The sequence below is a fragment of the Pan paniscus genome, chromosome 18 (genome assembly GCF_029289425.2).
Source record: "Pan paniscus chromosome 18, NHGRI_mPanPan1-v2.0_pri, whole genome shotgun sequence".
Classification (NCBI taxonomy): domain Eukaryota; kingdom Metazoa; phylum Chordata; class Mammalia; order Primates; family Hominidae; genus Pan; species Pan paniscus.
Genome location: NC_073267.2, coordinates 37,528,508 through 37,660,080, shown reverse-complemented (window position 1 = coordinate 37,660,080; position 131,573 = coordinate 37,528,508). Strand labels below are relative to the sequence as shown.

Below are 131,573 nucleotides of genomic sequence, written 5' to 3'. Positions count from 1 at the left end.
TAGTAGCTGGAACTTCAGGCTACACTATGCCCAGCTGGTATTTATTTATTTATTTATTTATTTATTTATTTAGATTGGATCTCACCATGTTGCCCAGGCTGGCTACTTAAAAAAAATTTTTTTTTCAAGACAGGGTCTCACTCTGCCACCCAGGCTGGAGTACAGTGACACAGTCTCAGCTCACTGCAACCTCTGCCTCCCAGGCTCAAGTGATCTTCCCACCTCAGCCTCCCAAGGAGCTGGGATTACAGGTACCCACCACCACACATGGCTAACTTTTTATTTTTTGTAGAGACAGGGTCTTGCTATGTTGCCCAGGCTGGTCTCAAACTCCTGAGCTCAAGCAATCCTCCTGCTTTGGCCTCCCAAAGTGCTAGGATTACAGGTGTGAGCCACCATGCCTGGCCTTGGCCACTTTAGTTTTGCTTTTTTTTTTTTTTTTTTTTGAGTTGGAGTCTTGCTCTGTCATCCAGGCTCCCAGGCTGGAGTGCAGTGACACAATCTCAGCTCACTGCAACCTCTGCCTCCTGGGTTCAAGCAATTATCCTGCCTCAGCCTCCCAAGTAGCTGGGACCACAGGTGTGCACCACCATGCCCAGCTAATTTTTATATTTTTAGTAGAAATGGGGGTTTCACCATGTTGGCTAGGCTGGTCTTGAACTTCTGACTTCAAGTGATCCACCTACTTTGGCCTCCCAAAGTGCTGGGATTACGGGCAAGAGCCACCGTGCCCGGCTGCCTACTTTAATTTTTAATAAAGGGTTGTTATATAAGGGGTAGGTGAGAGAATGAAGTAAAATTGAGTGTTACAGTCTCCAGTTGTTAATCACATTATAATTATTCTCTTTTAAAAGTTACCAACAAGTTATTTAAAGAATCGAATGGAACCCTTTGGAAATACAGTGTTCATGCCTCTAGTATTAATGCCAGTTTTTCCTTCGAGGCCAGCAAGCTAGATTCCGATGGCCTTCCCTTTCCAGGATGGGAAGGGGATGATTGACTTCAATTTTCCCCCTTCCGTTACTTCTCTGCTCCACATCATTTCTGTGCTAATGCAGGGACGATTTCCACTCCTTTTACAGCATAGATGTTAAAAGCTGCGGAGCAGCTCATTCATCATTTTCCGCAGAGCTTTACCCCTCACTTCCCCAGCCAGCTAAATGCAGGCTGTTCTTGACTCTCTGACCTAGGCCCATTGCAGGGCGAGGGCCAGGCTCAGGAGTTTCCAGGGTGAAAACCAGGTAAGCTTGATGTTGGAAGGATGAAAAAGGACCCAAGAGGGTCTGAGATGCAGAGCTCTCCAGAGGGGCCTGGGAGCCTGCAGGGAAAGAGGACTCTCTTTATATCCTGGAGGCCTGGTGCAACTCTAGTTGGTTTCATGTTTGTTGCCAGTAACAGCAGCTCACATGAAGCGGTGCACCATGTTCATTTTACATGGATCATCTCAAGGACTGCTTACAAAAAGGCGAGGAAGTAGCTGATGTTCTTCCCATCTTACAGGTAGGGAAATTGAGGCATGGAGAGGCAAAGTTACTTGCCCATGGTCAAACAGGTAGAAAGCAGCACTGGCAGATTCAAAGCCAGACATCTACTCTCAGATACACGCCCTGGGCCTCAAGGCCAGTTTGCCTGGGCATTTCCCTTTAATGTCTCCTCTCTGGAAGCGAATGGTGTCATCAGAAAGGTTCCAGTGCCAGCACCAATCAATGACTGTCCCAGTGAGAGCTTGGGCAAATCCCTTTACCCCTGCAGGGACTCAATTTTCTCACCTGCAACATGGGGGTATTAATAAAGCCACCCCCCGCACCCCTGGCCCCCAGCCCCTCCACCTGGTTGCAAGAGGAGTGGTTGTAGACTAAGGGCCTGCGTCAAGTACAGAACCCAGGAGGGGTCTGCCCAACTTTAACCCTCTCTCCAAATCCTCTGGCCTGAAGCAGCAGAAACCCACGTGGGACTGGGGGCTGCCCCCTTCCGGGCCTGCCCCAAGCAGAGGGGTCCCCGTCTAGCCCAGCGGGGCGACGGCGGCCGGTGGCTGCGTGAAGGGCCCCCTCCCCCGACGCCAGGGAGCAGGAAGGCCACTGGGCACCATATTTAGTCAGGGGGAGCCGGCAGCCCAGAGCTGGTATGCGGCGCTGGGAATTCCTGCAGGAAGGAGTCCGCGCCTGCCCTTTTTGGGTTGTCTCCCGCCCGCCGCTCCCGCCGCGCCCAGGGAGGGGGACCGGCCCGGCCCGGGAACCTCGGAGGAGCTGGTGCCGCGCGGGGAGCGGAGAGCCCGGGCTGCCCGCGGGTCCCCGGCCTGGCGCGGGGCCAGCCCACCGCCTCGACTTCCTTTTATGGCCTGTGTGTGCGTGCGTGGACAGGAGCGGGGAGGGAGGAACGGGGAGAAGACGGAGAGCCTGGGGAAAAGAGAGAGAGAAAGCGCAGAGATAGGAGTGAGACATGCGGGAGAGATGGAGAGCAAGAGACGTAGAGACCAGAGACAAAGTGAGACACGAGGGAGAGACAGATACATCGACAGATCTAGAGAAGCGAGAGGGACAGAGACAAAAGATGGAGCGAGAGACAGCAATGATCAGAGTGACAGACATGCAGAGACAGTGGCAGAGACAGAGCGAGAGAGCCTGTGATGGAGAGAGACAGGGAATGCAATTTTAGGCGAGGAATCCTTGGGGAAGGGAAGTTGTTGAAGGGAACTCGCAGACTCTGGGGGCACACCCACTTTCTCCTTGGATCTTGACACTTGCATCTTGTAAATTACGTAATTATCACCGCCACCGCCTTCCCCCATTTTGCAGCTGTGGACACCAAAGCTCAGAGAAGTGAAGTGACTTGCCCAAGGTCACGCAGCTGGCGAGTGGCGCACAGGGGAGGGGGACAGCTGAAATAATCACAATGGGCTTATTTTTAATTTTTATTTGTATTTTGGTCGTGGTGATGTGGGTGGAGGTGGAGATGGCAAGTTGGGAAAAGTAAAAACTTCCCCTTCCTGCACGGTTCCCAGCAAGGGTGGGGGCCTCCTGTCTTGCACTTTGCAAAGTTCAAGAAATCCCCTTTCCCTACCCTTCACGCTGCACAGCCGGCCCTCTTTCCAGACAGTGCGATGCCAATAAAATGGGAAGTGGGGTGGGAGATGTCAAGTCAGATCCACCACAGCCCCAACACGGGGAGGAAGAGGTTAAAGCCTGTGCGGCTGGAACCGACTCAGGGAAGACGTTCTCAAGCATCCCGCACAGACACTGCCTGCTCGACCCCCTTTCTCTAGGGATCCGGAGCGTCTGCGACCGCCTCTGGCCGGGGGTGAGACTCCGGTCCCTGTGCGCACCTGTTCCGTGCGCCCTTGTGCGATGCGCACCTGTTCGGTGCGCCCTTGTCCCGGGTGCCCCAGCTCCTTGCGCTCCCGCCGGGGGTGCGCCCTGCAGGGGGCGCGGCGAGGGGGCCGCGAGGGACCCTCCCCAACTCCACCCCTTCGGCCTCCTCCCCTTTCCCAGCCGCGGGCAGCTCCGGGTCTATAAAGAGAGGCGTCCGAGACGCGCAGGGAGATTTGGACGCTCCGGCCTGGGAGGTGTGTCAGATCCGAGCTCGCCATCCAGTTTCCTCTCCACTAGTCCCCCCAGTTGGAGATCTGTAAGTAGTAGTTGTCCTTCTGGGGGCAGATTGCAGGGGAGGGGGGTGTTAAAAGTCCTATAGGGTATTCTATAGGGGCTGGGGTGCACTTAGGGGTCCCTGTTGTCAACCTCGTAAGGGCCATGGTGGGGGCAGAGTTGTGATTTGGATTTCTCTCTGCCCTATCGTCTTAGATTATCCTAGACTTTCCCCAAACAGCATTTCTCAAGATTGCCAGTGAGAAGTACCATTTTGGGGGTGCTTATTAACGATATCAATGCCTGGACCCAACTCCATTTCCCAACTCTAGAATCCCCAGAAAAACTGCCTTAAAAAAAAAATTAGTCCCGAGTGATTCTTGTTAAGAGGCTAATCCAGGAGATATGCTCCCTTGGAAATCTCAGAGGTCCGGTGCAGACAATCAGGCATCTCACTTTTATTCTAGGCACCAAAAAATGTACAGCTGAACTTCACTGAAAAGTCACTTGCTATCACACAGACAGGCAAAGTGAGGCTCCTTGTGGATTTGACCGTATTGCACGGTTGTGTTGATAATGCATTAAATCAGTTAAAAACACATGGGCATAGGCTTAGCAGAAAGGAGAGTGTTTTTTTTTTTTTTTAAATCAGTTTAGGGGAGGTTCTTCTATGTTGAGAACCCCTGGGAGATAAGGCTGGTTGTGATCTAGTTTGTTACAGCCCACTTTTTCCTCTTCTCCAAATTAAAAAAAAAAAAAAACCTCACCCAGGTTGACCCCAAAGGGCCCCCAGATACCCAGGTGGGCTCCAAAGTCTCCATTTGCTTCCACAATCTGCAGGTGCATTAGGTAACATTACACTAGAATTTCCCGCAGAGCCACCTGTGTCAATGCCACTCTCGTGCCCAACCAAATGGGTTAAACGAGAGAAAGTGTGGCTACTGCCTGTTGTAAGTTTTCTTCCAGCACAGGGTCTGGTAGAGATTTTGCCACTTGAGAAAAGGTACCATCCAAAGCCATGCTTGTCAAGAAGTAAAAGAAAATATTTCGAAACCCAAGGCGGGAGTGTTTAGTTGCAGTATGAAGAACTGAGAGATTAAATGGTGAACTGTCCGGGGTTTGGCAAAAAGAAGGCAGGCTATTAATAAACTGCTTTGCATAGTTTTTTGTTTCTTTGATTAACGATACTATTTTAGAATTGTTCAGAGAGGGAACTTGACGCTGAACTGAAAGTCATTAGGTGGCAGGGTGTGAAATAAGATAGGGAATTTTGTTTGAAGGAAATTGATGTTTTCCCTTTGAGATAGCTACCTTTGGTGGAACACTTCAGTGCCACATGCTGTTGCAACATTTAACTTAATTTATCTCATTTAATCTTTGCAACAACTTCATAAGAAAGGCGTTATGATGCCTGTTTAGTATACAAGGCAGCTGAGGCTCAGAGAGGTAAAGTGTCACACAGCCAGCAAGTGGTAGAACCCATTCCCGGGTCAGTTTGAGTCCAAGTTCATACCCTTGACCCCACTATCTTTCTTCTTTACCGTGGACACAAACTTGCTGGGGTCAGGTTTCTGGTGGGACTAAATGCTTCCAACAAAGTAAATGTTTATCACCGTGTCCTTTGAAGAAAACATAAACTGACTTTTTGCACATTTAAAATAAAAGGCACTGTTTGTCCCCTGATTGAGGGGGTGACCTAGCTGAAACCAGTGACCCTAGGTGGGCTGCCATGCCGAGAGTCCAGAACGTGAACTAGCTGGGTCTTTTCCGAGAAGCCGCCAGGCTTGCCTTGTAAACACCATGTTTTTTAATGATCATGTCCGAAATAGATGTGTTATTCCATACAAGGTATCTGTTATGGATTTGTTATCATTACTTTTCCGTGGGAGGGCAGAGATTGAGGCAAACATGCCCATTTATGGAAGCATTTTCCATGAGGCCATCCCCGGCCCCCTCGTCAGTTACCCAGCCTTGCACTGCAGCCCGGTTGGTCCTGGCCCTGGGGATTTGTCTACCATGTCCCTCACCCATTGAAGAACTAGTGGAGAAACCCTAAGGAGAAGAGATTTGGGAGGAAAGTGGGATTCTTTTTTCCTACCCCCTCTTACTCAGAGGTTTGATTTTTTTGGGTAGGGGGTGGGAGGGAATTGTCTCCTTTCCACAGGGCTTGAATCCAAACAGGTGGGTCTTCCACGTTAGGCACAAGCGTGTAATTCCAAGAGCAGATATATAGTAGATTTTTCTTGAAAACCAAGTTCAATTTTCAATCCAGTAGAATCATAGAAGGTCATAAGCAAATTTAAAAATCATCTCCAGCACCTCCCCAAACCTCACTTTCTCATCCGGGAAATGGGGCTAATGAGAATAACTCATGTTTTTTGGGCACTTTTGCCTGGCGAGATGCTAAACCCTTTGTGGACATTATCTTAAGTCTTCATAACAACCCTTTAGAGTAGATACTGTTATTATAACTGGCTTTATTTTACACATATGGAGTCTGAATAACTTGCTTAAGATAGCTCAGCTAACCAGTAAGGAAAACAAGATTCTACAAATCTAGGTCTTTCTAACTCCAGAGTTTCACAGATTACCCTCATGGGAGGATTTGATGAGCTAATGTGTATGAAGGGTTTCGCACAGTGCCTGGCCCCTGGTAAGCTTTAGTGATGGTTATTTATAGCAAACACAACCAGAGAGTTCAAGATGTTTGCTCAGTATGGCATGGCTCATCTTTGGCAGAACCGGGAAGCCTAAACTATGTGGCCGTTAAAGGAGAAGCTTCTCTTAATTTTCTTCCCTTTGATCTCATAAACCTCGTTTCTATTTGGGCTGAAAGTGGTGATTAGAATCTTTAATATATGAAGCTACCATTCCTTACCTGGATTGGGAATGTTACAAATTCCAATTGCATTTGTTTAGGGTTTTGTTTGTTTGTTTTTGAGACAGAGTCTTGCTCTGTCGCCCAGGCTGGAGTGCAGTGGTGCGATCTTGGCTCACTGCAACTTCCGCCTCCTAGGTTCAAGCACTTCTCCAGCCTCAGCCTCCTGAGTAGAGAGTAGCTGGGTTTATAGGCGCCCACCACCATGCCTGGCTAATTTTTTGTATTTTTAGTAGAGATGGGGTTTCACCATATTGGCCAGGCTGGTCTCGAACTGCTGACCTCAAGTGATTCGCCTGGCTTGGTCTCCCAAAGTGCTCAGATTACAGGCGTGAGCCACCGCGCCTGGCTTATTTAGGGTCTTGATGGCATACTTTAAGGGATGGTCTTTTTGCTCTCTAGGTCTTCTCCTTCCACCCCTGACCTTTCAACTTTTAACCCTGGCCACACAATGGAGGAAAGACTGAGTTTAGAGAAAGGCAGGCAAGAATTTGAAAGAAACCTTGTATGTGATCCAAGGACAGAGGAAGAAGCTGCTCACAGTGTCACAGTGGCTGAAAGGGGAGGTCGGACATCTGTGACTTGTATCAGGGTTTCAGGGGCTAAGGAGGAACAACCTCATCAAAGTTGCTAGGAAAGGGCCATAGAGGCCAGGTATGGCAGGTCATACCTGTAATCCCAGCAATTTGGGAGGCTGAGGTTGGGGGATGGCTTGAAGTCAGGAGTTGGAGACCAGAGTGGGCAACATAGCGAGGCACCATCTCTACAAAAAAATTTTTAAAATGAGCTGGGCATGGTGGCATGCATCTGTAGTCCTAGTTATTCAGGAGGCTGAGTGAGGCAGGAGGATTGCTTGAGCCCAGGAGTTCAAGGCTGCCGTGGGCCCTGATTGCATCACTGTTCTCTAGCCTGGGCAACAGAGTGAGACTCTGTCTCAAAAAAAAGGTGAGGGGCATAGAACTTTATTGTACCAGGCTGAAAAATACAAGGCCCAGAGAGGGCAAGTGACTTGCCTAGCATCACCCAGGGAGTTTTGGGCAGAGCTGAGACTTGTAACTCGAAGACCTAAGGATCTTCCACAGGCTAATGAATAGCTTGTTTGTGCTCAAGGGGTGAAGCAGTGAGTTGTTAGGACAGGACTGTGAATAGGGCTGACATATTCAGATGTGTCAAACATCGCTAATGCCATCTCTGAGTAAATTAGGCTTCAAACAGATAGGGATTCTAATCCTGGCTCCCCAACTTTTGCAAGGGAGGGCCTTGCATTTACCTGTCAAGACCCCAATAGGCTTAGCAGGAAAATGGGAATAATAGATAATGCCACTCTTTCATCCTTGGACTTTTTGTCTAATTATATGAATTTATCTGTAGGATAAATTCCCAGAAATGCGCTTGCTGAGTTAAAGGGCATGCGTGTCTAAAATTAATAGATATTGCAAATGACCGGCTAAAGACATTGCAGACCAGGCGCAGTGGCTCACGCCTGTAATCCCAGCACTTTGGGAGGCCGCAGCAGGTGGGTCACCTGAGGTCAGGAGTTCAGGACCAGCCTGGCCAACATGGTCTCTGCTAAACCCTATCTCTACTAAAAACACAAAAATTATCTGGGCATGGTGGTGGGCACCTGTAATCCCAGCTACTCGGGAGGCTGAGGCACGAGAATCGCTTGAGCCTCAGAGGCAGAGGTTGCAGTGAGCCGAGATCACACCACTGCACTCCAGCCTGGGCAACAGAGTGAGACTCGGTCTCAAAAAAAAAAAAAAAAAAAAGGCATTGCAAATTGCAACTTGTTGCAGTCACATATGACAGCAGTCCCCATCCTCTTGGCACCAGAGACTGGTTTCGTGGAAGACAATTTTTTCCAGGGTGGAGTGGGGAGGATGGTTTTGGGATGAAACTGTCCCACCTCAGATCATCAGGCATTGGTTAGATTCTCATAAGGAACGTACAACCTAGATCCCTTGCAGGTGGAGTTGACAATAGGGTTTGTGCTTCTGTGAAAATCTAATGCTGCTTATCTGACAGGAGGCGGAGCTTAGGCAGTGATGGTCACTCACCCACCGTCCCCTCCTGCTATGTGGCCTGGTTCCTAACAGGCCATTGACTGATACTGCAGCACAAGGGTTGGGGACCCCTGACATAGGAGACTATACATGTATTTTAAGCTGTGGTATGCCAGAATTGTAAAATATAAAACACAGTGGGGCTTTTAGGGCCAGAAATAATCAGTTCTTGCTCGCTTCCAGAAGCATCCTTCACAGGGGCTACCGTAACTCTTACCAACCAAGTTCTCTTGGTTGGGAGGAAAAAATAGTGTTATGCATTCAGAGAACTTCTTTCTGGAGTTACTTGAAACCACTGGTATTCAGATGATTAGGCAGATGTCACAAGGCAATAAGAATGTGACAGGTTCACCATTCACTTTTTTTCCTGTGAAAGTGAAGTAGGGCTTTCTTGGGAACAAGCCCTTGGGAACAAGCCCTTGGGAGGTGGGGGGATGTGAATGGTGAGGGGAGGGTAGAAGTGGTGGAGTAGGGTCAGGGGCAAGAAAGGGACTTTCTGCTAAGGATTAATCGGGTGTCCATTTACTCTTAGCAGAAAACTAGGATTAGATTCTGGATTGTACTCCTGACTCCAAATTTTACAAGTGGGAGTCTTGCATTTACCTTCCAGGACCTCGGTCATCTTAGCAGGAAAATAGCAATAGCAGGTGATGCCACCTTACAGAGCGCTTAGGAGACAGTGAGATGGTCTATATAGGAAGCTGTCTGGCCTGATACCTGATGAATACAAGGGGCCCAATAAATACAGTGGCTGTTATGAATAATAGATCTAAACTGCCTTTTTGGTACTACTGGGGACCTGCCAAGCAGGTGCATTTAGAGTACACAGTCCCTCTCCCTGCGACACATTTGATGCCTCCCTACACCTGGACCAGGCCTTGAGCGAGGATTTCCACCGCAGAGGTCCTTCCAGCTGGCGAATTGTGTTGCAGATCAGGTTCAGAGAACTTCTGTTTTGCCTGTGTGACATTCATTCATTCGTTTATTTGAAATAGAGATGGGATCTCACTGTGTTGCCCAGGCTAGTCTAGAGCTCCTAATTCAAGCAATCCTCTTGGCTTGGCCTCCCATAGTGCTTGGATTACAGGTGTGAACCACTGTATCCAGCCCTTTAAGACATTTAGAATATGAGCAATTTTTCTTTTTTCTTTTTTTTCTTTTTGAGATGGAGTCTCACTCTGTCACCCAGGCTAGAGTGCAGTGGCATGATCTTGGCTCACTGCAACCTCTACCTCCCAGGCTCAAGCGATCTTCCCACCTCAGCCTCCCGAGTAGCTGGGACTACCGGCATGTGCTGCCATGCCTGGCTAATTTTTGTATTTTCTGTAGAGATGGGGTTTCACCATGTTGCGCAGGCTGGTCTCAAACTCCTAAGCTCAAGCGAACTGCCTGCCTTGGCCTCCCAGTGTTGGAATTACAGACATGAGCCACAGTGCTGAACCCTGCATGGTATTTAGAATATAAGCAATACTCTAACATCTGGTCTGGGTCACTCTGTATTACTTACCTGATCTCCAAAAACATTTGGGTTTGTGTCTCTGGTCCAAAATCTTTAGCCAATGGCTTGGCAGTAAAATCCTGAGGGAAGCTGTTGACCAGGTGAGGTGATGTGCAAATCCTATACTCTATGGGCTCTGGGATATTTAATTTACTATGTATTTATTTATTTTCAAGACAGAGTTTTGCTCTTGTCGCCCAGGCTGGAGTGCAGTGATGGGATCTCAGCTCATTGCACCCTCCACCTCCTGGGTTCAAGCGATTCTCCTTCCTCAGCCTCCTGAGTAGCTGGTATTACAGGCGCCCACCACCACACCTGGCTAATTTTTGTATTTTTAGTAGAGACGGGGTTTCACCATGTTGGCCAGGCTGGTCTTGAACTACTGACCTCAGGTTATCCGCCTGCCTCGGCCTCCCGAAGTACTGGGATTACAGGCATCAGCCACCATGCCCGGCCTAATTTACTTTTTATTAATGCTGAAGCAGAGAGGGCAAGATCTTTTGCCCCTGAGTTCTTCTGGGAAAAATGAAACTGATAGCAAAACAAACTAAAGCAACCTGACATTCTCAGTTGGTCCAGTTTCAGCCCTTTGACCGGGAGTCACAGACGGGTCCCATAAAATGGTAGAGCTGGGCCAGCCTACCATTGATTTATTTTCCCTAAATGAAAAATACAAGGCCCAGAGAGGGCAAGTGACTTGTCCAGAGTCACCCAGCGGGTTTGGGGCAAAGCTGAGACTTGTTACTTGACATCCTAAGGTCTTGCAGAGGCTAATGATTAGCTTGTTTGTGCTCAAAAAATGAAGCAGCCTGGGCGTGGTGGCTCATGCTTGTAATCCTAGCACTTTGGGAGGCTGAGGCAGGCAGATCGCTTGAGCTCAGGAGTTCGAGACCAGCCTGGGCCACAAAGTGAGACCCCTGTCTCTACAAAAAAATGCAAGAATTAAAAAATTAGCTGGGTGTTCTGGTGCGTGCCTGTGATCCCAGCTACTTGGGAGGCTGAGGTGGGAGAATGGCTTGAGCCTGGGAGGCAGAGTTTGCAGAAAGCAGAGATCGCGCCACTTCACTCTAGCCTGGGCAACAGAGCCAGTCCCTGTCTCAAAAAAAAAAAAAAAAAAAGAATGAAGCAGTTGTTGGTCAGGACAGGACTGTAAACAGGGCTGACACACTCAGATGTGTCAAACATCGCTAATGCCAAAGGTGACAGAGTCATTTGTTTTCATCCAAACATTTGAGAAAGTTGGACGAGGTGACTCACGCCTGTCATCCTAGAGCTTTGGGAAGCCAAGGCAGGAGGATCATTTGTGATCAGGAGTTTGAAACCAGCCTAGGCAAAATAGCAAGACCCCCATCTCTACAAAAAATAAGCCGGGCATAGTGGCCCACACCTGAGGTGGGAGGATCCCTTGAGCCCATGAGTTTGAGCCTGCAGTAAGCTATGATTGCACCACTGCACTCCACCCTGGGCATACAGTGAGACCCTTCCCCCAACCAAAAACATTGAGAGCAGCTCTTGATGAGTGAACTGTACTTCGTGGTCAGCAGTTCTGGGTAGTAATTTCAGAGCTGTCCTTTCAGCCCTTGGAGCTGATGCAGGACCTTAAACATGAGCGCTGGTGGAGGAGGGAGGGTTGGGAAGGTGCATCAAGGTAGATGAAGAGTGTCCCTGGGGTTGGGCCAACTGGCGGTCCGTCTCTGGTCCAGTGTGTTCACCTTGCCCCCGTCTGACCTTCTGCAGTTGGTATTCCGAGTTGAGTTTGACTACGTGAGAGCTGCTCTCAGCTTTAACTGCCTTTCCCAAGACAGCCCTTGTTTTTATTCTAAAGCTGTGGTTCTCAACTGGAAGCAGTTTTGCCACCCCAGGGGACATCTAGCAGTGTCTGGAGACATTTTTGATTGTCATGAGTGGAGGAAGGGGTGCTACTGGCATCAGGTGGGCAGAGACCAGGGATGCTGCGGAACATCCCACGATACACAGAAGAGCTCCCCTCACGACACAGAATGACGCAGCCCAAGAGTCACAGTGCAGAGTTTGTGGCCAGCTGCGGTGGCTCACGCCTGTAATCCCAGCACTTTGGGAGGCCAAGGTGGGAGGATCGCTTGAGGCCTGGAGTTCAAGACCAGCCTGGCCAATATGGTGAAACCTCATCTCTACTAAAAATACAAAAATTAGCCAGGCATGGTAGCGCATGCCTGTAGTCCCAGCTACTTGGGAGGCTGAGGCACGAGAATCACTTGAACCCAGAAGGTGGAGGTTGCAGTGAGCTGAGATTGCGTCACTGCACTCCAGCCTGGGTAACAGAGCGAGACTGTGTCAAAAAAAAAAAAAAAAAAAAAAAGACTTAGCAACTATTATTACTAGTATTAGTATTATTAATTTGTCAGGCTCACTGAATTTTCTCAAAAATTTGGCAAATTTTTGAGAAAACATTCTCAAAACATTTGGCAAATCTGTGGCCAAATGTTGTTTTGGGGACCCAAGGCTCATAGGAGCAAAACAGCTTTCAGGTTTCTGGATCTGCCAGAGACTCAAGTGTCCTGTTGTGTGTTTTGTGTCTCAGTGAGGGAAAGGGAATATGTAGCACCTTCCAAATGGATTTGACCTTGACTGCCCCACTGTTTGAAGAGCTTCTCAACCTCCGCAGCTCCACCCCAGCCCAGATATTTCAGGGAATTAGGGTTCCAAGGGGCATGCTATGGAAAACACCATTCTAGCATGAGTCAAAGCTTCTCATCCCCCATCTTGCTGTCTTTTGACCAAAGCAGATTTTGCACGTCGTAACTGTCAGAGACATCAAAGCCAGAGGGAATCCAGCCTGCTCCAAGCTCTCCTTTTTTGGACAGAGACTGAATCTTTGCACTTGATCTTGTTTGTGTTTTTAAGTCTGAGGTTAGACAGGGTTCCAGGCAATGGAGGCGTGCGTGTCCTTTTATTTTTCTGTTGTAGCTTTTGCTATTTTTTCTGACTTTTAAGGCAACTCATCCACATGGCAATTAGAAAGAGCCCACTTAGGTCTGGGCGCAGCGGCTCATGCCTGTAATCCCAGCACTTTGGGAGACCGAGGCAGGCAGATCACTTGAGGTCAGGAGTTCAAGACCTCAGCCTGGGCAACATGGTGAAACCCCGTCTCTACAAAGAATACAGGAAAATAGCTGGGCATGGTGGCAGGTGCCTGTGGTCCCAACTATTTGGGAGGCTGGGGTGGGAGGATCACTTGAGCCTGGGAGGTGGAGGTTGCCGTGAGCTGAGGTCATGCCACTGCACTCCAGCCTGGGCGACAGAGCAAGACCCTGTCTCAGAAAAAAAAAAAAAGAAAAAAAAAGAAGTCCACTTTACTTGTCATAGTGCTTAGAACAAATGAAACACTCTCCTAGTCCTCTTGGGATGTAATTGGCTACCATCTGCACAAACTCTTCATTATTGCACAATAATATCAATATACTTAATGCTACTGAACTGTGTTTAAGTGGCCGAGGTGGTGAATGTTAGCTGTATTTTACCACAGTGAAAGATAAGAGGGAAGGAAAATGAAGTGTACTTTACAACCAAAAAAGTATGCACACCATGAGTGTGCAGCTTGATGAATTTTCGAGAGGATATATTTTTTATAGATGGGGGTCTCACTCTGTCACCCAGGCTGCAGTGCAGTGGCATGATCACGGCTCACTGCATCCCTGACCTCCTGAGCTTAAGTGATCCTCCCACCTCAGCCTCCTGAGTAGCTGGGACTGCAGGTGCACACTATCACAACCGGTTAATTTTTGTATTTTTGCTAGAGACAAGGTTTCACCATGTTGACCAGGCCGGTCTCAGCCTCCTGGGCTCAGGTTATCCTCCTACCTCAGTCTTCCACACAGGTAATTAAAAAAATTTTTTCTTAGAGATGGGTCTTGCTGTGTTGGCCAGGCTGGTCTCAAACTCCTGGGCTCAAGTGGTCCTCCCATCTTGGCTTCTCAAAGTGCTGGGATTACAGGCATGAGCCATGTCACCCGGCCCAACAGTTTGATGAATTTTCAGAAAGTGAACACTCAGAGGGCTGGCATTCAGATGAAGATCTAGAGGTCAACCCTCACAAGCCCCCCTCACGTTCTGTCCTTGCAATCATTGCACACCCGAGGCTCATTCATTCCTTATCTGAGTTCTATCACCGTAGATTAATTCTGCCTGGTTTTGGACCTCAGTTCAATAGTCACAGAACCTGTGCCTTTTGTGACCACCTTCTTTTGCTCAAGGATGTGTTGTGAGATGTCCTTTTTTGTGGTGTGGAGCTGTAGTTTACTTCACCTGATTCGAGTCCTATTTTGGGTGTTCGTAATGCGTCAGGTACTGTGCCAGGTGCCTTACAGGATTGATTCCTTTATGGGCATCTGACAAGCCCACCCACCTTATGTGAAAGGCAGAACCAAATAGACTCCAGAATGAGACCCAGGTTTGGGTCCCGGCTCTGACACTTCTTTTTTTTTGAGATGGAGTCTGACTCTGTCACCGAGGCTGGAGTGCAGTGGTATGATCTCAGCTCACTGCAACCTCCACCTCCCGAGTTCAAGTGATTCTCCTGACTCAGCATCCCAAGTAGCTGGGGCTACAGGCACATACCACCAATCCTGGCTAATTTTTAATTTTTGTATTTTTAGTAGAGACAGGGTTTCACAATGTTGGCCAAGCTGGTCTCAAACTCCTAACCTCAAGTTATCCCCCCACCTCAGCCTCCCAAAGTTCTGGGATTATAGGCATGAGCCATCACACTCGGCCTACTTGTGATCAATCTTACTTCATCTTCACACCCTCCCATTTCTCTTACGCATCCTCCAGTTTCTCTCTCTCTCTCTCTCTCTCTCTCTCACACACACACACGATCTGCTGCGACACCTTAAGAAACAAGAGATTATCAAGGAATGATTGAATATTTTGCCGCATTTCCTATTTTGCTGCCTGTTTAAACTAACCTCAGTTATACTATTAAAAGAAGACGCATCGTATCAAGCCACTTCTGTGACTATGGCTGTCCAGAAATAAACGTAATTAAAACAACCAACAGTAGTAAATGCTATTGGTTAGGAATGAGCGAAATGGCTTAGAGTCACCGGAAGTGAGAAAGGGTATAGAAACAGAAGGTACTTGGTGTAGACCAGGGGTGTCCTATCTTTTGGCTTCCCTGGTCCACCCCAGAAAAAGAAGAATTGTCTTGGGCCACACGTAAAATACACTAGCACTAATGATAGCTGATGAGCTAAAAAAAAAAAAAATCGTGAAAAAATATCATACTGTTTTAAGAAAGTTTATGAATTTGTATCGGGCCACATTCAAAGCCGTCCTGGGCCCCATGCAGCCTGTGGGCTGCAGGTTAGACAAGCTTGGTGTAGAGAGTTTCATCTAAACCTCATGGCAGCTCTGTAGGGCACCCATTAGGTCCCCAGTATTAATATACAGTAAATCTGAGTCTCAGAGATCTACGTAAGTCACCCAGAAGCACGCATTCTGCAGTGGCAGAGTCACGTTTGAATTAGCATCTGATTGCAAAGTCTGGGTGTCTTTTCATGACTGCAGGTTATCTTACCTCTCAAGAGGAGGCAACCAATCAAATGTTGCCAGCACCAATGAACTTGTACTTTCTTTAGGCTCAGAAAGATCTTTTAGGCTAATGAAAATGCCCTCTGTTTATGAAATGTTCTTGTTCTCTGTGGCTTTCTCTTTTTTGAGACAGGGTCTCACCCTGACACCCAGGCTGGAGTGCAGTGATGTAATCATAGCTCACTGCAGCCTCAAACTCCTGGGCTCAAGCAACCCTCCTGCCTCAGCCTCCTAGTAGCTGGGACTACAAGCACGCATCATCATGCCTGGCTGATTTTTTTTTAAGGGATGGGGTCTTGCTATAGTGCCCAGTCTGGTCTCGAACTCCTGGGCTCAAGCAATCCTCCTGCCTTGGCCTCCCAAAATATGGGATTATACATGTGGGCTACTGCCAGCCTCTTTTCTTTCAATTATTTTTTAATCTATAGGTTCCCCTCCTTTTTGTTTGTATTTTATTTGTTAAAGAAAGAGAGTCCTGGCCGAGCGTGGTGGCTCACACCTGTAATCTCAGCACTTTGAGAGGCCAAGGCGGGTAGATCACCTGAGGTCAGGAGTTTGAGACCAGCCTGGACAATATGGTGAAAGCCCGTCTCTACTAAAAATACAAAATTAGCCACGCATGGTGGCATGCACCTGTAATCCAACTCCTCGGGAGGCTGAGGCAGGAGAATCACTTGAACCTAGGAGGTGGAGGTTGCAGTGAGCCAAGATCCCGCCGTTGCACTCTAGCTGGGCGACAGAGCATAGTCTCTCACCTTTGGGATTTTAATGCATTGGTTAGCATGCTCTCCTGTGCCTTGCATTTTCCACAGACAGGCGTCAGATCTGGAGGCTTCATCACTTTCATCCCCCATCTCCATCCCCTTTTCTTTTTAGCAAGAATATGTCATTAGTGGTAACGGCACTTCCTGTAGTGGCCCATCTGCAGGCATGTAATGTTTATAATGTCTAGTCAGCTCTCTCTTTTTGTGATGTTAGGGTTAATTAGTGGATTTAGGTGATGGCAGGCGGACCCATCCCTTAAAAATTCCACAAGAGCTCTTCATCTGATATAGTCAGTCTTGTGGTGGGGACCCTAGACCAGCATCATCATCATCACCACCCGGAAGCTGGTTAGGAATGCATATTCTTGGGCCCCATCCCAGTCCTACTGACTCAGAAGCTAATGCACCAGGAAATGTGAGCCCTATTGGCCTAATGGTTTTAGCAATTACTGGTAGAACTTGCCAACTTGCCAAGACCCTTTCTTTCTTCCTTTCTTTTTTTTTTTTTTTTTTTTTTTTTTTTGAGACGGAGTCTCACTCTGTCGCCCAGGCTGGAGTGCAGTGGCGCATCTCCACTCACCCACTCACTGCAAGCTCCGCCTCCCAGGTTCACACCACTCTCCTGCCTCAGCCTCCCGAGTAGCTGGGACTACACACGCCCGCCACCACGCCAGGCTAATTTTTTTTTCTTTTCTTTTTTTTTTTTTTTAAGTAGAGACAGGGTTTTGCCGTGTTAGCCAGGATGGTCTCGATCTCTTGACCTCGTGATCTGCCCGCCTCAGCCTCCCAAAGTGCTGGGATTACAGGCGTGAGCCACCGTGCCCGGCCTCTTCCTTCCTTTCTTTCTTCTTTCTTTCCTTCCTTCCTTCCTTGGCAAAGTCTTGCTCTGTTGTCCAGGCTGGAGTACAGTGGCATGATCTTGGCTCATTGCAACCTCCACCTTTGGAGTTCAAGTAATTCTCCTGCCTCAGCCTCCTGAGTAGCTGGAATTACAGGCACATGCCACTATGCCCAGCTAATTTTTGTATTTTTTAGTAGAGACAGGGTTTTCCCATGTTGACCAGGCTGGCCTCAAACTCGACCTCAGGTGGTCTGCCCGCCTGGGCTTCTCAAAGTGCTGGGATTACAGGTGTGAACCACCGTGCCCAGCTTGAGACCCACTATTTTATTAGCTTTATAAACAGTTACATCCTAGTTTTATTGTTCTGCATGTATTCGCTGGAATTCTTCCATGTAGAAGGGAGTCTTTTTTAAGATAGGGTAACTGGAGTCAGGGGCAGGACACTGTTGGTCTTACTATGAGCTAAGCCAAATTCAATAACAATTTTAAAATGCAGAAAGGAGGATTGTTAAACTTAGGACAATACATGTTGTCTACCAGATCTTTATTTCTCTTTCTGGATATCTGAAGTGATTATTCAGATTTAGATGGGATTTCCTCATTTCTCTGCCTTTTTTTTTTTTTTTTTTGCATGAAGTCTTGCTCTGTTGCCTGGGCCGGAGTGCAGTGGCACCATCTCAGCTCACTGCAACCTCTGCTTCCTGGGTTCAAGCGATTCTCGTGCCTCAGCCTCCCGAGTAGCTAGGATTACAGGTGCCTGCCACCAAGCCCAGCTAATATTTTTGTGTTTTTAGTAGAGATCAGGTTTCGCCATGTTGGCCAGCTGGTCTTGAACTCTGGACCTCAAGCAATCCTCCTACCTCAGCCCCAACAAAGTGCTAGGATTACAGGTGTGAGCCACTGCACCTAGCCGCCACTTCTTTTTCATCAGCTACGCTATCAGGTCTCCCAGCAGAAAATCTCTGAGCAAATCAACTTCCAGGTTTGTTTTTTGTTTTTTTGAGACCGAGTTTCGCTCTTACTGCCCAGGCTGGAGTTCGGTGAGAGGCACAATCTTGGCTCACTGCAACCTCCACCTCCCGGGTTCAAGTGATTCTCCTGCCTCAGCCTCCCGAGTAGCTGGGATTATAGGCGCATGCTACCACGCCCAGCAACTTTTTGTATTTTTAGTAGAGATAGGGTTTCACATGTTGGCCAGGCTGGTCTCGAACTCCTGACCTCAGGTGTTCCATTGGCCTTGGCCTCCCAAAGTGCTGGGATTATAGGCATGAACCACTGCAACCAGCAGCAGGTTCTTAAAATTCGTTTTTAAATTATTATTTTCAGCCCTGAAAGGAAAAAAATAGGTATTGGAATATCTGCCACTCCCATTCTGTCTTGCAAAATCTGCATCACCCAAAAGGTTGGGTTTCAGGAGTTGGCTGCTCAGCTCTAGGGATCCAGGAGTGGGACATGGGTCTTTATTCTGTCGCTGTGGGATCTGGGGCCCAAGCGTGGGGATTATCAGTGAATTCAAAGGAGTTGTGAATTCCCTGCTGAAGGAGGGATGTCAACCACGCATAGATCCTGGTGGCCATATGTCGTCACTTAGCCAGCAACTCAGTTCTTTGGAGCCCAGCAGCAAGAGGTAGAAGGGGCTGTAAGCCAGTGTTTCCAGGACAGCCCCTGCAGCTATGGTCAGAGAGTCAGGAACAGGGGGCCGGACAGGCCTATAGAGTGTGTTGTCTCTGTCCCTCTCCTCATAAACACATCGGATAACAGGACAGATAACGTGAATCTACCATCCATGGGCTTCCCATGTAGACAGGACATTTAATGACCTAATCTTCCATCAAGAGAGACTTCCCCTTCTTAATTTAGTTACCCTAAGGAACAATTTGTATAGAAAAGGCAGAATCAAGATTTTCACATTTCCACCCCACTTTCTGTACCCATTTAAAAAATAATGCATTTGGGGCTGGGCACAGTGGCTCACCCCTGTAATCCCATCACTTTGAGAGCCCGAGGCTGGTGGATCACTTGAGGTCAGGAGTTTGAGACCAGCCTGGCCAACTTGGCGAAGCCCCGTCTCTACTAAAAATACAAAAATTAGCTGGATGTGATGGTGCACGCCTGTAACCCTGGTTACTCAGGAAGCTAAGGCAGGAGAATCGCTTGAACCCAGAGTGCAGTGAGCCAAGATTGCACCACTGCACTCCAGCGTAGACAACAGAGCAAGACTCCATCTCAAACAACAACAACAAAAATCATTTTGAACAAATGCATTTAAATATATTTGTCTTTCAACACTTTTTGGGGTGTTAGGGTGATGGACATATAATTATTTTTCTTATTGATATTCACACTGTCTCGTATTTGACCAGATAGAACCCTAGTATAATATTTTGGTATGCAGTTTTCTAGACTTTTAGAAATGTACACACAAACATATAAAATGAAGACAAATACTTTATGACAAATATTTTAATCAGCTTTATTGAGGTATAATCTATATAAAGTAAAACTCACCGATTTAAAACAAATTCAAGTTTTTTTAAGTGTACAGCTTGAGTGAGTTTTTTCAACTTAAAAAATTTATTTCTTAATTGACAAATAATCATACATGTTCATGGAGTCCATAATGATTTTTTTAGTTGTTTGGTTGGTTGGTTTTGAGACAGGGTCTCGCTCTGTGGCCCAGGCTGGAGTGCAGTGGCATGACTACAACTCACTGCAGCCTTGACCTCCTGGGCTCTAGCTGTCTTCCCGTCTTAGCCTCCTGAGTAGCTGGAACCATAGGCATGCACCACCGTGCCAGGCTAATTTTTAATTTTTTTACAGAGACAGGGGCTTCTTATGTTGCCCAGGTTGGTCTTGAACTCCTGGCCTCAAGGGATCCTCCTGTCTCAGCTTCCCACAGTGCTGGGATTACAGGTGTGAGCCACTGAGTCCAGCTCTTAGTAATGTTTTGACATTAATACATATAATGTGTGGGGAGATAAGATCAGGATAATTAGCATATCCATCATCTCAAGCATTTACCTTTACTTTTATTTTGCTACTTCCTATATAATGACATTTATCATCTCTTTGTGTTGGGAACATTCAATGTCCTTCTTCTAGCTCTTGGAAACGATGTAATATTTTATTGTTCACTTTACTCATCCTATAGTGGATAGAACATTCTTAATGAGTTTTGACAAATGTATACAGTCTTGTAAGCACCACCATGACCACAGGGAATACTTTTATCACCCCGAAAGGTGGTGCCTCTTACCTCTTATGTACCTCTTCTGTGCCTCTTACTAATCCATTCCTTTCCTTGCCACTGGCAACTCTTTTTTTTAATTTTTTTGAGACAGCGTCTCACTCTGTCACTCAGGCTGGAGTGCAATCGTGCAGTCTCGGGCCCACGGCACGCAGGTAGGCCAGGTGCACTGTGGCCTTCACCTGTAGCACACATGAGGGAGAGGGAGGCAGAGAGAGCCCCCAGCGGGAGGGGTGAGTTGAGGCAAGGCCAGGCGAGGCTCCCAGAAAACATGCCCATGGCAGATGGAACCACCACGCAGACCTCACCGGTTCTCCCGCCGTGCCTCCCACCAGGAGCACCATTTCCCTGACAGGCCCCAGCCAGCCTTAGAACCCCCATCTCCTATACAATCCCCAGGGAGCTAGTATTAATATTTTTTCTTTTCTTTTTTTTTTTTTTTTGAGGACAGGGTCTTGCTTTGTCGCCCATGTCACCCAGGCTGGAGTACACTGGCATGATCATGGCTCACTGCAGCCTTGAACTCCTAGGCTCAAGTAATCCCCCCGCCTCAGCCTCCCGAGTAGTCAGGACTATAGGTTTGTACCACCATGTTTTGTTAATTTTCATAGTTTTAAAGAGATGGAGTCTCGCTATGTTGTCCAGGCTAGTCTCAGACTCCTGGCCTCAAGCGATCCTCCCTCCTCGGCCTTCCAAAGTGCTTGGATTACAGGTGTGAGCCACCACACCCAGCTAGAAGGGTTTTCTTGAACACCCACCATAGGTCAGGCATGTGTCTCTCCTTATAACAACCTCCATTTCACAGATAAGGAAACTGAGGCACAGAGAGGTTCAGCCACTGGCTTAAGGTCCTGCTCCTACAAATCTGAAGTTCTCTGCACAGCTGCAGCCAGACGGGACTGTTGAAAACATTAATCTAATTATATCTTGTCGTTGGCCTGTCCATGGCTATCTCTTGCTCTTAGAAGAAATCCCAGCCAGGAGAGGTGGCTCATACCTGTAAGCACTTTGGGAAGCCAAGGCGGGTGTGTCACCTGAGCTCAGGAGTTTGAGACCAGCCTGGACCAACGTAGTGAAACCCCATCTCTACTAAAAATACAAAAATTAGCCAGGTGTGGTGGCAGGCACCTGTAGTCCCAGCTACTCGAGAGGCTAAGGCAAGAGAATCGTTTGAAGCCAGGAGGTGGAGGTTGCAGTGAGCTGAGATTGCGCCATTACACTCTTCTCTGGGCGACAAGAGCGAAACTCTGTCTCAAAAAAAAAAAAAAAAAAGAAAGAAAGAACGAAAGAAAGAAATTCCAAGCTTTTTATCTCACCCCCACTCACTGCCTGCCAGCCTCATGGGACCCCTTTCTCTGGCACCCTAAGCTACTTCCCACCTCGGAGCCATTGCACCTGCTGCTCTCTCTGCCTGGAGCGCTCTTTCTCCTGCCCTTTGTATGATTGGTTCCTTCACACATTCTTTGGGGAAGCTCAAATGTCACTTCTCAGAGCATCCTGTCCATACCAACCATGGTATGGTTTCTCAGTGGTCTCTATTTCATCATTATTTCTTTTAAGAGGCAGGGTCTCACTCTGTCACCCAGGCTGGATTGCAGTGATGTGATCATAGCTCACTGCAGCCTCGAACTCCTGGCCTCAAGCAATCCTCCTGCCTCAGCCTCTGAAAGTGTTGGGATTACAGGCATGAGCCACTGCGCCTGATCATTCTTATTTTCTTTATAGCACTTATTGTTATTGGACATAGCTTACTTATTAGCATAATTATTTACTCTCTGTCTATCCTCACTAGTGTCTAATCTCTACCAGACTTAGCCTGGCACATAGTGGGTATCGTGTACATGTTTGCTGGATGGTCGAGAGGGTAGGTGGGTGAATAATTGAGCGGGTGGGTAGGTAGGTAGGTGTGTGAATGACTGGATGAATGGATGGAAAGATCAATGAATGGATGAACAGCTGAACAGACAGATGTATAGGTGAGGGAATGGTTGGATGTATTGTTAGGTGGGATAGATGGATGGATAAGTGAATGGGATGGATAAATGAGTAGGTGGGTGAGTGGACAGGTTGGACAGATAAATGTGTGGGTGGGATGGATAGATAAATGAGTGGATGGGATGGACAGATAAATGAGTTGGTGGGATGGATGGATAAATGAGTGGGTGGGATGGATAAATGAGTTGGTGGGAGGGATGGATAAATGAGTAGGTGGGATGGATGGATAAATGAATGGGTGGGTGGGTGGGATGGATAAATGGGTGGGTGGGACGGATAAATGAGTGGTTGGGATGGATAAATGAGTGGTTGGGTGGGTGAGATGGATAAATGAGTGGGTGGGATGGATAAATGAGTGGGTGGGTGGGTGGGATGGATGAGTGGATAGGATGGATAAATGAGTGGATGGGATGGATAAATGAGTGGGTGGGATGGATAAATGAGTGGGTGGGATGGATAAATGAGTGAGTGGGATGGATAAATGAGTGGGTGGGATGCATAAATGAGTGGGATGGACAAATGAGTGGGTGGGATGGATAAATGAGTGGGTGGGATGGATAAATGAGTGGGTGGGATGCATAAATGAGTGGGTGAGATGGATAAATGAGGGGGTGGGATGGATAAATGAGTGGGTGGGATGCATAAATGAGTGGGATGGAGGGATAAATGAGTGGGTGGGATGGATAAATGAGTGGGTGGGATGGCTAAATGAGTGGATGGGATGACTAAATGAGGGGGTGGGATGGATGGATAAATGAGTGGGTGGGATGGATAAATGAGTGGGTGGGATGCATAAATGAGTGGGTGGGATGGATAAATGAGTGGGTGGGATGGATAAATGAGTGGGTGGGATGGATAAATGAGGGGGTGGGATGGATAAATGAGTGGGTGGGATGGATAAATGAGGGGGTGGGATGGTGGATAAATGAGTGGGTGGGATGGATAAATAAGGGGGTGGGATGGATAAATGAGTGGGTGGGATGGATAAATGAGGGGGTGGGATGGATGGATAAATGAGTGGGTGGGATGGATAAATGAGGGGGTGGGATGGATGGATAAATGAGTGGGTGGGATGGATAAATGAGGGGGTGGGATGGATGGATAAATGAGTGGGTGGGATGGATAAATGAGGGGGTGGGATGGATGGATAAATGAGTGGGTGGGATGGATAAATGAGGGGGTGGGATGGATGGATAAATGAGTGGGTGGGATGGATAAATGAGTGGGTGGGATGGATAAATGAGTGAGTGGGATGGATAAATGAGTGGGTGGGATGCATAAATGAGTGGGATGGATAAATGAGTGGGTGGGATGGATAAATGAGTGGGTGGGATGGATAAATGAGTGGGTGGGATGCATAAATGAGTGGGATGGACAAATGAGTGGGTGGGATGGATAAATGAGTGGGTGGGATGGATAAATGAGTGGGTGGGATGCATAAATGAGTGGGTGAGATGGATAAATGAGGGGGTGGGATGGATAAATGAGGGGGTGGGATGGATAAATGAGTGGGTGGGATGCATAAATGAGTGGGTGGGATGGATAAATGAGTGGGTGGGATGGATAAATGAGTGGGTGGGATGGATAAATGAGGGGGTGGGATGGATAAATCAGTGGGTGGGATGGATAAATGAGGGGGTGGGATGGGTGGATAAATGAGTGGGTGGGATGGATAAATAAGGGGGTGGGATGGATAAATGAGTGGGTGGGATGGATAAATGAGGGGGTGGGATGGATGGATAAATGAGTGGGTGGGATGGATAAATGAGGGGGTGGGATGGATGGATAAATGAGTGGGTGGGATGGATAAATGAGGAGGTGGGATGGATGGATAAATGAGTGGGTGGGATGGATAAATGAGGGGGTGGGATGGATGGATAAATGAGTGGGTGGGGTGGATAAATGAGGGGGTGGGATGGATGGATAAATGAGTGGGTGGGGTGGATAAATGAGGGGGTGGGATGGATAAATGAGTGGGTAGGATGGATAAATGGGTGGGTGGGATGGATGGATAAATGGGTGGATGGGATGGATAAATCAGTGGGTAGGTGAATGGATGGGATGGATAAAAGAGTGGGTGGGATGGATAGGTGGGTGGGTGGATGAGCATCTAGGTGGATGATGGAATGGGTAAGTAGGTAGGTGGAGATACATAGCAGTATAGAAGATGAGAAACAGTGTAAGCTTCAGACTCAGACTGGCCTAGATTTGAGTCCCAGATTTGAGTCCCAGGTTGTGTCCCAGGCTAGCTATGAAAACGCAAACAAGTCTCTTAACTCTTTAAGACTTCGGTTTCTTGGCTGGGCACAGTGGCTCACACCTGTAACCCCTGCACTTTGGGAGGCAGAGGCCAGAGGATCACTTGAGCCCAGGAGTTCCAGACCAACCTGGGCAACATGGCAAAACCCATCTCTACTGAAAATACAAACATTAGCTGGGCATGGTGGCACACGCCTGTAGTCCCAGCTACTTGAGAGACTGAGGTAGGAGGATTGCTTGAGCCCAGGAGGTCGAGGCTGCAGTGAGCTATGATTACATCACTGTGGTCCAGCCTGGGTGAGTGAGCGAGCCACTTTCTCAAAATCAAAATAAAATAAATTTTAAAAGAATTCAGTTTCTTTATGTCTGAAATAGAGCTATCATATCTATTTTTTAGGGTGGTTGTGAGGATTAAGAAAATGAACATCTAGAATGCTACTGGCACATAGTAGGTGCTCAAGAAAGGTGAGTATCACTGCCAAGTGCTACATTTGGTGGGAGGACTTGGGCCCCTGGAGGTGGCAGCGGTGGGTGGGGAGGGGTGGGTGAAGCTGGTGGTTACCCTGCCGTATTGGATGCTGTCCTTTCCTGCTGGCCATCCTGCCCTGTCAGGGTCATCCAGAGGAACCTCTGTCTGGGCTTCTGAAGTGGTACGGTCCTTCTCAGGGACTGACTTGATGGACCTGTCATTTAGAGGAAATGAAGACAGAGTCAGCATCTCTCCCAATGGTGGGGTGTATGTGCCTAACCCTCAGGCCCACTGACAGCCACTGAGCTCTGGGTACACTCTGTACTCTTTCATTCATTCATTTATCTAACAGAATACTGACCAGATATCACACTTCCCTTCTTCCCATATGGTACCCAGCTAAATGCCATCTATTACCCCAGGGTCAAGCAAGCCCATTCTTCTGATGCCAATTCACAGGATGAACTTAACTTGCCCACCATTGGAACTCTGTTCTCAGAATTTTCTTTTTTTTTTTTTGAGATGGGGTCTTGCTACATTGCCCAGGTTGGTCTCAAACTCCTGAGCTCAAGCAATCCACCTGCCTCAGCCTCCCAAAGTGCTGGGATTACAGGCATGAGCCACCACGCCCAGCCTGTTCTCAGAATTTTTATTTTGGCTTAAGCTTTCGTGCAGTTGTTTTGTTCCTACTGTATACCATCAGATTTGTCAGTCCAACTGGCAGAATATAAATTATGCACAATTCAGATGCTAAAGACTCTTTGAATGTTTTATCTGTGGATGAGTGGGCTGACTTAACCTCTGTGCCTCAGTTTCCTCAGCTGTAAAAATAGGAATATTATCTATCTATCCATCCATCCATTTATCCATTCATCTACATACCTGTATATCTACATATACATGTCTACCTACCTCCTATTAAATTAAGGTTAGCCCAAAGCTGCCTCCTTACATATTTTAAGTTTGGCCTAAAGGTTTTCCCCGTACATAGTGAACTGTAACCTAATTGGACTCAAACAGACTGCAACCTACTCCTGTGTCAATCAGTGAGTTTCAGCCAATCAAAGGCAACCAACCGTTCAAACCATGTTCCAATAAAGCAAAGCTGAGCTGTAACCAATCCGGCTGTTTCTGTACCTCACTTCTGTTTTCTGTCCTTCACCTTCCTTTTTCTGTCTATTAATCTTTGACCCCATGGCTGTACCAGAGCCTCTCTGGACGTATTCTGGTTCAGGGACTGCCCGATGTGCGGATCATTCTTTGCTTAGTTAACCTCTGTTAGCCAGGTGCAGTGGCTCACGCGTGTAATCCCAGCACTTTGGGAGGCTGAGGCAGGTGGAACACCTGAGGTCAGGAGTTTGAGACCATCCTGGACAACATGGCAAAACCCTGTCTCTACTAAAAATACAAAAATTAGCCGGGCCTGGTCACATGTGCCTGTAGTCCCAGCTACTCAAGAGACTGAGGCATGAGAATCGCTTGAACCTGGGAGACAGGGATTGCAGTGAGCCGAGATTGTGCCATTGCACTCCAGCCTGGGTGACAGAGCAAGATTCTGTCTCAAAAAACCCCCCCCAAAAAACAAAAAACCTCAGACACATTAAATTTGCTAGAGGTTAATTTGGCACAATCTCGGCTCACTGCAACCTCCGCCTCCGAGGTTCAAGCGATTCTCGTGCCTCAGCCTCCCGAGTAGCTGGGACTACAGGCACATGCCACCACGCCGGCTTTTTAAAAAAAATTTGCTTATTTTTTATTTTTAGTAGAGACGTGTTCACCATGTAGGCCAGGCTGGTCTCGAACTCCTGACCTCTAGCTAGTGATCCACCCGCTTCAGTTTCCCAAAGTGCTGGGATTACAGGTGTGAGCCACCGTGCCCAGCCTTAATGTGTCTACTGGTTTTCTTTTAACATGACTACCTATCCATCTGATCTTACTTCAGATTCTTGTGCGCTGTGAAGGTGGTGGGATTTCTCAGTGTGTGTGTGATTGAGAAGTGTCCTCAGGTTGGCTAGCTGGGATGGGGGTCAGCCCCAATGGTCCCCGGGGACTGAGGCCCCTCAAGATCGCTGCCGCCCACCACCCCTGTATAGCAGGCACTTAAGCTCAGGCCATCTGGTATCAGTGGCCTGTTGTTCTGCTTCCCAAGACCCCTCTCATTAAGAGGGGAGAGTATCAGGCAGCAGGTCCTTGTGCTGCAGACAGCTCCACAGTGAGCCCAGCTGTGTCCTGGCTGGAGGGAGCTGAGAAAAGAGGGGACCGGAGGCCTCCTCCTGGCCCCTTGCCCACGTGTTCTGGCCAGCGTCAAGTGATGCTGTGCATACAGACCCAAGCCCTGTGCATAGCCAGCCTGTCAAAGCATAAGTGGCCGGGCCTGGCATGGTGGTTTACAGCTATGGGGAGGAACCAGTCCTGCCCTACTGCAGCATTCAGACAACTCCAGCAAGCTGGCCTCGGCCCACTTGAAGACATCCATCAATTGGAAGGCATATTGTTCATTCCATGAACTGACCTTATGGGGGCCTAATCATCTTGGCTAACTGGACCAATTTTGGTAAATTATCCCTCAGCAGGGCACCATGGGGGGACTTCAGCAGGTTCTCTATCCATAATGGTTTTGGTTGCCCGCCTAACTGCCCGAGATGCGGGTGGTCCCTTCAGCCACTTCAGCTTGAGCCTGTGCCCTTCTGAGTGTGGCGCCACGGTGGACTCACCTCTGGTGTCTAAGCTCGGGCCTCCTGCCTGCAGAGGTGCCTCTGGGGTCCTTGGTGCTGGTCGCAGGTTCTGTTTCTGCAAGGTCAAGAGAGTCCTGTCACACAACATGGCCCAGATACCCACTTTGACACCCACTGACTATGTGGCCTTAACCGCTCTGACCATCCATTTCCCCTGATCTGGCTCCTGCCACGTCTCCAGCAACCTCTCTCAACACCCCACTCTGAGTTCTTCCAGGAACATCCTTCAGGCATTCACTCACTCATTCATTTCTTCAATCAGTGATAACTGAGCACCTACTATGAACTTGAGGTTGGAAAAACAGCATTTAACACTGTACAAAGTCAAGTTACCTCTGTTTCCCCCAACAGCCTTGCTCAAGCAGTTCCTTGTGTCTGGAATGCTCTTTTCTGGCTAACTCTCACCTACCCTCAGGTACCATCTCCCCTAGGAAGGACACCTCCCCACCACTATCCCCCAGGTGTGGCCAGTAACTGAAAGCAGATCTGTAGTAGTTTAACCACAGACCTGTAAGCAACAAATAACTGCTACTGTAAGCTGCTAAGATTTGGGGGCTATTTTGTTACACAGCATCATCACAGCAAAAGCTGACCAATACAAACAGGCAAGTTCTATCTTCAAGCTTCAGGACTGTGACATTGTAAATCAACACTTAAGGTTTTAACCAGGGTGGGCCAGTGCTAAGCAGATGTTCTCAAAAGAAGCAAAGCCTGAGATTGAGAGAGACCTGGATGTGAATCCTTGCTTTGTCATGAAGGGATAGTATAGAGGGTAGCGATTAAAAAACACATTCTCTGGAATCAAGTTGCTTGGGTTCAAATCTCAGTGCTGCCACTTACAAGCCATGTAACCTGGGACTAGTTCCTTAACTTCTGGGCCTCAGTTTCCTCATCTGTGAAATGGAAATGATTCTAGTACCAGCCTCACAGGGGCATTATGTTGATTAAATGAGCTAACCTCTGTGATGTGCTGTTAGTTGCTACTTTTCAGTCATTGTGGGTGAGCTTGGCTTGGCAACTTTACTTCCAGAACCTTGCCATGTATCCAGCACACTGTTTTTTTGGATTATTAGAAACCCTAGCTAGCATGGTGTAGCTTTCTAGGCATCAAAGTCCTTCTTGGGCTGTCTCCATAGCAACTCCAAGCATAGACTCTGGAGCTGGACATACTCAAGTTCTAATCTTGTGACCTTGGGCAAGTGATTTAACTCTCTTTGCCTCAGTTTGCTCTTCTGTAAAATGACAGCAATAACTTCACATGCCGCTGGGGGTACTGTGAGAATCAAATGAAATAGTGTATTTTTTACAGAAGCACTTAGCACAGCCCCTGGCTCATAGATGGTGTTACTGGCTATTCTTGGAGAAAGGTGACCTATTAAGAGAGCTGTCTGCTTCCAGGCCTAGGCCTGCAGACAGGGTGTGACCAGAGCACTCCATTCATGCCAGTAGGACCCTTTGAGCCTTTTCCCCCAAGGGTGGCAGGAGCCAGGCATGGAGAATCAGCAAAGCCCACCTAGTACCTCCTTCTCCTGTATCTCCTGGCTGTCTGGCTTGATCCAGAAGACACATGAGGGCCCCCTTCCTCTGCAGAAGCTCCTGGTAGGAACCCATCTCTGCGATGGCCCCATTTGCCAGCACTATGATCCAATCAGCCTGGGGCAGGATGTGGAGTGCGTGCGTCACGAGAATCCGTGTCTGGGCAGGGAAGGGGTAGAAGTTACACACATGTGGCCGGGTGCAGTGGCTCATGCCTGTAATCCCAACACTTTGGGAAGCCAAAGCATGTGGATCACTTGAGGCCAGAAGTTCGAGACCAGCCTGGCTGACACGGCTAAGCCCTGTCTCTACTAAAAATACAAAAATTAGCTAGGTAAGGTGGTGCACACCTGTAGTCTCAGCTACTTTGGAGGCTAAGGCAAGAGAATCACTTGAACCTGGGAGGTGGAGCTTGCAGTGAGGCGAGATTGGACCACAGCACTCCATCCTGGGTGACAGAGCAAGACTCTGTCAAGAAAGGAAAGAAAGAAAAGAAAAGAAAGAAGAAAAGAAAAGAAACAAAGGAAGGAAGGAAAGAGAGAGAGAGAGAAAGAAAGAAAAAAAAATGTACGGCCGGGCGCAGTGGCTCATGCCTATAATCCCAGCACTTTGGGAGGCCGAGGCGGGTGGATCACCTGAGGTCAGGAGTTCGAGACCAGCCTGGCCAACAGGGTGAAACCCTGTCTCTACTAAAAATACAAAAAATTAGCCGGGCGTGGTGGCGGGCACCTGTAGTCCCAGCTACTTGGGAGGCTGAGGCAGGAGAATGGCGTGAACCCAGGAGCCGGAGCTTCCAGTGAGCGGAGATCGCACCACTGCCCTCCAGACTGAAAGACAGAGCGAGACTCCATCTCAAAAAAAAAAAAAAAAGAAAAAAGTTACACATATGTGCTTGGCCAGCCTCCTGAGCTGGGGGTTGGGGTGGCGGTATTGTCCCTGGACTCAGAGTGGGGACAGCTCCCCTTCTTGTGCTCCTGCCACCTTTCTTGTAAACAGCATATCCAAATAGAGAAACAGAGGGGACTCCCCTAGCCTGTGTCTCAAAACAAGAAGACAAGGAGTACATCTGACCCTGGCCAATCATCCACGGCAAAGCTGTAGTAGTTAAATCACAGATCCATAAGGAAGAAACACCTGCTGTTGTAAGCTGCTGGGATCTGGGGGTTGTTTGTTACATAGCATTGTCACAGCAAAAGCTGACCAATACAAAGAGGAAATTGGACTCAAGTGGAAGGGGGAGGTGAGATAAACTTGGGTTAGGACTGGATGCTAAGTGCTTCCTCTGCCTTTGCCCTGTACTGTCTGACACATGTTCCCAAACTTACTGTTCCCTGGAGTAGCCCACCAGGCCCAATGACCTGGTTGAAGACATGCTGGCCAACGTGGGCATCCAGGGCCGCCAGGGGGTCATCCAGCAGGTACACAGCTGCCTTTCTGTATACAGCCCGGGCCAGGCTCAGCCGCTGCTTCTGGCCTCCGGAGAGATTCATGCCCTGTGGCCACAAAAGGAACAGTGGCCTGAGTCAGCATCTACAGGGTGAAACTGGGGTGCCCAGGCTGCGGCAGGTCAGGGCACACCTGCCCATCAGGGTGAGGTACAGCTCAACATGCCTATTCCCTGGAGACAGGCCCAGCTTCCAAGGCACTCGCTCTCGAGCCAACAATGCCTCCATCCTTACCCGACCTCACTTCTCCACTCCCCAAGCACGCTTCCTGGAGGAGTTACCCACACTTCCCAATCCACTCTGTCTCCTCCTGCTCACTCTCTGTATCTCTTTGAGTCCAACTCCTGTTTCCCTTTCTCCACTGAGACCACCATCCATTTCCCTATTCCCTCATCCAGTGGCAGCTTTTCAGTCCTACTTTTTTATTTTAATTTTAATTTTTTTCTTTTAGTTTTTATTGATATGTAATAGTTGTAACTATTTGAGGGGCACAAGTGGTATTTGGATACCTGTAGGGCAGTGGTCCCCAGCCTTTTTGGCACCAGGGACCAGTTTTGTAGAAGACGATTTTTCCATGGACCTGGGGGCAGGGGGATGGTCCGGGGGATGGTTTCAGGATGATTCAAGCACATTACGTTTATTGTGCACTTCTAGTATTATTATTACTGTTGTTGTCATTGTTATTATTGAGATGGAGTTTTGCTCTTGTCACCCAGGCTGGAGTGCAATGGCATGATCTTGACTCACTGCAACCTCTGCCTCCTGGGTCCAAGCAATTCTCCTGCCTCAGCCTCCTGAGTAGCTGGAATTACAGGCACCCACTACCACGCCTGGCTAGTTTCTGTATTTTTAGTAGAGATGGGGTTTCACCATGTTGGCCAGGCTGGTCTTGAACTCCTGCCCTCAGGTGATCCACCCACCTTGGCCTCCCAAAGTGCTGGGATTACAGGCGTGAGCCACTGTGCCCGGCCTACTTGTATTATTATTACATTGTAATATATAATGACTCACCATCATGCAGTATCAGTGGGAGCCCTGAGCTTGTTTTCCTGAAACTAGATAGTCCCTTCTGGGGATGATGGGAGGCAGTGACAGATCATCAGGCATTAGATTCTCATAAGATCCCTCACATGTGCAGTTTACAGTAGGGTTTGTGCTCCTATGAGAATCTAATGCTGCCACTGATCTGACGGGAGGTGGAGCTCAGGCGATGATGGGAACAATAAGGAATGGCTGTAAATACAGATGAAACCTCACTCGCCTGCCCTCTGCCCACCTCCTGCTGTGCTGCCTGCCCAGTTCCTAACAGGCCACAGACTGGTGCTGATCCATGGCCCGGGGGTTGGGGACCCCTGCTGTAGACAATATGTAATGATCAAATCAGGGTAACTGAAATAGTCATCACCTCAAATATTTATCTTTTGTATTGGGAACACAACAATCCTTCTCTTCTAGCTATCTTGAAATATACAAGTAAATGATCATTAACTATAATTTCCCTTGTGCACTATTGATTACTTTAACTTATTCCTTCTATCTAGGCCTTCTTGTCTTTCATTCATTCTTTTAAAACTTATTTTTATTTATTTTTGAGATGGAGTTCCACTCTGTCACCCAGGCTGGAGTGCAATGGCTTGATCTCGGCTCACTGCAACCTCTGCCTACTGGGTTCAAGCGATTCTCCTGCCTCAGCCTCCCAAGTAGCTGGGATTACAGGAACGCCACCATGCCTGGCTAATTTTTGTATTTTTAGTAGAGATGGGGCTTCACCATGTTGGCCAGGCTGGTCTCAAACTCCTGACCTCAAGCAACCCTCCCGCCTTGGCTTCCCAAAGTGCTGGGATTACAGGCATGAGCCACCGTACCCAGCCATTCATTCATTCTTACATTCAGTCATTCCACTAATAACTACTGCCTCGTTATCATAAACCAGGCATGGTTCTAGGTAGGCTCTGGGGAAACAGCAATAAGCAAAACAAAGTTGCTGCTCTCTTAATGGATCCATCATTCTCATGAAGGGGACAGAGACAGGCAATCCATAAACAAGTAACGCAGACAGCACACCAGGTGGAAAGTGCTATGAAGAATAAACAGTAAAGCAGGGGGAGCCAGGTGCAGGGGCTCACGCCTGTAATCCCAGCACTTTGGGAGGCGGAGCTGGGTGGATCACTTGAGGTTAGCAGTTTGAGACCAGCCTGGCCAACATGGTGAAACCCCATCTCTACTAAAAGTACAAAAAGAAATTATCCAGTTGTGGTGGCACATGGCTGTAATTCTAGCTACTCATGAGGCTGAGGTGGGAGGAATGCTTGAACTCAGGAGGTGGAGGTTACAGTGAGCCAAGATTGTGCCACTGCACTCCAGCCTGGGCAACAGAGCGAGACTCCGTCTCAGAAAAAGAAAAAAAAAAAAAAGAGAAAAAGCAGGTGCAGGTGTAGGGTGCACTAACATTAGCAGGGTGGCTGTGGTGGTAGATAAGGTGGTCAGGAAAGGCCTCTCTGTGAAGGTGATAGAAGTGAGGGATGAGCCCTGGGGACTCCTGGGGAGAGCTTTCCAGCAGAGGGAACAGCAGTGCAAAGGCCCTGGGGCCAGAGTGTGCTGTGGGGGATCAGGGAATATCACAGAGACTAAGGTGGCTGCAGTAAAGCTGAGAGATGATGATGGGAGATGGGGCTAATGGATACCAGAGCCAGGTCACAGGGACCTTGCCAGGGATTGTCATGACTTGGGCTTTGTCTCTGAGGTAAATGGGGAGATCACCTGAGGTCCGGAGTTTGAGACCAGCCTGGCCAACATGGTGAAACCCTGTCTCTACTAAAAATATAAAAATTAGCCAGGTGTGGTGGTATGTGCCTGTAATTCCAGCTACTCAGGAGGCTGAGGTATGAGAATTGCTTGAACGTGGGAGGCGGAGGTTGCAGTGAGCCGAGATTGCATCACTGCATGCCAGCCTGTGCAACAGAGCAAGACTCTGTCTCCAAAACAAAACAAAAAACAAAACCACAAGTGGTGGGCTGGATTTGGCTTGGGGTCACAGTTTGCCAACCCCTGCCCAATCCATAGCTCCAGATGCATATATCCTGTTTCTTGGACATCTCTGTCCAGACCCCTTGGTGAGGCCCAGAGAGGGGAAGCAATTACACCAACATTACTCAGCAAGGCAGGGCAGAGTAAGACAGGAGTCTAGGTCTTCTCACTCTCAGTTGTCAGAGAGCTCCTCACTGCCAATCCCTGCCACAACTCCCTGCCTCTCTCTTTGTGTCTATTTCTGCTTATCAATTAGTGATTACGTATTGAGCACCTAGCATGTGCTTGACGCTGAGCTGAGCCCTTTTTCTCCGCTACTTCCCTAACCATTCCTCTCATTTCTCCATCATACTGCCCATGATGAGTCGGGGACCCAAATGACTCCCAACTGCAATGTCTCCCTGTCCCAAAAAGACCCCCAAACTCTCACCTGCTCCCCAGCTGAAGTGTGGACTCCCTCAGGGAAGCTGTCCACATCTGGCTGCAGGGCACAGGCTTCTAGAACTCTCTCCAGCCAGGGTGGGTCCAGCTCCTGCCCGAAGCACACATTCTCTACCACAGAGGTGTTCTGCACCCAGGCCTCCTGGGGCATGTAGGCCACAGCACCCTAAAACACAACTTACTTTGGTCACAGGAGGATGATAGGGACAGAGGTGGGATAGGTTTTGAGGAGCAGTGGGAGCTGGGCTCTCAGTGGTGGGTGAGAGGTGGAGAGAATGAGTGAAAGTGAACTTGGCTGGGATGGGGAGGGTGGGAAGGCAGCGAGGAAGTGGGGCTTTCAGGATGGGGACATCCTAGCAGACAGGCTGGGGGTGGCCTCACCTCGATGCTCACGAACCCCTCCACCTTTGACAGCTCCCCAAGGAGGGCGGACAGCAGGGAGGACTTCCCTGCCCCCACTGGACCGACAACAGCCAGCAGACAGCCCTGGGGCACCGTGAGGTTTATTCTGGACACGCAAGAGGGGAGACTTGACCTTGGTTAGGGTTCAGCCCGCCTCTGTGAGGAAGGATGAGCCCCAGACGGAGCTGAGCTTTCCTGCTCTGGGAGTCTCCAAGAGGACCTGTGGGGCTGTTCTTTTTCCCAGTCCTTGTCTAGCTATTTGAGGAACTATCCTGTGCACATCTGTGCATGTACACATGCACACAAAGCGTGCACACATGCATGCACATTTGCACACTCATACAAGCATGCTAGCATGCACAGCAACACAATGTGGGCACGCATCCACACACACACAAGTGCATGCACATATCCAATCCATGCTCACACGCATACATGTGTGCACACATGCACACCACGCACACACACACACAGAGTTGACTATAGCCTGAGGGTTTCACCAGCCTGGCCTCCTGCCTTGGCTCTTGCGATAAATAGGCTCTTTCCTCCCTCCCTCCCCCTACTCTTGGTCCCGCCCCACTCCTGTCCGCGTCCCACAGCCCATCCTCCACCCAGTGACCAGAGGGATCTGTTAAAACCCAAGTCAGATCATGACACTTCCCAGCTAAACCCGCCAGCACTCCCATTTCACTCAGGGTCAGAGCTAAAGTCCTGACCATCAGGAATGACATCTCCCGCCTCCTTCCGCTCTGTGCCTCAGCTGCTCGGCCCTGGCCTTGCTGACCTCCTTGCTGTTTCTTGAACACAAAAGGCCAGTGATTCTCACCTGGGGGTGACTGCATCCCCCAGGAGTCATTTGGCAAGACCTAGAGATATTTTTGGATGTCACAACCAGTAGGGGGTGCTGCTGGCATCTAGTGGGTAGAGATTGGGTCTGCTAAACATCCCACAATGCACACGACAGCCCCCAACAAAGAAGTTTCAGCCCAAAATATCAACCGTGCTGAGGTTGAGAAACCCAGGTCCAGGCACTCTCCTGCCCCAGGACCTTTGCTGATGCCATTCCCACCGCCTAGAAGGTTCTTCTCCCAGGCCGGGCACGGTGGCTCATGCCTGTAATCCTAGTCCTTTGGGAACTGAGGCAGGTGGATCTCTTGAGGTCAAGAGTTGGAGACCAGCCTGACGAACATGGTAAAACCCATCTCTACTAAAAATACAAAAATTAGCTGGGTGTGGTAGCATGCGCCTGTAATCCCAGCTACTCGGGAGGCTGAGGCAGGAGAATTGCTTGAATCCGGAAGGTGGAGGTTGCAGTGAGCCAAGATCATGCCATTGCACTCCAGCCTGCGTGACAGAGCAAGACTCCGTTTCAAAAAAAAAAAAAAAAAAAAAAGACAGCTCTTCTCCCAGACACTCCTTCCTTATGATCTCGGCTTGAATGCAAAGCCTTCCCTCGCTAGACATGCCATCGTACTCTGTTCCCTTGCTTTGGTTTTCTGTTTGGGCCTCACCTCTATCAGCATGTCACCCCAAGAGAGCAGGGCCCTTGTCTGTTTCCTTCGCCCTATCCCCAATACCTAGAACAGAGCGTGGCCCACACCTAGTGCTCTATCGATGAAGTGAGTGAATGACAACCAATACAAATACTACCTGGGGCATATTCCTTCTCTTCTTAGGGAGTTTCAGGGCTGTCTGAGATTTTTGGCCACAAAGATCAAGCGATAGAGTTGGAGACTATAGATGATCATGACCTCGGACTGATACAGGAGGCACAGAAGTGAGTACAGCTGATAGGGCTGAACCTTGGGGCTCCTCTCAGCCAGCCCTCCCTTGGCATCGTCTTGGCCAGCCTGGGAGCACAGGGGTGTCTCCCCCTAATGGGGGAGGCTCAGATGCCCTGGTCCCCATCTGCAGGAGATACTGGTCTATGCTGTGCAGGTCCCCACCTTCAGGAGGTAGAGATGTATCCTGAGAACCTCCCCGGCAGAGCCCCAGCCCAGCCTAACCCACCCTCCAGTCCCAGGCTGGAAACCTACACCACCTCTCAGGTGGGAGGCAGCAGGAGCCCCACGCATCTTCTCCCTAAAAACATGAGGCTGGTTACTACGGGTGTCGTTCTGTACCTGTGGAGGCAGGGAGGGCTTTCCTGGGACCAGGCGAAGGTGGCACTGTGTATGGTGATGCAATCCTTCCCGGCAGCTGCAGGGCACAAGAGGCCATTTACAGGAGACCCCTGACCTGGCCGGCCTCTGCATCGGAGAGGCCCCCAGGCACCATCCGCTGCCCCCCCAGGGGCAGAGGCTGCAGGAAGAAATCTCTCCCACTGAACAAATTGCCCTGCTACTCACTGGCTTGTGGGTGACCCCGCAGGGTTCTTGTTCTGTCCGTGTCCCATGGCTACATAATCCAGGGGGAGGCAAACTGTGGCCCAGAGACCAAATCCTGCCTGCTGCCTTTTCTTATAAATAAAGTTTTATTGGAACACGGCCACATCCATTCATTTCTATATGTCATGCTTTGAGCAGTTGTGACAGAGACTGTGTGGCCCACAGGCCTAAAATATGCACAATCTGGTCATTTATGGAAAAAGTTAGTGAATTTCTGAAATAAATTATCATCAAATCCCAGCCTTCCCAGAGTTAAGGGGGTGTTATTAATTTCACTGTGGCCGGCACAGTGTCTCATGCCTGTAATCCCAGCACTTTAGGAAGCAGAGGTGGTAGGATCACTTGAGGTCAGGAGTTTGAGACCAGCCTGGCCAACATGGCAAAACCCTGCCTCTACCAAAAAATACAAAAATTAGCCAGGCGTGGTGGTGGGCGCCTGTAATCACAGCTACTCGAGAGGCTAAGGCAGGAGAATTGCTTGAACCCAGGAGGCGGAGGTTGCAGTGAACCAAGATTGCACCACTGCACTCCAGCCTGGATGACGGAGTAAGACTGTGTCTCAAAAATAATACTAATTATTACTATTATTATTTCACTGTGATAACAAGTATAATTAGATTAGTGGTTCTTGATCCTTAAGACGTAGTTAGAATCGCCTGAAAGATTTTCTAAAAATCAAAGCTCTCATGGCTTAGCCCAGATCAACTAAATTCATCCTCACAATTAGCTGCTATAATGATTAACATGCCCATTTTGGAGATGGGAACACGGAGGCTCAGAGAGATGATCTACTTGTCAGGATCACCCAGCTAGTCAGTGCTGGGGCTGGGATTTGGACCTGGGCAGTTGAATGCCACAGGCTCGGCTTACCACTATGTGGGTGTTTTCCAGGTACACAGATTGCCCAGATTCTTCATTGCAACAAGGGAGAGGGTGTCTTGGCCCGTGGCGTAAAAGAAGGATGGGGTGGAGGGGGAAGCCCAGGTAACTTGAGCTTGGTAAGTCTCATCGTGCAATGGTGCTTGAAATGTTGCTATTTTCCAGCTTGATCAAAATGCTGTCATGCTTATTACCTGGGACTTTCTGCATGAGGACAAGGACCTGGTCTGTTAGAGCAGGAGTCCTCAACCCCCAGGCCACAGACTGGTACCAGTCTGCAGCCTCTTAGGAACTGGGCCATACAGCAGGAGGTGAGCGCAGGGCAGGTGAGCAGAGTGTCATCTGTGTTTACAGCCATTCCCCATCACTCCCATCACCGCCTGAGCTCCACCTCCTGCCAAATCAGCAGCAGCAATAGATTCTCATAGGAGCATGAACACTTGTGAACTGTGCATGTGAGGAATCTGGGTTGCATGTTCCTTTTAAGAATCTAATGCCTGATGATCTCTGTCTCCCATCACCCGCTTTGGGGCCATCTAGTTGACGGAAAGCAAGCTCAGGGCTCCCACTGGTTCTACGTTATGGTGAGTTGTATAATTATTTCATTATATAGTACAATGTAATAATAATAAAGGGCACAATAAATGGAATGTGTTTGAATCATCCCAAAACCACGCGCCTCGCCCCGGTCCGTGGGAAAACTGTCTTCCACAAAACCAGTCCCTGGTGCCAAAAAGCTTGGGGACCACTGTGTTAGAGTGTTCCCTGTTGTACACCCAGGATGGTACAAAGTGGGCACTCAGTGAGTGGTCGCTGAATGGCTAGCAGAAAGAAGAGCAGCACAGTGCCAGTTTCCAAGTGACACGCAGATGGCGTGATCTGCACGTGTCATCCATTGCCCGCAGCCCCCATCTCCCCCCAGTGCTGATGCTGGCTTGCCATTATGGGCCGGGGTGGCCCCCACATCCCCCATCCCCCATCCCTCCCACACCCCTCCTGCCAGACTCAGCACTCACCGCTTCCAGAGGAACTTGAGTCTACGGCACCAGGGTCAACTTCTTCCAGGCAGAGGAAGGTGACCAGACGGTCAAAGGACACCCGGGCCTAGGAAAACCGAAGCCGCAGGTCACCCAGCAAGAAGAGCAAAGAACTCGGGTTTTGGGTGTCGGTGTCTCAAGATGTGTGGCAACAGCTTCCTGTCTACCAAGCTCTGTGCATAGGAGGCGTGAGGACAAAGCTTTCTAGTTCATGGGAAACGATGCAACCCAAGTGGTGACCTTGATGGTGGTGATCTCCCACCTCTGCGATCCTACAAATCAGTGACACCGAAGCAAGCCAGCTGCCATTCTGCAGACAAGATCTGGGAAGAGGTGGTGGCTTTTCCAATAAGGTTATCAAGCCATTATGTGGAACAATTTCAAATGTTGTCCACCTGGGGGCGCTCTCTCCCAGTCACAAACCCATCTTTGGGGAAGAAAGAGACCAGTCGTTAAAATAGAGATTAGGCCAGGTGCAGCGGCTCATGCCGGTAATCCCAGCACTTTGGGAAGCCAAGTGCAGGAGGATCACTTGAGGCCAGGAGTTGGAGACCTGGGGAACATAGCAAGACTCTTTGTTTCTACAAAAAATTTAAAAAATTAGCCGGATGTGGTGGCCCATGCCTGTAGTCCCAGCTACTCAGGAGGCTGGGAGGTAGAAGCATCACTTGAGTCCAGGAGTTTGAGCATGCAGTGAGCTGAGATCGTGCCACTGCACTCCAGCCTGGGTGACAGAGTGAGACACTGTCTCGATAAATAAATAAAATAAATAAATAAATAAATAAGGCGGCCAGGCGCGGTGGCTCATGCCTGTAATCCTAGCACTTTGGGAGGCTGAGGCGGGCTTATTACATGAGGTCGGGAGTTCAAGACCAGCCTGGCCTGGCCAACATGGTGAAACCCTGTCTCTACTAAAAACACAATAAATAAATAAATAAGACTGGGTGCAGTGGCTCATGTCTGTAATCAGCACTTTGGGAGGCCAAGGTGGGCAGATCACCTGAGGTCAGTGGTTCAAGACCTGCCTGGCCAACATGGTGAAATCTCATCTCTGCTAAAAATACAAAAAAAAAAAAAAAAAAATTAGCTGGGCATGGTTGTGCATGCCTGTGGTCCCAGCTACTTGGCAGGCTGGGGCAGGAGAATCACTTGAATCTGCAAGGTAGATCTTGCAGTGAGCCGAGATTGCACCACTGCACTCCAGCCTGGGTGACAGAGTGAGACTCCATCTCAAATAAATAAATAAATAAAAATAAAAAATAAAAAACATGGAGATGGCTCAGGTATGCCGCCGTTTCTTGTTTTCATCATGCTGAAAGGACTAGAGATAGCAAAGGAAGAGAAACAAAATCGCTTTGTATAAAAAAGGGAACTGACATGATTGCTTGTATGTGGAATTGCTGGGCAGATGGACAAGTATGCATGTCCTGAGGGTGTGTGTGGAAAGGTCTGCACATTGCCCTCCAAAGGCTGACCCCTTCCAGATGTATTTGCTGTACTCTCTGCCCGCCTCTGTTCTTGCCCCTACCTGCCTCTTTTCCAGCTCCACACCATCCCTCTCCCTCCCACTCTGTCTTCCCTCTCCTCTGCAAATGGCAGGGGTAGGGAAGCTGGAGCCAGGTGTAGCCCACACACTCTCCCAGGATGGCTCCAGCCCTTGCACCCACCTCACCTGGACTAGGGAGTGGATGGAGAAGGGCAGGAAAGCCTGGGCCTTGTTGAGGATGTTGAGAACTGTGAGAGTCACAAAGGCTTTCTCTGCATCCATAGCATTCTCGGCCACCAGAGTGTGGACAGCAAACACCACCAGTGCGACCTGGGGGGACACGTGGGGCAACAGTGAGACACGCAAGCATGGATAGGGCAGCCTGGGCAAGCTGTGGTGACTGCACGGTCCATGTGGCCCACCCGCCATGTCCGCATGTGCTTCCCTCTGTAGATCCCACTCCCAGTCCTGCTAACACATGTCCTCTCCGCAGTCATAAGCTACATAAGGCTCTCTCTAAAGACACAGCGCATTGCTAATGGTGATGAGTGTGCAGCCCCACGGCTCTAGGCGTCACTAGAACCTAGGGGAGAACCTAATGCCTCTAGGTTCCAGGCATCGGGGGACAGCAGAGTTTTTGATCTTGGTAGCCCTGTTGTTCTAGACGTGGTGGAACTTGTGATTCTAGAGTCCCTTGGAAGATGACTCTAAAGTTGCAGGCAGGAGCAGCACTTGAGGGCTCTAGGTGTTGGTGCCATTTGTGGTGCTTTTTTTTTTTTTTTTTGAGATGAAGTCTTGCTCTGTCGCCCAGGCTGGAGTACAGTGGCATGATCTCGGCTCACTGCAACCTCTGCCTCCTGGGTTCAAGTGATTCTCCTGCCTCAGACTCCCAAGTAGCTGGGATTACAGGCGCCCGCCACTGCAACCAGCTAATTTTTATATTTTTAGTAGAGACAGGGTTTCGCCATGTTGGCCAGGCTGGTCTTGAACTCCTGACCTCAGGTGATCCACCCATCTCGGCCTCCCAAAGTATTGGGACGACAGGCATGAGCCACCACACCCAGCCTATGTATCCAATTTTTTAAAACTGTGGTTTAGGAAGGTTGTTCTGACAGCAATATGAAATAAATTACAGAATGGCAGGACAAGGATCACGTCCAGTGACAGGGTGGCTATGGACATCTGCTGGCCAGGATCAGGGAAGTCACTCTGACCCAGGATTCTACCTCTGCCACCCCCCTGCATCTGTACCCTCCTCCCCACATTGGTAGAAGCCTGGAACTCTCTCTGAGAGTTCAGCAGACTTTATCAGCCACTGCCACCTTTGCTAGAATAATATGATTAATTAGTTCTTGTAGAAGACAGCAGGGACCCAGAGAGAACAGGATCCAGAATGAGTGGGTTTTGATGGACAGGGTGGTAGGATCTGGGGGGCTCCACCTACCTCACCCTGCCCCCACCCACCTCACCCTGCCCCCACCCCTGCACTCCTTCCCCAATGCTGCTCAGCATAGAGACTAGAGTGACGTCACCAGAAATGTAGACACTTGGAAGGACACCAGCAACACAGAGAAGAGGAGGCCGGAGGTCCGCAAGGCGCCCAGCTCCTGGCCTCGGATGCCCAGGACTCTGTCGAGAAAGGCTCCCTCCCAGCCATGGAACTTGATGGTCTTCGAGTTCCTGAGGATAGAGCTGGTGAGCCGTGCCCGTGAGTCCTTCTGCCTCATTTGCTCCTCCTGGGATCGGAGGGGAGAAGAGAGATGAAGACAGGGACAGTTGAGAATTCTTCCCTGCACCCTGACAGCCACCCTTCAGCAAATCCCATTCATCTCACCAAACTGCGTCCCAAACCTGTCTGCCTCTCAGCATCTCTGACCCTCACTCCTGGTCCAACCACCATCATCCTGTACCTGGACTTCTGCAGGAGTGCCCCTGGGACAGTGTGCCCCACGGAGGAAGCCTCTGATGCCTGGAGAACAGAGGCAGCCTGAGCCCACCTGGGTATGGCACCATCAGGAAGGCTACCTGGAGGTGGTTGATGCCTGAGCTATGTCTTTTTTTTTTTTTTTTACCTTTTACATTTTTTGTGGAGTTGGGGTCTCGCTATGTCGCCCAGGTTGGCCTCGAGCTCCTGGGCTCAAGTGATCCTCTGCCCTCAGCCTCCTAAAATGCTGGGATTACAGCCTGAGCTAAATCTTAAATGACCAGGAAGTGGGTGCTGAGCAGGCAGAGGATGGGGGGATGGAGCTGGAGAAGAGGGAGGGGAGGGGCTTGAGATGGGGGTGGGGGGTGGGGGCTGGGGGGTAGGGGGGTGGCGGGGGCAGCTAAAACCCAGGCACAGGGAATAGCATGACTCAGAGGACACTCGGTGTGACCAGAGGAGCATGTGGGCAGGGTCACTTGGCACTTTAAAGTCAGGCAGAGGAATTCAGGGTCTCCTGTGCTTCACCATGGGGCGGGGGGCATCATCAGAGGGGCAGCTGCCTGGAGAAGGTTTTACTTTTTGAGACCGAGTCTTGCTCTGTCGCCCAGGCTGGAGTGCAGTGGTGCGGTCTCGGCTCACTATAACCTCCGCCTCCTGGGTTCAAGCGATTCTCCTGCCTGAGCCTCCCGAGTAGCTGGGATTGTAGGCGCCCGCCACCATGCCTGGCTAAATTTTGTATTTTTTGTGGAGGCAGGGTTATGCCATGTTGGCCAGGCTGGTTTTGAACTCCTGACCTCAGGTGATCTGCCCGCCTCGGCCTCCCAAAGTGCTGGGATTACAGGTGTCAGCCACTGTGGCCGGCCTAGAATGTTTTAGAGGAGGCCACACAGGAGGCTGGAGAAACAGCCCAGGTGACAGACGGACACTGGGACAGCTGGGCCAAGAGAGGAAATAAGCTCCTTCCTTCCATCCCCCATCCCTCCCTCTCTCTTTCCCGCCTTTTCTTTCCTTCCTTCCCTATCTCCTTTCTTCCTCTTTCCTTCGCTTTCTTCCTTCCCTCTTTCCTTTTCTTTCCTTCCCTCCCTCCCCGCTTTCTTTCTTCTCTCCCTCATTCCTTCTCTTCCTCCCTCAATTCTTTCCTTCCCTCCTTCCCTCTGTCCTTCTTCCCTTTTCTTGTCTTTCCTTCCCTCCCTCCTTTTCTCTCCTTCCCCTCCCTCCTTCCTCTCCTCCTTTCCTTCTTCCCTTCCTCTCTCCTTCCCTTCTTCCCTCCCTCCTTCTTCCATAGTTCACAAACACTTACTGAGAACCTTCTGCCTGCCAAGCACTAACTAGATGCCGAGTTGGCCACAGTCAGTGGCCTGTGCTGTTGCAAACTTCCAGTTAAGGAGAACAAGGCAATCAACCCCTGTCGGGTGCTTCCTGCAGGGCCCTGTAGGATGTGGGAAGTGCTGTGGGGGGAAAAAAGCAAAAACAAACCCAGGGCAGGCAAAGGAGAGGCTGCTGCTGGGAGGAGAGGGATGGACGTGCTGTTTCCTTGCTGGAGGGTGATGAGGGAAGCCGCCCTGACTACAGGGAGGTGACGGAGGGTCTTCGGGAGTGAGGGTGATCCAGGCGGAGGGAACAGCTAAAGTGAAGGCCTGCAGGGATGTGTGAGATCTGGCAGGTTTGAGGATGGGAGATGTGCGGGGAAAGGCAGGGAAGGAGGGGAGACGGGTAGAAGGTGAGGTTGGAAGCAATGAGGCCAGCTCAGGGCGGGCCTGGTGGGCCACTGTGGGGTCTTTGGCTCAGTCTGAGGAAAATGGGGCCGCTGTGGGTCTGAGTAGAGGAGGGGTACAACGTATTTGGTTTGCATAGGTCTCCTCTGGCTGGGAGTGGAGAGAGGCTGAGGGCAGAAGCGGGGAGTGAGCCAGGGGCTTGCTGCTGTGACCTGGGTTACAGATCATGGGGTTTGGAGAGCCTATGCTGGGAAGGGTGACATTTTGGATGCATTTTGAAGGTGATGCCAAGCAAATCTGCTGACAGATGGGATGTGAGAGAAAAAGGCATTCAACTGACCCAGGGCCTGTGGCCTGAACACTGGAGGGACGGAGCCACTGTCCATTGAGACGGTAGTGGGAGGGGGTGCAGGTCTGAGTGATGGGCAGCTCACAGACGACAAGAACAAAGCCAGACCCGTGGGCTCGCACTCAGCTCTCCCCTCCCCATCTCCCACACCAGGACCTGTGGCTTCCTCCCTACTTCCTGCCTGGTCCGTCCCTTTCCCAAAAGCCAGACCTGATGGTGGTTCCTTTTCTTGGTGATGAAGAAATTCAGAGGGAGGAGGCTCAGGAAGACAGCGATGGCAGTGAGGGCGGAGGGCCCCAGGAGCTGGGGACAGAAGGGGCAGGATGTCAGGAGATCCCGAGGAGCCCAGCTCTCAGAGGCACGTGAACCAGAGCAACTCCATCTTGAATAGGGGCTGGGTAAAATGAGGCTGAGACCTACTGGGCTGCATTCCCAGACGGTTAAGGTATTGTAAGTCACAGGATGAGATAGGAGGTCGGCACAAGATACAGGTCACAAAGACCTTCCTGATAAAACAGGTTGCAGTAAAGAAGGCGGCCAAATCCCACCAAAACCAAGATGGCTACGAGAGTGACCTCCCGTCATCCTCACTGCTACACTCCACCAGCACCATGACAGTTTACAAATGCCATGGCAACATCAGGAAGTTACCCTATATGGTCTAAGAAGGAAAGGCATGAATAATCCACCACTTGTTTAGCACATCATCAAGAAATAACCATAAAAATGGGCAACCAGCAGCCCTCTGGGTTGCTCTCTCTATGGAGTAGCCATTCTTTTAGATCTTTACTTTACTAAAAAACTTGCTTTTGGCCGGGCACGGTGGATCATGCCTGTAATCCCAGCACTTTGGGAGGCCGGAGGCGGGCGGATCACCTGAGGTCAGGAGTTCGAGACCAGCCTGGCCAACATAGTGAAACACAGTCTCTACTAAAAATATAAAAACTAGCCAGGTGTGGTGGTGGGCACCTGTGATCTCAGCTACTCGAGAGGCTGAGGCAGGAGAATAGCTTGAACCCGGGAGGCGGAGCTTACAGTGAGCCACACTCGCACCACTGCACTCCAGCCTGGGCGGCAGAGTGAGACTCCATCTCAAAAAACAAACAAACAAACACTTGCTTTCACTTTATGGACTCGCCCTGAATTCTTTCTTGCATGAGATCCAAGAACCCTCTCTTGGGATCTGGATCAGGACCCCTTTTCTGTAACATAGCTGCAGATCCTGAAGGTGGTCAGACTTGGGTCCTAAAATGGGGATGTCAGGGAATCTGATAAGGGCAGCCACCAGGTCCCAGGGATCTGTGCTCATGGGGTCTGCTGTGTCAGGAGATGCCTGCTGAAGGTGGGGTCCTTCAATGTCAGGGAGGGAAACAGCCCTCTTACACAATAGGGAGAGAGTTATATTCAAGACAGATTGTGCACACACACGAGTGGGACTGGGGGGTGTTCCCAGCCACAACAGTAAAGTTGAGACCTATGGAATCAGGACCTGGTTCAAATCCTGACCCTGAGAGTTTTGAGTGTGGCCTTGGGGCAAGTCACCTCCCTCAGGTGCAATTCTCTTGTCTGCAAAATGGGAATAGAGTTGTTCTCATTGGGCATTTTCTCTTATTGCGTTTAATTATTTTCCTAATCTTCATTTCATCCCTCGCAAGGGTTGTCAGATTTAGTAAATCATCATACAGAATGCCCAGTTACATTTGAAGATAAAGAGTGAATAAGGTTTTAGTCTAAGTCTCGTGAAATATTTGGGACATACACTGAGAAATTCTTCCGTTTGTCTGAAACTCACACTTCATTGAATGTCCTGTGTTTCTCTGGCAACCCTGCTCCCCCACCAACGTGGTGATTTTGGGATAGTTATCTTCCCCCTCTCAGCTTTGGTTTCTAGATCTGGAAAATGTGGAAGTCGGGGGTAGAATAAATGATTTTTAAGTTGCTGTGACTTTCTGAGATTTCTGCACAGGTTATTTGGATCCATTCTCTTGACAAGCCCCACCCCAACTCCAGTCTGTGTGCCTCAGTTTCCCGTCTCAGTCCTTAGGAACACTATGTTTATTTATTTATTTATTTATTTAGAGATGGATTCCTGTTCTGTGACCCAGGCTGGAGTGGAGTCTCATGATCTTGGCTCACTGCAACCTCTGCTTCCCAAGCGATTCTCCTGTCTCAGCCTCCTGAGTAGCTGGGATTACAGGCGTGTGTCACTCGGCTAATTTTTGTATTTTTAGTAGAGATGGGGTTTCACCACGTTGCCCAGGCTGGTCGCGAACTCCTGGCCTCAAGTGATCCACCCACCTCAGCCTCCCAAAGTGCTGATATTACAGGTTTGAGCCACCCCACCTGGCCTGGGAACACTATTTTCTAACCTTGGGCCAGTTTGTTTCATTTATGCGGCAATGGCGCTACCTACTGGCTCAATGGAGAAGTGCGCAGAGGGTAAACACCAGCCCACAACAGGGCTTAGAAAAACACTCAAGGAATGTGAGCAGAAGATGAACATCTCTGTCTGGGGGGAAAATGGTATCATTAAACTGTAGCAACCTCAGTGTCCACTCCTCCTTCACCAAGACCTCACGGTGATGTTAGGAACTGTCTACCAAGAGGCAGGAAAAGTACACAAGCGAAGTAACATGGTGCATTATCTATGGATATCTTGTTGGTCTCATCTAATTTTTTTTTTTTTTTTTTTTTTTTTTTTTAGAAGGAGTCTCACTCTGTCGTCCAGGCTGCGGTGCAGTGATGTGATCTCAGCTCACTGCAACCTCCACCTCCCGGGTTCAAGTGATTCTCCTGCCTCAGCCTCCCTAGTAGCTGGGATTACAGGCACATGCCACCATGCCCAGCTAATTTTTATATTTTCAGTAGAGACGGGGTTTTGCCATGTTGGCCAGGCTGGTCTTGAACTCCTGACCTCAAGTGTTCTGCCGGCCTTGACCTCCCAAAGTGCTGGGATTACAGGCGTGAGCCACTGTGCCCCGCCTGGTCTCATCTGATTTTTAGCAACGGTGGGGTCAACCTGATTAATTGCCCTGAATTTTCCCGTGTTCTTCCTCTCTCCCTCTCTTTCTTCCTAATGATGACATTTATGTACTGCACATGAAGCCCTGTCTGAGTGCCTTATGTTGTAATTGCTAAGCACCTGCCTATTGTTTGCAAGGCCCTGGAATACAAGGTGAAGACACTGGAAAAAGTCCTGGCCCCTAGCCCTAGCAAAAACAATCATATGCATGAGCATTCGAGTTTTTTTTGGAATATTCAGCAATTACAATCAAAATGCCATTAACAGTTTTTACAAGGCCAGGCACAGTGGCTCATGCCCGTAATCCCAGCACTTTGGGAGGCTGAGGTGGGCAGATCACCTGAGGTCAGGAGTTCAGGACCAGCCCAGCCAACATGGTGAAACCCAGTTTCTACTAAAAATACAAAAATTAGCCAGATGTCTTGGTGCACGCCTGTAATCCCAGCTACTCAGGAGGCTGAGGCTGGATAATTGCTTGAACCTGGGAGGTGGAGGTTGCAGTGAGCCGAAGTTGTGCCATTGCACCAAAGCCTGGGCAACACAGTGAGACTCTGTCTCAAAAAAAAAAAAATCAAAAGGATACTATTTCATGACATATGAAAATGATATGCACTTCAAATGTCAGCATCCATAAATAGAGTTTTATTGGAGGAATACCATGCCTGTTTGCTTAGTAAGGTCTACAGCCACTTCTGCACTCCAAGGGCAGAGATGAATATTTGCAGAAGAGATGGTGTGGCCTCCAGTGTAAAAAGCATCTACTGTCTTATCCTTTATGGAAAAGTAACTAATGATAATATTACAAATACCTACAGGGTGCAGTTGTGTGCCCGGCACCCTTTTAAGTGCTTTCTACATATGGGCTGGTTTTATGCCTCAGCCCCTCTGGGGCAGGAGTGCTACTGTTAATTATGATCCTCACGTTGGAGACAAGAACAGGAGGCACAGAGAGAGTAGGTTCCTTGCACACGGATTCACAACTGGTAAGTGGTCAGAAGCAGGATTTGAGCCTAGGCAGTTCCCGATACAGAGTCTAATTTTATTTTTATTTTTATTTATTTGTTGGAGACAGAGTCTCACTCTGTCACCCAGGCTGGAGTGCAGTGGCATTATCTCAGCTCACTGCAACTTCCACCTCCAAGGCTCAAGCGATTCTCCTGCCTCAGCCTCCTGAGTGGATGGGGTTATAGGCACCCACCACTATGCCCGGCTAATTTTTGTATCTTTCAGCAGAGACGGGGTTGGCCAGGCTGGTCTGGAACTCCTGGCCTCAAGTGATCCACCCATCTCAGCCCCCCAATTGCTGAGATTATAGGCATGAGCCACTGTGCCTGGCCCAGAGTCTGATTTTAATTTAAAAAAAGAAAATCCTATACCACAACGTTAAAGGAATGAAGTTGGAAAGTAAATGTTTTGTTTGTTTTGTTTGGTTGTTTCCTGATGGCTACTTTGTGTTTTTTGAACACTAAGTAGCAATTTTTCCCCCTAAAATGTTCTCCTCTTGTGTTTTGTGGACAGTGGCTATGGTGGTGCCCCAGGGTTACTGGTAACTTCAAAACATGGTTAACTTGCCTACTGGGTACCCTAATAGCACATGGGGAAGTATCAACGTCATCGTCATCATCATCATCATCTTTCTACAGAGGAAACTGAGGCCCAGAGACGGTGAACTTCCTGCCCAAGGTCAAGTGAAGGTCATCCTTATTGAGGGCTTTTCCCATCATATCAGACAATAGTAGGCAAATTGAGACAGGATTGGAGGAGGAGGAGAAGGAGGAGATGGGGGTGGAAGGGGAGGAGAAAAAGGAGGAGAGGAAGAAGAAAGGGAAGAGAAGGAGAGGGAAGAGGAGAGGGAAGAGGAGAGGGAAGAGGAGAGGGAAGAGGAGAGGGAAGAGGAGAGGGAAGAGGAGAGGGAAGAGGAGAGGGAAGAGGAGAGGGAAGAGGAGAGGGAAGAGGAGAGGGAAGAGGAGAGGGAAGAGGAGAGGGAAGAGAGGGAGGATGGTAGAGGAGAAGAGGGGAGAAGGGAAGAAGTGGGAGGGAAGATGACAGGGAGCAGAAAGGAAGAAGAAGGTGGAACAGGAGAGAGGAAGAGGAGGAGGAGGGGGAAGGAGGAAAAGGAAGGGGTGCAGGAAGAGGAGGGGGTGCGTGGGCAGAAGGTGGGAGAGATGCAGGAGGAGGGAGGGTGCAGGGAGGGGTGCAAGAGGAGGGGGGCAGGAGGAGGAGGCTGGGGCAGGGGGAGAGGGGAGGAAGCCTTATAAGCTTCTACACCAGGAATGGAATCCAGGGTGATGAGGGCAGAACAAGGGTAAAACCTTTCATGTGCCTCTCTGACACCAACCTGGTTCTCCCACAGCCTCAGACTTGCCCTAACCCTGGGGTCACAGTGGACCTCTTCCAGCCTCTTGAATGCTAAGTCAGGAGGGGGAAGGGTGGGAGAGGGGAGGAGGAGGGGGAGAAGGAGGGGTGGGGGACTCCATTCAAATCCCGTCTTCCTCCTCTCGCATACCTGCCAGAGATAGACGAAGCAGACCACGATCCAGACGAGAGGCAGCCACAGCCCGTTGAGGTAGAGGATGCTCTCGGTCAGCCGCTGCACGTCCACGGACACCAGGTTGACCACATCACCCACCGCACTGGCCTTTCTGGAGCCACTGGACAGAGCCAGGACTTGGCGGGTGGGCAGAAGAAGAGAAGTAAAGTGGGGAGGCCGGGGCAGAGGGATGCCCCAGGTGGCTTCTCCACCCACTGAGCCCCACTTCACGCGTCTGCGAGGTGGGTGAGTAAAGTCTCTTAGGCCAACCTCTCAGGGCTCTTTGAGGATCCACAGAGATGACAAAAATGAAAATCCCCCAAGATCCCTAAAGCACGGGAGGCATAATAATGAATAACATGCACGAAAACACCAGATTAACACAGATAACGGTGGTCATCTGCCCAGTGCTCACCATGTCGCAGGCACTGTGCTAAATGAACAGCCTTATCCTTCCCCGGGGTGCTCACAGCCATGAATGGTACCAAGCAGGCACTACCATATTCATTCCCTCTAATGCCAGGCCAGGTGCAGTGGCCTCTGCCTGTAATCCCACCACTCTGGGAGGCTGAGGTGGGAGGATTGCTTGATCCCAGGAGTTCGAAACCGGCCCGGGCAACATAGTAAGACCCAAGCTCTACAAAATACTTTAAAAAATTAGCCAGGGGGCCGGGTGCGGTGCCTCACGCCTGTAATCCCAGCACTCTGGGAGGCCGAGGTGGACAGATCACCTGAGGTCAGGAGGTGGAGACCAGCCTGGCCAACATGGTGAAACCCTGTCTCTACCAAAAATACAAAAATTAGCCAGGCATGGTGGCAGGCACCTGTAATCCCAGCTACTTGGGAGGCTGAGGCAAGAGAATCGCTTAAACCCAGGAGGCAGAGGTTGCAGTGAGCCCAGATCAAGCCATTGCATTCCAGTCTGGGCAACAAGAGCAAAATCCATTTCAGGGGGGGAAAAAAAGAAAAAATTAGCCAGGCATGGTTGTGGTGTGCCTGTGGTCCCAGCTAGCTACTGGGGAGGCTGAGGTGGGAGGATTAATTGAGTACAGGAGGTTGAGGCTGCAGTGAGCCATGTTGGTGCCACTGCACTCTAGCCTGGGCAACAGAGCAAGACCCTGTCTTTAAAAAAAATTCTATGGATAAATTGCTCTCTATTATTCTCTCACCAAGGAAAATACCACTTCCAGTTAAATTAAGACATGTAAGAGACATCTCGATTTTGGAAGTATTAGAGTGAAAAAAAAATGTGAGACTAGAATCAATGAAATGAACATTTACTAACCCCATTCTATGGCTAAAGAAACCGAGGCAGAGAGAAGTTGAGCAACTTGCCCAAAGTCACAGCCCTTGTAAGCGCCTACACAAGGAATGGAATTCAGGGTGACGAAGGCATGACAAGGGTGAGACCTTTCACATGCTTCTGTGACACCAACCTGGTTCTCTGGCAGCCTCACATCTGCCTTAACCCTGGGGTCACAGTGGACCTCTTCCAGCCTGTTGAATGCTAAATTCCACATGCAGCCCTCCCTTTGTGACTGCGTGAGGGAGTGAAGAAGTGATCCAGGAATGACTGGACATAGAAATTCTCCACTTAGCAAGTCTTTGAAGAGTGCCCACTGTGTGACTCACACTGAGCTGGGAACTGAAAATACAGCTGTGAACAACAGAGATGAGGCTTGCTCTCCCGGGACTGGAGTTTGAGGTGGGGAACAAGGCTCTATAATAAAGATTTATATAACTGGCCGGGCACAGTGGCTCACACCTGTAATCCCAGCACTTTGGGAGGCTGAGGCGGGTGGATTGCTTGAGGCCGGGAGTTCGAGATCAGCCTGGCCAATATGGCAAAACCCCATCTCTAGTAAAAATACAAAAATTAACTGGGCATGCTGGTGGGCGCCTGTAATCCCAGCTACTTGGGAGGGTGAGGCAGGACAATTGCTGGAACCCAGGAGGCAGAGGTTGCAGTGAGCCAAGATTGCACCACTGCACTACAGCCTGGGTGACAGAGTGAGACTCTGTCTCAAAAAAAATAAGACAAAACAAAAACATTTCTATAACTCATGCTTTAATGGCAGTTATGATGAGTAACATAAAAAAGTAGCCCAGGCTGAGCGCGTTGGCTCATGTCTGTAATCCCAGCACTTTGGGAGGCTGAGGTGGGTGGATCACCTGAGGTCAGGAGTTCGATACCAGCTTGGCCAACATGGTGAAACCCTGTCTACTAAAAATACAAAATTAGCCGGGCATGGTGGCGCACACCTGTAATCCCAGCTACTCAGGAAGCTGAGACAGGAGAATCACTTGAACCCAGGGGGCGGAGGTTGTAGTGAGCCGAGACTGTGCCACTGCACTCCAGCCTGGGCAACAAGAGGGAAACTCTGTCAGAAAAAAAAAAAAAAGCCCAGAGGTTAGAGAGGAGGGATCTGATCTCATCAGGAGATCAAAGAAGGCCTCCTGGCGGGTGGGTGGGGAATAGGAAGATCAATGCCTGCTCACCAGGCGGCCTTCCTCTTAGGCTCAAGGAAATGTGGACTCTCAAGACAGGATAGGGCACACCCAGCTCTGGCATGCTCAGGGGAACAGGAGCCTGGGACGCAGCACTCTGGCAGGACAGCATCAAGAGCTGCCTTCTCGGCCACCTAGGAGCTGTCCCCTCTGTCCCCTCCTCCCCTAGGTGACAGCTCAGGTGTCAGGGAATGACACTTACATGGGACGGGACCTGCCCTGGCTCAGATGCTCCATACCCCACAGGAGCCAATAGCTCTTGGGGCAGCAGTCCAGGGACTTAGCTCCCAGAGTCCCGGGAAGGGACAAGAGCCACTGCACAGAGAGAAGTCTAAAGCTATGGCCTCCAACCAGGTATTCACAGTCAATGGACAGAACTTCCAGCCCAGATGCAATTTGGGTTTTTTTGTTTTGTTTTGTTTTTCTTCTGAGACGAGGTCTCGCTCTCTTACCCAGGCTGCGCTGTAGTGGCATGATCTCAGTTCACTGCAACCTCCACCTCCCGGGTTCAAGCGATTCTCCTGTGTCAGCTTCCCGAGTAGCTGGAATTACAGGCACACGCCACCATGCCTGGCTAATTTTTGTATTTTTAGTAGAGATGGGGTTTCGCCATGTTGGCCAGGCTGGTCTTGAACTCCTGACCTCAAGTGATCCGCCTGTCTCAGCCTCCCAAATTGCTGGAATTACAGGCGTGCACCACTGTGCCCAGCCTAGGGGTCATTTTTACCTCAAGCAGTATTGTCTGGGAACACAGCTGACAGGCCACCTTATCAGAAGGTTAATCCTTTATCCTCAAGGGGGAATGAGTGGAAGTTAAAATCAGGCTCAAAAATTAAAATTAGATTAGGGGGAGTAGAAGTGGTGCCTAGGCAGTGAGAACAGCTGCAAAGGCCCCAGGGTGGGTGGGGGCCTGGAGTGTTTGAGGAACTGAAAGGAGACCTGTGTGGCTGGAGGAGAGTGAGCATGGGAGGAGGTGACGGGATGAGGTCAGAGACACCCTAGGGACAGATCACACAAGACCTTACAGGAATAACTAAGGAGCTGAGACAGATCACTTGAGGCTAGGAGTTCGAGACCAGCCTGACCAACATGGCAAAACCTTGTCTCTACCAAAAATATAAAAATTAGCTGGGCGTGGTGACACGTGTCTATAGTCCCAGTTACTCAGGAGGCTGAGGCAGGAGAATCACTTGAACCCGGGAGGCGGAGGTTGCAGTGAGCCGAGATCGCACCACTGCACTCCAGCCTGGGTGACAGAGCAAGACTCCGTCTCAAAAAAATAAATACATATAATACAGAGAAATAACTAAGGAAGTGAGAATGTATGGTGAGTGACTCTAATAAGCAAGGACTGAATGCGTTCTCAGCTGCTGATAACATTACTGCCTGCTCAGTGATACTGCTTTTCCTGGCTGGGAAGACCTGCCCTTGTCCCCCAGGGCTCACCTTTCTGTACACCAGGCCAGTGATGGCCGACCGCAGCCTCATCTGCAGCACCTTGAGCCTGTACATGTTCTGCTGCTCAAACAGCGTTTGCAGGCAGGCCGAGAGGAACATCAGCACGGCGAGGAGGTAGCCCTTCCAGGCTGGAGGCTTGGGATCACCAATAAACTCCAGGAAAAGGCTTGCAGGGGAAGGAGGGAGAAGGTACAGCTGGTGAGAGGAGGTGCCTAAGGGTGTTGCCTTTGCCCAAACCAGTCCAGATGTGGAGGATCAGTCGGCCCAAACTAGTCCAGGTGTGGAGGATCAGTCAGGTTTTTTTTGCAATAATGGTCTCCGTTATTTCCCCCACTGTCCATACTCCTTTTCAATCTGACTGCAGCTCCTCAAGATCAAGAGGTGGAGTTTTTGTTCCCACTTGTTATAGGCTAAATTGTGTCCTCACAAACTTTATATGTTGAAGCCCCGACCCCCAGTACCTCTGAATGTGACTGTATTTGGAAATAGGGCCTTTAAAGAGGCAATGAAGTTAAAATGAGGTCATTAGGCTGGGCCCTAATCCAATCTGACTGGGGTCCTTTTAAGAAGAGGAAATGTAGACACACAAGGAGACACCAGGGGGCGCAAACAGAGGAAAGACCATATGGGGACACAGGGAGGAGGTGGCCAACTGCAAGCCAAGGACAGAGGCCTCAGATGGAACCACCTTGCAGATACTAATCTCGAACTTCCAGCTTCGAGAATCATGATAAAATACATTTCTGTTGTTCAAGCCACTCAGTCTCAGTCTGTGATGCTTTGTTATGTCAGCTGAGCAGACACCACCTGAATCTGGGCTGGCTACAAAACCAGCTTTGGCCAACAGAGTACAGTGGAGGTAAAGCCATGCTGGCTCTGAGCCTAGGCCTCAAGAGAAAATGTGGTTTTTGGTCTATTTCTTAGAACCCTCCCAAGCAGCCACATGAACAAGTCTGAGCTAGCCTTTTGGAGGATGGGGACCCACATGGAGCAGAGACAGCCATCCCAGTCTCAGATACACAACTGCAGGCACATGAGAAAACCCAGCCAAGAAAAGAAGAACCACCCAGCTGAGCCCAGCCCACATTACTGACCCACATTACCATGAACTAAATAAAAGAATGTTTGTCATTTTAAGCCACTCACTTTTGGGGCATTTTACAGCAAAAACTAATTGATGCAGTCAGGTAAGAGCTTGCTTATTTGCCCTTCTGGGGGTCAGTCACTTTCTCACTAATCCATTTCCCTTCCTCAGTATCCTTCTCACCCACCATCCAGTGTCCCGGGCACCAGATGTATAGGCAAAGGTGGGAGAGCTGAAGCCCCCTGGCCCTGGAAGGATGCCACTAAGAGACCACCCACCTTAGCAGGGCACTTGAGGTCTGGGACTCACCTGAGCAGCTTGGGGACAGTGAACCTGAAGACATCACTGATGACGAGGCTGAGGGTCTCCAGGAGGAAGGTAGAATGGAACACCTGCCAGATGGCCTTCAGCAGTGGGCCCCACTGGCTCCCTTCTTGCCGTAGGAAGGGCTCGGTCTCTGGAGCCTCCATGCCACTGCCGCCTTTCCTTTTAAATGCTATTGCCTTGTTGTGCCTGAGGGGAAGGGAGAGATTAGCTCTGGGTCCCATTTTATACTCTCAGCCGCCAGCGGCAGGGCCAGGCATTAAAGGGTTGTTTTCCCAACAGTGGAGATGGGTGGGTGTGGATCTAGCCTGGCTCCCTCACCTGTTCCTCCTTATCACCCTGAGTACCCACTTAAGAGACAATCATGGGAGTTGGGGGGCAGGGCAGGAGGGCACTCTGAGGCCTCTTAGATGGCCATGGGAAAGCACACCTGTTGAGCACCTACTATGTGCCAGGCACTCCCCAGTCATCCTAAGACCGCCTGAGAAGCCAGGTGTTGTTCCCATTTCACAGATGAGAAAACTGGGGCTCAGAGAAGCGAACTTGCCCAAGGGCACACAGCTGAGAAGTAAAAGAACTGGAATTTGATTCCAGCTCTCTGCCTCCAGAGCCCATGCACTTTTCTTTTTTCTTTTTCTTTTTCTTTTTTTTTTTTGAGACAAAGTCTTGCTCTGTCGCCCAGGCTGGAGTGCAGTGGTGTGATCTCAGCTCACTGCAACCTCCACCTCCCAGTTCAAGTGATTCTCCCACCTCAGCCTCTCGAGTAGCTGGGATTACAGGCAAGTGCCACCATACCCAGCTAATTTTTGTATTTTCAGTAGAGAAGGGGTTATGCCATGTTGGCCAGGTTGGTTTTGAACTCCTGACCTGAGGTGATCTGCTCACCTCGGCCTCCCAAAGTGCTGGGATTACAGATGTGAGCCACCACACCTGGCCTCTCATGTACTTTTCAACCTATCATGTTGTCAACCTGGAGGAAGAACAGCACCCCGTCCCCAACACACACAATCAGCCAGCCCTTAGGTGGTTTTGAACTGGTGGAGAATCACGGCTGATGGGCATGGGGCATGGGGCATGGGGCCTGGTGCTCTAGCTCTGGGTGAAAGTGCAGACAGAAGCTCAGGCTGCCTCAAACTAATAAGATCCCCAGCCTTTGGCTATAACCGGGGGCCACAGAGAAGAGCTAAGGTGAGGGAGGGAGAGGAGGAGATGGGGGAGGCCCGAGGGCCCCTGTGAGGCAGGTCAGAAGCCCTGGGCCAGAAAGGAGAGGCTGGGGCGATGCAGCTGCTGACAGTCCGGTTGCTGTGTGGTCCTGGGCGGGGACACTGCTCCTCTCTCTGTGTGTGAGAGGATGGGTGTGGTCCCCCGCTGAGTCCCCTGTGGCTCTGACAACCTATAAGGTTATCAGTAATTTCTTTTTCTTTTTTTTCTTTTTTTTTGAGACGGAGTTTCGCTCTTGTCGCCCAGGCTGGAGTGCAGTGTAGCAATCTCGGCTCACCGCAACCTCCGCCTCCTGGGTTCAAGCAATTCTCCTGCCTCAGCCTCCCAAGTAGCTGGGATTATAGGCACACACCACCATGCCTGGCTAATTTTTGTATTTTTGGTAGAGACAGGGTTTCACAACGTTAGCCAGGCTGGTCTTAAACTCCTGACCTAGGTGATCCACCTGCCTCGGCCTCCCAAAGTGCTGGGATTACAGGTGTGAGCCACAATGCCTGGCCACTTATCAGTAATTTCAATCCCCATTACAGATCTGTGACCCGGGGCCACGTGCTGGGATCAGCTCTTTACACGAAGGAGCTCACTGACTCCCCTGGATCCCCTTGCCAGGTGAGCATTATTAGGTTCTCCATTTTACAGAAGGGGAAGCTGAGGCTCTGAGAGATGGCGACAGCCACCCGAGGTCACACAGCAAGGGCAGAGCAGGGATTTGAGCCTAGATCTTGATTTATGGTTCGTAGAGGGTTTCTTGTGCACTAAGGACCCCCAACCTCACCATAATAAAATAATAATAAAAAAAGAAGCATAAGAAAAAACCTCTGGTGAGCTCAGGTGGCCAGACCCTTCAAGGCCAAGGTCTCTGTCCCACATTATTGGTCTGATCTGGTGTTTGGTTTGGCATCTATGGAGGGTTGTGGTTCAGCTCTGTTACTGAGTGGGTGTGGCCTGCTGCTCACAACTATTTTGGCATTTGGATCTCAAAGCCAAGAAGATGCCCCTTCCATACAGAGAGCATCCCTGCCCACCCTTTCCTGTTTGATCCTGCCATTTAATTCATTGCCTTCACAGCCATGCCCATGGCTCCAACCCTCTCTTTGTCTCGTTAGAACCCCAGGTGGGTAGACTTTGTCTGTGTTTTCCACCAAGATGTACCTAGTATAGAGTCCAGCTCCTGCACACAGTGGGAGCTCAATAAACACTTGTCAAATGAATGGGAAAAACAGATTGAGGGATGTGTGCAAAGGGCCTAATAAGAATGCCCCCCGCACATGCTGTTATAAAAATTTATAGAAGGAAGGAAGGAGCTTGGCTGGGTGGACAGAACTTGGCTTTGGAGCCAGGAGACTGTGGTTCCAATGCCTGCTCTGTCTCCTCTCCTCTGAGCCTTAGTGTTTCCATCTGCAAAATGGGGTCGGGGAAGAGTTGACTGGAAAGTTTTCTTTCTGGCTGAGGTTTTGCTCAGTTCTATTTGAGCTGTTTGCCCCAGAGAGTCAGTGTGTTCAGCCTGCAGGCTCCATAGCAAGTGTTTTCCTCTCCTGCAGGTCTCACCTCCCATCAAGGAAGATGTCCAGATTGCTGTCTGACGTCTGGTCTCTGGACTGAAGGCCATTTAGTGCAGATCTCACAAATGATGGTGGGGCAAGGCAGGGGGTATGCATGAGTGGCATGGGCAAGGTGTGAGTTGGGGGATACAAAAGGGAGTGGTGGAGGCCGGGCACGGTGGCTCACACCTGTAATCCCAGTACTTTGGGAGGCCAAGGCGGGCGAATCACCTGAGGTCAGGAGTTCAGGGCCAGTCTGATAGCCTGAGCAACATGGAGAAACCCCGCCTCTAATAAAAAATACAAAAATTAGTGAAGCCGACTTGACCAGCAGGTGGCTGTTGTGTGGCCTCTCAGGAGGATGCCCTCTCCCTTCCCCCAGTGGTTGCAAAATACTTCAGAAAGAAAACCAAAGTTCTCTGTGGGTGCAGTCGGTTGTTTCAGAAGCTGACGGAGCCTGGTCTTTGTATAACCCCATCTTTCCCCTTTCTTTCTGTCAACTGTTTATGGGAGGATTCGCAAACTGTTCTGGAGAATGTTTCTACCCTTTAGTTCTAGTGTTGGGTGACCTGTAATTTTCATGTTGGCTGGGGATGCCAGGAGTTGGCAGAGGCTCCTTCCAGAGCCCCTGTGGACTGGATTCTGCCACTTCCATAAAATCATTTAAAAGTAGAGGGTGAGTCAGGTGCAGTAGCTCACATCTGTAATCCCAGCACCTTGAGAGGCCAAGGCAGGCAGATCCCCTGAGGTCAGGAGTTCAAGATCACCCTGGCCAACATGGTGAGACCCTGTCTCTACTAAAAAATTTAAAAATGAGCTAGATGTGGTGGCACATGCCTGTGGTCCCAGCTACTCAGAAGGCTGAGGCAGGAGAATCGCTTGAATCCAGGAGGTGGAGGTTGCAGTGAGCCGAGATCATACCACTGCACTCTAGCCTGGGTGACAGAGCGAGACTCTTGTCTCAAAAAACAAACCAACCAACCAACCCAGTGAAGGGGGTCCAGCAAGCCATGCCTGGGGTGAGAGAGAACTGATGTTTTGGTTCTCTCACACTACTTATTCTGTTTGGAAAAACACATGCCCTTCCTTTGTGGGAACAGCCCCTACCCACTTCTGTGGCTCTGAAGGGACCACCAGTCATGGCACCAGCCCCCTGGGCATGGGATTGGCCCCTGACAGGCACATAACTTGAGCCGGGCCAATTAGAGGCCTTCCTTGGGATTTACTATATGGACGTTAGGAGAGAGATGCTCTCTCATTCTGCTGGAGTTTGCTGAACTTGCATGGGAAGGGATAGGCCTTATGGAGAGACCAACACATAGATAATAGTTGGGATGGGAGATGAAAGGAGAGAATCCTGACATCATTTGAGTCCCCTGATCCAGCAACACCTGAGGCTAGATCCTCTTAGCTGTGTGAACCTATAGTATCAATCTCTCTCTCCTCTGTCTCTCTTAATGTGTGGGATTCAGCCATCTGCAACAACTACCACAAAATCCCGGAGTATGCAGGGAACTTCCCACAGAGCTAACTTCCTTTTTTGTTCTGTCTCCTGAAACACCAAGGTCTGGTGAGATTAAGCAACGTGTCCAAGGTCATCGCTATTTGAAGGCAGGGCAGCATTTAACCCAATTTTATCTAATCCTATGCAGGCTCATTTATCTAGACCAGAGTTTCTCAAATGAGGCATCCCAGGCTCTAAGGGCTGCAGAGAAGTTTCCAGAGATGCCACTGAGGGCAGGAGTGGACAGAGTGGATAACTCCAAAGATCTTAACACCCTCTGGATGACTAACAGTGCTTGAGCACTTCCCATTTGCAAGACATTTGCAAGTTCTTTTCCATAAATCATTTTTTTTTTTCATCCCCATAAGCTATGAGCTGGGGCTAATGACATCCCCACTGAACAGATGAGAAAACTGAGGCCCAGGAAAGGAATTGCTCAGGTTATATAGTAAGTGAGCAGCTGCTTGTTTGTTGAGTCACCTCCCAACCCTCCACCCCGGCCTTAAAATACCTCTTCTGTTTGCTGCCTGTCATTCTGCCATTTCTCCATTCCCCATTTGTAGGAACCTGTGATGCGTTCTGGGAGGAACCATATCTTAGCCTGATACTACTTAGTGGGATCAGCTAGAAGGCAAGGTGGGGAGGCGGCAGTGCAGCCAGAGTAGCGTTGGGGGCTGGACTGGGGGTCAAATGATGAGGTTTTTTTTGTTTTTGTTTTTGTTTTTGTCTTGTTTGTTTTTTTTTGATACGGAGTCTGGCCCTGTCACTCAGGCTGGAGTGCAATGGTTACATCTCCACTCACTGCAACCTCTGCCTCCTGGGTTCAAACGATTCTCCTGCCTCAGCCTCCTGCGTAGCTGGGATTATAGGTGCCTACCACCACGCCCAGCTAATTTTTGTATTTTTAGCAGAGATGGGGTTTCACTATGTTGGCCAGATTGGTCTTGAACTCCTGACCTTGTGATCCGCCTGCCTCGGCCTCCCACAATGCCGGGATTACAGGCGTGAGCCACCGCACCCGGCCAATGATGAGCTTTTCTGAAGGAGCATCAGGTGAGTTCTTGACCTCCACCCACTTACCTCCGGGCTGCACTGCGGTTCCTCATCCACTCCTTTTCAAGCCGGGAAACAAGTTCTTCTGAGGAGTTTTCTCTCACAAGCGACCAGAAGTCTTTTGGTCTCAGTGGCCTCCTGTATCCCCTCCAGACCAGGCTGCAAAAGAGGGGCACCAGGGAAAGCTTTTCCTGCCATTCACCCCTGCAGGATCCTGGCCAGGCAAGTAGCTGTGTGACCCTGGGTAAGTCACTTTACCTCTCTGTACCTCTACTGGCCCCTGGGTAAAAAGAAAGCAATTCACTAACCCCACCTAATGTCTGCAGGGCATTTCTCGTTTCACAAAGATTGTCTCATTAATTCTTACATGAACCCATAAGGTAGGTTATTATTGTTTGTTTGAGATGGAGTCTTGTTCTGTCTCCCAGGCTGGAGTGCAGTGGTGCAATCTCGGCTCACTGCAACCTCCACCTCCCAGGTTCAAGCGATTCTCCCACCTCAGCCTCCTGAGTAGCTGGGATTACAGGCACCCACCACCATACCCAGCTAATTTTTGTATTTTTTGTAGAGATGGAGTTTCACCATGTTGGCCAGGCTGGTCTTGAACTCCTGACCTCAGGTGATCCACCTGCCTCAGCCTCCCAAAGTGCTGGGATTACAGGCATAAGCCACCACACCCAGCCTGTAAATTAATAGTTTATAATTGTATAAATGTATGAGTATATTATTATAGATCTATTTTACAGATGGGGAAGGAAATAGAAGTGCAGAGAGATTCAGAGGCTAAACCAAGGGATAGCCCTTGGCAAGGGAAAGAGACATTTCCCTGGGAATCAGAAGTCCGTTGACCAAAACTATCATTGTAGAAGAAGCTTGAACTCCTCCCTCAGCTTTTTTTTTTAATTATTATTATTATTTTTTGAGACGGAGTCTCACTCTGTTGCCTAGGCTGGAGTGCACTGACGTGATCTGGGCTCACTGCAACCTCCGCCTCCCTGGCTCAAGCGATTCTTACGCCTCAGCCTTCTGAGTAGTTGAAATTACAAGCCACCATCACACCTGGCTAATTTTTGTGTTTTTAGGTGGTGTATCACCATGTTGGCCAGGCTGGTCTCGACCTACTGGCCTCAAGCAATCCTCCCACCTCAGCCTCCCAAAGTGCTAGGACTACAGGCGTAAGCTACCACCCCTGGCTAATTTTTTTGTTTATAGTAGAGATGGGATTTCGCCATGTTGGCCAGGCTGGTCTCGAACTCCCGGCCTCAAGTGATCTGTCGGGGTTGGCCTTCCAAAGTGTTTGGATTATGGGTGTGAGCCACTGTGCCTGGCCTCAGGTCTCTTTAATCTTTCTGATGACACCAGCCAGAAGGTCTTGCCTGGTTCTGGTCTCTGACTCTTCTCTAAGCCTTACCAAGTTCCCTTTTCTTTTTTATTTCTATTCTTTTTATTTTTTTGAGATGGAATCTCACTCTGTTGCCCAGGCTGGAGTGCACTGGTGTGATCTCGGCTCACCACAACCTCCACCTCCTGGGTTCAAGTGATTCTCCTGCCTCAGCCTCCTGAGTGACTGGGATTGCAGGCTCCCACCACCACACCTGGCTAATTTTTATATTTTTAGTAGAGATGGGGTTTCACCATGTTGGTCAGGCTGGTCTCGAACTCCTGACCTCAGGTGATCCACCTGCCTCAGCCTCCCAAGGTGTTGGGATTATAGGCGTGAGCCACTGCGCCAGGCCACCAAGTTCCCTTTTCTAATGCAGAGCCAACTTGGGGAAGCAACCGTTCTGACATAGAAATTATTAATGTGGCTTGATTTTCCCTGAAATTGTTTTTGGAGTTCTCCTATATGGAAAGTGATGCTATAGATTTTTCCTATTTTAGCAGTGATAGAGAGTTTCTTTTTAAAAATAGTTTATTCAAGTAAAAAAAGTGACTCAATTTAGTTTTTGCCCCAGGAGGACAAAAAAGCATCAAGAGTGGTCCATAAATGCTTAAGTTTGGGAAGCAGGGGCTGGACCCCCCAGTAGAGCTGTTTAGAAAATCTCTAAGCTCTTTCTACCAGTTCCACACATTCAAAGCCTGATATTTTTCATTTATTTAATAGCCATTTAGGCCGGGTGTGGTGGCTTATGCCTGTAATCCCAGCATTTTGGGAGGTCGAGGGGGGTAGATCACTTGAGGTCAGGAGTTTCAGACCAGCCTGGCCAACATGGTGAAACCCGGTCTCTACAAAAAACTACAAAAATTAGCTGGGCATGATGGCAGGCGCCTCTAATCCCAGCTACTCGGGAGGCTGAGGCAGGAGAATTGCTTGAACCTGGGAGGTGGAGGTTGCAGTGAGCTGAGATTGTACCATTGCACTGCAGCCTGGGCAACAAGAGTGATACTCTGTCTCAAAAAAAAAAAAAAAAAAAAGAGAAAATGAATAGCCCAGGCACAGTGGGTCACGCCTGTAATCCCCAGCACTTTGGGAAGCCGAGGCAGGCAGATCACCTGAGGTCGGGAGTTTGAGATCAGCCTGACCAACATGGAGAAACACTGTCTCTACTAAAAATACAAAATCAGCCGAGCATAGTGGTGCATGCCTGTAATCTCAGCTACTTGGGAGGCTGAGGCAGGAGAATCGCTTGAACCCAGGAGGCGGAGGTTGCAGTGAGCCAAGATAGTGCCATTGTACTCCAGCCTGGGCAACAAGAGTGGAACTCCATCTCAAAAGAAAAAAAAATAATTACCACTTACACTCATTATTTGCCAGGCCCTGCTCTAAGTGCTTTACAGATCTTATCTTATTTAAGCTTCACAACCCTATGAGCTAAGTGCTATTATTAATCCCATTTTGAAGGAGTGGAGACTGAGGCACAGAGAGGTTAAGTAACTTGTCCAAAGCAACACAGCTACGAAGTGGTAGGGCCAGGATTCAAATCCACATGTCATGTGCTACTGAGGTCTGAATGCCGTGTGGTTGGGAGGGAGCACATCCTCAAGTGCCTTGTGAGCTGGCCCTGGAGAAGCAGCTATTTTCTCAATCTGCCTGGAACCCTCTAGAAAGTAGACACTTGCTCCTTTATCTCCTCACCCCTGGGGCTTAGCACATAGTAGGTGCCTATTAAATGTTGGTGGAATGACTGAAATCAAGTATTGGAGACAATTCTATTACTATTAAGCACCTGCTGTGTGCAAGCACTAAGCACTTTCCATCTCATGCAGGTTGAGTCATCCCCATTTTACAGAGGGAAAACTGAGACTCTGGAGGTTTGCGACATGGCCTGCTAACAGGCAGAGCCGGGATTCAAATCAAGATCTCACTCCAGTGAGTGAATGGGAACAGGATGCAGATGGTGGACACTGAACACGAAGAAGAAAGCACTGAGGCTGGGATGGAGAAAGACTTGCTGGCCTTTGGAAGCACAGGGGAAGGGCCATGGCTGGGAATCAGAGCAGCAAATGCAGGCGGGTGAGGCACCACCCCAACCCTTCCGTTCGACTTTACTTACCCAGAAATCCACCAGAACGTGGCTTTGGAGGGGAAGGCTGCCCCAGTCTCTGGACAGGGGTTCTGCAACAGACAAAAATGGAGAAGGGAAGTATGTGGCAAGGGTAGGAAGACAGGACGAACTGTGTATTTTTTTTTTTTTTTTCGAGACAGGGTTTCGCTCTGTTGCCCAGGCCAGAGTACAGTGGTGTGATCTTGGCTCACTACTACCTCTGCCTCCTGGGTTCAAGCGATTCTCCTGCCTCAGCCTTCCAAAGAGCTGGGATGACAGGTGTGCGCCACCACACACAGCTAATTTTTTGTGTTTTTAGTAGAGACAGGGTTTCACCATGTTGGCCAGGCTGGTCTCAAACTCCTAACCTCAAGTGATCTGCCTATCTCGGCCTCCCAAAGTGCTGGGATTACAGGCGTCAGCCACTGTGCCCGGCCTCTTTGGTGTGTATTTTGATGTGCTGACTGGTAGTTAAATTCAGTGTACATATGAATTCACTCTTGGGACAAAATATGCTGGATTTGAGCTTGTTTTCAGGCAAATCATGTTTCATCTTGCAGAGCTAATTCAAAGTATACTGACTGCATGCACTTCTTCCTTAGGGGAAGAAAACTCATCATAATTTGTTTCTAGGCATATGTTATTAGAGCTAGGATTAAAATAAATCCTACATACTTTCTTTAATATGCTAACATTAACACGTTTCGCTTAAAAAAGTATCGATCATTTATCATGGAAAAATACACCAGCTTACACAAATTCCTAAAGCGTTTTTCGTGTGTGTGTGTGTGTGTGTGTGTGTGTGTGTGTAGAGACGGGGTTTCGCCATATTGCCCAGGCTGGTCTCGAACTCCTGGGCTCAAGCGATCCACCCACCTCAGCCTCCCAAAGTGCTGGGATTACAGGCGTGAGCCACACACCCGGCCCCAAAGCTTTTTGTGAGATTATATATTTTACCTGCGAAATGTATGGGTCAGAAAGATTTGAGAAAGTTGTTAGATAATTCCACCAACAAACTCTCCCGTCCTTTCCAGCTGTGATGGTGAATTCTAAAGTAGAATTCATCTTTGGAGCTTCTCCCTGTAGGCATGCACCTTGCGTTGCACCAGCAAGATGTTGCGCGGAGTCCTCCAGGCCTCTAGAAGGCAGAGATGGTCTCGTTTCCTTGCCGAGCATGCGCCTTAGTTCTCTCCTTTGGGGCTGTGAACGTGGGGTCGAAGCGCGCGTGCGCGGCGGCGGGCGGCGGGCGGCGGGCGGCGGGCGGCGGCGGGCGGCGGCGGGCGGCGGCGGGCGGCGGGCGGCGGCGGGCGGCGGCGGGCGGCGGGCGGCGGCGGGCGGCGGCGGGCGGCGGGCGGCGGCGGGCGGCGGGCGGCGGCGGGCGGCGGGCGGCGGGCGGCGGCGGGCGGCGGGCGGCGGGCGGCGGCGGGCGGCGGGCGGCGGCGGGCGGCGGCGGGCGGCGGGCGGCGGCGGGCGGCGGGCGGCGGGGGGCGGCGGGCGGCGGGCGGCGGCGGGCGGCGGGCGGCGGGCGGCGGCGGGCGGCGGGCGGCGGCGGGCGGCGGGCGGCGGCGGGCGGCGGCGGGCGGCGGGCGGCGGCGGGCGGCGGGGGGCGGCGGCGGGCGGCGGCGGGCGGCGGCGGGCGGCGGCGGGCGGCGGCGGGCGGCGGCGGGCGGCGGCGGGCGGCGGCGGCGGCGCGGGGCCTGGGCTGTCAGCCGGCCTAGGAGGAGGAAGGAGCCTGCAGCGTGCAGTGTGAGGGGCGGGACCCGGCTGCCGGCGGTTGGTCTAGCTGGGGGAGGTCGGGCCATGCTGATGGGCCAGGGCGCGGGGCCGCTGGGGCCCGCGGTGGTCACCGCCGCGGTGGTGCTGCTGCTGAGCGGCGTGGGGCCGGCGCACGGCTCGGAGGACATCGTGGTGGGCTGCGGTGGCTTCGTCAAGTCGGACGTGGAGGTCAACTGCTCGCTCATCGAGGTGAGCGCCCGCCCCGCCGCCCGGCGCCGAGTCGCCAGGCCGGTGGTTCAGCCTCTCTGGGCCGCGCTGGCCTCGTCTCTGACACCGGGCGGTGTGGAGTCCTTGGAGCCCTTACCTCTTCCGAGGCTATGCTGTCCGCGGGCTCCCTGCAGCCCCTCCCCAGTCGCGCTGGAGGGGAGGTTCTTATCATGGGGTCGTCTAAGGACTGAGGGGTGCCAGACCTCAGGTTCTTCAAAACCCGGACTCCAGATCCCCGGAACACAGACCCCAGATCCTCAAAACCCAGACCCTAAATTCCCTGGAGCCCAGACTCCATTTCTTTAAAATTTAGACCTGAGATCTCCTCGAATCAGACCCCCTGAAACTCAGATTTCCCCAAACCCACATTCCAGATCCTAGAGACCACATGTCTTATCCCCCAAACTCCACAGCCCAGAACCCCCCGAAGTTCTAATCCACTGCTCCTCCAAACCCCGCGGCATGATTTTAAAGAGCATCAATTCCCATCCCATAGATTCTGACCTAGTAGATCAGTATTGGCAACCCTGGGGCCGGAAAGGTATTTTTTATTTCTCCGGCTCCCCTGCACTTCTGAAAATGGAGAGTTGCCAGCTGCCCTGATTGCCTTAATGAGTAGTTAATGGAATTACCCTAGAGATTTGTGCTGAAGGTTTTGTGTGTGTGTGTGTGTGTGTGTGTGTGTGTGTGTGTTTTAATTAAGTTGTAAAGTCCTGTTAAATGTTTATCAGCCCGGTGGGATTATGACCCAGAAAGTTTCCCGTAAAGAGGAAAGGGATGGATGGAGGTAGGGGCAGAATGTCATTTGTCCTGGTAGATGGGAGGGGACCAGAGCAAGGCCTGGGCCTCATTTTTGGGAGGGGATTTATGGTGGGGTAGGACAAGGAAGAGGAAAAGAGCGGGTGCCTCGGAGGTAATTTAGGAGAAAACGAAGGAAGAGGCTGGGAAATGCCAAAGAGAGGGATTGGGGAATAAGACCCCAAAGATCGTCTGAAAGCACCTTTGAGCTGTTCCAGGGCTGGCAGTGAAGGGTGAAGCTCTGTGTTCTGCAAAGCGGGCTGCTGAGGATTGGGGGAGGGGTAGGGAGTCAGTTCCACACCCCACCAGCTCTGCGACCTGCCCTTGCTCTAGGTTTCAGTTTTTGTACCTATAGGATGGTGTTGGGAGAGAAACAGTGGAACCCAGCAGATACATTTCTTTAACAAGCGGATCCGTGATCTTCTTCAAGGCCCCCTTGTTTGCTGCTTTTTCAGTCTGAAGAGGTCAGAGGTCAGGCATTGAATGAATCTACCCACTGGCAGCGGCAAGGCTCCTAGGATTTCCTGGGTACATGTTTCTGGGTGCCTATGCCACCTCCTAGGTCTGCACTGGGGACAGGACACGTTCAGGGTGGTATGGCTGTAGACGGCACAGGGCATTTCAGAAGCTGAAATGCAAGAGGCCGGTAAGGCCTCTTGCAACTTGTAGTTTCCAGGGGTTCTGGAAGGAAGGAAAAGACAGGCACCCCCCTCCACCCTCACCCTCATACTAATAGTGACCTTGAGAGCAGAGGACAGGTTTTGTGACCCATTTCGAAGTGTGTTCCTTAAGCCCAAGAGCTGCCTGTCCAGATGGTGTGGGACACTCATTCTTTCGTAAGTAATTCAGATTCTGAAATCAGACATTTCATACTGGCCATCTTGACGTAGATTACATTGCCATCCTGTGTCCTGATTGTACTTTATGAAAGATGTAGAAATAATCATGATATTTCACGGTTATTTCTTGATTGTGTTTTTTTGCGTTCCTATGCAACTGCTGCCATTCTTCTCTAGCTTTCTCCCATCCTGGGTGTTTTTACATCGTGTTCATTGAGTCAACAACTATTTACTGAGCCCCGGCACATACTGAAGCCTTGTCCCCAGTGTGGATATAGCAGTACAGTGAACAGAACAGACAAAACTCCATACTCTCATGAGACTGACATTTTGTTCTCTAACAGGGACCTTACTGTTAAAAAAAAAAATTATACTGGTTGCTAATACTTAACAATCAGCAGGTTTCACATTAAAAACTGGGTTCTTTATTTCTCTGGAAAACCAGCCGATCTTTAGGCTGCCACACTTGGCTTGGGTTTTGTAGTGATCTGAATCCTTTTGGATGAATGCCCCTTGATGTTGCCTCCCTAAGCGGTCTAGGCTGGTGAATTTCCAGTCCCTGCCTTAAATGCATGCATCTGAATCTCTTTGTCACCTGTAGCAAATTCACTGAGTACCTAGAGTAAGCAAGACACTGTCTCAGGCACTGGGGAATGAAGCTGTGGTCACTGACCTCTGAGAACTTTACATACAGGCTTAACCTTATTTCACACGAGTCCTTTCCCAAATGTTCAAATGTTCATTTTATGAGTTAGTCACTTTGTACATCTTCTTAGCTGGTAAGATTCGACTGTTGCATTGCAGCTCGTGTCATGGTTTGTTTCATGGTCATAGAGCATTAACATTTTGGAGGTGAGGCTTTTAGGTGCATCAGACCCAACTGCTTCCTTTTACAGACATGGAAACTGAGCCTCAGAGTGGTTGAGCTGTGCGGGTACATTTAGGAAATTTTCCTTGAGCCCGGTATGTTCCCTACGTATTACACTGTGTTGCCTTTTTCTTCAGAGAGAGATATTAAATAGTAATACAAACTGCTTTTTCCATTTTACTTATTTTATTTTGTTTTATTTTGAGGCAGGGTCTCACACTGTTGCTCAGGCTGGAGTACAGTGGCACCATCATAGCTCACCAAAGCCTCTGACTGCTGGCCTCAAACACTCCTCCTGCCTCGGCCTCCTGAGTAGCTGAGGCTACAGGCACGTGCCATCATGCCTAGCTAATTTTTTTTCTAGTAGGGATGAGGTGTGGCTGTGTTGTCCAGGCTGGTCTCCTGGGCTCAAGTGATCCTCCTCCTTTGGCCTCCCAAAGTGCTGGGATTGCAGGCATGAGCCACCATGCCTGGCCGCAAACTGATTTTTCTTTGAATCCATATTCTATAGTAGGTGCTTAATATGCGTTGATGTGAATCTGTACAACCACATGAAAAGGAGTGGCTCTGTGTCTACACCTGAAGAAACCGAACACGAGCTTGCCCAAGGCCACGCAACACGTGGAAGACTCAGATGGCATTTGGGCATCTTACTGGGTTAACACTTCGTGTCTGGTAATGCTCAGAATGTAAGAGTTTTAGAGAGTCCTTGAAGAGAGGACAGATATTAAATGTCTTTTTAGTCTCTTTTTCTTCTGAGAATGAAAGTAATGAGAAAATTAAGTTTCTAGATGAATGTTGCTCCAAGTATTTGAAATTATTCAGAGTTAGTAAGGAAGATTTCTGGCCCTCGTTCCAGACCTTTAGTTGAGAAATAGAGGTGGGCCCCAGGAATTTGCAATTTATTTTACTTTATTTTTTTTTTATTATTATTTTTGAGATGGAGTCTTGCTCTGTCTCCCAGGCTGGAGTGCTGTGGCATGATCTTGGCTCACTGCAACCTCTGCCTCCTGAGTTCAAACAATTTTCCTGCCTCAGCCTCCCAAGTACCTGGGACTACCGGTGCCTGCCACCATGCCTGGGTAACTTTTTTTGTATTTTTAGTAGGGACAGGGTTTCACCTTGTTGGCCAGGCTGGTCTCAAATTCCTGACCTTAAGTGATCTGCCCACCTCAGCCTCCTGAAGTGCTGGGAGTACTGGCATGAGCCACCGTGCCCAGCCAGGAATTTGCATGTTAATAAGCACCTTACTAATGGCAAAGTTTGCAAATTTGTTTTAGACCCAGAAACTTACACGAGCTACCTAGAGACAGCCACTAAAATACACAGAAAAGCATTGAAAAATAAGGCATTGTAATAGGCTGTAGGTGGTTTCTAATCTGAAAAACATTGAGTCACATGATTTGGGAGAGAGTTTGTTGATTTCCCTCTGTCCCCAGTAATGCCCCGTGTTAAAAGCTGGCATATAATAGGTCCTCAGTGAATGTATACTGACTGAGTGCATTCAGGTGTAATATGTGTAGTTAATTCCCAAAGGCAATGTTATGATTTCTGTTTTCCTTCCTTCCTTTCCAGATAAAGCTGTACACCAAGCATGGGACTTTGAAATACCAGACAGACTGTGCCCCTAATAATGGTTACTTTATGATCCCATTGTATGATAAGGTAAGAGGGGACTGCTTGTCACTTATGATGGGAAGTCACTAGTGTGCCTCACCAGGCTGCACTAACCATGCCCTTTCCTACACTAGCAAATGCTCATCTGTTTTGTAAATTATTAGTGGAATATGGTAATCCTAGCCACATTTGGAGGGAGACAACTTACAAACTGCCTTGACGAATACAGTGGCTCTCTCTGTGTTTAGGGCCATTTGGCAATGTCTAGAGACGTTTTTGTTGTGACATCTGTGGCTGTGCGCTACAGTCACCCAGTGAGTAGTGGCCAGGCATGGAGCTAAATGCGCTACAGTGCTGCCTACGACAGCCCAGATGTCAGTAGTGCCAGGGCTGAGAAACTCTGATTTCATGGAACCCGTTACTTGCAGGCAGCTTAAAGTATTGTTAAAACAATTGTATAAGTAATACATGAATTCATGAACTTTGTGAAAAAAAAAAGTCAAGGTCTTTAGAAGTATGTGAAATAAATTTGTACCCTTTTCCCTCCAATTTTACCTCCCTCTGTAGTGATGACCTCTGATAATCTGATAAAGGTTTTTTTGTTTTGTTTTGTTTTGTTTTCTTCTTTTGAGATGGAGTCTCGCTGGGTCACCCAGGCTGGAGTGCAGTGGCGTGATCTTGGCTCACTCCAACCTCCACCCCCTAGGTTCAAGCCATTTTCCTTCCTCGGCCTCCCGAATAGCTGGGATTACAGGCACCTGCCACTACACCCAGCTAATGTTTTGTATTTTTAGTAGTGACGGGGTTTTGCCATGTTGGCCAGACTGGTCTCGAACTCATGACCTCAAGTGAACCACGTGCCTCAGCCTCCCAAAGTGCTGGGATTACAGGTGTCAGCCAATGTTTCCGGCCCTCTTATAAAATTTTGATGTGCATCCTAACAGATTGCTTTCTATTTATAGTTATTCAGATATCCACGGGTACACATGCATATGTATATATGCAAATACACACAAGCACACATGCACATAGATATGTATCCACAAACACCTCTATACAATCCCATCCTCCCACATATAAACCTTTTATTTGGAAATACAGATTCATAGGAAGTTGCAAAAATAGTCAATATACATAGTTTTGATTTTGATATATTTTTTAATACAAATGAAATCAAACAATAGGATTTATTCTGCAGTTTCATTTTTTCCCCTGTGTTAATGCTTTCAATACCAGAGGGACATTTGGTTTTTTCCTCTTGCGTGCTTTCAACATTAGCATAGATAGATCTACTGACTTTTTTTTTTTTTTTTTTTTTTGAGACAGAGTCTCACTCTGTCAGCCAGGCTGGAGTGCAGTGGCGCGATCTCGGCTCACTGCAACCTCTGCCTCCTGGGTTCCAGTGATTCTTCTGCCTCAGCCTCCCAAGTAGCTGGGATTACAGGCACCCACCACCATGCCCAGCTAATTTTTTTTGTATTTTTAGTAGAGATGGTGTTTCACCATGTTGGCCAGGCTGGTTTTGAACTCCTGACCTCAGGTGATCCGCCCACCTCAGCCTCCCAGAGTGCTGGGATTACAGGCATGAGCCACCATGCTCGGCCTACTGACTTCTTTTTAATCGCTGCATAGTGTGTCAGAGTCAAACCCAAACTGTAATTTATTTAACTACTTGGACATATAGACTTTCCCCAATTTTAAAATAGTAATTTTAACATAACACACCAGGAAATATTCTTGAACTTAACTCTTCATCCAGAATGCATAGGATTGATTTCTAGAGATGGACTAGCTGGGTCTGTCCTGAAATCTATTTAATTAATTTTTAAATAGTATCAGTATCAGTCTCAAGAAACCAGGAGGCTGGATGTGGTAGCTCATGCCTGTAATCCTAGCACTTTGGGAGGTTGAGGCAGGTGGATCACCTGAGCTCAGGAGTGTGAGACCAGCCTGGGCAACATGGTGCAACCCCGTCTCTACTAAAATACAAAAAAATTAGCCGAGTGTCATGTGGATGCCTGTAGTCCCAGCTACTTGGGAGGCTGAGGCAGGAGAATCGCTTGAACCTAGGAGACGGAGGTTGCAGTGAGCCAAGATCGCACCACTTCACTCCAGCCTGGGCAACACAGCAAAGCTCCATCTCAAAAAAAACAAAAACAAAAACAAAGAAACCAGGGTTGATAAGTAAAATCTAGTTTTATTTATTGAATTAATGAGTTAATGTATTGTTTAGAGACAGGATCTCCCTCCGCTGCCCATGCTGGAGTGCAGTGGCACAATTATGGTTCACTGCAGCACTGACCTCCTGGGCTCAAGTGATCCTCCTGCCTCTTCCACCTAAGTAGCTAAGACTGTAGGCGCCTGCCACCACACCCAGCTAATTTTTTAAGAACATTTTTTGTACAGATGGGGTCTTGCTATGTTGCTTAGGCTGGTCTTGAACTCCTGGCCTCAAGTGACCCTCCTGCCTTGGCCTCCCACAGTGTTGGGATTATAGGTATGAGGTACTGTGCCTGGCCAAATCTAGTTTTAAGAGGTGACTTTAGTTCCTGAAGATACATGCTAACTTGTGCAACTGTAGGCACGTGAGGGCTTAATGGGAGACTCAATTAATAGAATTATAGTATGTTTAGTATTAAAAGACAGTGAGTGGCTGAACCTAGTGTCTTTAGAACTCATGAATGGGCTTCAGCACTGTCTTCTGATTGTTTAGATGAAAACTTCTGGTGTTCAGCTTCAGCTTGTAGCTTCTGAAGAGAATCAGTGCTCAGTACCATGTAGAAGAACAAGGCTTACTCTTAGAATTTCATTTCCGGTGTAAAAAAATTTCAGATTAAATGATAACACTAAACTAAATTAAGCCAGAGTCACAATTCTCATTTCTTGAAATTACATTTTCTTTTTTTCCTTTTAGGGGGATTTCATTCTGAAGATTGAGCCTTCCCTGGGGTGGAGTTTTGGTAAGTTAACTGAATCACTAGACATTCTTTGTAAAAGATTAGATGATATGCCGAATATTAATTTAGGCTAGCAGAGTGCATAAACTATTAAAATATTAAGGATCATTTCCAGTATGGAAGAGGGTTTGTATTCCTCCCTTCCTTGCCCCCATCACTCTGGTTTCATTCGGATTTACCTTAATCTACCTTAAGACTTTCTGTCACCTTTGAAAAATGGACATCTTTTCTTCTACCTTTCTGGAAACTCCTCCCTTGCAGTTTCACTCATTACGTAGCCGTAGAACAGTATAGAAATCAAGAGTGGGGACTTGGTTCCCGTCCCAGGATGGCTTCTTTTTTAGCCCCCTCAGTTTTTTAATTTTTTATGGAATTAATTGAAACATTTAAAGATTGTGAGATTTGTCATAAAAATCCAGATTTATGTCCCATGAGATGAGAAGACTGTCAGCCTTAAACCTTACCAGTTAAATAACTTTGGGCAAGTTACTTCCCCCGTGTCAGCCTGGCTCCTCACTGTCGAGCAAGGGTAGTTATAGTCCCTGCCCCACTGGGTACTTGGAGGATTAATAAACCAATACTGAGTGTTCAGAGTGGCTGGCACGTAATTAGCAAGTACTCAGTATTCGAAAACAGCCCTTCTGCACACATCCCAATAAAAGCTCCAAACTTTCCTCATATAACTGTCTTCAGGCATAGCTGGGGAGTTGGGGATGGGGTTGAGATCAGAAGAGAGGGTCTGTTTTGGTGTAGTTTACATTTTTGAAGAGGAGAGACTCTTGATGTTTCAGCAGAACAGGTGTGGGTGACCCCAGTCCATGGCTTGGGGAGAGGAGTAGGGATCACCGTTGTTGATATCAGGCTTGCTCGTGCATTAGACAAGGAAGAATTTAGCACCTGCCATCGCCAAGGCTAAAATGAGGCTCAGGCAGCTGACAGCTAATTTGGCTCTGTGAGAGCAGCTCTTTTATCAGTTTGTAGTCAGGGATAGGGCGGGGGGTGCCTGGCTGGTACGTTCCAGAAAGCTGGAGAGGAATGTAGCCCTGCTCATGGCCAAAGCAGAAGTCCAGATTGGTGGCCTGGAGGAGTGTTGTGTTTGCCACCCCCCACCCTACCCCCAACTGGTGCTGTTGATAAGCTTTTTAATTGAATTATGCTTTCAGAAAAGTGCCTTGGATGAATTTTCACTAAGTGAACACACCCATGTATCCACCATCCAGATGATAAGATAGCACTTCACCAGCACCCCAGAAGTCCCCATCCTGGGTGCTCATTAGCCATCCCACCGCACCCTCCAGGTGACCACCACCCTGACCTTCTACAAATGAGAGATCCATTTGGTCGTTTTGAACTTTATACAAATGCTATCATGCAGGGAACTTTTTAATATCTGGTTTCTTTCACTCAACATTATGAACTTTATCTGTATCATTTGTAGCTTTAGTTCATTCTCTTTGCTGTTCAGAATTCTGATGCATAAATATAAAATTATTTATATTTTATAAAATATTTATATTTTATTTTCTTATTTTCTTTTTTTTGAGACTGAGTCTCGCTCTGCTGCCCAGGCTGGAGTGTGATCTCGGTTCACTGCAACTTCTGCCCGGGTTCAAGCAATTCTTGTGCCTCAGCCTCCTCAGTAGATGAGATTACAGGTGTGCACCACCACACCCAGCTAATTTTTGTATTTTTAGTAGAGATGGGGTTTCATCATGTTGACCCAGGCTGGTCTCGAACTCCTGACCTGAAGTGATCTGCCCGCTTTGGCCTCCCAAAGTGTTGGGATTATAGGCAAGAGCCACCACGCCTGGCCTATATTTATATTTTATATTCATATTTTGTATCAGTGATCTCTTCTACTGTTGATGGCCATTTGAGTTGCTTACCGATTTTGGCCACTAAGAGTAGTGCTCCTGTGAACATTCTTGCATGTATATTTTGATACATGTGTGTCTGCATTTTTGCTGAGTATATCACAGGAGTAAAGTTGCTGAGCCATAGAGCTGATACATGCTCAGCTTTAGGTGTTTGCAAACATCCAAAGTGGATGCACCAGTTTGTGTTCTCCCAGCAGTGTACAAGGGTTTCCATTGCTCCACATCCTAACCTACACTTGGTATCGTCAGTTTTTTTTAATTTTAGCCCTTCTGGTAGGGGTGTGGTATTATCTCACTGTGGCCTTGATTTACATTCCACTGATGGCCAATGAGGTTGCACACTTTTTCGTATGTTTATGTTTATTTGCCATGGGTTGGCTATTTTTGTAAGATTCCTGTTCAAGTCTTTTGCCCATTTTTTATTGGAGTCTTTGTGTGTGTGTGTGTGTGCGCGCGTGCATGTACGCGTGCAAGCACGTGTGTAATTCATCTTAACTGAAAATCTCATCTCATGGTTTTCCATTTTTTTCTCTACTCATTACTCCATATTCTTCCTAACCTTTCAAAAACTCAACCTTAACCCCTATTATGATGAACTCTTCAGTTAAAAAATGGAGTTAATTGCTGATATTGAAAAATCAAGAGATGGTATATAAAATCCAGATTTCCAGTTTTTCGGAGAAGTTGGAAGCTCTGGCAAAGCATGGTAGTGGTTGGCAGACTTGAGTGGCAGTTGTCTCCTTTCAATTTGCCACAGTCCCCCTGAGGATGCTCCGCTTACTTCGAACCCATGAAGCCCCTGTGGCCCTGGAGTTTGTGTTCCTGGTTTAACATGGCTGAGCTCATGTCCTTGGTCAGAGAACAGATCCAGAGCCAGACTTTTAGGGTCGAATTGGGGCTCTGTCACTCAGAAGCTCTGTGATCTTGGGAGCTCCTTTAACCTTTCTGTGCCTTAATTTACCCCTCAGTAAATTGCAGCTATTACTGCCTGTCTCTTAAGATAATTGTGAGGATTAAAGGCACTCAGCTCAGTGCCTGGTCGGTGATGAGCATTCAGGAAATAAAATTATTTGGTGCTCACTGAATTTTCACTGGAACTCTGAGATATAACTTAGCTGAAAGGCGTTGTAAAATTATTTTATACTCTAAACACGAATTCCCTCTGGGGCAGGAAACCAGGAGGCTAGGGGGATAGGGGTGAGAGGGAGACTTTTCCCAGAATACTTTTTTGTACCTTTGGATTTGGAAACACACGAGTGTATTAAGTGTTCAAAAGTAAAATGAAATCTGAATAATAAAAATACGTTCTACTTAGGTTCACTGTACCCCAAAACTAAGCTTGCCTTTGTGTCTTGTGCCCCCGTTTCCTCCCCTGCTTCGTTCCTCAGAGCCGACGACCGTGGAACTCCATGTGGATGGAGTCAGTGACATCTGCACAAAGGGCGGAGACATCAACTTTGTCTTCACTGGGTTCTCTGTGAATGGCAAGGTTTGTCTTTGGAACTTGATTATTTTTCCTGTTCACTCTATAATGTATACTAAATCCTTTTTTAAAAAAATGCAGGATACTTTAACCTGGGGACTTTGATCCCACAGGGGACCTATGGATAAGTGGCAAGGGAGCCTGTGAACTCTGTACTTCATCCTGTGTAGAACGCAGCAGGTGTATTTAGGAGTGAGATTGAGGTTGCTGGTCATCCCCTCTGCTCCCAGAGCATAGGCTGTTGGTGTTTTTATTTTTTTATTTTTTATTTTGAGACAGGGTCTTGCTCTATTGCCCAGGCTGGAGTGCAGTGGTGCAATCTTGACTCACTGCAGCCTCCACCTCCCAGGTTCAAGTGATTCTCCTGCCTCACCCTCCCGCTCCTTCACCCTCCCGAGTAGCTAGGATTACAAGTGTGTGCCCCCATGCCTGGCTAATTTTTGTATTTTCAGTAGAGATGGGCTTTTGCTGTGTTGGCCAGGCTGGTCTCAAACTCCTGACCTCAGGTGATCTGCCTGCCTCCACCTCCCATAGTGCTGGGATTACAGGTGTACGCTGTGCACCCAGCCGCTGTTAGTGTTTATGTCAGGGATGGCCTTTTACAGGGATGCCGAATTGGAAGGACGCGCTCTCTAAGCCTTGTGGCATCTTGCTGTCCCTGTGGGTGAATTGAAGTCAGCTTCTCCCAGAGAGAGCGTGCATCTGCTTCTGACACTTACCTAGGAGGATTCCCATCATTTAAGTCCTGAGATTTTTTTGGACCGCCATGGTGGTGTGAATTTAGAGTCCTAACGGGTGTGTGCTCCAGCTCCCGTGATTCAGATTCTCAGGGGAGAGTCGTTTTTCCTCCACCCACCCTGTGCCTGAGGTTGAGATGTGCTTCCTTCCTTCCTGTCCTTCTCTTCATGATGGGCTTCTTTCTCCTCTACCTTTGCGGTGAGGGGGAGGCCCTGCCATCCCAGCTGTATGTGTGGGCTTCTTGTTAGAGATGGGGATCTTGGGTAGTTTTTTCTTTATCGATGGTTTGCAAAATAATGGTGAATCTTTTTTTATTTTTATTTTTATTTATTTATTTTTTTGAGACAGAGTCTCGCTCTGTGGCCTAAGGTGGAGTGCAGTAGCGCAGTCTCTCTCACCACAACCTCCACCTCCTGGGTTTGAGCAATTCTCCTGCCTCAGCCTCCCCAGTAGCTGGGATTACAGGTGTGTGCCACCTGACCCAGCTAATTTTTATATTTTTATTTTTATGTATATTTACTTTTTTTTTTTTTTTTTTTTGAGATGGAGTCTCCCTCTGTCACCCAGGCTGGAGTGCAGTGGCACGATTGCAGCTTACTGCAACCTCCGCCTCCTGGGTTCAAGTGATTCTCCTGCCTCAGCCTCAGGAGTAGCTGGGATTACAAGCATGTGCCGTGACGTTCAGCTAATTTTTGTATTTTTAGTAGAGACAGGGTTTCACCATGTTGGCCAGGCTGGTCTCAAACTCCTGGCCTCAAGTGGTCTGCCTGCCTCAGCCTCCCAAAGTGCTGGGATTACAGTCGTGAGCCACCACACCCACCCAGACCAATAATGGTGAATCTATAACTGATGATGTCTTAGATTCATTGAAATCGAGTCTTATTTTACTATTACTGTTCCCTCTCCTACCTCATCCCCAGGAAACATATCCATGATTTATATCATCTTTTCAATGGGATTCTTGACCCAAAGAGGGTTCCTGGCTCCACCTGGGAGTTGTAAGCAGGGCTGCCAGTGCTTTGAGAGGAGGGTGCTTTGCTGGGTGGGCCCTAACTTTCTTCTCCATGGCAGGTCCTCAGCAAAGGGCAGCCCCTGGGTCCTGCGGGAGTTCAGGTGTCTCTGAGAAACACTGGGACCGAAGCAAAGATCCAGTCCACAGTTACACAGCCTGGCGGAAAGTGAGTAGCGTCCTATCTCTTAGTGTTGCCTTAGAGCCGGGCTCTGACAGGGGTCATGGAGCTGGGTTTGGGAGTTTGGATTCAGGGAGTTCTGGGTTCAGATCCTGATTCAGCCTCTTAACTTTGGGTGAGTTCATGCCCGTCAGAGTGCTGAGTTCTCCACATGTGAAATGGAATCCATTTGACCCATCTTGCCTAGCACTGATGGGATGATTAAATATGAGTTCATACTGGCCAGGCATATTGGCTTGCGCCTATAATGCCAGCACTTTGGGAGGCCAGGATGGGAGGATCACTTGAGTTCAGGAGTTCGAGACCAGCCTGGACAACATAGGGAGACTCAATCTCCACAAATAATTTAAAAAATTATATCAAGTAGAGTCCCACGGGGGAAAACAATTAGCTGGGTGTGGTGGCATGCTCCTGTGGTCGCAGCTACTCGGGAGGCTGAGGCGGGAGGATTGCTTGAGCCTGGAAGGTTGAGGCTGCAGTGAGCCGTGATCATGTGCCACTGTGCTCCAGCCTCGGCAGCAGAGCAAGACCCTGTCTGAAACAAACAAAAAAAGAGTTAATACCCATAAAGCACCTGCTTCAAGGCCTGGGGCTTAGTGGGTCTTCATTTAGCAGCTCAGCCTGGCTCTGGAGCCTGCCAGCCTGGGCTTGAATCCCAGCTCCCCCATTTGCTGGCTGGTTGACCTAGGGCAAGTTCCTTAACCCCTCTGTGCCTCAGTTTCCTCTTTTGTAAATGAAGATAATTGTGGAACCTATCTCCTAAGGTACTGGAAAGATGAAATTAATATTATTACTTCAAGCTGCCTGGCATATTAGCTCAAATAGGTTAGCTCAGTTATGATTAGAAAAAATCATTATCATTATTATAGCAAAACTGCTTTGTAGTTGGAACAGATGCCTAGCTGACCTTGCTGAGTCAGATTTAAAGCATTTATTTAATGGATGTATATAGTTGAGTTGTAAATGTTAACAGATATGCCAAGATTAATACCAGAATAGTTCAAACTGATAATTCCGAAAGCGTTCAAATCATTACTAACTCCGTTAACATACAAACTGAGTAAATTGCAAAATAGAAGTTTATAATGAGTCTGTCAGTAAGTTATTCAATTTTAAAGTTATTATTGTTGAAACTAGTTTTCATTTTTGAAATAACATTTACTTCTGCTTGACTGGTGCCTCTCCAGCCCTGGTGTGTAGCAGGAATATGGAGCTGTAATTTTTTTTCTGGGCTAGTAATTTGGTGTTGACCTTACTAGAAAAAAATAGTGTCTTGAGCCTTCTGAATACCTTCATCTGCACTAACTGAAACAATGAAACATGTAGCACTGGGCTATTATGAAAATGAAATAGAAGCTCAATCTTACCAGTACTTGTAGTAATGTGATTTCCAAGCCCTATCCAGTTATTGCAGGCAAGATTTGATACAATAAAATACCACAGAAGAAATCAAATGCGTTTTCTAGTTCATTTCACTGGACTTAGCCTTCTCATTTGTCAGTTGCCTTACAAATTTGAAGGGATAAACATGTTAGTATACTGGCAGCAGCATTTCCAGCTTTAGCTCGGCTCACTCTGGTGTTAGTCTGTCTATGGCTAGTAGAGTAATTTTCATCAGCTGCTGGTTTCTTATCTCAGTTGCTTTGTGCAAAAACCCAGAATGATTTATCTGTGTTTCTCTAAAGCCTTTTTTCTGGGATTCAAAGCTTGTCATAGTTTACCCTGCCCTGTGTCATTTGCATCGTCTTGGGTCAGCGTCCCCCTCAGCCTGTGCATCTGTTCTGTTCTTTTTCACCCCACTTCTCCCTTCCCATGTGTTTCCTTGGACACTTCTGTCCCCTTCTCCTTGTCAGTTCATGCCTGTCACCTCTGTCAAACCCAGTCGAATGTTCTGTGACTGGTCCCTGCTGTGCTATAAGGATTGGTTTTATGCCAGAAATCCTTGAGATTAAGGGAGACGTAAGCACTCCTCTTTCCGATCAGCACATGGAGCACCCCTCTTGGCACACAGTAAGTCCTCAATAAGCGCTCTTTTATGCAGATTTGTACAGTGAAGGATTGAATTTCATTCATGCTCATTTAACAAGCTAATGGAAGTTTGCGATAATTCCAACATTGTTTTCTTGTGCTGCCAACATTAGTCATAGAATTAGAAATACTTGGGTTGTTTGGAGAAAGTTAAATGGTTATTTTTTATGTCTTAGGTTTGCATTTTTTAAAGTTCTGCCTGGAGATTATGAAATCCTCGCAACTCATCCAACCTGGGCGTTGAAAGAGGTGAGTGTGACAGCTACGTCTATAGCCATGCCAATAATATGCTGGTCTTGGGACAGATGTAGGGCTTTTCAATTTAGGATATGAAAAGAATTTATGGTTTCTCCAGGACTAGATGAAGAACCAATGGTGCTGTTGTTTAGTTTGGTAGTTATTTATAAGCTGTAACTCCTCACTGTAGCAGACGTTGCTTGTGTTAGTTTCAGTTTTAGGTGACAGTGTTGTCTTCCTGCTGTGAAATAGATCTGTTTTATTAACTATAGCTATTTTAAACTAAATCAACAACAGAAGGCCCTGACGAGATTTATTTGTTGTTCTTTTTTCAGCCTGAAACAGAAATCTGTAAATATACTAAACATTCTAGAAACTGTGGTACGCGTGACCAAGGAGAATGTATGAGAATGTTTATTGCAGCTTTGTTTGTAATAGCAAAATATTGTAAACAACATAAGTGCCTTTTAAGAGAAGAATGGATTGGGGTTCCATCATACAATAGGCTGCTGTATGTCAGCAGTAATGAATGAACCAGAGCTACATATATTAATGTAACTACATTTAAAAACAGAGTTGAAGGAAATATGATTTTAAATACTTGTAATAATCATTTATGGATACAGTCTTTTTTTTTTTTTTTTTTTTTTAAAAGACGGAGTCTCGCTCTGTTGTCAAGACTGGAGTGCAGTGGCGTGATCTTGGCTTATTGCAACCTTGGCCTTCTGTGTCCAAGCGAGTCTCCGGCTTCAGTCTCCTGAGCAGCTGAATTACAGGGATGTGCCACCACGCCCAGCTAATTTTTGTATTTTTAGTATATATGGGATTTTGCCATGTTGGCGAGGCTGGTCTCGAACTCCTAGCCTCAAATGATCCACCAGCCCTGGGCTCTCAAAGTGGTGGGATTACAGGTATAAACCAGTGCACTCGGCCAGATACAGTCTTTTTTTTTTTTTTTGCAACAGGGTCTTGCTCTGTTGCCCAGGCTAGAGTACAGTGACATATTCATGGCTCATTGCAGCCTCTGGTTCCTGGCCTTAAGCGATCCTTCCACCTTGGCCTCCCAGGGATCTGGAACTGCAGGCATGTGCCACTGCCCCTAGCTAAGGATACAGTCTTTTTTTTTTGAGATGAAGTCTTGCTCTTGTTGCCCAGGCTGGAGTGCAATGGCACAATCTCAGCTCATTGCAACCTCCGCCTCTTGGGTTCAAGCGATTCTCCTGCCTCAGCCTCCTGAGTAGCTGGGGTTACAGGCACCTGCCACCATGCCCAGTTAATTTTTGTATTTTTAGTAGGGACAGGGAAGATACGGTCTTATGTAGAAAAATTACGAAGACATGTATGGGAATAGCAGACGCTGTTCAAAATGATACTGACTTCTAGAGAAAGAGGGAGGAGGGGGACTTTGGGGTATGCCAGCATCTTGAATTGTATTTTTTTAAATTTGTTTAGCTGGTTAGAAGGTATGTAAGTGTTCTTTAGCATATCTTTTTTTGTTTGACTGAAATAGTTTATAGTCAAAGATCAAAAAAGGAACTCCACCTAGTAGGTGAGGTTCTGTAATAGCCGTGAAAGACCAAATTAAAATAAGACTTAAGGGACATCTTGACATGTTAGCTTCTGTGTTAGTATTGAAGCTGTATCTCATTTTTGCTAAAGAAGCATTGGAATCAGTATTTCAGCTTCTACTCTATATGTTTTATTATTATTTTTACTCTGTAGGTTTTACGCACTTATAATTGATGATAGTTTCACACCTAGATGTCTCTTCTTACTGTTTATGACTTTTGGTTTTGGGGGTTTTTCTCTTCTGCAGCAACATTTAAAAATATTTTATTCGAGGCTGGGTGCAGTTGCTCATGCTGTAATTCCAGCATTTTGGGAGGCTGAGGTGGGTGGATCACTTGAGGTCAGGAGTTCGAGACCAACCTGGCCAACATGGTGAAACCGCATCTCTACTAAAAATAGAAAAAAATTAGCCAGGAATGGTGGCATACACCTGTAATCCCAGCTACTCGGGAGGCTGAGGCAGGAGAATCGCTTGAACCTGGGAGGTGGAGGTAGCAGTGAGCCAAGATTGCACCACTGCACTTCAGCTTGGGTGACAGAGTGAGACTCCATCTCAAAAAAAAAAAAAAAAAATTTATTCGAAATGAAAGAGCTTACACATTTATAAATAGAAGAGATTTTAAGGTTTACATTGTATGTTAATTGTCTGCATAGAAGAATCTGAGTTTATTAATATGAGATTGGGATTTTCAAGTAAAGCATGTTGTTAGAAGTCAGGATAATGTTTATCCTCCTGGGGTGTTAGTGACTGGAAGCAAGTGTGAGGGCACTTCTGGCTTGCTGGTGCTATTCTGTTGGGTAACCAGTGCCCAATTTGTGACAAGCCCTGTGCTGTGTGCTTAGAATCTGTACATTTTTCTCTGTGTTTATTGTACCTTAACAAAAATGTTTAAAAATATACACGTATTGTGAAAAGAACAACTTAAGGCAAATTAAACAGAGTTTAATTGAGCATAGAACAATTTGTCAATTGGGCAGCCCCCTGAGCCAGAATAGGTTTACAGCGACTGTGGCACTGTTGCGTGATTGGAAAGGGTTTATGGACAGAAAAAGAAAGTGACGGACAGAAAGTGGAAGTGAGGTACAGAAACAGTTGGATTGGTTACAGCTGGACGTTTGTCTTATTTGCACATGGTTTGAACAGTTGGCTGCCTGTGAGTAGTTGAAGGGTGGCTGCTTGAATTGGCTGAGACTTGGCAACACGTACAGAGAAACCTTTAGGCCAAACTTAAAATATGTAAGGAGGCAGCTTTAGGCTAATCTTCAGTTAACACTATATATCATTAAAAATAGAAAAAAAGGCAAAATGTGCTCATTAAAAAAATTGGAACATATAGAGGAATATAAAGCAGTGGAAACAAATTTTGGAAGCTGGAAAAGTATACAAGTAAAATAGCACCATATAGACAAAATCATTATTGTTTACATTTTGCCACATTTCCTTTCACTTCATTTTGGGCATTAAAAAATAATGATAAGCCAGGCACGGTGGCTCACACCTGTAATCCCAGCACTTTGGGAGGCTGAGGCGGGTGGATCACCTGAGGTCAGGAGTTCGAGACCAGCCTGGCCAACATGGTGAAACCCTGTCTCTACTAAAAATACAAAAATTAGCCGGGCGTGGTGGCAAGCGCTTGTAATCCCCGCTACTTGGGAGGCTGAGGCAGGAGAATCTTTTGAACCCAGGAGGCAGAGGTTGCAGTGAGCCGAGGTTGCGCCATGGCACTCAAGCCTGTGCGACATACTGAGACTCCGTCTCAAAAAAAGAAGTGATCATACTGAATAAGCAATTTTATAGATTATGTTTCCCAGTTAATATTTTAGCTTCAGCGTGTCCTCATGTTGTTAGGCACTTTGCAAGTGTTTATTTTTTTACAGGTTAAAATCTTTTTCTGTTATAGGCAAGCACCACAGTGCGTGTAACCAACTCCAATGCCAATGCGGCCAGTCCCCTCATAGTTGCTGGCTACAATGTGTCTGGCTCTGTCCGAAGTGATGGGGAGCCCATGAAAGGGGTGAAGTTTCTTCTCTTTTCTTCTTTAGTAACTAAAGAGGTAAGCAAAGAAAAGAACAAAAGAGATGGTGTGAGGGGTAGGAGGGTGGGGGAGTATAGCCCAGAACGTACTGTTGTAAGAAATGCAGGTCTGAGTTGATTTATCATTTTAACACTTAAGAATATCGTCTGTCTCAGGCCGGGTGTGGTAGCTCATGCCTGCAATCCCAGCACTTTGGGAGGCCAAGGTGGGTGGATCACTTGAGGTCAGGAGTTTTAGACCAGCCTGGCCAACATTATGAAACCCCATCTCTACTAAAAATACAAAAACATTAGCCGGGCATGTTGGCACGTGCCTGTAGTCCCAGCTGCGTGGGAGGCTGAGGCAGTAGAATCGCTTGAACCCAGGAGGTGGAGGTTGCAGTGAGCCGAGATCACGCCACTGCACTCCAGCCTGGGTGACAGAGTGAGACTGTCTCAAAAAAAAAAAAAAAAAAAAATTCAAGAATATCATGTGTCTCTGTTGACTCACAAGACATTGCACATCTACACTGGGAGGCAGTGGTATGTGATGGAAAGTACACAGGCTTTGAAATCAGACCTGGGTTTAAACAAATCTCAGGTTTAAACAAATTCCTCTTCCTAGCTGTGCGACCCTGGGCAGGTCACATTACCTTCCTGAGCCTCCGTTCCCTTATTTGGAGAATGGTGACCCATCATAAGGAAGGACAGTCATGTCATCTTTCCCAGGAAGACTGTGCCAGTTTTTAACTTTGCAACTTGAATGTCAAGATTTTTGTTCCTTTTTTCTGTATTAATTGTCTTAGATTTCAGAAATACATATGTTGACATGAAACTTAAAAAAATTTTCCTATAATGTGGCTAATTGATGGTATTCAGAACATGTAAATGGAAAAGGAAGTTTTGTCTTTTTTACCCCCTGGCATAGGATGTCCTGGGCTGCAACGTCTCACCAGTGCCTGGGTTCCAGCCCCAAGATGAGAGTCTGGTGTATTTGTGCTACACGGTCTCCAGAGAAGATGGCTCGTTCTCTTTCTATTCCTTGCCAAGTGGGGGCTACACTGTGGTGAGTGAAGCAGATTTCCGTTCTGTTTATGTCTGGGACTCTCATGACACAGTAAAAGCCAATGCTGTTCGGGTGTTAAAGGAAAAGATGGTTGGCCTGCAGTTCTCTGAACATGCTGTTAAGCAGTAACTTACTTAAGATGAGACACTCACCCCTTCGTAATAGCTACAAAAAGGGCAAGGCTTCCTCTTTTCGAATCTGCAACAGTTATGATGAATGTTTCTCTTGGTCTGTCTGAACCCCTTGTCATTTGTGGGCTGCTAGATCGATTATTAATATTGCTGATTGATCATGTTAGTGGTTCTTAGTGATTAAGAGACTCTTCCTTCCAGATTCCGTTCTATCGAGGGGAGAGGATTACCTTTGATGTGGCGCCTTCCAGACTTGACTTCACAGTGGAGCATGACAGCTTGAAAATCGAGGTAAGGCTTTTCTGTCTTCTGGAGGGACAGGTGTTTGAGTTCCCATCCCTAGGCACAGGTATTGCAAACATGTTTTTAAAAAAAATCAATTATTTTATCTGGAAGGGCTGTTGGAAAAAATGCCATCTGGTATTATATTCTTACACATGGTGTCCTTATCGTAGAGAGCTGGATTCCTAGTTAAATCTACTCATTCAGTGAAATATATTTATTGATTGCCAGTGACATACGTTTCAGGCACCATCCAGGACTGGGGATACAGCAGTGACCAAAAGAGGCAAAAATTCTTGTCCCTGTGGACCTCTTTTTTTTTTTTTTTTTTTTTTTTTTTAAGATAGGGTCTCACTGTGTGGCTCAAGCTGGAGTGCAGTGGTACGATCTCGTCTCACTGCAGCCATTGCCTCCAGGGCTCAAGTGATCCTCCCACCTCAGCCTGTTGAGTAGCTGGGACCACAGGTGCGTGCCACCATGCCCAGCTAATTTTTGTATTTTTGTTAGAGATGGGGTTTCACCATGTTGCCCAGGCTGTTCTCTAACTCCTGGGTTCAAGTGATCTGCCTGCCTCGGCTTCCCAAAGTGTTGGGATTACAGGTGTGAGCCATCGCACCTGGCTAGACCTCACGTTCTAATGACAGGAAGGGTCAATACATGTATAGATGTATAAGTTAGAAAGTAAAGTAGAAGGTGATAAGTGTTCTCTAGAAAAATAAAGGAAGAAAGGAGGTCGTACAGTATCAGGGTGGAGACAGGGGTTGCAGTTGTACATAGGGTGTTTTTGGGAAGTCCTCCCTGTGAAGGTGACATTTGAGCAACAACCTGAAGGGAAAGAACAAGAGAACCATACTTCACTCCTGCAGGAAGAGTGTAAGACTGAGGGAACGGCACGTGCAAAGGTCCTGAGGCAGGAGTGTGCTGAAGGGTTTGGGGCATCCCAAGGAGGCTAGGGTGGCTGGAGTGGAGGGAATGAGCAAGGAAGGAGGAGGCGGAAAGAGGGTCAGGGAGGTGACAGGGCAGATTGTGCAGGGCTTGGTGGGCCACTTTGCCTATAACTCTGGGTGAGAATTGGTGCCACTGGAAGGTTCCTAGCAGAGGAGTGGCGTGATCCTTCTGGCAGCTGCGTTGAGGAGAGTTTGCAGGGTGTCAGGGTGGAAGTGGGAGACCAGTTGGGATGCCATGGCCGTAAACCAGGTGAGAACTGGCAGAGCTTGGACCGTGATGGTAGGAATGGGCAGTGTGATACATGGCTTGATAAACTGCCTAGACCCTCACATAAATGGTAAATGTATTTTTAATCTCACTTACGTCTCCTTTAATTACAGAAGTAGAAAATGCTTACTGTAGAAAATTGGCTAGCTAGAACAAATCCCAAAAGAAAATAACAGCCTCTCCTAAGTGGACCACCCAATGTTAGAGTTATCGAAGCAATTATATTTTAATCATTTTCTTTTAATATTACATTTGAAAGTACTGTGTTAAAATCGCTTAAACTGGCAGAAGCGGGCTTTTAGGTCATATGCACAGTGGGGTGCAGACTCTGCATTTTAAGGTTCAGTGGAGTGTTTGACCGTTCTGCTGTACACTGGAGGGGAAAGAGAAGGGTAAGAAGATGAAGCCTTTACTTTGCTTCTCGTAGCTTGCAGAGAAGGATGGGGGCAGGTGAGCAGAGACAGCTATTCCCAGATTACAGCCAAATACATATTTTGAAAATGATGAATGGAATTTCAGGGAATGGGGCCCTGTAAGTTCCCTGAGGTCAGGTATCGTGTCTTATTCTTTACTGTTTTCCTAACATGTGATTTAGTGCCTGGCACATAGTAGGTGCCCAGCAAAAATATTTGTTGAGTACATATGTGAATTAATAAGTAGGTAATGCATGGAATGAAACATGTCTTTTTGGAAGGATCAAGAAGGACTACCTGTCATGTGAGACCATCACTAAGAAACCATTTGCTGAAAAAAAAAATAAAAAAATAAAAAAGAAGGGCTACCTGCATAAAAAGGAAGTCATTTAATTATTCAAAGCTTCATCTCAAATGCTGTTGCACACGTGCGTGCACACATTCATTCATTCAGGAGTCAGTTATTGAGTGCCTGCTGTGTACCAGGTGACTAAGACAGAAAAAGTCCCTGTCTCCATGAGGTAACATGCTAGTGGGAGGGAGACAACTAAGAAATCGAACGAGGACATTTCAGATACTGGTAAGTTTGATGAAGATATTAAAATAGGTTAGCAGTGGTGACCTTGGGGATACACAGATCAGGGCTGGAACTCAGTAACTGCAGAGAAAGCACAGGTGTGCTGCTCACAGGCGAGTGGGGCACAGACACAGACAGAGACACATGGAGCATGGGACCACGTGTGAGCCAGTGATGGTGGTGGAGGAGGGTGGTCTAGGTGGATTTCTTTTTTTTTCTTTGAGACAGAGTCTTGCTGCTTCACACAGGCTGGCACTATCTTGGCTCACTGCAACCTCCGCATCCCGAGTTGAAGCGATTCTCCTGCCTCAGCCTCCCGAGTAGCTGGGATTACAGGTGCCTGCCACCACATCTGGCTAATTTTTGTATTTTTAGTGGAGACAGGGCTTCACCATGTTGGCCAGGCTGGTCTTGGACTCCTGACCTCAAGTGATCTGCCTGCCTCGGCCTCCCAAAGTGCTGGGATTACAGGCATGAACCACTGCGCCTGGCCTAGGTGGATTTCATAAGGACCTGTGTTCAGGTCGTGGTGGAAAGACAGGAGGGGGCACGTGAGACCTTGCAGAGGTGGAATCCACAGGACTGATCGATGCTGGAGGAGCGGGGCGGGGCATCTCAAGTGATGCCGGGGTGTGCATGGGAGACTGGAGGAAGATGTGGTTCACCAAAATGGGGGCATCTGGAGGGGAGGAGATGGCACAGGGGTAAGGGTGGGGGGCTTCTAGAAGCTTGAGTCAGTGACCTTTTAACGAGGGAAGTAAGTCTCTAGACTTTTCTGTTGTTTGACACTCAGCAGTGTGTTGGGAACACAACAGAGAAGACAGATGTGGGTAAAGTGAGAGGGAGCCCGGCTGGCACACAGGACCGGGGCACTGAGTGTTGGGAGGTGGGCGGCAGGAGCAGACATGGTAGGTGGTGGCCGGCGCAGCAGAAGGAGGCTTTGTGGCTCTGGCACAGGAGCACCTTTGAGCACCTTCTTCTTCTTCTTTGTTTTCTAGCCCGTGTTCCACGTCATGGGATTCTCCGTCACCGGGAGGGTCTTGAACGGACCCGAAGGAGATGGTGTTCCAGAAGCAGTAGTCACCCTGAATAACCAAATCAAAGGTGGGCTGACACAGCAGCCCCAGGCTGATGGCCAGCGCTGTTTTTGGATCACAGAGAGAAATGGAGAGGAACTGATGACTATATGAGAACATGGCAGCTTTTGGTCTCAAGTATTCTGGTGTACATGTAAGGATACACTGTTGTTTTTGGCTTATCTTCTGTTTGTGTGTTTTTGTTTTACAGTTAAAACAAAAGCTGATGGCTCATTCCGCCTTGAGAACATAACCACAGGGACATACACCATCCATGCTCAGAAAGAGCACCTCTACTTTGAAACGGTCACCATCAAAATTGCACTGAACACACCTCAGCTGGCTGACATTATTGCAACAGGGTAAGCTTATCGTGTGGATTTGGAAGCGCCAGTAAATATGCTGGCAGCCAGTGTAGAACAAAATGACCTGTGATCTGTGTGTCTTTGCCGAGCTTAAGAACTTAAGAAAGATTAGTACTTTTTTTTGTTTGTTTGTTTTTAGAGTCAGAGTCTTGCCCTGTTGCCCAGGCTGTAGTGCAGTGGTGCCATCTCGATTCACTGCAACCTCTGCCTCCCAGGTTCAAGTGATTCTCCTGCCTCAGCTTCCCAAGTAGCTGGGACTACAGGCGTGCCCCACCACACCCAGCTAATTTTTGTATTTTTAAGTAGAGACAGGGTTTCACTATATGTTGTGCAGGCTAGTCTCAAAACTCCTAACCTCAGGCTGTCTGCCTGCTTTGGCCTCCCAAAGTGCTGGGATTATAGGTGTGAGACACTGCACCCGGCCAAGAAAGATTAGTTCTAAATCTTACAAACTGAAGGTACTGACATGTCGGATGCTTAATGAAAAGTCCCTTGCTTCAAATTAAAATGGGCTTGTGAAATTAAAAAATCTTTCATGTCTGACTTTCACGATCTTTCACAGGACCCCTCTTTGCTTAATCTTTGAGGATTTTTGGAAGATGGTATTGTTGTTTGAGAAAGCTTATTGGAAGCTGCTTCAGGTCATTGGTGTAGTTCTTCCTGCTTGTAGTTACTCATTATACTATAAGTACAGGCAGGGACATCTTGTGGTTGAATTCATGTGGTTTTACCATCATCTGAAGCAAGATTGTGTAGTGCCAAGAACTTGGGCTTTGGAGTGAGATCCCAGATCCACCTGCATGTAACCTGCAGAACAGCTTTAGACATAACAGGTGCTCACAAAACAGTAGCTTAGAAGGAGAGTGCAGGGTCTGCTTGGGAGAAGCGTGGCATGAGCAAAGTCAGGCAGTCTCACAGCAGCATGAGGTGGCTGCGGGTGTAAAGCTGGGTGCTACTGGAGCAGAATATACTGGCAGGTGAAGGTGATGATGAGGCCAACCCCATAGCACCTCCTCACACCCCACCGGGGCATAGGGGCTTTCTCCCACTGGGGCCAACGGGCCGTGAGTGGTTTTGAGCATTAATTTAACAAGCTTTGATCATTGTTTTCAATAGGGCATTCTGAAAACAATGGCATGGAGTAGAGTGGCTTTGAAGGGGACAGGACTTGGGCACAGGAGGTCTGAAAGCAGAGATGACAAGGGCTTGCCTTGTAGGGAAGTCAGGGACAGACTGGTGAGATATTTAGGGTGCCCAGCTTGAGAGGTGTGATGGCTGGGGACAGAAAGAGAAGCCAGTTAGGTGATGAGGGTTCAGATTTGGCCACATTGGTCTGTAGGACCACTAGGTGGAGCTCTTCAATAGGCGCTTGGATGGATGGTCAATCCTGAAGATTCGGCTGCAGGTGGCAGCCAGGACCTCAAATATGTATGTGCAGGTAGAATTAGAAGAACAGTAGGCCAAAAACAGAGTGCCAGGTGGCCCAGGGGGGACCTAGGGAGCATGAGGTCATAGGAGCTAAGAAAGTAAGTTTGGGGTAGGAGGTAGTGCCCAATAGGGAGGTGCAGGGAGCTGAGCCCTGGTGAACACAGTCCCCTGGCTTGATCACTGAGGAGGCCACAGTGACTCTTTTCTGTAGATAGATGGAGGTCGAGGTCAAGGAGTCCAGTGGTGAATGGAAGACAGGGAAGCAAACTACCCTCAGAAAGTAATTCTTGGATTGAAGTCTTTCCCACCTTCCATAAACACTTTGTGCAATTACTGTAGATGAGGCACTGAAAAATACTTCGTACCTAATAATTAATCAAACTAGTGTTCCAGAGATGGGGCTTTCACCCTATCAGGGAGACAGACTGAAGACAAATACATCTGTGGCCAGGCTTAATGCCTCACACCTGTAATCCATCCCAGCACCTTGGGAGGCGGAGGCGGAGGCGGAGGTGGGCAGATCGCTTGAGCCCAGGAGTTTGAGACCAGCCTGGGCAACTTGGCAAAACACCATCTCTACCAAAAATGCAAAAATTAGCTAGTTTCATAACCTGGTCTAAAAATAAATAAATAAAGAGATAAAAATTAAAAGATAACAAGATTTTAAAAAAAGACAAGACAAATACATTTATGCTGCTAAATTATGGCAAGTGTCGTGCAGGGAAGAGATCAGGGTGCTGCAAGAAGAGCTAATTTAGAGTGGGAGCTCTGCAAGGCTCTCTGGGTTGCAGAGACCTTAGTAAAGACTAAAAGTTAGCTAAAGAAAATCTTCCCTAGTAGAGAAGCAGCATGCTCAGAGGCCTGCATAGGATAGGAAGGACCTGAAAGGCAGTCTGCGCAGCTGGAGGAGGTGGGTGAGGTCAGGGAGCTCTGGGGCCTTGTAGCCTTGCTTTGGGATTGGGCTTTGCTCCCTAATGCAGTGGAAACCCGTTAGGAGTTGTCTGTTGGTTGGCCGGGCACGGTGGCTCACGCCTATGATCTCAGCACTTTGGGAGGCTGAGGTGGGTGGATCATGAGGTCAGGAGTTCAAGCCCAGCCTGGCCAGCATGGTGAAACCCGGTCTGTACTAAAGATACAAAAGGTTGGCAGGGCATGGTGATGCGTGCCTATAATCCCAGCAACTCAGGAGGCTGAGGCAGGAGAATCGCTTGAACCCGGGAGGCAGGGGTTGCAGTGAGCTGAGATTGCACCATTGCACTCCAGCCTGGCCGACAGGGTGAGATTCCGTCTCAAAAAAAAAAAAAGAGTTATCAGTTGGCAAGGGAGTGATAGGGATCATGGTACTTTAAAAAGTTTGTTTTTCTTCCTGGCTGCTGTGTGGAGAATGGATTGGAGGAAAGCCATGGTGTGAATGGAGGGGCCAGATATGAGGCAGTGGTGGTTGTCTGGAGGAGATATGGTAGTGGCCGGGCCCAGGCGGCTGGCAGGCGAGGGAGGGAGGAGTAGATGGATTTGGTAGGTCACATGGAGAACACACCCACAGGCCTGTGCTGTTGAGGTTACAGGTTTCTTATTTGAGCCACTGGGTAGATGGAGGAGGCGCTGTTCGCAGAGATGGAGGAAATATATTTATTTTCTCCTTTAAAGTAGAGTATTTGAGTCAAAGAAAGAAAAATAGCATTTGTTGAACATTTTTGGAAAATCTCTTTTTTTAATTGGCCGACGTAGTACATTTGCCTTTTTAGCACACTGATACTTCTTACTATTTCTTTTCCTTTTTATTTTTTTTGAGACAGGGTCTTACTCCGTTGCCCAGGCTGGAGTACAGTGGCGCCATCTCGGCTCACTGCAGCCTCCCCCTCTCGGGTTCAAGTGATTCTCCTGCCCCAGCCTCCTGAGTAGCTGGGATTACAGGCTAATTTTTATATTTTTTAGTAGAGATGTGGTTTTGCCGTGTTGGCTAGGCTGGTCTCGAACTCCTGACCTCAAGTGACCCACCCGCCTCGGCTTCCCAAAGTGCTGGGATTACAGGCTGAGCCATGGTGCCTAGTCTTCCTTTAAAGTAAAATTAAAAAATTACTCAATTTATTGTAAAAACAAACTCTTTGGCTTCTGTCCAAATGACTGTGAAAATAGATTTCTCTCAATATCCACCAATATTACCTGTTTCTGTCCATATATGTATTTAAACCCTGTTGAAAGAATTTATTGATACAAATCAATTTTTAAGGGCTTCAGTATAACGGAACCTTTTTCTCTACCACCCTTTTGGTTTATTTTTCCAAACTAAGCCAGTATAGATTTGAGGTTTAGGGAGAATAGGCACTTCTTTTTAATAAGAATATGGGCTAAAACAGATCTTATGGTTCAAATATTTACAACTTAAGGAGGCAAAGAGATTTGATAGGAAATAGACAAGGTGATGTGTCCCCTGACAGGTACACAAATCAAGAGAATATGACAGGTCCTTGGGAATGATTGTGTCAGTGTTCGCTTCCCATCCTTTTATTCTGAAAGTTCACAGTAGGGGAATGTGAGAACCAAAATGCATATGCTAGGTCAGGGATTGGGACACTTTCTCTGTGGAGAGCCAGAGAATAACTATTTTAGGCTGCGTGAGCCATACGGTCTCTAGGACCACAGCTGAGATAGACAATTTGTAAATGAATGGGCAGAGCGCAACACAACTACATTTTTGGACACCACAGTTTGCATTTCATGTAATTTTTACATGTGAAACATTATCTTTCTTTCTTTCTTTCTTTTTTTAACTTTAACCACTTAAGAGTGTACAGTTCTTTTTCTCGGCTTGCAGTTCATCACAAACGGGAGGGGGGCCCTGACTTGGTCCTTGGGTGGTAGTTTGCTGACCCATGCTGGAGATAGTGAGCTCATATGGCTGGGCAGTCCCTTCACTCTGAAGAAATGGCTGTGTTTTTCATGATTCCTAGATTTCACATACACAATCTTCCACCATTTCCTTGTGTTTTCCACTGTTTTTTTATTTGAGGCGGAGTGGCGGTTCCAACATTTAATGTACCCCTAATTGTCAGAATCCAACATTCTTGATTATGTCAAAAGTAACTAATTTTTATCTAAAATGATTCTTGAAGATTCTTTAAAATGAACAGTTGAAAAGACAACTGTGACCCCCAGCTAGGATGTACTATTACACTTTAACACACCAGCTGCTTCAGAAATGAAGACCAGCACTCCAAGGATGATGGTCGTTGTAGGGGGGCCTCTCATGTGTTATTCGAGGGATGCCTTGCAACACCTTACTCCTTATTTAGAATCTCAAATCTGAATCATTACCTTAATAGGGCTTTTCAGTTATAAGTTACATTTGTGGCTCCTACCTCCCAAGGAGTTCAATTTTAGCTTTGCATTTTTTAACTTAATTACCTTTTCTGTTCCAATCTCCCAGTTTGCTTTCATCCATGTATTATATATAATCACAAGCAAGGAAGACGTCTTTGATAATCCTGACTTATTTGATGGCCTGGTAATGCCACAGTTTCTTAGGCAGCTTAGAGCTCTTGCTTTTAAGGGCTAGCCCACATTCTCAGTCCAAGGCCGCTCCGCTGTCAACGATCCAATTACCTGAAACGTTTTTATTATCTGCAGGTTTTCTTAAAATTGCCTCTGCAGTGGGGGATTGCCAGATGTCACCTGGAACACACAAACAGCCCCACTATGGGCCCCTGTTCTGTAGAAAGATGCCCAGTCTTGCTTCTGAAGGTTGCTTTTTAAAACCAGAATGAAGGTTGCTTTTTAAAACCAGAATCATCTGGACTGCATTCTGTCTCTTCATTAAGATTAGACTATTCTCAGGAACAAGGGCTGGGAGAGGGCTGCATCTTTTTTGGTCGATAAGAGCCTTTCCTCTTATAATTGAGTCCTCGTGCTGGAATGAATGGTCTTCTCTTTGCAGGTTCAGTGTCTGTGGTCAGATATCAATCATTCGCTTCCCCGACACCGTCAAGCAGATGAATAAATACAAAGTTGTCCTGTCATCTCAAGACAAGGACAAGTCTTTGGTCACCGTGGAGACAGATGCTCATGGATCATTTTGTTTTAAAGCAAAACCAGGGACTTACAAAGTGCAGGTGCGTTGCATTGTTTTAAATTTAAAATGTTTTAAGAAAAAGCAGTGATTTTTAGAAGGGTTATTAGGTTGAATGGGGTTAGAGAAGGAGCATTCCAGTTTCCAACTTCTTGTTTCTAAGTCTTTACAATCCTGCACCAGTAGAGGAGAGTCAGATAGGCATCCAGCTAAAAAATAATGCCATCTGCCTCTCTTTTTTCCAGTCTTGATGTTTATTAGTATCAGGCTGCCAGTCACTCCTCTACCTTCAGGCTTCTGGCTGCTGTAGAATGTCGATGAGTCCAAGAGGACACCAAAAATGAACTCTACTAATGGCAGCTCAAAAATGGCCATAGTGCGTGGCTTCTGGGACCCCAGGCCAAAATGGAGCTTCCCATTTCCTGCTTTGCCTTCACTTCAAGATGGCTAGGCAGGGACCACGCGACTTATCCATTCAAGCAGGCCGAGAACGGGGAGACGGTCTGGCCTGTGGTCTCATCACCATGGTGAAGGCCTAAGCCACAGCTGGCCCAAGCAAGCAAGAGACAGGACAGAGCAGAGGTCAGCCCACCATGCCTTTCAGTGCAGTGGCCCTGCCCTTGGGGAGAGACTGTTTCCGTGGGCTCTCACCCATCAAATCAGCAGCTGCCCTTCCTCCCTGTGGAAGAGCAAATAACACAAAGGGAGAGGGCTGAGAAGGTTCCCTGTTAGACTCTGCTCTCCTCTAGGGCAAAGTGGGGTCCCTCCCTCTGTGGGAAACAGGGCAGGAGATTGCGTTCTCCCTGCTTCCACAGAACAGCGTGGTGTGTGGGTTGACAGCTGCCTTTATTAGATGGTAGCTGGCTTCTTGCGAAGACGTCCACATTGACAAGTCTTTGGAAGCCCTTTCGGAAGCATGATGGACTTCTCCAAGGAAGGGCAGTGTCGTCTTTACTAGGGATGAAAGAGTTGACCGCTGCTACCTTCACCTGTTCCTCCTCTTAGCCCATGAAAGGCACACAGAACAATAGGAGGAAGAAAATGACTTAATTCCACCAAAGTGTCATCCACATAGTGTTGACAGGTTCAGAGCTTATGCTACAAGTGATCCGAAGCCTGGAAAAGTGACTGGGATGTAGTATGGTTTCTAGTATGTAAGTGAGGCGTGTCCGCTTTGCGTGCCTGTGGGGAATTAGGCCAGATAGACTTTTGTTCATACACATCGGTCTGTTGAGGCTAATTTTTCATCTAGGTAGAACTGTGCTTACTTCACACAAGTTATTCGTGGATTTGTTGTGATTGTAAAATCGGCCTGGAAATGAACCTTTGGCCTTCAAAATCTCTTTAGCCTTGGTCCCAGATGAATGTTCTAGCGCCCTGTAGGTCAGGGGGAAGATCTCCCCGAATGCAGCCTCTAACGTTCCATCCACGTTTCCGCAGGTGATGGTTCCTGAGGCAGAAACCAGAGCAGGGCTGACGTTGAAACCCCAGACATTTCCTCTTACTGTGACCGACAGGCCCGTGATGGATATGGCCTTTGTACAGTTCTTGGCATCAGTTTCTGGGAAAGTCTCTTGTTTGGGTAAGATATCACTGGAAAGTAAGAACACATAGTTTCAAAGAAGTCAGCCGGTAGGAGTGGGATTTGGGAAACTTTTCCTTTTGCCTTTGTTGTTTGCTACTGATCACCTGCGTGCGAGGGAGGCTTCTTGGAGTCAAGTGGGTGCATGTTAGCTTGAAAGAAGCACCCCGTCCGCCTCCGGCCACTGCCTCTTAGGAGCTCAGCAGTAGCAAGAAGCTATTACATAGGGTTAGGATTCGAACCTGTGCTGAAGCCTTATGAGGGGTCACATGGGGCCCTCCCTTCTTTTCCCTGCAGACACCTGTGGTGACTTGCTGGTGACTCTACAGTCCCTGAGCCGCCAGGGTGAGAAGCAGAGCCTCCAGCTCTCCGGCAAGGTCAACGCCATGACTTTCACCTTTGACAACGTGCTCCCTGGAAAACACAAAAGTAAGAATTGGAATGCAACATCCTGTGGCCCTCACACACTTCTTGTCTTTGTAAACTTTCTAAAACTCAGGTCTCAAATTGTATCACGACCATGTACCTTTCCTTGCTTTAAGTCGTCTTTGCCTCGTGACCTTGACTGCATTATTTAGCGTTGGACAAGCATGGAGGAGTCCAGGCCCTGAGCTGACCGCCACCTTGTCTGCACAGCCCACTGGCTGCTTCTGTTAAGGGAGGGTGCCCCGACGTATGGCATTTTATTTCTAAAGGCCAGAAAAAGGAGTGTGAAATAGTTCCACTGATGTGTTCTACTAACTTAGCAGTACTGGTGCTGAGTACTGGCCATGGCAAGGTACTTGACCTCCCCGAAACTCAGTTTTCCCATCTGTAAAATAGACGTAATAGAACCTTTCTGCAGAATATAAGACTAAAAGAAGTAAAGTTTATAAAGCCCGTTGTGCAGAGAGCCAGCTAAGTAGCTGGTGCCCACAAATGTTACTTCCCTTTTCCTTGCCCTTCTTAAGAAGCCACTTCTTGCCTGTATTTCTGCTTTTTCAGAAATCAGCTTGGGGCTGCTGGCAGTGGATAGCTTATAAAACAGACTGCTTTTTCTGGAATTATATTAATATTTTCTGTTATGGCAGGGCTTGGCAGACTACAAAAACTGCCTTTTTTATAAGCATAGTTTCCTTAGAATACAGCCTTGCCCATTTGTTTATGGATTCTCTATGGCTGCTCATGTGTAACAGTGGCCAAGTCGAGTGGTTGAGGCTGACAAAGCATGTGGCCTGCAAAACTGAAAAGAGTTGCAGAAAAAGTTTGTGGATCCCTGAATACCTTACTTGCAGCCTGATCTTACAGGCCCCATTAGATTTCTTTCTTGATGTAATGGACATTGGTTCGAGTTTTTCTTTCTTTTTTTTTGAAATTTAGCCTCGCTCTGTCACCCAGGCTGGAGTGTGGTGGCGCGACCTTGGCTCACTGCAACCTCTCCGCCTTCTGGGTGCAGGAGATTCTCTTGCCTCAGCTTCCCGAGTAGCTGGGATTACAGGCATGCACCACCATGCCTGGATAACTTTTGTATTTTTAGTAGAGATGGGGTTTTGCTATGTTGGTCAGACTGGTCTTGAACTCCTGGCTTCAAGCCATCCAACTGCCTCGGCCTCCCAGAGTGCTGGGATTATAGGCGTGAGCCACCACGCTCGACTCCAGGTTTTCTTTAGCAGTAATTTATTCCAAATACTGCTAGTTATAAATATATGTATGTGTATATTTCTATCTTTATGTCTACATACACACCTGCTTTTTAAAATTAGTTAATTCATGATCATTGTTTCTGGTGGCGTGCAGGGAGGTGGTGTGCTCCACGCCCACGTGTCCGTTTTTGGTGTTTGCTTTTGCAGTAAGCATCATGCATGAGGATTGGTGCTGGAAGAACAAGAGCCTGGAGGTGGAAGTGCTGGAGGATGACGTGTCTGCAGTTGAGTTCAGGCAGACGGGCTACATGCTGAGATGTTCCCTGTCTCACGCCATCACTCTGGTATGTACGGCTTATGGAGTCTCTTATTTGGAAAAATGCTCGCCTTGTGGATGTCAAGAAAGACTAACATCCCAGGCATATTGTAAACGTAGGCAAGTCAGATTTCCTTTTCTGCCTCTCCACTCGCCCACCTGTTATGCAACGCATAATCAGGAAGCATTTATACTCTCTCAGTGGAAGGACCCCTGTATTTAGGAGGTTTCCTTGTCCTGGCCGTACGCTAAATCTGACTGGTGATTCGGGTGGCCTTTGGTACAGTGCAGAGCACACTGGCTTTATATTATTAGGAATAATAGCTTTGGGTAAATTCATTTGCTGCTTCTCAGCCTCAGTTTTCACCGAAAATTGAGATCTTAATACCTACTTCTCAGGGTTATGGCAGGGCTTAAGTGAACCCTCTTAGGTATCAAAGTGTCCTTGGTGTACACCACTCTGTACTGCCAAGTGAGTTTCTCTGATATATATATATATATATATATATATATACACACACATATATATACATATATATATATATATATATATATATATTTTTTTTTTTTTTTGAGATGGAGTCTTGCTCTGTTGCCCAGGCTGGAGTGCAGTGGCGCAATCTCGGCTCACTGAAACCTCCGCCTCCCGGGTTCAAGCGATTCTCCTGCCTCAGCCTCCCAAGTAGCTGGGACTAGAGGTGCGTGCCACCATGCCCAACTAATTTTTTTTTTTTTTTTTTTTTGTATTTTTGTTAGAGACAGAGTTCCACCATGTTGGCCAGACTGGTCTTAAAACTCCTGACCTCAGGGGATCCACCCGTGTTGGCCTAGCAGAGTGCTAGGATTACAGGTGTGAGCCATTGTGCCCCACCTTCTCTGGTGTATTTGTTCCAGCGCAGGGGAAGAAGCTGTAAACAGGATCTTAGCTTCTTGTTGACTGTGGTCTCTGTGGCCTGAAAGGCAGTGTGAAATGGGTTTCAGGAGCACCTCTGTAGATCCCTTCATGAATTTCTATAATGTTTTGATGTCGAGCGGCGGCAGATGTCATCGTCAGGTCTTAGTTTCTCTGTAGAGAAACTAGAAGAATTGGAACTGGTGTTTCATGTGCCAGCTTACTCCCCTAACTGCTTAATTACAAAAACTCGACAGGTCGATTTGTTATAGGAGATCGATTAATATCCGGTTCATAATAAGTGATAGATATTTAGGAAACCTTTCCCTTCCAGCAGTGGAGTGGATTTCCAGCTCTCTTGTAATAAGATCCTTTTTTTTTTTTTTTTTTTTGACACTTAACCCCTTCTTTATCTCCTCCCACTGTCCCCTCACTCGCCGGGCCCCAGCCACAGTGGTCCTCTGCCGTCCCACACCAAGTTCACTCCCTCCTCGGGGCCTTTGCACATACTCTCCCCTCTGCCTGGAGTGCTGTGTCTTCTCCAGAAACACTTCTCCCTCTCCTCTTCCCCTCCCCTCCTCTTCCCCTCCCCTCCTCTTCCCTTCCCCTCCTCTTCCCTCCCCTCTTCCCCTCTCCTCCTCTCCTCCTCTTCCCTCCCCTCTTCCCCTTTCCTATTCCCCTCCCCTCCTCATCCCTCCCCTGTTTCCCCTCTTCCCCTCCCCTCCTTCCCCTCTTCCCCTCCTCTTCCCTCTCCTTTCTCCCCCTTCTCTCCCCTCCCCTCTCCCCCCTTCTCTCCCCTCCCCCCTTCTCTCCCCTCCCCTCTCTCCCCCTTCTCTCCCCTCCCCTCTCTCCCCCTTCTCTCTGCCTTCTCTCCCCTCCCATCTCCCCTCCCCTCTCCCCCTTCTCTCCCCCCTTCTCTCCCCTCCCCTCTCCCCTTCTCTCCCCCTTCTCTCCCCTCCCCTCCTCCCCTCTCCCCCCTTTTCTCCCCTTCCCTCTCCCCTCCCCCTCCCCCTTCTCTCCTCTCCCCCTTCTCTCCCCTCCCCTCTCCTCTCCCCCTTCTCTCCCCTCCCCTCTCCTCTCCCCGTTCTCTCCCCTCTCCTCTCCCCGTTCTTTCCCCTCCCCTCTCCTCTCCCCCTTCTCTCCCCTCCCCTCTCCTCTCCCCCCTTCTCTCCCCTGCCTTCTCCTCTCCCCCTTCCCTCTCCCCCTTCTCTCCCCTTCCCTCTCCTCTCCCCCTTCTCTCCCCTCCCCTCTCCTCTCCCCGTTCTCTCCCCTCCCCTCTCCCTGTTCTCTCCCCTCCCCTCTCCTTTCCCCCTTCTCTCCCCTCCCCTCTCCCCCCTTCTCTCCCCTCCCCTCTCCTCTCCCCCTTCCCTCTCCTCCTTCTCTCCCCCTTCCCTCTCCTCTCCCCCTTCTCTCCCCTCTCCTCTCCCCCCTTTTCTCCACTCCCCTTTCCTCTCTCCCCTCCTCCTCTCTCATGTGAAGAGGTGCCTTGTGTGGTCGGTGCGCTGCATCACGTGGTCCCCAGGTGGAGGCCCTGGGTCATGCAGAGCCACAGAAAATGCTTAGTGAGGAGGCTGTGGGGGTCCAGTCAAGTGGGCTCTCCAGCTGCAGGGCTGGGGGTGTGAGCCAGGTGAGGACCTGTGTAGAGAGGAGGGCATGTGCAAGGAGTGGGGCCAGGAGCGGGACTGGACACTGCTGGCTCCACACAGGGGCCCAGCAGGGAGCTCGTATGCCGCTCATGCCTGAAGCAGACGCTGCACAAGCTGGAGGCCATGATGCGCATCCTGCAGGCAGAGACCACCGCGGGCACCGTGACGCCCACCGCCATCGGAGACAGCATCCTCAACATCACAGGTGCCGCGGCCTGTGCCCCACGCCACCCGTCCGCCCCACGTGGCCCGTCCGCCCCATGCCGCCCTTTCGTCTGCCTCCCTCCTCCCCACAACCGCCTCGCCTTTGCCCCATCCCATCTTCGTCCCCCTTCCCTCCCCCCAATTCCCATCCTCATCCCCCTCCCCCAATTCCCATCCTTATCCCCCTCCAATTCCCATTCTCCTCCCCCTCCCCCTTCCCTATTACCATCCCTTTTCTCCATCTCTCTCCCCTTTTCTCCATTTCCCCCCCATCCTCCCCGTCCTTTTGTCCATTCCCCTCATCTTTCTTATCCCCCTTATTCTCCTTCCCCTCCCTTATTCCCCTTCCCCTCCCTTATCCCCCTTCCCCTCCCTTTCCTCCTGCTCCTCTTCTTCTCCCCTTTCTCTTTTCTCTACCCTTTTCCTTCCTTTTTCCTCCCTCTCCCCATCATCCCCCTCATCTTCATCCTCATCCCCATCCCCTTCCCCCTCCCCCTCCACCACTCTCTCTCCAGCTTCCCCCTTCCTTCTGCCTGCGCCTCGCTCTCTGCCCCCTCAGGTTCCCCCTTTCTCTCAGCCCCCACCCTCCGGCTCCCCCTTTTTGCCTGCCCCCACCCTCCCTCTGCCTCCCTGTCTCTGCACTGACCTCACGCCTGTCTGCAGGAGACCTCATCCACCTGGCCAGCTCAGACGTGCGGGCACCACAGCCCTCAGAGCTGGGAGCCGAGTCACCATCGCGGATGGTGGCGTCCCAGGCCTACAACCTGACCTCTGCCCTCATGCGCATCCTCACGCGCTCCCGCGTGCTCAATGAGGAGCACCTGATGCTGGCGGGTGAGGAGATCGTGGCCCAGGGCAAGCGATCGGACCCGCAGAGCCTGCTGTGCTATGGCGGCGCCCCAGGGCCTGGCTGCCACTTCTCCATCCCCTAGGCTTTCAGCAGGGCCCTGGCCAACCTCAGTGACGTGGTGCAGCTCATCTTTCTGGTGGACTCCAATCCCTTTCCCTTTGGCTATATCAGCAACTACACCGTCTCCACCAAGGTGGCCTCGATGGCGTTCCAGACACGGGCCGGCGCCCAGATCCCCATCGAGCGGCTGGCCTCAGAGCATGCCATCACCGTGAAGGTGCCCAACAACTCAGACTGGGCTGCCCGGGGCCACCGCAGCTCCGCCAACTCCGTTGTGGTCCAGCCCCAGGCCTCCGTCGGTGCTGTGGTCACCCTGGACAGCAGCAACCCTGCGGCCGTGCTGCATCTGCAGCTCAACTATACGCTGCTGGACGGTGCGTGCAGTGGGTGGGGCACACGCGGCCCCCTGGCCTTGTTCTTGGGGGGAAGGCCTTTCTCGTAGGGCTTCCATGGGTGTCTCTGGTGAAATTTGCTTTCTGTTTCATGGGCTGCTGGGGGCCTGGCCGGAGAGGAGCTGGGGGCCACGGAGAAGCAGGTGCCAGCTCTGGTGCAGAGGCTCCTATGGCCTTTCAGGCCCGTGGCAGAGGGTGGGCTCAGGAGGGCCATCGTGGGTGTCCCCCGGGTGGTTGAGCTTCCCGGCAGGCGTGTGACATGCGCGTTCTGCCCCAGGCCGCTACCTGTCTGAGGAATCCGAGCCCTACCTGGCAGTCTGTTTGCACTCGGAGCCCCGGCCCAATGAGCACAACTGCTCGGCTAGCAGGAGGATCCGCCCAGAGTCACTCCAGGGTGCCGACCACCGGCCCTACACCTTCTTCATTTCCCCGGGGTGAGCTCTGCGGGCTGGCCTGGCAGGGCAGGGCAGGGCATCATGGGTCAGCATTGCCCGGGTTACTGGCCCTATGGGGACGGCAGGCAGCGAGGGGACTGGACCGGGTATGGGGGGACTCTGACATCCAACCTGGCGGAGCCTGGGCTCACATCCACTGCCCCTTCCCTGCCCAGGAGCAGAGACCCAGCAGGGAGTTACCATCTGAACCTCTCCAGCCACTTCCGCTGGTCGGCGCTGGAGGTGTCCGTGGGCCTGTACACGTCCCTGTGCCAGTACTTCAGCGAGGAGGACATGGTGTGGCGGACAGAGGGGCTGCTGCCCCTGGAGGAGACCTCGCCCCGCCAGGCCGTCTGCCTCACCTGCCACCTCACCGCCTTCGGCGCCAGCCTCTTCGTGCCCCCAAGCCATGTCCGCTTTGTCTTTCCTGTGAGTGACCCTGTGCTCCTGGGAGCCTCTGCAGAGTTGAGGAGGGCCTGGGTGGGCTCGGCTCTATCCTGAGAAGGCACAGCTTGCACGTGACCTCCTGGGCCTGGCGGCTGTGTCCTCACAGGAGCCGACAGCGGATGTAAACTACATCGTCATGCTGACATGTGCTGTGTGCCTGGTGACCTACATGGTCATGGCCGCCATCCTGCACAAGCTGGACCAGTTGGATGCCAGCCGGGGCCGCGCCATCCCCTTCTGTGGGCAGCGGGGCCGCTTCAAGTACGAGATCCTCGTCAAGACAGGCTGGGGCCGGGGCTCAGGTGAGGGGCGCAGCGGGGTGGCAGGGCCTCCCCTGCTCTCACCGGCTGTGCTGGTTGCACCCTCTGGGAGTGAGTCTCGTTGCAGGCGTCAGAACAAGGCAGTTTTTGCAGTGCTGTGTGAAGGGCTCGTGTGTTCATCCTGGGAATGACCTCGTGAGCACTCACTGTCCCTGAGGACTAGGACAGCTCCCAGCTGGAAGTAGGTGCCAGTCAGTCAGGGTGGGCAGCCCACGTTCTGCACAGTAGCGTGGCCCCACAAGTGACGTGAGCATCGCTACCACTGTGGGAGACCGTGCATCCACCCGCAATCCTGACTGCATAGCTCGTCTCTCAGACGGAGGCGCCAGCACCCTCCCCGTGGCTGTTTCTTCAATACCTCCATTTTCCTTTCATTGGAATTGCCCTTCTGGCATTCCCTTTTTGTTTTCATTTTTCTTTTTTTGGAGACGGAGTCTCGCTCTGTTGCCCAGGCTGGAGTGCAATGGCGTGATCTTGGCTCACAGCAACTTCCAGCTCCTGGGTTTAAGCCATTCCCCTTAAGCGATTCTCCTGAGTAGCTGGGAGTACAGGTGCACGCCACCACACCCAGTTAATTTTTCACCATGTCGGCCAGGCGAACTCCTGACCTCAGGTGATCCGCCTGCCTCGGCCTGCCAGAGTGCTGGGATGACAGGTGTGAGCCATCACACCTGGCCGTGTTCCCATTTTTTATTTCCGTGCTGCTTTCATCTTCATTTCCCAGTTCTTTCTTTTGATTACCTACTTTTAAAAACTGTCGGCTAGGCGCGGTGGCTCACACCTGTAATCCGAGCACTTTGGGAGGCCGAGGCAGGCAAATCACGGGGTCAGGAGATCGAGACCATCCTGGCTAACGGTGAAACCCTGTCTCTACTAAAAAATACAAAAAAATTAGCCCGGCGTGGTGGCAGGCGCCTGTAGTCCCAGCTCCTCGGGAGACTGAGGTAGGAGAATGGCGTGAACCCAGGAGGCGGAGCTTGCAGTGAGCTGAGATTGCGCCACTGCACTCCAGCCTGGGTGACACAGCAAGACTCCATCTCAAAAAAAAAAAAAAAGAGAAAAAATACTGTCACCTGGGTCTGTCACTGGGAGAGGAGGTGACACAGCTTCACGCTTTGCAGTCTGTGCATGAACTGAGGGACGGGTGTGTGGTGCGGGTCACCGGTTGTGGCTTGACTGAGGCGTGGACAGGTGTGCAGTGCGGGTCACTGGTTGTGGTGTGGACTGAGGCGTGTGCAGCCATGTTTGCATGTCACAAGTTACAGTTCTTTCCATGTAACTTAATCATGTCCTTGAGGTCCTGCTGTTTATTGGACAAATTGCAGTAACCGCAGCTCCTCGTGTATGGCAGAGCCGTGCAAAGCCGGGACTGCCTGTGTGGCTCCTTGAGTGCGCGGAGGCCAAAGCTGAGATGACTTGCCTGGGATGCCACACGTGTTGGGCAGCAGACCGAGCCTCCCACCCCTCCCTCTTGCCCTCCAGGTACCACGGCCCACGTGGGCATCATGCTGTATGGGGTGGACAGCCGGAGCAGCCACTGGCACCTGGACGGCGACAGAGCCTTCCACCGCAACAGCCTGGACATCTTCCGGATCGCCACCCGCACAGCCTGGGTAGCGTGTGGAAGATCCGAGTGTGGCACGACAACAAAGGTCTGTGCGGACCCTGCCAAGCTCTGCCCCTCTGCCCCCGCATTGGGGTGCCCTGCGAGCCTGACCTCCCTCCCACGCCTCTGCAGGGCTCAGCCCTGCCTGGTTCCTGCAGCACATCATCGTCAGGGACCTGCAGACGGCACGCAGCCCCTTCTTCCTGGTCAATGACTGGCTTTCGGTGGAGACGGAGGCCAACGGGGGCCTGGTGGAGAAGGAGTTGCTGGCCGCGAGTAAGGCCTCGTTCCATGTTCCCACTCCGTGGGAGGTTGGGCAGGGTGGTCCTGCCCCGTGGCCTCCTGCAGTGCGGCCCTCCCTGCCTTCTAGGCGACGCAGCCCTGTTGCGCTTCCGGCGCCTGCTGGTGGCTGAGCTGCAGCGCGGCTTCTTTGACAAGCACATCTGGCTCTCCATATGGGACCGGCTGCCTCGTAGCTGTTTCACTCGCATCCAGAGGGCCACCTGCTGCGTTCTCCTCATCTGCCTCTTCCTGGGCGCCAACGCCGTGTGGTACGGGGCTGTTGGTGACTCTGCCTACAGGTGGGTGCCGTAGGGGTCGGGACAGCCTCTTCCTGCCCAGCCCTTCCTGCCCCTCAGCCTCACCTGTGTGGCCTCCTCTCCTCCACACAGCACGGGGCGTGTGTCCAGGCTGAGCCCGCTGAGCGTCGACACAGTCGCTGTTGGCCTGGTGTCCAGCGTGGTTGTCTATCCCGTCTACCTGGCCATCCTCTTTCTCTTCCGGATGTCCCGGAGCAAGGTGGGCTGGGGCTGGGGACCCGGGAGTACTGGGAATGGAGCCTGGGCCTCGGCACCATGCCCAGGGCCGCCACTTTCCAGTGCTGCAGCCAGAGGGAAAGGCGTCCACCAAAGGCTGCTCGGGAAGGGTCAACACACTTGAGCAGCCTTAGCTAGACTGACCAGGGAGAAAGAGAGAAGACTCAGAAGCCAGAATCGTGAAAGAACGAGGGCACTTTGCTAAGCAGATGCCACGGACAACTGCACAGCAGCACGCCAGATAACTCAGAAGAAGCAAGCACGCGGCTGTGCACGCTTCCGAAATGCACTCCAGAAGAAAATCTCAGTACGTCTATAGCAAGTGAAGAGGCCGAGTTGGTCCCTTAGAAACCTCCCAGTGGCCGGGCCGGGTGTGGTGGCTCACGCCTGTAATCCCAACACTTCAGGAGGCCGAGGTGGGCGGATCTGAGTCCAGGAGTCTGAGACCAGCCTGGGCAACATAGCAAGACCCCATCTATATAAAACATTAAAAAGGGCCAGGCACGGTGGCTCACGCCTGTAATCCCAACACTTTGGGAGGCCGAGGCGGGCAGATCACTTGAGGTCAGGAGTTCGAGACCAGCCTGGCCAACACAATGAAACCCCGTCTCTACTACAAATACAAAAACTTAGCTGGGCATGGTGGCGGGTGCCTGTAGTCCCAGCTACTCGAGAGGCTGAGGCAGGAGAATGGCATGAACCCAGGAGGCGGAGCTTGCAGTGAGCCGAGATTGCGCCACTGCACTCCATCCTGGGCAACGGAGCAAGACTCTGTCTCCAAAAAAAAAAAAATCCCACAAAAGCCCAGGCTCAGAGCCTTCACGATAGAATTTTTCTAAGCAGTTAAGGACGAATTAACACCAATCCTTCACAGCCTCTTTCCAAGAATACAGCAGGTGGGAACTCTTCCCATTCATACGGAAACGGTAGGCCGCACCCCTTAGGAATACACATGTGGGGTCCTCAAGAGGTTACATGCAAACTAACCCCAGCAGCACACAGAGAAGGCGCATAAGCCGCGACCAGGAGGTGTTGCTCCCGAGTCCGTGGCAGGAACCAGAGGCCCCATGTGGCTGCTCGTATTTAAGTTAATTAAAATGGAACGATGGCCGGGCGTGGTGGCTCACACCTGTAATCCCAGCACTTTGGGAGGCCGAGGCGGGCAGATCACTTGAGGTCAGGAGTTCCAAGACCAGCCTGGCCAACACAGTGAAACCCCGTCTCTACTAAAAATACAAAAAATTAGCTGGGCATCGTGGCAGGCACCTGTAATCCCAGCTACTCAGGAGGCTGAGCCAGGACAATCGCCTGAACGCAGGAGGTGGAGGTTGCAGTGAGCTGAGATTGCGCCAGTGCACTCCAGCCTGGGTGACAGAGCGAGACTCCATCTAAAAAAAAAAAAAAAATGAAATTTAAAACTCTGTTCCTTAGCTGCACCAGTCTGCTGTCAAGTGTTCAGTGGCACACGTCGCGAGCGGCTGCCATCACGGACGGTGCAGATGTCCCATATATCCAGCATTCTAGAACATTCTGTCAGATGGCACCGGGCTCTGCCCTGTCTGCTGAGGAGGTGGCTTCTCATCCCTGTCCTGAGCAGGTCTGAGCTGCCGCCCGCTGACCACTGCCCTCGTCCTGCAGGTGGCTGGGAGCCCGAGCCCCACACCTGCCGGGCAGCAGGTGCTGGATATTGAAAGCTGCCTGGACTCGTCCATGCTGGACAGCTCCTTCCTCACGTTCTCAGGCCTCCACGCTGAGGTGAGGGCTCTACTGGGGGTCCTGGGCTGGGCTGGGGGTCCTGCCGCCTTGGCGCAGCTTGGACTCAAGACACTGTGCACCTCTTAGCAGGCCTTTGCTGGACAGATGAAGAGTGACTTGTTTCTGGATGATTCTAAGAGGTGGGTTCCCTAGAGAAACCTCGAGCCCTGGTGCAGGTCACTGTGTCTGGGGTGCCGGGGGTGTGAGGGCTGCATGTCCTTGCTGGGTGTCTGTGGCTCCATGTGGTCACACCACCTGGGAGCAGGTTTGCTCGGAAGCCCAGGGTGTCCGTGCGTGACTGGACGGGGGTGGGGTGTGTGTGTGACACATCCCCTGGTACCTTGCTGACCCCGCGCCACCTGCAGTCTGGTGTGCTGGCCCTCCAGCGAGGGAACCCAGTTGGCCGGACCTGCTCAGTGACCCGTCCATTGTGGGTAGCAATCTGCGGCACAACCCCCACTTACTGGGTCTCTCCTTTTACAACCAACACAACCGAAATCTAGGGCTTCTTTTTTTTTTTTTTTTTTTTTTGAGACAGAGTCTCATTCCATTCTGTCACCCAGGCTGGAGTGCAATGGTACGATCTCGGCTCACTGCAGCCTCCGCCTCCCGGGTTCAAGGGATTGTCCCCCCTCAGCCTCCTGAGTAGCTGGGATTACAGGCGTGTGCCACCATGCCTGGCTAATTTTTGTATTTTTAGTAGAGACGGGGTTTCACCATGTTGGTCAGGCTGGTCTCGAACTCCTACCCTCGTGATCTGCCTGCCTCAGCCTCCCAAAGTGCTGGGATTACAGGCGTGAGCCACCATGCCCAGCCAAATCTAGGGCTGGAACATGGCTGCAGCATATAAATAGAATTGAATTCCATAGTTTTGTTAACCCTGTTTTTTGTTTGTTTGTAGTTGTTGCTGTTTTTGAGACAGAGTCTCGCTCTGTCGCCTAGGCTGGAGTGCAGTGGTGCAATCTCGGCTCACGGCAGACTCTGCCTCCCGGGTTCAAACTATTCTCCTGCCTCAGCCTCCCAAGTAGGTGGGACTACAGGCGCCTACCACCACACCCGGCTAATTTTTGTATTTTATTAGAGACAGGGTTTCACCATATTGGCCAGGCTGGTCTGCAACTCCTGACCTTGTGATCCGCCCACCTCGGCCTCCCAAAGTGCTGGGATTACAGGCGTGAGCCACCACACCCAGCCCCTGTTTTGTTTTTGTTTTGCTTGTTTCTTAGGGTTGTTTTTCTATTTATGGTAAAGGCATTGGCTTTCCATTTGTAGCATCAATAGAATATTTCCTGTTAACAATAACCTTATGTCATAGTAAATGGTAAAGGGATTTAAAGCAGTGGTTTTCAGCTGCCAGAGGCCTGAGTGAGTTTGGGCACACTCTGTGTGATCGGGCAGAAGGCCTGTAGGAAGTTTAGCCGAGGACAGGGCCAGGAAAGGTGATGGACAGTGGGGGTCTGTCCTGGTCACCAGGCCCCTGGGTCCTGCCCACCTGCTTGGAGCTCCCCACCCATCACACATGATGCTGCCAAGCCCTCTGGGTATTGTGGGCAAATACCTTAGGAGAGAAGCTGATGAACTTTGTTTCTTGAGATGCACAGATTCCTTGGACATCCCTGAGAGATCAATCATGAAAGTCAACTTGGTTTTCTCCCCCTCATTTGGGTTCAGAATTTAAAGTTCACACACACAGGCAGTAAGATGATATAGATAAGGACATCATCACTTGGTTTCGGATGTTAAAATGTCTAGGTGGGTTAGGGGTGATTTGAGATCACACAACCTTGTGCCACAAAGAGGAATTCCCAGGCCAGAGGGAGACATTTTATTGCCATGTTATGATCTTATCATTGAGTTGAAAGGCAATCTTGTTTCATTTTGGATTCTTTCTTATGTTTATGTCTTATAAGGGCACTTTGAATTTCCAAGCAAATAATAATTTTGAATTAGCTTTTAATCATTGACTTCTAGCACAGTTATATGATCAGAAACATGCTGTGTGATTTGATTGCTCTCAAACATATTGAGATTTGCTGGAACAAAATAAGTCAGGTTAATTTTTGTAAATGTACCATGCATGCTTAAAATGAATGTATCTACATTTGTTCCTGAGATACAGGTTGATGGGCGGATGGCTACATGGATGTGATGGAGATGGTTTACTATCGGGACCTTCCGCATCCTGCTGATGTTTTGTTGCTTAAGATATGAATGGCTGAGCGGAGGCTGTAAAACCTGGCACTCTGCTTGGGTATGAGGTTCTTCCTGCCATCCTGCCATCATTTGTTTTTTATGTTTTGTCGCCAAAAGTGACCTTGAGGAACCCTGGGAGCTCAGGAAGGAAGGAGCGCCCAGAAGCAGGGACAGGGAGCTGGTTGGGGAGGGCCAGAAATCAGGTTTGTGAAGGTTCCAGAGAGGACCTGGCCTTGGGAGGAGCGTGGGGGACTGAGATGGGGGAGGGGTCATTGGAATGATGCGGGCGCTACTTGGAATGTCCATTGTGAGGCACCACCGGGGTCATCAGGGATTGGTGGAGAGGGAGTATGAAGCCCCAGGGTTGCTAAGGGAGGGCCCAGACCGAAGAAGGTTTGGTGGAAAGCAGAACCTTAGTCTCCCTCTAATTGCTCCTAAGCCTCACGCTCCCTTGCCCTGCATGTCCTGTTGCTTCCCTGATCTTCTCCGTGACCTGTAGCTAAGCCTTCCACCAGTGCTTGAGAACTTAATTTGAACCGGATCCTTTCCCAGACCCTTTCTTCTTCTCCTCCTCCTCCACCTCCTCCAGGTGCCCAACAGCCCCCTTCTCCTCCTTTCCCTTCCCTTACTTCCCCCCTTCCCCTCCCCTTCCCCTTCCCCTCCCCTCCCCCTCCCCAACGCAGATCCGGCCCCCGGTCCCGTCCCCTTCCCTCCCCCCTGCCCTAAGCCACCTCCACCTCTGTCCTGGCCGCCTCAGGGCGCCTGAAAGGACCAGGACATGCGGGTGCGGTGGCTGCTCTTTTGGCTCCTCTTTTGGCTCCTGCTGGCATTTATCAGCCATCAGTCCACCTGTGTGAGTGGACGGGTGCTGTGGCTGCTCTTTCGGCTTCTCCTTTGGCTCCTGCTGGGATTTATCAGCCATCAGTCCACCTGTGTGAGTAGACGCTGGACCCGCGGGGTTTCTTCCTTTTTACTGGGCTGTGTCACGCGGCATGAAATGACACAGCTCAGGCCTGTAATCCCAGCACTTTAGGGGGCCGAGGTGGGCAGATCACTTGGGTCCAGGAGTTGAAGGCTAGCCAGGGCATCATAGCGAAACCCCATCTCTACAAAAAATTCCAAAAAAGATTAGTCGGGCCTGGTGGTGCGTACCTGTTATCCCAGTTACTGGAGAGGCTGAGGTGGGAGGATCGCTTGGGCCCAGGAGCTGGCCGTTGCAGTGAGCCGAGATGGCCCCACTGCACTCTTGTCTCTAACAAACAAAACGGACCAAAACAAAGTGAAATGTCATTTGGTTTGTGTCATCTGGTTTGGTGACTTTTTTTTTTTTTTTTTTTTAGACAGTCTCACTGTCGCCCAGGCTGGAGTGCAGTGGCAAGATCTCGGCTCACTGCAACCTCCGCTTCCGGGGTTCGAGCAATTGTCCTGCCTCAGCCTCCTGAGTAGCTCAGATTACAACGCCTGGCTAATTTTTGTATTTTTAGTAGAGACGGGGTTTCACCATGTTCGCCAGGATACTCTCCATCTCTTGACCTCGTGATCCGCCTGCCTCGGCCTCCCAGTGCTGGGATTACAGGCGTGAACCACCGCACCTGGCCAAAATATATAACCTTAAGTGTAAGTTTACTAACTTTGGAAAGTACATACACCAGCATAAACCAACCCCCTTTCAAGATCTACATTATTTTATTTATTTATTTTTTTGAGACAGTTTCTTCCTTGTTGCCCAGGCTGGAGTGCAATGGGGCAATAACAGCTCACCGCAACCTCTGCTTCCCAGGTTCGAGCGATTCTCCTGCCTCAGCCTCCCGAGTGGCTGGGATTACAGATATGTGCCACCACTCCCAGCTAATTTTGTATTTTTAGTAGAGATAGGGTTTCTCCATGTGGGTCAGGCTGGTTTTGAACTCCCGACCTCAGGTGATCCACCCGCCTCGGCCTCCCAAAGCGTTGGGATTACAGGCGTGAACCACCGTGCCCAGCCAAGATCTACACGATTATGTCACCCCAGAAAGTGAACGCTCACTCTTCCCAGCCAGTCTCTTTCTTATCATAGGTTAGCTTGCTTATTCTGGAATTTCGCGTATACAGATGCATGCCATGCCATAGGTACTCTTTTGTGTCTGCTTTATTCTGCTCAACACCATGTTTCTGAAATCGTTACCATTGTTGTATGGTTCTCTAACTCCATCATTTCCATTTCAGACTCAGCATATGCTGAGTTCAACCTGTTGAAGGGCTATCTCTGTTTAATTCACCATCTTGAAAGAAACATTTAAAATTGAGATGTTTTCAAGAATATATAGTTAAATCCTGAGGAATCAATGTAGAAATGTTATCACAAGCTGTCTGAACTTACTCAGGGGAAGTCTTCGTCTTCACTCACATAAGAGTCTAATGGAATTAATGTCAACAATCTTAGAGAAATCCCACACTATTCATGCCATTTTCATGATCTCCACCTTGGTAATTTTTTTTCTTTTTTTTTGAGACCGAGTCTCGCTCTGTCACCCAGGTTGAAGTGCAGTGGTGCGATCTCGGCTCACTGCAACCTCTGCCTCCCGGGTTCAAGTGATTCTTCTGCCTCAGCCTCCCAAGTAGCTGGAACTATAGGCGCGTGCCACCATGCCCTGCTAATTTTTTGTACTTTTAGTAGAGATGGGTTTCACCGTGTTAGCTAGGATGGTCTCAATCTCCTGATCTCGCGGTCCACCCACCTCGGCTTCCCAAAGTGCTGGGATTGCAGGCGTGAGCCACCACGCCCGGCCCACCTTGTTAATTTTTAAGCACTAAAATTGGATTCTTATTTGTGAATGAAGTAATCTCTTCATTGTATTTTTTTTTTTTTTTTACTTATGCTGAGCTTTAAATGACAAAGATTCATATAATCCAAGAGGGAAGTATTATTTAGAGGGATTCTTTTACCATGTGATATATAATAAATGCATCCAATGTTATACATCAATTTAAAAAGCAAATAACTAAAGAAAAGATAACTACTGGCCAGGTGCAGTGGCTCACACCTGTATTCCCAGCACTTTGGGAGGCCGAGGCAGGTGGATCATGAGGTCAGGAGTTGGAGACCAGCCTGGCCAAGATGGTGAAACCCTGTTTCTACTAAAAATACAAAAATTAGCCGAGCGTGGTGGCAGGCGCCTGTAATCCCAGTTACTCAGTAGCTGAGGCAGGAGAATCGCTTGAACCTGGGAGGCGGAGGTTGCAGTGAGCTGAGATCATGCCACTGCAATCTAGCCTGGGTGACAGAGCAAGACTTTGTCTCAAAACAAAAAGAAAAGATAATTACTTTATACTTAGCTTGTCTTAGCCATGAGTGACGGGCTGCATGTGGCCCAGGACAGTTTTGAATGCAGTTCAACACAAATTTGTAAACTTTCTTAAAACGTTAGGAGATTTTGGCCAGGTACAGTGGCTCATGCCTGTAATCCCAGCACTTTGGGAGGCTGAGGCGGGCAGATTACCTGAGGTCAGGAGTTCGAGACCACCCTGGCCAACATGGCAAAACCCCATCTCCACAAAAAATACAAAAATTTGCTGAGTGCACTGTCAGGCACCTGTACTCCCAGCTACTCAGGAGGCTGAGGCAGGAGAATCACTTGAACCTGAGAGGCAGAGGTTGCAGTGAGCCGAGAGCACACCACTGCACTCCAGCCTGGGTGACAGAGTGAGACCCCATCTCAAAAACAAAAACAAAAACAAAATGGCCGGGCACGGTGGCTCACACCTGTAATCCCAGCACTTTGGGAGGCCGAGGCAGGCAGATCGCCTGTCGGGAGTTCAAGGCCAGACTGGCCAACATGGTGAAACCTCATCTCTACTAAAAATACAAAAATTAGTCGGGCATGGTGGCAGAGACCTGTAATCTCAGCTGCTCGGGAGGCTGAGGGAGGAGAATGGCTTGAGCCCAGGAGCTGGAGGTTGCAGTGAGCCGAGATTGCACCACTGCACTCCAGCCTGGGCGACTGAGTGGTGCGGAACTCTGTCTCAAAAAAAAAAAAAAAAGAGGTTTTTTTTTAGATCATCAGCTGTTGTTAGTGTTAGTGTATGTTATGTGTGGCTCAAGACAACTTTGCTTCTTTTAATATAGGCAGGGAAGTCAAAAGATTGGATATCCCTGCTTTATACCAAGAAAGACAACACCCCACATTTGCAATGCCTAAAAACACTACCAGCCGTCTGAAAAACATGAGACTTCTAACTTCTGTTCTTTTTTGTAGCAGTGGAATCCCACGGTGATATCTGAGGGATGTGGTTACCTTTTGGAGGAGGTTGACGGTTTCTAAGGATGATTCTTTCTGAGTGAAATATTGTCAGTGTCATTGACCTTTTCATTATTTCAACTATTATTATTCCAGGTTATCAATACTCTGGCTGACCTTCGTCATCGTGGGACTGACTTTGGTGGAAGTCTTTGGTTACTTATCAGTACTGTGTTTCTGAGAAGTTATAAATTTGCCATCTCCCTCTGCACAAGTTACCTTTCTGTGAGTATACTAACTTTCTGTAGAGGTATACTTGTAATCACAAATAAGAATAAATTATATGAAACAATTCACGTTTCTGGACTTCATTATGAATATGTGGTTTTACCCCAAAAATCAGGGAAATGATTTATTAGCATAAGAATTATGAAAATACCTGCCATTTACATTATGAAAATTAAATAGGTCGGTGTTTGTTTAATAGAATGTCAACAGAGCTTTTGGTCAAAAATAAGTTTTTTTAACCTTTGTGCTATTTGTCACAGATGGAGTATGAGGTTTCGTCACTGAAATAGGAAAGTCTTCCTAAACTCTTCTGCTTTATAGTTCTATCGTATGGGTGGAAGGAAAGCTTCCAATCTCCTCTCTGAAGATTCCCTGCAGAAATGAGCTGACAACAGACAGCTTAACAGGAAAAGAAAAACATAGAACAGGCATAAACATGGGAACCAGCTGAAAAATGAGACTGCTAGAAAGGCTGGATGGTTGATGCTTAAAGAGCACCCTCTTCTGAGGGGAGAGGGAGATAGATGGAGATGTAGGCCATTTAGAGGAGCAGCAAATGATTTTTAGGGGAAATGAAAGAGCCCAAGGAACAAACAGTTGGCCTGAGACAAAGTTCCTCTGAGGTCATAGGGACGAGGTGACAAACTGCCGGAAGGTGAAGGGCAGAACTGCACTGCGTCTCATGATGCAGAGAAAGCCCCAGAGAATCTCTTAGAACTGCCCTCCAAGAGAATCAATGAAAAGTGTGTCTGGGCAGGGTAATTTTGAATGACATCATTCAAAGTGCATGTTCCCACTTGCAACCGGAGAGAGATCAGTATGTCAAAAGTCTGTACTTGGTAAGAATTTGGCTGCTAAGTTGTGCCATAATTTGTCTTTTGAGCCTTTTTTCCTTTGGGTAAGTTGAGCTCTACATTTTGTCTTGCCATTCATGACAGTAAAAATGTGGTCGTCTGGGGGCTGAACCTCCTTCTGAACAATGATCCAAGATAAAAGTACTAATACCACAATGCTTTTTTATATTCAAGGGAAGAGGAAGTATGTTTCAGTTTCACCACCTAGATAATTACACGTCATTTGGCACTGCCTTTCAAGATATGTAGAAAACAGAAAATATATGAGTTACGAAGATATCTAGGCACATTTAACATTCTCTATGCCACTTAGTCCTGAACAGAGAATTTTCGGTATAAATTGGAGGAAGCTTTTTTTTTTTTTTTTTTTTTTTTTTCTTTTCTCACCCCCAAGATGAGTCTCCCTCTGTTGCCCAGGCTGGAGTATAATGGTGTGAGCTCGGCTCACTGCAACCTCCACCTCCTGGCTTCAAGTGATTCCCCTGCCTCAGCCTCTCAAGTAGCTGGGATTACAGGTGCCCACCACCATGCCCAGCTAATTTTTGTATTTTTAGTAGAGTCGGGGTTTTACCATGTTGGCCAGGCTAGTCTCAAAACGACCTCAAATGATCCACCCGCCTCAGCCTCCCAAAGTGCTGGGATTACAAGCGTGAGCCACCACGTGAGCCAGGGGAAGTTTTTAAATTTACCACTTTTTAACAATTCCATTTAGGAAAGTTCAGTTGAGCTATTGGACTTGGACAACTTCGCACCTCTCATCTTTGTCCTTGTCATCTAGTCATCTATACCATTACCTCCTAAGCAGGGACATCATGGGTGCCATGAAGCATTCATGCGTGATGGCATTTCTTTGCTTCTCATTTCTTCGTGTGTTTGACATTTCTCCTAGCTCCAAACTGGGCCAGCTACCTTTCCTATGAAATCTAGCAGTAGCTGTGGGATAGACGTGGTTGCTCTTTTCATCTTTAGATTACCCGTTGCTTCTCTCGAAATCCTAGTACATGATTTTTTTTTTTATCCTATGTGCAGAAATCAGGAAAAAACAAATTCTACAAAGAATTTGAAAGATATTATTTCAGGCCAGGTGTGGTGGCTCATGCCTGTAATCCCAGCACTTTGGGAGGCTGAGGCAGGTGGATCACTTGAGGTCAGGAGTTCAAGACCAGATGGGCCAACATGGTGAAACCCCATCTCTACTAAAAAGACAAAAATTAGCCAGGCATGGTAGCGGGCACCTGTAATCCCAGCTACTTGGGAGGCCGAGGCACAAGAATCGCTTGAATCTGGGAGGTGGAGGTTGCCGTGCGCCAAGGTAGCGCCACTGCACTTCAGCATGGTTGAGTGACACTCCGTCTCAAGAAAAAAGTCATTTCAATGACTACCTCAGGAGATTCATAGGTATCTGACCCACATCTGAGATGGGATTTGCATTGCATTTTAGCTATGATGAGAACAAATATTTAATATCTTCGAAGATTAAAAGCATACTGTGATAATATGGAAATCTTGGTGGGAATTCAGTCATTAGTGAGAATGTTTTGCGTTAAGTTCAAACCAGCCTCAACGAAGCTGATGTGAGGGAAGGGAAAGTGAACTCTGAGTAGAGCAGGGACAGAAGGAAGATGCTCCAGTGCAGATCAGGAAGGAGCAGGTGGTGAAATGTTACAAATTCTAGAACTCAGAGAGCTGAAGGTAATTACTTCCTTTTCAGGTTGTGAAACATGTTAACCTGTGGTAAAATACTTACAAGATGATAATTACCATCTAACCGTGTTGAAGTGTGCAGTTCAGTTGTGTGAAGTATATTCATGTCATTTTTTTTTTTTTTTTTTTTTTGAGACGGAGTCTCACTCTGTCACCAGGCTGGAGTGCAGTGGTGGGATCTTGGCTCACTGCAACCTCTGCCTCCTGGGTTCAAGCAGTTCTCCTGCCTCAGCCTCCCGAGTAGCTGGGACTACTGGCGTGCATCACCATGCTCAGCTAATTTTTGTATTTTTAGTAGAGATGGGGTTTCACCATGTTGCCCAGGATGGTCTCCATCTCTTGACCTTGTGATTCACCCGCCTCAGCCTCCGAAAGTGCTGGGATTACATGCGTGAGCTACCGCACCTGGCCTATTTTTTTTTTTTTTTTGAGACAGAGTTTCAATTTTGTTGCCCAGGTTGGAGTGCGATGGCACAATCTCAGCTCACCACAACCTTTTCCTGCTGGGTTCAAGTGATTCTCCTGCCTCAGCCTCCCGACTAGCTGGGATTACAGGCATGCACCACCATGCCTGGCTAATTTTGTATTTTTAGCAGAGACAGCGTTTCTCTATGTTGGTGAGGCTGGTCTCAAACTCCCGACCTCAGGTGATCCGCCTGCCTCGGCCTCCCAAAGTGCTGGGATTACAGGAGTGAGCCACCGTGCCAGCCTCATGTCATTCTTGTGTGTGTGTGTGTGTGTGTGTGTGTGTGTGTGTGTGTGTGTGTGTGTGTGTGTGACAGAGTCTCATTCTGTCGCTCAGGCTGGAGTGCAGTGGTGTGATCTCGGCTCACTGCAACCTCCGCCTCCCAGCTTCAAACGGTTTTGTGCCTCAGCCTCCCGAGTAGCTCGGATTACAGGCACCCGCTGCCATGCCCGGCTAATTTTTGCAGTTTTAGTAGCGACAGGGTTTCACCATCTTGTCCAGGCTGGTCTTGAACTCCTGACCCCGTGATCCACCTGCCTCGGCCTCCCAAAGTACTGGGATTATACGCATGAGCCACCGTGCCCAGCCGTCATTCTTATATTATTATTTCCTAGGTGTGTTTCCTGAAGACTCTCTTCCCGTCTCAAAATGGACATGATGGATCCACGGATGTACAGCAGAGAGCCAGGAGGTCCAACCACCGTAGACAGGAAGGTATGGCTCTGTTGGAGTCCCCATAGTGTGGAAATGAGTTTGCCCTGGAAAGGGAAAGAACAGCTTCTTGCCCTCAGGTTTCTCACCTTCTCCTCTCCTCACTCTGACCAAGGGCTGAGGTCCATTTGTATGCACACAAAGAAAAGAGTTTCTTCCTTTCTAGGAATTAAAATTGTCCTGGAAGCCATCTTTACTTTATGGAGACAGGTGAAAACCAAAGTTCGAGCTAAAATCCATAAGATGAAGGTGACAACAAAAGTCAACCGTCATGACAAAATCAATGGAAAGAGGAAGACCACCAAAGAACAGTAAGATGTGCCTTGATACAAATATTGTTGTATGAACCATGTGCCAATCAAAGTAGACAACTGTAAAGTCCTTGAGAATATTTTCTACAATATTTGTGGCAAATTCAGTGGGTTCATAATTGAGTTTGTCCTTTCTGCTTCATTAGTTTAAGATGTATAATTCCTTTCCCTTCCTACATTCTTGTTTGTAATTTTTTTGGGGGAAGAGGAGTTGCTAGTACTGGCATTGGTTTTCCTTTCTCTCTCTCTCTCTTTTTTTTTTTTTCCTGAGATGGAGCTTTGCTCTTGTTGCCCAGGCTGTAGTGCAATGGCACAATCTCAGCTCACTGCCTTTTGGGTTCAAGCAATTCTCCTGCCTCAGCCTCCCAAGTAGCTGGGATTACTGGTGCCCACCACCACGCCCAGCTAATTTTTGTATTTTTCCTAGAGATGGGGTTTCACCATGTTGTCCAGGCTGGTCTCGAACTTCTGACCTCAGGTAATCCACCCGCCTCAGCCTCCCAAAGTGCTGGGATTAGAGGCGTGAGCCACCACACCCAGCCTTTTTTTTTTTTTTTTTAATTTTGAGATAGAGTCTCGCTCTGTCGCCCAGGCTGGAGTGCTATGGTGCAATCTTGGCTCACTGCAACCTCTGCCTCCCAGTTTGAAGCAACTCTGCCTCAGCTTCCCGAGTAGCTTGGATTACAGGTGTGTGCCGCCACATTCGGCCAATTTTTTTTTTTTTTTTTTTTTTTTTTTTGAGACAGAGTCTCACTCTGTCACCCAGGCTAGAGTGCAGTGGCATGATCTTGGCTCACTGCAACCTCCGCCTCCCAGGTTCAAACGATTCTTATCCCTCAGCCTCTTGAGTAGCTGGGACACCATGCCCGGATAATTTTTGTATTTTTAGTAGAGGCGGTGTTTCACCATATTGGCCAAGCTGGTCTAGAACTCCTGACATCATTATCCACACACCTCGGCCTCCCAATGTGCTGGGATTACAGGTGTGAGCCACCGTGCCCAGCCCAATTTTTGTATTTTTAGTAGAGACAGGGGTTCACCATGTTGGCCAGGCTAGTCTTGAACTCCTGACCTCAGGTGATCTGCCTACCTCAGCCTCCCAGTGTGAGCCACCGCACCCAGCCTGGATTGTTGAATTCAATGCTTGGGTCACCTCCAGATTCATTTTCACAGTCTTTCATGTTTTGGTCGTATTACATTGTATTTTGCTGCCATATGACTGATCTTTTTTGTTAAATGTGAGATACTTGTTAAAAAATAGTTAGCAATGAATTGAGGCCTAGTAGCATGTTATCTTGCTGCAGAAGAGATGGGAGTCTACTTCTGGGGGATGGTCAGGGGTCCTCCATAGAGGCTGCAATTGAGGTCGTCGGTGCAGGCTCAGTCCCTACAAAGGCCAGGGTATTTCCTGTCCACCTCTATTCTGTTGCATGACCCTTCTGGGTCTCAACCAGAGCCAGTGGACTTCAGTATGGGTCGCTTTCATTGGCAGACGCTCAATCCACTTGTTTTCCATCTAACCCCACGCATGTGTGCAAAAGCTGCTCTGCTTCTTTGCATCTCAGTAGTTCCTTCTGGAATTCAGCAATGAAACTCAGGGAAATGGGTTCCAAATGCGAGGCTGACTTTCGTCCTGGGTTTCCTTCTTCTCCGTCTTCACCTCGTGTCTGTTTACTGCCATGTTAGCAATTTGATGTATTCAATCATGGGTTTTATATTCTGTTTGGTGTCCCCCATTGTTCTCATCGGAGATCAGAAGCTTCAGATGCACTTATGTCAACTCAAGAGTAGAATGCTTCCTTAGCTTCCCTCCAGAGTCAGGTTTTGTGTTTCTAGTTCCCAAGTGCACAGCAGGAGTAGTGATGTCCTCACTGGCTTCTCATTTGCATTAAACTGTGAGCTTCTTTAGCGTGGGGACAGGACCCTGCTCCCATTGCATTCTCAGCACCTCACCACACACTCCTTGTTGGAGGCCACTCCAGACAGCATGTGCTGAAGGATACCCTGTGGTCAGAAACAAGTTCATTAACTTTCTCTTTGAAGTGTTTTCGTCCCTGTTTCCTAGCGTTCTGGGAATTTTACACATCCTTCCTATAAAACCAAGTATAAGGTGAGATCCTTAGGATCAGGACCATGAATCAAGTGGTGTGAGGGCAACACAGCAAACTTACCCTTTTTAGGCCGTTTCCTTTTTCTGCCCTCAATCTCTGTGAACTGAACCTTGTTAAAGTCAGTCAACACCAGGGTGGATGGTTTGCAGTTGTCACCTATTTTCAGGACATAACACCCTGACTTAGGAGCCATTCCGATCATTTCTAATTCAATAGATGCGCCCAGCATTCAGATTGCCTTTTCAGGATCTTTAAAGTCGATGACAAGAGTTCCAGTCCTGAATCATGGCAAAGTGCAGTAGTGAACTGCGGGGTTAATGACACCATATTCTGGAAGGATCTCTCTATGGCTGATGGTCTCAGTTCCGGCATGAGCCTCTGGGTCTCACACAGGAGGAGTCAGATGAGGAGCAATGCTCTGCTTCCGATGGAGTTAGTTGTGATGAATTGGTGAGGTCTGGTTTTTCACACTGAACTAAAATGAGCTTTTGCTGTGTCAAGCACAAGACTGACCCCAGAGACACACATAGTGCACCTCATAGAAGCTTTTAATAGTCTTTATATTTACTAAAGAATAGGACTAACTATGGAACTATGAAGATGAGCTGGAAATGACAGGTGACTTGCCAGCAGGCCAGAGTGTGATTTTTTTTTTGTCCCTCAATGGGAGGTGTCCATTCTTCCTTCAGTTGTGAGAATCAGTTGGTTCATTTATGGGAAGGTTGCAGGGGGGGATCTTTGAATCACAGCCTTCAGATGCCAGAAGGGCAGAGGGAATCCCACACGGGCTGGTGGATCATGTGTGTGCATTTCTCTCCCTTCTAGTCTGAGGAAACTAAGTATGAAAGGACGTGAGCATGCAGCAAAGGAGAGGCAGCTATCAGAGGCAGAGGAAAATGGGAAATTGGATATGAAAGAAATACAAACCTACAAGTGAGTTCAGAAACTGAACCCCACCCTCTTGGGAAACGCCCATTGGAGTGTTGTTTTTAACCTTTGTACAATGTTTAGACCCAGTAAATGCATAAATAGAAACAAATGGTCAGAAGACATATCGTGAGAGAGAGAGAGAGTTCACAAAACAGAAAACAAAGTACCTTAATATTTACCAGTGACCAAAAGATGTGAAGCAGCAAAACGTCTCCTGACCCCATTGCCAGCTAGACTGTGTGGAAACTCAGTTCATACCAGCCATTCTAGGGGTGGGGTGAGTTGTTGTCATCCTTAGGAAAGTGTGTTGTAGGATCAACCACATCCTTCAAAAGGACTATGCCTGTTTATAAGCCCAGCTGTTTCTGCCCTGTGAAACACGGTAAGGATATTAATACAAAGAGAATACAGCTTTACGATAAAAGATGCTCAATGAAGGATGAATTAGGGATATACTGAGAATGGGGAAGGAAACTGTCATCTCAGAAGTCAGCAGGTAGTAAGCAAGAGGAGGAATCAATATAGCAACAGTTTGGATCAGACTGTACAGTTTTTTGTTTTTGTTTTTGTTTTTGTTTTTCTGAGATGGAGTCTCGCTGTGTCACCCAGGCTGGAGTGCAATGACGTGATCTTGGCTCACTGCAACCTCCGCCTCCCAGGTTCAAGTGATTCCCTTGCCTCAGCCTCCCGAGTAGCTGGGATTACAGGTGCCTGCCACCACGCCCGGCTAATGTTTTGTATTTTTAGTAGAGACGGGGTTTCACTGTATTAGCCAGGATGGTCTCAATCTCCTGACCTCGTGATCCATCCGCCTCGCCCTCCCAGAGTGCTGGGATTACAGGCATCAGCCACCGTGACCGGCTCAGACTGTACTCTTACAGCCATCTGAAATAAGTTTTCTAGGTAGAGATAGATTGTGTAAGGGTACAGTTGTGAGGATAACAGAAACGTGGCAGATTATTTAAAATCATCCTGAAAGTGGTGCTTTATCTGATGAAAGTGATTGTAATCCATAGGGAACTGTTTGAACGTGCGCAAGCGTTGCGGCGGCGGGCAGAGGACTACCACAAATGCAAAGTAAGGAGCTTCCTCCCCGCAGCTGCAGGATAGTTCAGTGCTGATGCAGATGATGCCACGGCCCTTAGACTCTCTCAACATTCAATTTCTCATGTGTTGGCTTTTTCAGATCCCCCCTTCTGCAAGAAAGCCTCTTTGCAACTGGGTAAGTTTGCTTGTTTTCCTTGCTTTTGGACATAGTCTGCCAGGTCAGGACATGGATACATTTTTCTCCCTACGGCTCTGTGCTCAAGCCCTGCAGAGGGAGATGGCAGAGAGGAAGGCTGCCTACAAGCATCACAGTCCCATCCCTCTTGGTAACCGTGTTGTGCAAAAACACCTTCATCCCCACCCAGTGGGGCCCCGATCTAATATTCTAAGTGTCAGAGGTTCCGTATTTGTAATAGCAAATGGGCCCTGACTGTAAATTAGTGAAGAGTGAATGTAACTTATTACCCCAGGGACAATTCCAAGTGAAGGCCTTAAATGATGCTCAGCTAAGCTGGTTCTTGTGTGGCCTCTGTACCTTCAAAAGCTGTCGAGTCCTATGATTACACGTGATGGGACTTGTACACTTGAAGTGAAACACAGTTTTAAAACTTGCTTTGTTTAGAATTCCCACCTCATTTTTGCATGGACAAAAGTATTCTTTATGTCCTAGTGCACTTACAATTTGGTATTACCTGGGAGTGAAAAGAAATATTACAGCCATGCCTAACTGACTTCTTGAGGTAAGATTGTTCTGTCAGAAAACCCTCTCCCAGTTCCCCTGCAGCTCTTCAGGAATCCACATCTCTCCAGAGCTCTTTGTTCTCATGGGTGGCACCTCCAGAGTGAAGAAGATTCTTTGTCAAGAAGGGAAACAGAGGGGAAATGAGAGGGTCCTGCAGGCAGAGCTGGAATCAACTTCCACTCTGCCTCTTGCAAGCTGTGTGACCCTGGGCACAATTTCTCCTTCCTCTGGAAACCTCTGTTTTCTTGGATTTGGAGCAGGGTGGTCACACTGACCTTGCAGAGTTCTGAGAATCAGAGACAGAACATAAAAGGCCTGGAAAACATTCTCCAAAAAGAAGCTGCAACATGTGTGGACAATGGGCTTTTCATGCCTCTCTTACTGTCTCTTACTGTCTGTTGACCTGGTGCAAGAAACATGCTCTGGTGATGGCTGTGAGGGAGGAATGAGGATAGACATAGACACTCCTGTGTCTCAAACATGCTTCTGTATTACTCTGTTATGACTCTGTCTTCCCTGGGGCAGGACCCCAGCCTGCCTACATTTGCAGACAGACACAGTGGCATGTGGAGACAACAGTGTGTCCCAATGACTTTTCTTTACCCCCCAGCTGTCGGCAGTACTCAGTGGAAGGGTGATATTATGACACTGATACTGCTATTCTGAAACCTGGAGGATGGAAAGGTGCAAAAATCTATCACCAGCAACAGAAGGTGCAGACTGTGTTGGTGGCGGTAATTTTGTCCATCAAATGAATATGTGTGAAAACATTCCCTCCTTTGTCCCTACAGGTCAGAATGGCGGCAGCGGAGCATCGTCATTCTTCAGGATTGCCCTACCGGCCCTACCTCACAGCTGAAACTTTAAAAACCAGGATGGGCCGCCAGCCACCTCCTCCAACTCAACAACGTTCTATAAAGGATAACTCCCTGAGCCTCAAGACACCTCCCGAGTGTCCGCTCCATCCCCTTCCACCCTCAGCGGATGATAATCTCAAGATACCTCCCGAGTGTCTCCTCACTCCTCTTCCACCCTCAGCGGATAATCTCAAGACACCTCCCGCATGTGCGCTCTATCCCCCTCCACCCTCAGCGGATGATAATCTCAAGACACCTCCCGCGTGGGCGCTCTATCCCCCTCCACCCTCAGCGGATGATAATCTCAAGACACCTCCCGAGTGTCTGATCACTCCGCTTCCACCCTGAGCGGATGATAATCTCAAGAAACTAACAAAGAATAAATAAATAATATAAAAATAAAATGAATACTGCAGTCCTTATGTTATTGCTTTGTTTCAATATCTGGTATGATTGCCTGAGGGACCTGAGGTTTTTAATCGTAGGGTTTTTTTTTAATCTTTAGAAGTGGTTGGTTATGTAAAATATTATTATTTGTTTTTTTTTTTTTGAGGCTGGATTTTGCTCTGTCACCCAGGCTGGAGTGCAGTGGCTCGATCACAGCTCACTGCAGCCTCAACCTCCTGGGCTTCAAGCAATCCTCCTGCCCCAGCCTCCCAAGTAGCTGGGATCACAGATGTGTGCCACCACGCCTGGCCAATGTTAAAAAATCCTTTAACTTTTTTGTAGAGATGCACTCCTGGACTCAAGCGATCCTCCTACTTGTCCCGACCACCAGCCTCTTTCTGATAAACATTTACACTGTTTATTATCTGATGCCATTTCTATCTTCTTCCTTGTCGTCCAGACATCAAAGAATTAGGTTTCTTCAGGGTTTTCTTTTTCAAGTGCTCAGTGTTAAAGATCACTCACATTAGGGCCACACACCACAGCTCATGCCTGTAATCCCAGCACTTTGGGAGCCCGAGGCGGGCAGAGCACTTGAGGTGGGGAGTTTGAGACCAGCCCAGCCAACTTGGTGAAACCCCACCTCTACTGAAAAAAATACAAAAATTAGCTGGGCGTGATGGTGCATGCCTGTAGTCCCAGCCACTTGGGAGGCTGAGGCATGAGAATCGCTTGAACCCAGGAGGCAGAGGTTGTAGTGAGCCGAGATCACATCAGCACACTCTAGCCTGGGTGACAGAGCGAGACTGACTCAAAAAATAAATAAAATAAATATCACTTACATTAGATATACCCAAGGGGTGGTCTATAGAGAGTTGGAAGCAGTGGTTATTGCAACAGGGGCATGGAAGTCATCTGGCTATGCCAGGATGCCCAGGGGATACTCGGGGTGGGTGGCATGGTGGAGCTGGGACTCACTGCACAGGACGCTCTGATTGACGCACTGCCAGGAGTAGCGCTCTGTCTTGGGGCTGCAGCCGGCCTCCTCAGCTCGAGTGTAACAACAGTCGTGGCCATGGCAGCACCTGCGGATGTCACATGGGCAGGACACCAGGTGGGTGAAGCTCTCTCCTGGCCCTCCTCTCTTGCCAGGACCATGGGTGACTGAAGACCCCCAGGGAGGCACAGCATCCTCTTATCTAAGATTTTTTTTTTTTTTTTTTTAAGAGACAGGGTCTTTCTCTGTCGCCCAGGCTGGACGGCAGAGGCACAATCATAGCTCACGGCAGCCTTGAACTCCTGGGCTCAAGCGATCCTCCCACTTCAGTGTCCCAAGTAGCTGAGACTACAGGCACACGCCAGCATGCCCGGCTGGTTTTTTAATTTGTATTTCCTTTGAGACAGCGTATCTCTCTGTTGCTCAGGCTGGAGTGCAATGGCTAAATCAGCTCACTTTAGCCTTGAATTCCCGGGCTCAAGTGATACTGCCAGCTCAACCTCCCAAGTATGCTACTACAGGAACACAAACTCCTTTCAAATGCTGGGATTACAGGTGGGAGCTACTGTACACCTGGCCTCATCTAAGCTGTTTCCCTGAAAATCCCCGACTTGGGTAATGATTCCATTGGCCCCACCATGCCCTGTCCTGCCTTCCTGGCTGTGCCCAAGCTTGGTCCCTGCCTGCCTGCCTGCCTCCCTCTCTGGGTCTCGAGCTCCTGTGACACATGACTCCTCTCTCTTCCTGGAGTGATCCAAGCCCTGCCACTTCCTGACTTTGCCCACACTGTACCCTCTGCCTGGGGCAACTTCATGTCTGCCCATTGTCCCTTAGGCCTCAGCCCAGGCACAAGCCCCTGCCTCCGGAGGTCATCCAGGCCTCACCAGGCTACACCCTCTCGTAAAATTGGATTCCCTCCCTTCAGGGCAGGTTTACAATGAAATCCTCCTCAGAGGCCAGGTGCGGTGACACCCATCTGTAATCCCAGCACTTTGGGAGGCTGAGGTGGGAGGATCACTTGAGGCCAGGGGGTCGAGACCAGCCTGGGCAACATAAGAGAGACTCTTGTCTCTATAACAAATTTAAAAATTAGCTCACCAGGCCAGGCTCAGTGGCTCATGCCTGTAATCCCAACACTTTGAGAGGCCGAGGCAGGTGGATCACAAGGTCAGGAGTTCGAGAGCAGCCTGACCAACATGGTGAAACCCTGTCTCTACTAAAAATACAAGATTAGCCAGGCATGGTGGCACGCACCTGTAATCCCAGCTACTCGGGAGGCTGAAGTAGGAGAATTGCTTGAACCCAGGAGGTGGAGGTTGCGGTGAGCCAAGATCATGCCATTGCAGTCCAGCCTGAGCGACAGAGCAAGACTCTGTCTCGAGACAATAAAAACACACAAAAAATTAACTCGCCATGATGGCACATGCCTATAGTCCTAGCTACTTGGGAGGCTGAGGTGGGAGGATTCCCTTCAGCCCAGTAGTTTGAGGCTGCAGTGAGCCACTATGATTGTGCCACTGCACTCTAACCTGGGCAAAAGCGAGACCCCAGGCTAGAGTGCATGATTTTGGGTCACTGCAACCTCCACCTCCCAGGTTCAAGTGATTCTCCTGCCTCAGCCTCTTGAGTAGCTGGGACTACAGGCATGTGCCACCACGCCTGGGTAATTTTTGTATTTTTAGTAGAGACAGGGTTTAGTAGAGACCATGGTGAAACCCCGTCTCTATTAAACAAATCTCTACTAACCCCATCTCTACAAAAAACAGCTGGGTGTGGTAGTGCACACCTGTAATTCCAGCTACTTGGGAGGCTGAGGCACGAGAATCATTTGCATCTTGGAGGCAGAGTTTGCAGTGAGCTGAGATCGCACCACTGCACTCCAGCCGGGATGACAGAGCAAGACCCTGTCTCAAAAAAAAAGAAAAAGGAACAAACAACAGCAACGACAACAAAAAAACCTCTGTGTCAATCACAGCCTTCAAGCTAGGGGAGAGGCGGCCGAATTCTGCCCTCTGCTAACTGACTATAGCTTTGTGGAAATGGGTGAGTGGCGTGCCCTTGTGAGCCTCAGGGCCCCATCTGTAAAATGGGCATAACTGTCATGCCCGTCTTTAAGAACAGCCTTGGGGGTAAATGAGTGGAAGTCATGGAAAGATCTCAGCCCACAACCTTGCACAGAACAGACGCTTCTCACACAGTAAGTAGCAGGAGTGCAGAGACTGCAGGCATGAATCCAGCCAGACTGCCTGGGTTCAAGTCCCAGCTCCCACGTCTTGGTAACTATGTGGCCTCAGACAAGTTACTTAATATTTCTTTTTTTTTTTTTTCAGACGGAGTTTTGCTCTCTCACCCAGGTTGGAGTGCAGTGGTGTGATCTCGGCTCATTGCAACCTCTGCCTCCCGGGTTCAAGCAATTCTCCTGCCTCAGCTTCCTGAGTAGCTGGAATTACAGGCACCTGCCACCACACACAGCTAATTTTTGTATTTTTAGTAGAGACGGGGTTTCACCATGTTGGCCAGGATGGTCTCGAACTCCTGACCTCGTGATCTGCCTGCCTCAGCCTCCCAAAGTACTGGGATTACAGGCGTGAGCCACCGCACCTGGACACGTTACTGAATATTTCTGTGCCTAGGTTTCTTCATGTGAAATGGGATTGTTGTGAGAACACAAAGGGATTCCCAGGGCAGTTCCTAGTGCATAGTCTGGCTGCCTTTGTATGTGTGTGTGTGTGTGTGTGTGCACGCACGCGTGTGTGTGTTTAATATAGAGACAGGGTCTCACTCTGTTGCCTAGGCTCGTTTGAAACTCCTGGGCTCCAGTGATCCTCCTGCCTCGACCCAAAGTGGTGGGATTACAGGCATGAGTCAACACACCTGGTCACTTTATATTATTATTATTTTTTTCTTTTGAGACAGGGTTTGGCACTGTTGTCCAGGTTGGAATACAGCGGTGCAATCTCAACTCACTGCAAACTCCGCCTCCCGGGTTCAAGCAATTCTCCTGCCTCAGTCTCCCGAGTAGCTGAGATTACAGACGCCTGCCACCACACACAGCTAATTTTTGCATTTTTAGTAGAGATGGGGTTTCACCATATTGGCCAGGCTGGTCTTGAACTCCTGACCTCAAGTGATTTGCCCGCCTCAGCCTCCCAAAGTGCTGGGATTACAGGAGTGAGCCACCGCTCCTGGCCAATTTTTTAAGGCAACGTTTTCAGCCCATGGCCAGGGTAAGGCGCAGCTAGTACCAAGATCTGGCTTCACTGGCCATGTTATCCAAGAGGCCTCTGCCTGCCTGCAAAGTAGTACTGCACACTGGGATCTCCCTGGACCAAACCCCAGCTTCAGTTTTGGGTACTTCCTCATAAGCCTTGACTACCCCAGAGTGTGAGGGATTTTGTAGCCTGGTCCCAGGCATGCACTCACCAGTCAATGGCATCGCGGGGCTGGCCATGGCCTCCCAAGCCACAAAAGGAACCATATTTCATATAGGCGATGGGAGTTCAGGGACCAACACAACCCACAATTCCTGCCAGTTCCAGGATCCCACGCCGGTGCACACATAATATCCTGGAGGCTGGGGGGTAAACAAAGGTGACAGGCTGCAGGTCAGGGCTTCCCAGACCCCTGGGAAGGGCATGAGCCTGAGAAGAGCGTAGGTGTTACAGCCTGGCTGTCTGGGTTTGAGTCCTACTTCCTGGCTGTGTGACCTTGGACAAATTCCTAACCTCTCTGGGCCTTGGTTTCCTCATCTGTGAAATGGGGGATAAGCTGACTTCAACTCATATGAATGAAATGAGATATTGAGTATAAAGCCCCTGGTGCATGAAAAGGCTATTATAATCCAGCTGGGCTCAGTGGCTCACACCTGTAATCCCAAGATTTTGGGAGGCCCAGGCGGGCAGATCACCTGAGGTCAGCAGTTCAAGATCAGCCTGGCCAACATGGTGAAACCCCATCTGTAGTAAAAATACAAAAATTAGCCGAGCATAGTGGTGCACGCCTGTAATCCCAGCTACTAGGGAGGCTGAGGAAGGAGAGTCACTTGAACCTGAGAGGCGAAGATTGCAGTGAGCCAAGATTTTGCCACTGCATTCCAACCTGGGCGACAGAGCAAGAGTCTCAAAAAAAGAAAGAAAGAAAAAAGGCTAACTATTATAATCAAGGTCCTCAAGGTAGCCAAGGAGGGAAAAGAGTCGTGCATGAAATCTTTGTCCAGTTCCCTGTATTGGGCACTCGGCATCATATGAGCCTACAGGTGTCTGTCACCAAGGTGGGCTCCTCTGTGGCAGCTCCCAGGCCCTGGCACTGCCCTGTGCTCATGACTTTTCCTCCAGACTCAGGCTCAGGGCCTTTGGTATCTCCTCTTATTTTCACTGCCAGATAGGAAGGCCCCTTGGCCTGAGCCCAGCCATTTTTCTAGATCCTGGCACAGCTTGGACATGTAATGGTGCCCAATGCATGTGACTGGAACCCCTGCATTGGACATGCAGGAAACGAGGCCAGCCGGGAAAGGTAACCCCACATTCCCACAGCCAGCAGGAACTCAAGCAGAGGCTTCAACCCAGGCTTCTGACTTGCAAACCAGTGCTCCTTCCTCCTTACACAGTAACAACAGGGGAAGGTGGCCTTCTGGGTTGCCAGAGCCGAGTGGTACCAGCAATAGAGTGGAAACTCACACACAGGCTTGCCTGCTTCCTGGTTTAGGTTTAGGGTTTATACGGCTCCGGGAGGTTGATGCATTGTGTTTGATCATCCCTTTTTTTTTTTTTTTTTGAGACAGAGTCTCATTCCTGTTGCCCAGGCTGGAGCACAGTGGTGTAATCTTGCTCACAGCAACTTCTGCCTCCCAGGTTCAAGCAATTGTCCAGCCTCAGTCTCCCGAGTAGCTGGGATCACAGGCGTGCCCCACCACACCCAGCTGATTTTTGTATTTCTAGTAGAAACGGGGTTTCACCATCTAGGCTGGGCCGGTCTCAAACTCCTGACCTCATGTGATCCACCTGCTTTGGCCTCCCAAAGTGCTGGGATTATAGGTGTGAGCCACTGCGCTCATCCTGATCATCTTGTCTCTCTTTTTTTAAATAGAGACAGGGTCTCACTCTGTCACCCACACTGGAGTGCAGTGGCACAATCATAGCTCACTGCAGCCTCCAAATCCTGGGCTCAAGTGATCCTCCTGCCTCAGCCTCCAGAACCTGGGCTCAAGCGATCCTCCTGCCTCAGCCTCCAGACATACGGGCATGCACCACCATGCCCAGCTAATTTTTAAATTTTTAGTAGATCTGCGGTCTCACTATGTTGCCCAGGCTGGTCACAAACTCCTGGCCTCAAGTGATTCTCCTTCCTTGGCCTCCCAAGGCGCTGGGATTCCAGGCATGAGCCACCATGTCCAGTCTCATTTCTGTTTTATCTAGAACATGTTTTCATCACACTGACTTTTTTGAGAAGTCCAGGCCAATTTTAAATTCCATTTTGTCTTTTTATCAGTGGAAAAGTAGCATATTTATGTTGCACGACAAAGATGAATCAAATAGGAAGAAAATGTAAAACACATTTGGGGCCGGGCACAGTGGCTCATGCCTGTAATCCCAGCACTTTGGGAGGCCAAGGCGGGCGGATCACCTGAAGTCAGGAGTTCCAGACCAGCCTGACCAACACGGAGAAACCCTGTTTCTACTAAAAATATAAAATTAGCCACGCATGGTGGCTCATGCCTGTAATCCCAGCTACTTGGGAGGGTG

General features: G+C 48.9%; 3 protein-coding genes and 1 long non-coding RNA gene across 5 annotated transcripts; 3 read left to right on the top strand and 1 right to left on the bottom strand.

The window, feature by feature from the left end:
* Window positions 1-20,452: 20,452 nt before the first annotated feature.
* Window positions 20,453-65,499, bottom strand: LOC129394282 (ATP-binding cassette sub-family C member 6-like). The gene is made up of 19 exons (XM_055100212.2): window positions 65,217-65,499; window positions 64,269-64,330; window positions 60,802-60,933; window positions 55,441-55,644; window positions 54,036-54,213; window position 53,587; window positions 50,058-50,218; window positions 44,740-44,832; window positions 42,074-42,277; window positions 40,728-40,871; window positions 39,035-39,122; window positions 36,876-36,951; window positions 34,732-34,858; window positions 34,340-34,516; window positions 30,763-30,930; window positions 29,422-29,596; window positions 27,881-27,956; window positions 25,260-25,380; window positions 20,453-20,625 (listed from the first exon to the last, which is right to left on the bottom strand). Exons 1-19 carry the CDS (start codon window positions 65,433-65,435, stop codon window positions 20,554-20,556), a joined length of 2,478 nt encoding a protein of 825 aa, XP_054956187.1. The 5' UTR covers window positions 65,436-65,499; the 3' UTR covers window positions 20,453-20,553.
* LOC129394283 (uncharacterized) lies at window positions 50,191-60,807 on the top strand. Its single transcript, XR_010110269.1, has 3 exons — window positions 50,191-50,327; window positions 57,207-57,285; window positions 58,218-60,807. It is a non-coding gene; the product is annotated as an uncharacterized LOC129394283 (long non-coding RNA).
* A 454-nt stretch (window positions 65,500-65,953) lies between the features above and the next one.
* LOC117977914 (BOS complex subunit NOMO3-like) lies at window positions 65,954-102,270 on the top strand. Of its 2 annotated transcripts, none has more exons than XM_055100209.2 (17): window positions 65,954-66,224; window positions 70,323-70,412; window positions 73,279-73,324; window positions 76,587-76,687; window positions 78,491-78,597; window positions 80,814-80,886; window positions 84,345-84,497; window positions 85,386-85,523; window positions 85,856-85,945; window positions 89,140-89,245; window positions 89,429-89,579; window positions 94,945-95,119; window positions 96,517-96,658; window positions 96,956-97,087; window positions 98,488-98,624; window positions 101,195-101,339; window positions 102,002-102,270. In XM_055100209.2, the coding sequence occupies exons 1-17, from the start codon at window positions 66,060-66,062 to the stop codon at window positions 102,268-102,270; spliced, it is 2,220 nt and encodes a 739-aa protein (XP_054956184.1). In that variant the 5' UTR covers window positions 65,954-66,059. The 2 variants fall into 2 exon arrangements, with proteins under 2 accessions (XP_054956184.1, XP_054956185.1); XM_055100210.2 differs by lacking the exon at window positions 65,954-66,224 and adding an exon at window positions 69,549-69,829.
* A 120-nt stretch (window positions 102,271-102,390) lies between these two features.
* Window positions 102,391-124,836, top strand: LOC117976213 (polycystin-1-like). The gene is given in 18 exon segments (XM_055100208.1): window positions 102,391-102,622; window positions 102,918-103,074; window positions 103,251-103,503; window positions 103,628-103,823; window positions 105,324-105,437; window positions 105,440-105,493; window positions 105,580-105,723; window positions 105,818-106,028; window positions 106,119-106,245; window positions 107,901-108,017; window positions 114,584-114,712; window positions 118,354-118,453; window positions 118,617-118,761; window positions 121,698-121,805; window positions 122,819-122,879; window positions 122,989-123,024; window positions 124,383-124,774; window positions 124,776-124,836. Coding segments are annotated over 18 exon segments (2,622 nt in total). The 3' UTR covers window positions 124,822-124,836.
* The last annotated feature ends 6,737 nt before the right edge of the window (window positions 124,837-131,573 follow it).

Coding starts and splice junctions, on each gene's coding strand:
- LOC117977914 (XM_055100209.2), top strand. CDS start 66,060: ATGCTGATGGGCCAGGGCGCGGGGCCGCTGGGGCCCGCGGTGGTCACC. Junction 85,524..85,855: donor CAAGTGGGGGCTACACTGTG/GTGAGTGAAGCA, acceptor TCTTCCTTCCAG/ATTCCGTTCTATCGAGGGGA. Junction 95,120..96,516: donor CAGGGACTTACAAAGTGCAG/GTGCGTTGCATT, acceptor ACGTTTCCGCAG/GTGATGGTTCCTGAGGCAGA.
- LOC129394282 (XM_055100212.2), bottom strand. CDS start 65,435: ATGCTCGGCAAGGAAACGAGACCATCTCTGCCTTCTAGAGGCCTGGAG. Junction 42,278..44,739: donor AGAAAAGGAACCACCATCAG/GTCTGGCTTTTG, acceptor CTCCGATCCCAG/GAGGAGCAAATGAGGCAGAA. Junction 29,597..30,762: donor GTGGGCTACTCCAGGGAACA/GTAAGTTTGGGA, acceptor TTCCCTGCCCAG/ACACGGATTCTCGTGACGCA.